The sequence below is a fragment of the Syzygium oleosum genome, unplaced genomic scaffold, assembly GCF_021117445.2.
Source record: "Syzygium oleosum isolate NSW1041296 unplaced genomic scaffold, Sole_v2.1 Sole_v2.11, whole genome shotgun sequence".
In the NCBI taxonomy this organism is placed as follows: Eukaryota; Viridiplantae; Streptophyta; class Magnoliopsida; order Myrtales; family Myrtaceae; genus Syzygium; species Syzygium oleosum.
Window position 1 is genome coordinate 1,858,123 of NW_026607495.1, and position 109,845 is coordinate 1,967,967.

Below are 109,845 nucleotides of genomic sequence, written 5' to 3' on the forward strand. Positions count from 1 at the left end.
GGAGGCGGCGGCGGCGGCGGTGGCAGAGCCGGAGGGGGGAGTCGCGAATTTCGGAGGCGGAGCAGCGAGGAGGAGAGGGACAGGGAGAGAGGGAGATGCGAGCGGGAGAGAGGGCAAGATAGGGCTTTTTAGGGCTAAAACCGAATTCTTTATTTCAGTTCGGTTCGATCCGAATTGATCCGAACCGAACTGAAATAAACCGAATTGAAAAAAAAAATCGGTTAATTTTGGTTATCTGAACCGAAACCGAAACCGAACCGAAATGCATGAAATTTTCGGTTCGGTTCGGTTCGGTTCGTATCTCGGTTCGGTTTTTCGGTTCGGTTCTGACACCCCTACTTTGAAGAGATGGCATCAATCACGCAATATGTGCGCGAGATTTGCATTAACTCTCTTAGAAAACTTAAACTGGAGATCGATCTTGTGCCCTTCCTTAATCCCGATCATTTAAAAATAATAATACCACTCTTATTACATTTAAACTAGCTTGAACAAATACAATTTTGGGGGCAAAGTCCAATCAACCACGATGTTGTTGGCCTTGCCTTTATTACCTATAGTCACATAAAAACAAATCAAGCCTTTCTACCTAATACCTCATCTACAAATGTACCAAGTTACAAACAAATTCACTTAATACGATGATAACTGCACAATTTGCTTCAGACTCTTTGACTCCAAACCTTCACACCCCTTCATATTCATGCATAGCTACACATCCCATAAAGACAAGAAGATCCCTTCCTGTTGCACTTGTTGTTACAGACCCCACAATGCTTCTTGTCAAACATGGGGTTCACACACTCACCTTTGCAGCATATCTCCGAGTACTTGCACTTGTGCCCGCACATCCCGCAGTTCAGCCTATCGGTGCTCACGTTCACACACTTCTTGTTGCAACAGTCTGGTCCGGGGCTTCCCTTAGCACGGCAGATCCTCGGGTACTTGTTGCACGTCAATGCGGCCCTTGAGCTAGTGGCCTCCGCAAGGAACCGGCCCGTGCCTCGGAGGGAAGTGGCTGTGTCCAGGGTTTCGAGGGAAGGCGAATCGCGGGTCTCGCCCGAAACATCGTCTTCTTCCCCATAACTAAGGTACGAGCCTCCTTCTTGTGAAGATGATTCGAATAGTGCAGATGCAGGATTGAATGCCACTATTGCAATGAGCAATACCATGAGAAATAATTTCCTTGGGTACTTCATTTTGTGTGTGCTTCAGAGAGAGAGAGAGAGAGAGAGAGAGAGAGAGAGATGGTATTGATGAAGAGGAATGAAACACGATGGGGATATTTATACAAGAGAGATCATTCACGCTGAGCGAAGACACTGCATGGCTCGTTTGATAAGACAACACATCGTTGATTAGGTGGAGTGGAATGTGGTCTAATTTTCTAATTGCCAAACAAGCTCAAAAGTAAGCGGAGTTAGGCTTTTGATATACTAAACAAGAGAGCCAAGCTCACAGGTTTGAATGAAGAATGACCTTACACGATATCCGTACCTACAACGTGAAACGCCCCTTTCTATGACAATTAGGTCAACCTTGACTTTCCATGCGATGTGAAAATCAAGTCGAGCAAGATATCTGCGAAAGGGAGGTGATGAAGTTCATCAAATGAGCGAAATATTAAGTCCAAGAAATTGATTTAAGACACACGTTCCTTGCTAATACTATTGCTTAATCACATTGGCCGAACATGTCGTTGGACTTTCCCCTTGGTTATATAGATTTATACTGTACACACACATATTTATACCTATCTTCAATTGAGCTAAGTATATTAATGAAGCAGGGTGGCCCCTGCTTCCCCGGGTCCAAAAATTTCCTATAATTTTAGGGACAAAAAATTTCAAAAACTATGTCTCATATTAACAAAAAAATTGTATCTCGGCCATAACCTTATATTCTCGATCCACGGGAAAAGTACCGAAAAAGTCCTAAACCTACTGCATTAGTACCAATTCAGTTATAAACTTTTCAATTGGACCAATTTTGTCCTAAACCTTTTCACATTGGTATCAATTCAATCCATCCGGCCAATTAGGCTGGAAATTGTTGACGTGGACGCTGGCGGTCCTACGTGGCACAGCCGGCGTTGACATGGATAATTTTTAGAAATTTTTAATAATTTTTCAGATTTTAAAAATAATTTTTTCTTTTCTTTTTTCTTTTTTTCTCTTTTCTTTTCTTTCTTTTTTTTTTTGAAATTGATGGCCGGCGAGGTTGCCGGCCGACCATCGCTGGCCACAGATGAGGGCCGGCGACCCTCGCCCAGATCCAGACGACGGGCAGCGAAGGCGTGGGGGCCCTTGCCCAGACCAGGCAAGGGTCGTCGGCCCTCTCCGGTCACCAGTTTCTAAAAAAAGAAAAAAAAGAGAAAAAAAGAAAAAAAAATATTTAAAAAATCTGCAAAAATTATTAAAAAATTATAAAAATTGTCCACGTCAGCACCGGCGGTGCCATATAGGACTGCCGGCATCCACGTCAGCGATTTTCAGCATAAATTGGCCGGATGGACTGAATTGGTACCAATGCGAAAATGTTTAGGACTAAATTGGTTCAATTGAAAAGTTTATAATTGAATTGGTACCAATACTATAAGTTTAGGACTTTTTCGGTACTTTTCCCCTCGATCCACCATTGCCCACTCCTAGCACCAGCTAAGTCCGAACTAAGTACATGCGAGAGGATTCAAACTCGGCACTCAAAGGTGGGATCGAACGGACACCTCCTGGCACTCATCCGTGAGGCAAGATGATCATTGAATATTATTAGTTTCTTACCATGAGTGGATTTTTTACTATTATCGGAAGGTTTTAGCAACACGATTATCAAGATTCTAATTGGCATCTATTACTTTTTTCTACTTAATGAATTCAGTAACCCCTTCCTTACTTTATATAGTGAATTTTGGACTTAACTGACTCTTTTAACTAAATGTTAGTTGATGTTATCTAAAAAAATTAATCTCATTAAGGTTGAACTTTTTTCATTTTAGCACTTAATTGGGTTATCAAGCAGGCCTAGAATTTGGGAAAATTGTCCAAAAAGCCCTAAACCTATTGCACTTTTGCCAATTCAGTCCTAAACCTTTCAAGTTTGCCAATTGAGTCATAAACCTTTACACTTCTTGCCAATTGAGTCCATCTGGTCAATTTTGGCTGAAAATCGCTGGCGTCCACGTTGTGCTGACATTGCCATTTTTAAATAATATTTTGAATTTTTTATGGTTTCTTTCTTTTTTTTTCCTTTTCTATGTTTTCTTTTTTGGGTTTTAGAGTTGACCGGCGAGGATGGCTGGCCAACCCTCGCCGGCTCTGGGCGAGGGCGTCGTGGCCCTCAACACCCTCGCCCAGAGCAGACGAGGGTCGTCTGCCCTCGCTTGTGGCCGGCGAGGGTCGGCCGGCCACCCTCGCCGGCCAACTCCAAACCCCAAAAAAAACAAAGAAAAGGAAAAAAAAACCATAAAGAATTAAAAAAATTATGAAAATATTATTTAAAAATGTTCATGTCAATGCCACGTGGCCAGCCGGCGTCCATGTTAACGATTTCCGATCAAAATTGGCCGGATGGACTCAATTGGTAAGAAGTGTAAAAGTTTAGGACTCAATTGGCAAGAAGTGTAAAGGTTTAGAATTCAATTGGCAAACTTAAAAGGTTTATGACTAAATTGGCAAAAGTGCAATAGGTTTAGGACTTTTTAGATAATTTTCCCCCCCAGAATATATCTAAAGTCACCATGAGGTTATTGCAAATTAAGGCCTACTCCAAGCATTGATCAATCTGCTTTTTATCGAAGAAGTTCCTTTATTTTTGTATCGATCCAAATAAAGCATTAAAATGCTTGGGACTTTGTAATTCAAGAAGCGTGCATTTTGTATTATGATTCAGAACTGGAGAAATCTCTTGAATTACGCCACATGAAAGCGATTCCTTGCACAACCATTATTCTCTGAGTATGTATGGCCCGCCCTTTCTGACCAAAAAAAAAAAAATGTATGGCCTGCCTTCCATTAGACCGAAGAGGTTCTTTAGTGCATATTAGGATTGATTTTGGTTTTAACTTTTAGCATTATATTTAAGTACTTATAGCAATTTACAATATGCATTTTTATTTAATACTAAACACCCCAAATATAAATAGTAATTTCCCTTTTTCATGGAAATGCCAAAAGTACTTCTTGGAGAGCTTCAAGCCTAATAAACCGAACTATTATTAGTGTTGTGCTAAAAAATTTACCCAAGACACCACCTAACTTAAAAAATGTCTGGCAAAAATGATTCTAAATTTGAAATATTCTTGCATTAAACATAAATTTCTAATTCTAGGTACATTCTTTGATGGTCTCAGTCAAAACTTTTATATGGATCCTCTGGAGTAAGCTCCCAAAAAAAATAATGGATGTAATTAATCAAATTAAGACTCTTTGGCCGTGCAAATCGATTGCGATTTGAAACAAATGAGACTTTGACGAGTAGCGTAAATTGTGGATCTATTGTAGAATAGCAGCTATTCTCCATTGAGCCACCGACTGCATGTTCAATGCAGTTTCTGCTTTCCGCAGAGAAATGAAAACGAAAATGATGAAGAAGGTTGTCAAAATAATCATAAATATTCAAAACCGGTACAGAAGCACGTTGAGGTTTGAACAAGAACTCGTCTGTTGAGTTTTTCTTGTCTTGGTTTTTGACTTCCCATTAAGAAATAAAGCAAGAAAAATTGTAGGGTTTAATGTTGACTAATAGGTGCATTGACAGGTCAGAGAGATTACAGCAACCCTAGATTATTGTGATATTCTCCAGTTTTAGCATGCAATAAGTCAAGCAGAAAGCTACAGGACATGTACGTGTGACCTTGTAGATCTCATATTCTTGAGTCGTTTTTAAGGGTTTTTCTTTACTAAATAGGACTCGAATTCTGTCCACAACGGCATGCTGCCCCAGCAACATGGTGCTCGTAATTGCATGAAGTCAATCATCAAAACCGATTGACTTTTGCTTTTAAAGAACGAATAAGAGGAACAAACCTCCGTTTGAGTTTGATGCCGAAACTCAAGTCCACAAACTGAGTCTCGCGGTTCAGATTTTCTCAGATTTTCTCATGATCTGTAACACATACCAGATCAACCCAATGACCTGCGTGATATCGACCAATTCATGTGAATCGGGTATTGCGGGCACCCGATTAATGTGAATCCAGCTCACAAGAGCAGCTCAGTGGCAGTGAGAAAGTTCTAGTTGTTTTTTTAGTGTAGTACACCAGTAATACTCTTGAAGTTTGGCTTTTGCATGCGAGCTTCGATTTTGCAGAATGCTGATATAGCTTTTGTATATATCTACAAAATGATGTAGCTAGCAAGGATCACCTAGAGGGGGGTGAATAGGTGATCTAAAATAATTTTTAGTAATTTATGCGGAAACAAAATAAATCACAGAAGAGTCTGAATAAAATTCAGATTCAAGACAGATTATATAGACTGTGCTCTTGATGTGCAGAATGTAAAGTAAGAGATAAGGGATAGAGAATCTGCACACAAGTTTATAGTGGTTCGGCTTATAGCAAGCCTACGTCCACTCTCCCACGCTTACAGCCTACTGGCTGGATTTCACTATGTAATCAAGAGGAGTTACAACTTCTGAGTGTTTACACTCTTGTGTATGATAGGACTCTCTATCTCACACAATCACTCTTACAAAGTGTTCCTCAAGATCTTAATATTTGGCTCAGAATGACAAGAGAAAAATGATTGGATTAAGCTCAGACTTTGGACTTGTTGATTCTTGATTCTGTACTCCCTTCTGCTGCTCGTTGATCTCCTTAAATATTCCTCTGCTTCCAAACTAGCCGTTGGACAGCTTTCAGAGGATCATCTTCCAATCTTTACCTTGGACAGATTTGTATAGTAAGGATTGAGTAGCCGTTGGTTGACAGATTCTGAATCCCGCTGATTCTGGTCGCCCATACAATCAGAATCTTGGTTTCCATAAGTAGAACTTTGTCCGTTGTAATGCATTCTTGTCATGATGTTTGATTGTCAATCAGTTTGATTCAGATTGAGACAATCAGAACATTCCTTCTGTGAAATCCATGCCAGATCACTAGCTGTTGTGTTACGTTCTGAATTCTGCGTCTGAAGATATTCTGCGTCTGCATCAGAAGAACTCCTGCGTCTGCGTCTGAAGAATTTCTGCGTCTGAATAATTTCTTCTGCGTCTGACGAATTTCTTCGTCTGAATAATTTCTTCGTCCGCATCTCGCATCGAATAACTCTCGCTTCGAATCTCGAAGCTGCGATTATGTGGGTCTTCGAAATATACTTGACAGATTGTAAAGTCGAATAACTTTCTTCGAGCTTCGAATATACGGACACGGAATAGTTCGAATAAGTATCGATTTACAATAACATAGAAAGGTTTTGTCAACTTCAAAATTAATAGGAGTTTTCCTCAACAATCTCCCCCTTTTTGATGGTGACAAAACTTTCTTTGCAGATTGAATTATTTTAAACATATTAAGCTCAATAAACACAGATTGAAATAGCAAACTCTGTTGATATCTGTGTCTTTCTTCCTTTGAGAATAACCTGTAAATCTGCAATATGATTTCTCCCCCTTTTTGTCATCAACAAAAAGAATAGTAATAGATAGAATAATGCATTGATATTAAGTAATCAATCAGTCTAACAATAAGTATGAGAAATATTACAGACCAATTGAAAAAAATAGAGAGAAATGTTGAAAAACAGGCTATTTTTTAGGAGTACGAATCAGTTGAAAATTTTCCAATATTGAGACAGCCTCCTCAATCTTCGAACTGCATTGACCTATGGCTTTATCCATGCTGGATGAGCACATAGCAATGGCTCCTTCTAATTCCGCTTTGTCTGCTGCTGCTTGAAGTTGTTGAGCCTTGGTGTTTTCCTCAACAATTTTACGTAGGTTCGCAAATTTTGCTCTAGAGCGCCTGCTTGTCCTTTATCTCGAGCGAGAATCGAAAGGATGTTCGATTTTTGAATGCGACCTTGGTCATTAGCTTTTTCGGACGATTGTACCCCGGTGATTCGGTGGAATCTCCCCGAACAGGTGATTGTTCTTGATAACATGCTCTTCATGAATTGGTTACGAAACATTTGGAGCCGGTTCGGGAACATGTTCAGTTGCAGTGTGACCGATTCAAAGTGTCGCTTACGCTTCATCATTTTCATCATGCGAAGAGTTTTCTTTTCTTTTCTGTACACTTTGATTGGGGTTGGAGAATCGGTTTGCTTGCTTCTTGAACTAGTTCTTTTCCTTTGCTCCTTTTCTTTCGAACTTTCTTGCCAATGATTTGGCCTCATGTTGAGCCTCTTTCCTTTTTACTATGTCCCTGATATCTTCAAATTTCTTCATTTTGGAGAGCATTTTTTCTCCAACAAACATAAGGGGAAGCATAGTTTCTCGCAACTCACCAGGAATAGATAAATTGAGATACATGAAGATACGAGTGATCAAAGCTCCATATGGCAGATGACCCTTATCTTTCTGCAATGCTCTGTACATATGGAATATTATGAGGTGAGGAAGAGAGAAGGATTGACCTGTCAAGATAGCCCAAATGAGCTTGATCTCTGATTTCGAAAGGTCAGTTTTTGAGGCATCCTTTGGCTTTAAACAGTTGATGATGATCTTATGCAGGATCACCGATCGTCTTGATAAGTCAGAATAGGAGAGATGTCTTTTTGATCCTTGAGCAAAATTTGGATTTTCAGAAACTAGCTGAGAAGCCTCTTCAAGACTTACTGCCAATGGTGTAAAAGTGGAGTGTGTGGCTCCAATTATCCTTGCCAACTCATGCGCCTTTAAATCAACTTTCTTGTCACCAATAGTAAACTGTAACCAGTTTGGTGACAGAATTGAAAGATTCGAATAAAAGTAGGCAGTCAATTCAGCATAAGTGTTGGCAGATTGAAGGCAAAATTCATAAACCCCTAGTTTTTCAAACAGGTTCTGTACAGAAATTCCAGCCTTCTCCAAATACTCGAAATCCACAGTTCTATTGTTCATTACTCCTCTATCAAGTAACAGCACTGTAATACATCTGATGCGCGAGTGCTTCTGAATAAGCCTCCTGTTCCAGGCAAGCCAGATGCTATTCCAACTTTCATCTCAAAATTCTCAAAAAATCGTGCATCATCATCCGGAACAACAAATTTTGACGCACTAGATGTCTTAGGGCTTACATGAACCGATTTCTTTTCAGATGGAGTTGAAGCTTCTCCAACTTTTTCTTTGCCCTTTCTGGAAGAAGTTTCTTGTGGAGTAGTGCTGGTTGGAACTTGCCCTGATTTAGTGCAGTATTCAGAATAGATTTTCGCAAGGTGAGTTTCAGAGCGAAGATTGTTGTCTTTCAGACAAGCACGAAGAGCTGACTCAGAGGCATTATTCCTTTTCAGCCTTTGATAATTCTCCCACACACGTTTAATGTTTATGAACCGAAAATCAGTTTTACCAGACGATTTCGGTGGAGACGAACGCTGAGGGGTTGACGCTTCAGAAGGGTTGACATGATGATCGGATTCTGAGTCTGAAACTTCTAAAAATTCCGCCGCTGCGGTAGATTTTGAGTCTTGATTAAGAATACGAGAAGATCTTCTGTGGGCCACCATCTTGACCGGCATTATGATCACCTTTGAAGACGAAAGTTTCGATCTTTTGGAAGAAGAAGAGGAGAGTCTCTGTATATCGGAAGGTTTTTGAGAGAAAAAGATCGTACTGGTAGGGTTTGGAAAAAGAGAAGGACGGGCTTAAAAAGGAAGTTGATAACCTTTTGGAAGGAGAAAAGTACTTTTAGAAATTAAGAGATATCCCAAAACAAGTAGGAAGAAAATATTCTCTCTAAAACTTAACCAAACATATCAATATATTAGACAGATTTTAGCAGATAAAGTAGAATGCATACCTGATTTGCTTCCAAGTATAACGAATTATACAAGTATCCTGCCAAAAATGTCAATTTTATACCCGCCAAAATTTGAATAAGGAACGTACCTGTTTTCGTGAGTCTGAAAAATGTTCAGATTGAGAATACTTGAGTCTGAACAATTTCCTGTCTATCAAAACACTTCAAGAAAATGGATAAGTAATGCACAGTTTTTCTCTGATGAATTCAAATGAAGATTTATCAAGAGGTTTTGTAAATATATCAGCTAATTGATTCTTAGAATCAATAAATTGAATATTTACATCACCATTTTGAACATGATCTCGAATAAAGTGATGCTTGATTTCAATATGCTTAGCACGAGAATGAAGAATTGGGTTCTTTGTCAAATTGATTGCACTTGTGTTGTCACATTTGATTGCAACACTTGATTCTTCAATATCAAAGTCTTGTAATTCTTTGCTTCATCCACGAGCACGTGCTGACAACTTCCCAATGCTACATATTCTGCTTCTGCTGTAGAAAGTGCAACTGTACTCTGCTTCTTTGAGTACCAAGATACCAACATATTCCCAAACAGTTGACATGTACCGGAAGTACTTTTCCTGTCCACTTTACATCCAGCTAAATCAGCATCAGAATATCCAGTAAGAGTAAAATCTGAATCTTTGGAATACCAAAGACCTAACATTGGATATGTTCCAATGTATTTGATTATTCTTTTTACTGCAGAGAAATGAGATTCCCTTGGGTCTGATTGAAATCTTGCACACATACAGACACTAAAAAGAATGTCAGGTCTAGATGCAGTTAGATATAATAAAGAGCCTATCATGCTTCTATATACCTTCTGATCAACCTTTTTACCATTTTCATCTTTGTCCAGTTTGGATGAAAGAGACATGGGAATGTCTGTCTTCTTGCAATTCTGTAATCCAAATTTCTTGATAATCTCCTTTGCATACTTCTCTTGGCAAATGAATGTACCATCTTTGGTTTGTTTCACTTGAAGGCCAAGAAAGAATGATAATTCTCCCATCATACTCATCTCGAATTCATTCTGCATATTCTTTGAGAATTCCTTGCATAGCAATTCGTTAGAAGATCCAAAGATTATATCATCAACATAAATTTGAACAATTAAGAAATCCTTACCCTTTTTCTTAACAAATAAAGTTGTATCAACTTTACCTTTGGTAAAACCATTTTGCAGAAGGAAGTTACTTAACCTTTCATACCAAGCTCTTGGTGCTTGTTTCAGATCCGTAAAGAGCCTTCTTGAGTCTGTAGACATGATCACTCTTTCTTGGTTCTTCGAAACCAGGTGGTTGTTCCACATATACTTCTTCTTTGATATATCCATTCAGAAAGGCACTTTTCACGTCCATCTGAAATAATTTAAAGTTATGGAAACAAGCATAAGCTAGTAGTAGCCGAATGGCTTCTAACCTTGCAACTGGTGCATATGTTTCATCATAGTCTATGCCTTCTTCTTGAGAATAGCCTTTTGCAACCAGTCTTGCTTTGTTTCTTGTAACTTTCCCTTTGTCATCCAGTTTGTTTCTGAATACCCATTTTGTTCCAATTACTGGATGATTTTTGGGTCTTGGCACAAGCTCCCATACTTTATTGATTCGAAGCTTGAAGTTCCTCTGCATAGCATCGATCCGCTTTCATCGATAAAGCTTCACCAACTTCTTTTGGCTCTATTTCGATATCAAAGCCAAGTTGCTGATGTTCTCTTTGTGTTTGGATCTTGTCTTGATACCATCTTCTATTTCTCCAATAACGAGGTTCTTCGGATGACTGGATTTATGTTTCCAGTTTTTGTCATATTTTTCCTTCTGAAATTCTGCAGACTCTGAACTTTCTGTTTGAGTCTGTATTATATCTTCTTTGCCTTCTGATGCTTCTGATGATTCTTGAATATTGGGAGATGGTTCAGATTCATCTCTGTGAGTCTGAATGTTTTCTTCAAACCTCACATTCATTGATTCTTCAACAGTCTGAGAGTTCTTGTTGTAGACTCTGTATGCTTTACTTGAAGTTGAGTATCCAAGGAAAAATCCTTCATCTGCTTTCTCATCAAACTTTCCAGTGCGGTCATTTGGATTTTTCAGGATATAGCATTTACAACCAAACACTCTAAAATATGAAATGTTGGGCTTTCTACCTTTGTAAAGCTCATAGGGGGTTTTCTCAAGAATGGGTCTGAGAAAAGCTCTGTTAATGATATAGCATGCTGTAAAAACTGCATCTGCCCAGAAATAAAAAGGAATTTTGCTTTCAATCAGCAAAGTTCTTGCCATTTCTTGCAAAGAGCGATTTTTCCTTTCCACAACACCATTTTGTTCTGGTGTGTAAGGAGTAGAAAAATTGTGTTGAAAGTCATTTTCCTCACAAAAATCTGAAAAACTTTGATTTTCAAATTCTCCCCCATGATCAGTTTTAATGCAGGAAATGGAATAGCCCATTTCATTCTGAACTCTTTTTGCAAATTTTGAAAAATATGAAAATGCTTCATTTTTATGAGCAAGAAAGAACACCCAAGTAAATCTTGTGAAGTCATCAACAATGACTAAACAATATTTCTTACCACCAATACTTTGTGTTCTGGTTGGTCCAAATAGGTCCATATGAAGAAGCTGCAAAGCACGATCAGTGGAAACATAATGTATAGACTTGAAAGAACTTCTTACTTGTTTTCCTAGAGTGCAGGCATTGCATAACTCTGTTTTCTTGTATTTCAAATCTGGTAGACCTCGAACCAGTTTCTTGTGTGAGATCTTTGAGATTTGTTTCATACTGATATGCCCCAGTCTTCTATGCCATAGATCTTCATCCTCTTTGATTGAGATCAAGCAATGAGTGGATTTTGGATTGACATCTAGAAGATAGATATTGCCATGTCTTCTCCCTGTAAATGTTTGAGAAGAATCTTTGCTTGTCCCTGAGCATGTATCTTCTTGAAAGTTGATTCTGAAACCTGTGTCACATAGTTGGCTTATGCTTATCAAGTTGTAGTTGAGTCCTTTTACCAACGAGACATCATTGATTGTAAGTCCTCCAATTTCAAGCTGTTCCTTTGCCAACGATTTTTCCTTTGGTATTTCCTCCAAAGGATACTTTTCCACCATTCGGATTGTGTAGATCAACGAATATACTTGGATCTCTGTCATATGTCTAGAGCATCCCTTTGTCTAGGTACCACTTCCTTTTTCTTTTTGTGGTAACTTTGCAAAGAACACGACATCTCAAGTTTTCTTTGGTACCCAAATTTGTTTGGGTCCTTGAACATTAGTATAATTGTCTTAACAAAATCTCTTCTAACGGGTCTCAGGACCTTAGGACATTCATTCTCAAAATGTTGTGGATCTCCACATTTTGAGCATTTGAGTGCACTTCGACCAACAGGTTTTACAAAATTCCTTTTGAAATGATTTTTATAAGCTTGTCGAGGAGGTCTTTGTTTTAATCTCTCCTTGACCTTTGGAAAATCAATCAAGCTATCACTTTCCTTCACAAATCCGAGACCGGATTTGTTGTAGTAAGGAATTTGGATAGAAAGGATATGCTTCAAGGTTTCTGATCCCTTTGAAAATTTGGAAGTAATTTCTGAAACTTGCTTTTTCAAAACTGCATTTTCTTTGGAAAGAAAATCTCGACTTTCCTTGACTTGATGAAATTCTTTTTGAAGGAAATCGATTTTTTTTTTTGTGAAACATCCTGTTGCCTCAGTGATGAATTTTCCTTTTTCAAAGAAGAGATGCATTTAAGAGCAGTCTTGAATTCAAAGCATAATTCATCAATGTAATTTGATACCTCAATAGGCATGTCAGAATGTTTTACCTCAATTTCCACTTTGGGATCGGAATCGAATCGAGTCGAGTCGACTTAGCCATTAGACGAAATCTTCATCACTTGTCTTCACATTACGTGTCACTCCAGGTTTCTGCTTTTAAGGCCTTCTTTGCTTTCTCAAACTTGGTCTTCTTTTTCAGAAGTGGACAATTTGGCTTGAAATGTCCACGTTTCTTACAGTGAAAGCATATAACATCCTTCGATCTTTTCTGTCTCATCGAAAGATTTCTTCTTTTCAAAGGCTTCTTTCCCCTGAGGTTTCTTCCTTTGATCTTCATTTTCTTATACTTCTTTATAAATAGAGCTAGTTCTTCATCATCAACGTCTTCATCTTGAGAATGCATCGGAATCAATGTTAGTCTTCAACGCAATTGATTTATTACCTTTGGATTCAATCTCTCTCATTTCGTTTCTCAGTCTCATATGATTGAAGAGTTCCAATTAACTCATTCACTGATAGAGGCTTGATCCTTTGTGTCTCTCGAAGAGATGTTTTGATGTTGTCCCACTGATTTGTCAGTCCTCTCAGAAGTTTGTTGACTTTCAGTGCATCTGGAACTGGTTGTCCTTGATAAGCAAGACCGTTTACTATATCAGTAAACCTGTCATATAAATCAGCAATTGATTCTTCAGGCTTCATTTTGAAAGATTCATATTGACCAAGCAGAAGATTAATTTGAGTTTCCTTGGCTCGATCTGTTCCTTCATAAGTAATAAGAAGAGTATCCCAGATTTCCTTAGCTGATTCACAAGCAGCAATTTTTTTATATTCAATAGGTGATAAGGCACAATAAAGAGAATAAATAGCTTTGGAGTCTAAGGTTTCTCTTTTGGATATCTCAGTTTGAGATAATGGAGGATCTGCTGCTTTGCTTGCATCTGCCTTTTCTTTTGAATCAGAAGACTTTGGATTGACACCTCTGATGATGACATCCCATTGCATGTGGTCAATTGACTTTATGAATGCCTTCATCTTATTCTTCCAGACACTATATTCCTTGCCATCGAAATATGGTGGTCTGTTGTTGCTCTGTCCTTCAATGAGCCCTGGAGCACCATAGCTAGCCATATAGATCGTTAGCTCAGAAGTAAAACACTTCAATAACCGAGCAACCCGCTCTGATACCAATTGATGTAGCTAGCAAGGATCACCTAGAGGGGGGTGAATAGGTGATCTAAAACAATTTTTAGTAATTTATGCGGAAACAAAATAAATCACGAAGAGTCTGAATAAAATTCAGATTCAAGACAGATTATATAGGCTGTGCTCTTGATGTGCGAGAATGTAAAGTAAGAGATAAGGGATAGAGAATCGCACACAAGTTTATAGTGGTTCGGCTTATAGCAAGCCTACGTCCACTCTCCCACGCTTACAGCCTACTGGCTGGATTTCACTATGTAATCAAGAGGAGTTACAACTTCTGAGTGTTTACACTCTTGTGTATGATAGGACTCTCTATCTCACACAATCACTCTTACAAAGTGTTCCTCAAGATCTTAATATTTGGCTCAGAATGACAAGAGAAAAATGATTGGATTAAGCTCGGACTTTGGACTTGTTGATTCTTGATTACGTACTCCCTTCCTGCTTGCTCGTTGATCTCCTTAAATATTCCTCGCTTCCAAACTAGCCGTTGGACGCTTTCGAGAGGATCATCTTCCAATCTTTACCTTGGACAGATTTGTATAGTAAGGATTGAGTAGCCGTTGGTTGTCTGAATCCCGCCGGATTCTGGTCGCCCATACAATCAGAATCTTGGTTTCCATAAGTAGAACTTTGTCCGTTGTAATGCATTCTTGTCATGATGTTTGATTGTCAATCGGTTTGATTGATTGAGACAATCGAACATTCCTTCGTGAAATCCATGCCGGATCACTACTTGTTGTGTTACGTTCGAATTCGTGCGAAGATGCGCGTCGCATCGAGAAGAACTCTGCGTGCTGCGTCCGAAGAATTTCTGCGTCGAATAATTTCTTTGCGTCTAACGAATTTCTTCGTCGAATAATTTCTTCGTCGCATCGCATCGAATAACTCACGCATTCGCATCTCGAATAACTTCGCTTCGAATCTCGAAGCTGCGATTATGTGGGTCTTGAAATATACTTGACAGATTGTAAAGTCTGAATAACTTTCTTCTGAGCTTCCAGAATATACAGACCTGGAATAGTTCAGAATAAGTATCAGATTTACAATAACATAGAAGGTTTTGTCAACTTCAAAATTAATAGGAGTTTTCCTCAACACAAAAGTGGTGCTGACTCTGGCCTTTTTGGGGGGAGTTTCGTGGTGCATCATGGTTTATTTGTCGAGCTTTACTCTTCGTTCTTTATTGACAATCTTGTCTTGTTACAGTATGATACTTATAAGGATGACACAAAATTATGTGTTGACAATTCCTCCTACCTTATTAGCTGCTATGTTGCCCTCGCGGAGCTTTAAAGGCTTGATCGGGTGGTAAAATAATTGGGATCTTGCATGTCGAGAAATCTGGGTTTCTAAGTTTGGTTCGGTCCTGTCCGGTCCCTACCCGATGCATTTTTTAAGGCTAAGCCACGAAGAAGGCATTCCTTGCGAATCCCCTATTCTTGTCGCAGGATAAACCCAGTTCAATAGCAGATTGGCTCATGATGTCTTCTTATGTGGTCCAAAGAAAAATTGCATCGCATAAGAATGTGGAGGCTCTATTCTCGAATCTAGGATTTTCATGTGATCCATTCTCTCCTCCGAAAACCTAATATTTGATTGACTAGCCAATGCAAACTTCTCATTTATACGTTGTATAACATGCATTGAATTTCCTTACCAAAAAAAAAAAAATGCATTGAAATTAATTAGAGTTTTTCGTGCAGTCTTGGATACCATAAAGCCGAGTACACAGTTGCTACCTTCTCATCCTTTATTTACCATATCTTATCATGGCAACGGTTGGACAAACGTACTCAAGTCATGATACAAATTGCAAGTATTGTGCAGAGTCGCAACCCTTAAGGATGTGTAAGTTCTTGAGAGATGACGTGTCTCGAAATTAAAATTAAATTATTATGTTTAGATATAACTATGTATCATGCATATAAGTGCAGTGATACATCCATAAAACAAGAAAGTTTAATTTCCATGCACCATATCTTAAGAGAGTCTCTAGGTAAATTTCTGGTTTTTTCTTATTTCTTCATTAGTCACCGGCCACCAAAGATACCCAGAGAGGGTTGGGCGAGGGTCACCCTCACTGGCCACAGGCAAGGGACGGCCTCACTTGGGCGAGTCGACCCTTGCCCTGGGCGAGGGTTGCCCTCGCCAGAAATGAAAAAGAAAAAAGAAATGAAAAAATAGAAAAGAAAAAAATAAAAATAAAAAATAATTTAAAATTAAAATTAAAATTTTCTTTCAACGAAAACGCCCTTGGCCGGTCGAAATATTTAGCCCGCTGCGATCGGCGATGTCAGGCCCTTATTTGAAACTGACATAGCCACTTCATGCCTTTATTTGGTCGAAATATATTAACAATTCACGACTTTGTACTGCACATATTATTGGGGCTAATTCCAAAAAAAAAAAACACAAACTTTACATTGAGTGACAATTCTGGCTCTAACTATTTTTTGCCTCAATAAAAAGTACCAACTTTTACTAGAGTCTCAAATCTGGCCCCCGTGAAGTAAAATTTTTAAATTATTCGAACCAGATTTGAGATTTATGTGAAAGTTTGTGATTTTTTATAAAACAAAAAAAAACCCAGATCAGGATTGTCACTTAAGGGAAAGTTGGTGTTTTTTTTTAGAATTAGATCCATATTATTGTTAACTCGCCTATGAAAACACATCCTTGCGATGACCTTCCCCTTATTGCCATGTGGTAATGATTCCTCTGGCATTACAAAAAAGATACAGATATAACCGAATGGTAAAATTTCTCTTTGCCAAGGAGAAGACGCGGGTTGGATTTCCACTATTCGCATAGGTTAATTAAAGTATTGTAGTTAATGCTATAAAGTGTTGGATGTAATTAAAAAAGAAAAAAGAAAAACAGGGGTGGTAATAATAAACACTGATAATTAATTACTAGTTAATAGGTCGTAGAGTCAAACCCATTCTCTTTACAATATATCCATTGATAACGCTTATCACGACGTTCGCACATGTGAATAACTAATAAGAAAGTTAACGGATTAGTAAGTTTAAATATTTTTTGTACATGTTCAATTCAGTCCATGAACTATATGAAAATGCTCAATGTAGTCCTTTCATTAATTCAAGTTCAGAGACTACATTGAACATTTTTCATATAATTCAAGGACCGAATTGAACATGTACCAAAAGTCTATGGATCATATTGAACAAATTAAAAGTTCAGGGACCAAATTGTATATTGGGTCAAAGTTCAGGAATTGTGGCATTGAGGGTAGCCAATGCTTGTTTCATCCTGTTGGGCGATTTTACTCTTTGTCTGCATATGTTTGTTTGCGAGATAATGACACAAATAGTCCTTGAACTTTGACTTAATGTGCAATTTGGTCCATGAACTTTTAATTTGTTCAATGTAGTCCCTGAACTTTAACATAATGTGCAATTTGGTCCATGAACTTTTAATTTGTTCAATGTGGTCCCTGAACTTTTTATATGTGTTCAATTTAGTCCCTGAACTATATAAAAATGTTCAATATAGTCCCTGCACTTGAATTAATGGAAGGACTATATTGAACATTTTCAAATAGTTCAAGAACTAAATTGAACACATATTAAAAGTTTAGGGATCACATTGAACAAATCAAAAGTTCATGAACCAAATTGAACATTAGGTTAAAGTTCATAGACTACATTGAACAAATTAAAAGTTCAGGGACCAAATTGCACATTGGGTCAAAGTTCAGGGACTATTTGTGTCATTTTCCCTTTGTTTGCAATAGCTGGTTTTGCTGAAAGTGCTCGACACTCGATTTAAATATTTGGGATGCCTGTATTGTGTTTTTATCCCCTGTAAATACTTATTCCAACACCGTGCGCCGCAAACCATTCGGGTCTGTCGCGGAGTACTAGTAATTACTGTTGTTTGTTCCTGATAAATGCTGTTTGTCGAATTTGCCGGGACCATTATCTATTGATGTTGAGTCGTCCCTTTCCTTCCTTTTTGGCAGTACGGTCATTTGTATTAATGTATAATTATATGGCAGTACGGTCATTTATAATTATGAAGGACGTAAAGAAGATGGACCACAAGTCCCACCAAGTGACAAACTTTTTGAATACATATTGTTCCGAGGAAGTGACATCAAGGTATGTTAATACATGCATGGACGTTTGTTCGCAGTGATGACAATAGAACGAGTGTTTGTTTTATTATCTTCAAGCAAATTCCAAAATACAATCCCCAAAAAGGTTATTAACTCGGGGCGTTCAACGGTCGTTCTCTTCATCTGCATCAGCCACGTCATAGTCACAAATTCAGGATGCATAATTTCTGTGTAATTTCTGGTTGCATCAGCCTTTCGGTGTGGCTTGCGTTAAACAAAGCCTATATTGTGTTTCGTCCTTCCTTTCTTCTTCCAATTGGAAGCTAGAATCGTAAGTAGAATATCATGCCGTCTCATGTACTGACAAAAAAACAATGGTCACAGAATCCCTTTTCATGTGGCTTGGCTTAAACTATTTCTGAATTCTGTTCGTCCTTCCCATTTTCTTCATTTGGAAGCTGCAGTTGGAAGTATAATCTGAAGCCAGCTCACTTGTTTAACAATGGTTGACATAGTTACATAATCCTTTTCATGCAGTAGTTTTACCCCTTCGCTTATTATTCTTCCTTTGGCCTTTCCTTCGGATGTGATACGTACCGTTAATGTAGATAAGTTTTCGTTTCTCATGTTCTCTCGTCAGCTAAGTTCTCTGTGCTTCTCTTTTTGCAGGATTTGCAGGTTAAATCCTCTCCACCTGTTCAGCCTGCACCTGCACCCCCCATCGATAATGACCCAGCAATCATACAGGTGCTTAAAAGATCGCATTTTTACTCTTAATTATTTCAAATGGAATCACATTGATGTGTTTCGACATTTTGGCAGTCTCACTACCCTCGTCCGGTCTCAACCTCTACAAGTTTGCCTCCCGCTGCTAGTGGACCCTCAACCGATATCGGCTCCAACACCCAGTGGGCTTCCTCATATATATCAGCAGACTCTGCTTCTTCGGCCACCACCAGGGCTGTCTATGCCTCCTTCTCTGCAGCAGCCGATGCAGTATCCTGGCTTTAATGCTTCTTTCCCTGCCAGAGCTTTGAACTTGCCAGGTCCACACTTGCCAGAGGTCGTCCCATCTCCTTTGCTTCCTGTTAGCAGCAGTTCCCTAAGCATGACTTCCATTTCCTCATCTGCTACTCTGCCATCAACTCTCTCTACTGTTCCATCTGCTGCAACATCTTCAGATTCCCTACCGAGTGTCATGCTCAATAAGGCACCGACTGCCCTTCCTGCAGTCAGTCTGAGTGCTAATTTGCCATCACTCCCTCCTCTGATGATTACTGGTCAGGAGATTAGCAACATAATTCCCCCTATATCTAACAAGCCCAATGTATTCGCTGGTCCAACCTTGCAGTATCAAAGTACTCCTCAACCCACTTCCTCCGTTTTGGGGCCATCCAATGCTGTCAATCCAGAAGCTCCTATACAGATGCCAAAACCAACACCAATACCTTCATCGATAACGCCTGGTCAGCTTCTGCAGTCTTAACCTTCACAAATTGCTCACAAGGATGTGGAGGTGGTTCAAGTCTCACCATCATCATCGAAGCCATTGGCACCGGTTGCATCAGAAGCTCAACCTCCTATATTGCCTTTGCCTCCACCTGCACGTGTTGGTTATAAGGTCGTATTCTCTATCTGCATATTTTAAATTTGCACGCACATGGCACTTGTCCGAGAGCATAATCTCCTTATTAGCTGATGTACTTGTATTTTTGTTCATCTGCGCATAGTTTCATTCTGATCTTAAGATTCTGCATCTACGTAGCGGTCTCTGAAAAATTATGCTGAGTATATAAGGCACGTCGAGATAAATCTATTCATGTGAATTACTGCTGGCCTGAAGCCTGACGTGTACTTGTTGCGCTGTGTTCTTATCATTGATTATCGTGTAAATAACACAAATAATCTATTCATGTGAGTGACTACTGGCCTGAAGCCTATAATTAAAATGCTTTTTTGTGATTAAAAAAACTTTCAATTTTCATTTCCCACTTTGGTAATATGAAAGTTATTTCTCTTTTTGTGTGGGTCAAAGTTTTTGTACGAGTCTTCCACTCTGCGGTAATTTGTAAGCCTTTGAGCTTGTATGAGTCTTTGTCTCACCGAAACTGCTTAATAAATCGAAGCTAGGTGTTTTGACACGGATTTTCTCTTTTCACCAGCAGAATGGAGTTCCATTTCAGACTCGTTATGGACAGAGAGGTCGTGAAAATGGAAGAGGAGCTCAGTTAATTTTTCTGTGTTTCATTTGTCAAATGGTTTCCTTGATTCTTTGAGAACTCGTAATGATTATATAATCAAATCATCTATATACTCATATGGGGTCCCTCGATAGGTGCTTCCGTCGGTGACCGTGTTATTCTTGCTTCATATGCATTGGCAGCAGTTTATGGAACTTGAGCCTCTTGAGATAACTTGGGTTCAGACAATTGGAAGTAGACAAAGCTTGCAAGCCTCACGTATTTGTTTAAAACAGAATTGTTTAAACTGCTATTTGTACCTCCATTTCTTTAAGGATTAAGCCTTGGTTTTCAATAGCGGATTCAACATTTAAGTTCATTCCTGCATTTTCTTTCCATTTTAAGATCGAGTAGTTTTATGAGTGATTTGTCTTTTTTGTGGAAGAACTGAAAGCCGAAATTAGTTTTTGACATGAGTGATACTTACCGTGGCAAGACGCTCATATTTGTGATTTAATTTCTGTCCATGATGGCGATATCTCCTTTCCTGGTTTAATAGAGTAGCAATATTATTTGTGCAACTGCTAACAGCTTGTCTGTAGGTTTTCCAAATCCACGGCCGCAGCAACCAAAGCTTCCGCCGCCCTGCCGGCGATGATGAAGATGAAGACGACGATGACGAACTTAACGGAGCCGCTGCCACCGGCGCAAAGATCCCATCAAAATCCACCGCCGCAGCCACCAAAGCTCCTCCTAAACCGAAGAAACCCCAAGCCCTGAAGCTTCTCAGCTTCGCCGACGGTGACGGCCACGACAAAACCCAACCTTGCTCTCGCTCCAGACCCTCTTCTCGCCCCGGCAAACCTTTGTCCTCCTCCTCTTCTTCTCACAAAATATCTTCCCTCAAGGACCGCCAATCACCCGCCACTCCTTTGCCTTCGAATGTCCTTCCTCAAGCTGGCACCTACACCAAAGAAGCCTTGCGTGAGCTCCAAAAGAACACAAAGACCCTCGCTTCATCGAGCAGCTCTCGCTATGCTGTGGCATTGGAGTCCTATGCCGACCCTAGACCTGAATTCGTCATTGTTTTGAAGGGTCTTGTGAAACCCAATTCCATAGTCGAACAAACATTGAGGCAAATGGATGAATTGAGCTCTGATGAGGAAAAGGGAGAAAAGGGAAAGGCGTTGGAGGAGAAAAGGGACGTTTTGTATAGAGATGATGTAGAGAGACGGTTGGCTGCGATTGGAATCACGAAGGGGCAGGATTTGTCCGGGTCATTGTTTCCTGATCAGGCAATGATGAATGCAATAAGGGCGAAGAAAGAACGGCTGAGGCAATCGCGAGCAGCTGCACTGGACTATATTTTGCTGGATGGAGGGAGTAATCACGGCGCGGCTGAGGGGTTGAGCGAAGAGGACCCTGAGTTTCAGGGTCGAATCACCATGTTCAGAGAGAAGATTGAGGGTGGAAAGAAGGGTGTTTTCGAGAGTTTCGACGATAGGTTGGTGGATGCACCTTTAAGAAAAGAGACTGAGCTTGAGGACGATGAGGACGAGGAGGAAAAGATATGGGAGGAGGAACAGTTTAGGAAGGGATTAGGGAAGAGAATGGATGATGGAACTATGAGGCGAGTTACTAGCACCAGTAACGTTAGTACTGTCCGTGTGGTGCATAATGTGCAGCAGCCACAGAAGTATGCATATACAGCTCCTGCAGCGGGTATGCATATACAGCTCCTGCAGCGGGTTATGGTTCTGCACCAAGCATTGGGGCAGCTGCCCTTCCTCCTCCAAGCATAGGAGGGGCAATGGTTGCTGGGCTGGGGTTGGATGTTATGTCGATTCCGCAGCAGGCTGAGCTTGCTATGAAGGCTCTGTGCGATAATGCAAGGAGGCTGGAGGTAATCTGTTCTGTTTTGTTTTGTTTCCAGACCTTTCTCCTTTTGTTTGTATAGCATGGATTGGAATCTTTTGCCTGCTAAGAGAGAGAATGAGTTCTTATGCCCTTCTAGACCTTGTCACTATCCTTTTGCTTGCTGAATCCCTGTGTCTTTTCAAGATTCATCAATCCATTATTTGGCCTGATGTATGAAGAAAACACTTTCCTCCTTGAAGTTGGAGGACCTGATTATATTTATGATTCTTTTGCTTTCTGTCAGGAATCATATAGCAAAACCATGTCATCTTTGGCCAAGACTGATGAGAATTTGTCTTCCTTATTGTTGAATATCACTGCACTCGAGAAGTCTCCATCTGCTGCTAGTGAGAAGTACATAAATATGCAAGCTTCGCGACTATATTTCTGATATATGTAAGTTCTTGCAGCTATGGCTTTATTTATTTATTTTTTTATCTTTTAACCATATGCTTTACCATCTTTGTTAATTTCCTTTGATCCAGGGCAAAGGTTTAAGCTCTCCAGTGCTGATGGTTTCTGTGCCCACCAGCAAGCGATCAACAACGATGACTCAGCACAAGAACCTCATGACTAGATATGGTAAATAAATGATGAGCAGGTAGCAACCGTGTACTGAACATTTGTATTTTCCTTTCTGTTTCATCATTAGGTACATCATGTAAGGTTGAATTTGGTCTATTTTAACTCCCAAGCAATTTTCTGGTACCTTTGCCTGATTAGATGGATGTAGCCCTCAAACTTTTCTTTACTTGAAGTTGAATCGTGAATACGAGGAACTACTAAATTCTGCATTACATAATAAACCTCCCGGTGCTATATGTCTGGTTTGCCAGAATAATGAACTAAAGTTACATAATACAGACAATCCCAAAGGAGGCAAAAATTGCAAAATGAAACTTGCCTCTATCTTTTGCTTTCCCATAGATTTATAGTATATGTAGCTATTTGCTATGCGTTACATTTGCTTACGTTATATTTTTGTATGGACGCAGCTGACAAAGTTTCATTAGTATATGTGGATAGTTGCTATGCGTTGGGTGTAATGGCTGAGGAGGTAGGGATATCTTTTGGTTTTTCTGATATTAAGCAGGGAAACTCCACTGAACGTTGTTGCTCAACATTACTGTAACAGCCCGAATTTCGATGTAATTCCGGGATCAATAAAATTGACAATATTTCGCATTTCATTTTAGTAAGTCTCGCCCAGAGCTGATCGCTCTCGGGATATTAACCAATAGGGTAAGGCTAACTAGAAAGCGGTACGTGGACCAAGGATCCGATCACGAAGCGGACACCGATCACGAGAAATGATGAGAGAATATTATGAACCAATGTGGATCGATCTTAGGAAAAGTAACGGATTTGGTTTGGCCAAGGCCAACGATGTACAATCGGATCGCAGGTGATTCTGCAAGACCGAAAGTGCACGTGGCCAACCAGTCCTGAACTTAAACCGGACGATCGTGACCTCTGGGATTAGTGATAATTTCTCATTCTCTCAATAATCAGGACCGTCATGACTCGGATAACCCTAGGTCGATACGCGTAACCTCTAGACAGCCGCCCGTTAGTGAGAGACCATGAAATTGGAAATCGAGCGAGTTTTGGTCACGAAATTGGACCCGGACTTTGATACCAATTTTCGAAGGCTTGCACGACTATTTTCACGATTCTGACGTCATATTATACTGGCCACATACGTTTGGAGTTAGTCCGGTCGAAAAATGGAATTTCGACCAGGAAGTCAAAAATTACGATTTTGCCCCTCTGGGTGCCGATGTTGATTTTTGTGCCCGTATGAGGTTATTTTTCGCGGACAAGGTTATTTTGGGGTGGCCACGCACATTTAGAGTGGTTTCGGTCAAAAATTGGAATTTTGGCTCGGAAGTGAAAAATAATATTATTTTATTCCCAGGACTTTGCAGTCGATTTTCGAGGGCTTAAGAGGCTATTTTCGCGATTCTGACGCCATATTCCACACCCATTTGGGGTTGATATAGCCAAAAATTGGAATTTCGCCCCGGGACCGGAAAAATGACAGTTTTGCCCCTGGGCCGTTTTCAGTTCCGAATTTTTTTGGAAAAATTCTGGGGTAATTAAATCTGGTTTATCAGCTCAATTATTGGCCCAATTACCCTTTTGCCCCTCAATTATTGGATAGGGTTAGATTAGGACCGTAGGATTAGGGGTATTTTGGTCAAAACCGTCGGATCGGCGACACGTGTCGCCCCTAGCCCCCTATATTTGACCAGCTGACCTTTCTCTCTCTCTCTCCTCCCTCATTTTCGGCCAGACCACCCCACCAGCAGCTCCCCCTCTCCCGTTTTCCTCCTCCTCCGCCGGTTTTCCTTGCCACCCGCCGGAGCATCGCCGGCCGCCGTGTCGCCGCCGCGCCGTCCGGGTGCTGCTCCGCCTGACCTCACCTCGCCAGCACCACCCTCCCGCCGTTCTCTCTCTCTCTCTCCCTTGTTGTCCGTCCGGCCAAGGAACGCCGGAGCACCGCCGGACCGCCGTTCCGCCGCCGTCCAGCCCTCCAGCCCGTCGCCGTACGTTGCCGTACGTCACTGTCCGTATAGTGTCCCCGTACGGTTCCGTACAGTGTCCGTACGCCGCCCATACGCCGCCGGCCGCCGTCCGTACCGCCGTCGCCGGGATCGCCGCCGCCGGTTCCACTATTCATCAGTGATCGGTCGCCGTTCCCCGTCGCCGTGGTCTAGAAATTAAGTGAGTGTATTCCTAAACCCGAATTAGGACTGATAGTGCATTTTCTGGACTGGGTTGAGTATTGTCGGTGTATATTGGGAAAAATTAGAGCACCATTTGCTGAGGTATATTACTAGAATAATATTGGTGATTTCTTGGGCAAGCATGGATTAGTTGAGAATTAAGTGACTGGACTGCCGGGTATGCCCAGGCTGGATGACTGGCTGATTGTTGTGCCCAATTGTGGAAATTGATTAGTGCCATATCGTGTGACTGAGTGGCCAACCAATGCGGAGTGTGATTGACCAATTGATGGCATGAATTTGACTGGATGTCTGAAATTGTTGTTGCTTATGGTGTATTGTACTGCATTGCATGGCCACGCATTTCGAATGCCGAGAATGAGGCGTGTGACGAAATTGTGCGAGAATGCGTGCCTGCCATGAGCATGTGATCACCTAATATACCCTGATGCGTATTACGCGGGGTTCAGATAATAATTGGCAGTGTGTGTATGTGTGATCACAATTCGCCCTGATGCGAGTTACGCGGGGTATGCCGTCCTCATGCACTTTGAAGCAGGACGATGCCCGGTACGTCCTGAAGACGACCATCCTGATGCGTTTTACGCGGGCTCTGGTTCGTGCGGAGATCAGTGTTGCGCCTCATGCACTTTGTAGCAGGCAAGAAACACTGGGCCAGATCAGTGCTGCGTCTCATGCACTTTGTAGCAGGCTAGACGTACCGGGCCGTGAATTATGTGGACTCGAGTCATATTAAGTATTAATAATTGTGCCAGTGTGCCGTGTGAACCAAAATGAAAACATGGCATGACATTGACATCGCAAGCATGGAATGCCTAGCCCGGTGTGCGAACAAATATTATTGAGCATTCGCGCATGTGCCCTGAGAATCTTAATGAACTGCCTAACCTGCAGGATGAATCGTACGTTCGATCTGGGCCCGAGGGCCTAGGTCATTGTTTGTATATTGTGTTGTTTACCTGTCAGGAGATTGCATGTTAGCCTAGCCTAGGTTTAGGGGTTATACTCGCTGAGATTCGTCTCACGGTTGTTATAACCCAACATTTCAGACCCCCAATCGTAGAATGCCGAGGACACCACCTCTTTTTGGGATACCGCATCACATTCAGCGGTCGTCGAACGTGCACTCCTGTGGAGACGGAACAGCTTATGTGAGATATTACTCTGTACTATTTACTAATGTGGGAGAGTTGTACTACCATACCCAAGAATATGTGGCTTGGTGCTACAGAGGAACCGACGGAGTAATCGGACCCCCGCTCAGAACCTTCGATGTCCCGGTGGACGTGGATGATGTCATGATCCCGCAGATGGTAAGTGGTGAGATTTCAAATCCTCCAACCCCGCCCGATTGGAGCAGCCAGGGCGAGACCGTGGACGGACCTGCTGCCATGATCGAGGAGATTGAAGAGCCCGAAGTTCTGTATGCTGATCCGGAACCCTTAGACCATCAAGACGAGATCGAGCCGGAGCCGATGGAATTAGACCCGGAGCAAGATGGAGAAGTGGCGGAGATAGGATCTGATGAGGAGATAGGAACCGAGGATGAGAGAGTAGCCGCAGCAGATATGGAGTCAGAGGAGCAGTCGGATGAATCCTCGGAATCCTCAGATCCTGACTGGAATCCCTAAGAGCACCCTGAGCCACAGCTAGCAGTGGAGGACATGTGACTTTTTGACTATAGTCCTCCTTAAGTAGTCGACCTCACCCTAGCCACTTACCCTTTTGACCCAGTGGCTGTTGACTGTTTGTACTGCTTGCTTTTGTTGTTCGATAAGTATTGTAAAAAGGTTTTCTATAGTAATGTAAGTACGTACATATTTTCTGCTGTGATCGTGTTTATTGCTTGGCTATCTTTGGTTCGTATTTTATAATTGTCAGGGTTGTTTATTTATTCTTCCGCTTGTGCTTTACTCTCTGTTTGGGCGTTGGGTCGGCGACGCTTCCTGGGAGTGTTGCACCATAATCGACCAAGGTAGGGATGTTAGCGCTTCGTGGGGTACGGGGCGTGACAATTACCATATAATGTGTTATTTCGAACGGAGGCGTCGGGCCAGTGTTAGAACCGTAACGCTTGTCCCCCCGGCCTCTTTCTAGATTACTCGGCTTTATGCTATCTGAGATTGCACGAAAAACTCTAATTAATTTTAATGTACGTACGACGTATAAATGAGAAGTTTGCACAGGTTAGTCAATCAAGTATTAGGTTTTCGGGGGAGAGAATGGATCACATAAGAGTCCTAAATTCTAGAACAGAGCCTCCACATTCTAATCAGTGATGCAACTTTTCTTTGGACCTCATGAGAAGACATCATGAGCCAATTTGCTATTAAACTAGGTTTATCCCACGACAAGAATAGGGGATTCGCAAGGAATACCTTCTTTGTGGCCTAGCTTGAAAATAAAAATGCATCGGGTAGGAACCGAACCGAACCTCGAAACCCAGATTTCTCAATGTGGAAGATCCTAATTATTTTACCACTCGATCAAGCCTTTATAGCTCCGCCTAGGGCAACATAGCAGCTCGACAAGAAAAGATTGTCAATGAAGAACGAAGAGTAAAGCTCGACAAATAAACCATGATGGATTACTAATTAGGTGTGTTTGGAAAGCTTAAGTCCAAGCGTCTGGTTCAGACTAATTAGATATGTTTGGAAAGCTCTAGATGAGTGCGACCCAATTTTACCCTTTGATTGAACTTTTAATAAAGTAATATTTCGATCAATATTGGTCAAACCTTAAGTAGAAAATTAGATGTCTATAGCTACCCCTCTTCGTGGTAATGCTCGATGACAGTTTCACCAGAAAGAAGTTTCCTAATTTAGGGCCAAATATCATGAGAGTTTCAATATTGTGGCCTCACATCTCGTTCTGATATATAAACTCAATGCAAGGCCAATGTACATATATGCCGTCACTATCTAATGGATTAGGTTGTTGCTTGAAAACCTCTTAACACCTACAAAACGTTCCAGTCATTACCACCTCATCCAACAAATCATGTGAGCTAAATTCACATTAATCGAGTGCAGGCAATACCAGTATCACATGAATTGGTCAATGTCATTTAAGTCATTGGGTTGATCTGGTTATGTGTTACAAATCATGAGAAAATCTGAACCGCAAGACTCGGTTTGTGGACGTGAGTTTAGGCATCAAACTCAAACGTAGGTTTTTTCCTCTTATTCATTCTTTAAAAGCAAAAGTCAATCGGTTTTGATGGTTGACTTCATGCAATTGCGAGCACCATGTTGCTGGGGCAGGATGCGCTTGTGGACAGAATTCGAGCCCTATTTGATAAAGAAAAACCTTTAAAAACAACTCATTAATATGAGATCCACAAGGTCACACGAACACGTTCTGTAGCTTTCTGTTTGACTTATCGCATTCTAAAACTGGAGAATATCACAGTACTCTTAAGGTTGCTGCAATGTCTCTGACCTGTCAATGTACCTATTAGTCAACATTAAACCCTTAAAATATTTCTTACGTTATTTCTTAATGGGAAGTCAAAAACCAAGACAAGAAAAACTCAACACACGAGTTCGTGTTCAAACCTCGACGTGCTTCTGTACCGGTTTTGAATATTTATGATTATTTTCAGAACCTTCTTCATCATTTTCGTTTTCATTTCTCTGTGGAAATCAGAAACTGCATTGAACATGCAGTCGGTGGCTTCATGGAGAATAGCTGGCATTCTCCTATACATCCACAATTTACGCTGCTTGTCGAAGTCTCATTTGTTTCAAATCGCAACTGATTTGCATGGCCAAAGAGTCTTGGTTTGATTAATTACATCCATTAACTTTTTTTTTTGGAGCTAACTCCAGAGAATCAATATAAGTTTTGACTGAGACCGTCAAAGAAAGTACCTAAAATTAGATATTTGTGTTTAATGCAAGAATATTTCAATTTTAAAATCTTTTTCGCCAGACATTTTTTTTAAGTTAGGTAGTGTCTTGGGTTAATTTTTGTGCACAACACTAATGATAATTCGATTTATTAGGCTTGAAGCTCTCCAAGAAGTATTTCTGGCATTTCCATGAAAAATGGAAATTACTATTTATAATTTGGGGTGTTTAGCATTAAATAAAAATGCATATTGTAAATTGCTATAAGTACTAAAATATAATCCTAAAAGTTAAAACCAAAATCGATTGTAATATGCACTAAAGAACCTCTTGGGTCTGATGGAAGGCAGGCCATACATATTCGGAGAATAATGGTTGTGCAAGGAATTGCTTTCATGTGGTGTAATTCAAGAGACTGCACCGGTTTTGAATCATAATTTGAAAATGCATGCTTCTTGAGATACAAAGTCCCAAGCATTTAAATGTTTTATTTGGATCAATACAAAAATAAAGGAACTTCTTCGATTAAAAGTAGATTGATCAATGCTTGGAGAAGGTCTTAATTTGCAATAACCTCATGGTGTCTTTAAATAAATTTTGGGCCTGTTTGATAACCCAATTAAGTGCTGAAATGAAAAAATTCAGCCTTAGTGAGATTAAGTTTTTTTAGATAACTACAACTAACATTTAGTTAAAAGATTCAATTAAGTCCAAAAATCACTATATTAAGTAAGAAAGGAAGGGGTTACTAAATTCATTTAGTAGAAAAAGTAATTGATGCCAATTAGAATCTTGACAATCATGTTGCTAAAACCTTCCAATAATAGTAAAAATTCCATGCATGGTAAGAAACTAATAATATTCGATGATCATCTTGCCTCACGGATGAGGAGTGCCGGGAGGTGTTAGTTCGATCCCACCTTTGAGTGCCGAGTTTGAATCCTCTCGCACGTACCTAGTTCGGACTTAGCTGGTGCTAGGAGTGGGCAATTGTGGATCGAGAATTCAATGTTAGGGGCCGAGACACAATTTTTATAAAGCTTTTCAAACTTTCGTCCCTAAAATTACAGGAAATTTTTTGCCACCACCAGCCCCTAGGTCCTCCCATATGGGTGGATACATCCTGATTTCCCGTGAGGGGTTTACTAGCCCAAAACCGACGTAAGCAAGGATTTCCCCCTCACATTATTGAAGGTGTATACGTCCGTATGCAGTATACATAAATATAACCAAGGGGAAAGTCCAACACCATGTTCCGCCAATGTGATTATGCAATAGTATTAGCAAGGAACGTGTGTCTTAAATCAATTTCCTGGAATTAGTATTTCGCTAATTTGATGAACTTCATCACTTCCCTTTCGCAGATTTGATGTTCAACTTGTTTTATACATGGCACTGAAAGTCAAGGTTGACCTAATTGTCAAACAAAGGGGCGTGTCATTTTGTAGGTACAATAACGCATAAGATCATTCTTCATCCAAACCTGTGAGTTTGGTTTTCTTGGTTAGTTTATTAAAAGCCTAACTCCGCTTACTTTTGAGCTTCTTTGGCCATTAGAAAATTAGACCACATTCCACTCCACCTAATCAACGATGTATTGTCTTATCGAATGAGCCATGCATTGTCTTCACTCAGCATGAATGATCTCTCTTGTATAAATATACCCATTGTGTTTCCATTCCTCTCCATCAATAACATCTCTCTCTCTCTCTCTCTCTCTCTCTCTCTCTCTCTCTCTCTCTCTCTCTCTCTCTCTCTCTCTCTCTCTCTCTCTCTCTCTCTCTCTCTCTCTCTCTCTCTCTCTCTCTCTCTCTCTCTCTCTCTCAGGAACACACAAAAGATGAAGTATTTTAGGAAATTATTTCTCATGGTATTGCTCATTGCACTAGTGGCATACAATGCTGCATCTACATTATTCGAATCATCTTCACAAGAAGGAGGCTCGTACCTTAATTATGGGGAAGAAGATGATGTTTCGGGCGAGACACACGATTCGTCCTCCCTCGAAACCCTGGACCCAGCGACTTCTCTCCGAGGCACAGGCCGGTTCCTCGCGCAGGCCACTAGCTCGAGGGCCGCGTTGACGTGCAACAAATACCCGAGGATCTGCCGGGCCAAGGGAAGCCCCGGACCAGACTGTTGCAAAAAGAAGTGTGTGAACGTGAGCACCGATAGGCTGAACTGCGGGATGTGCGGGCACAAATGCAAGTACTCGGAGATATGTTGCAAAGGTCAGTGTGTGAGCCCCATGTTTGACAAGAAGCATTGTGGGGGTTGTAACAACAAGTGCAAGAGGAAGGGATCTTCTTGTGTTTATGGGATGTGTAGCTATGCATGAATATGAAGGGGTGTGAAGATTTGGAGTCAAAGGGTCTGAAGCAAATTGTGCAGTTATCATCGTATTAAGCGAATTTGTTGGTAACTGGGTACATTTGTAGATGAGGTAATATGTAGAAAGTCTTGATTTGTTTTTATGTGACTAAAGGAAATGAAGGCAAGGCCAGCAACATCGCGGTTGATTGGACTTTGCCCCCAATATTGTAATTGTTCAAGCTAGTTTAAATGTAATAAGAGTGGTATTATCATTTTTTTAGTGATCGGGATTAAGGTAGGGCACAAGACCGATCTCCAGTTCAAGTGTTTTAAGAGAGTTATTGCAAATCTTGGGCACATATTATGTGATTGATGCCATCTCTTCAAAGGAGAAGGTATTAAGTGACTATCATATATCATTATATCCAAAATAGAATACTTATATGTCAACGTTACGTACTTTATCAGTATGACCTATAGTTTCCTTTATGCCTCTCCAACAAGGACCTTAACGGTGATTACATGATGGAGGGTTGTTCTAGGATTGCTTTGCTATCGACAACCCTCATTCAATGGCGGTGACACCTCCCCAGATACAGAGCGGATCTCATCACTCACATCAAGAAGAGCACTGTCTAGATCTCGGCAGTGAGATCTCAAAGCGTGAGATCTCAGAGAGAGAGAGAGAGAGAGAGAGAGAGAGAGAGAGAGAGAGAGAGAGAGAGAGAGAGAGAGAGAGAGAGAGAGAGAGAGAGAGAGAGAGAGAGGGAGGGGACAATGGTGGTAGTGACGACTGCAACGGGCATGTCTGAACGACATGCTGAACAATGAGACAGTGGTGGGGAGTGACTGGCAACTTGGTCCGATCAAATTTTGTCTCGATTATCAATTTTCTCCAATATATGGTGATTCCAAGACTACAAATCGTGTCGACTTTCCTCTCTAAATTGAAAAGACTGCAACAAAACTAAAAAAACTTGGGACTGTAGGCCAGTCTTGCTCACATGCCAACAAAATTCAGTATTATATTGTCTTTAAGTTCGGAGCAGACATAGAAGTTGTTCTGTATTCTCTTAGCGTATATATTATCCTTTTGAAGTCCCTCTTGTCAAATTTGACAACGCTCATTGTTTTGGCCTGATTAGGGTTTTTCTTCTTTCTTTTTCGGCCTGAAATGGTCGGTGCTTGTTCTCCTGAAAAGCTTGGATCAACAAAGAAATTGATTGGAGAAGAGCACTTTATTTGGGCCTTTGCTCAAAGCCTTCATCTGGCAGTTCTATAACTCCGGCTGAGCAAGCATATCAATCTGAAGCAAACACAAGACCATACACAATGCACCCACAGGCCCAACCTGACAATAGTAAAAATTCCACTTGGTAAAAAACTAATGATATTCGATGATCATCTTGCCTCACGGATGAGGAGTGCCAGGAGGTGTTAGTTCGATCCCACCTTTGAGTGCCGAGTTTGAATCTTCTCGCACGCACTTAGTTCGGACTTAGCTGGTGCTAGGGGTGGGCAATAGTGGATCGAGATTTCAAGATTAGGGCCTGACGTATAGTTTTTGAAAAATTTATCCTTAAAATTATAGGAAAATTTTTTGACCTGGGGGAGCAAGGGCCACCCCGGCCGCATAGGTCCGCCCATATGGGTGGGGAACCTCCTGATGTCCCATGAGGGGTTTACTAGCCCATGATTTGCATAAGCAAGAATGGCCTCTCACATTAATAAAAGAACTCTAATTTATAGATAGTGTTGTTCTATCGTGAGAAAGCACAAGATACCAAGACCATAAATTACTTTGCTCAATTGATGTATATATATGTGTGTATGGGTCCTGAGTATGGCCTAAAACTGTTTTATCTGAACTCTATGACGTTAAACTTCTGGGGGTATTCCCTAGGGTGAGAGAAGAAAAACTATCTCCTAATGAGGGGGGCAGGGCATGCGGGCACCGGCACGTTAAAATAAGGAATGGATTTGTGCAACCTGCCATCAGCATGCTAGCGGACAGGCGGCAGAAACCCTGTCAGCCTCTCTTTCGCAAATATCATGTTCAACCTGATTTACACATCGCATTGAAAGTCAAGGTTGACCTAATCGTCATACAAAGGGGGCGTGTCATTTTGTAGATATAGATATCGTACAAGATTGTTCTTCGTTCAAACTTGTGAGTTTGGTTTTCTTGTTTAGTTTATCAAAAGCCTAACAAAGCTTACTTTTGAGCTTGTTTGGCCATTGAAAATTTAGACAACATTCCCCTCCACCTCATCGACGATGTATCGTCTTATCGAACGAGCCATTCATTGTCCTCACTCACCGAGAATGATCTCTCTTGTACAAATATCCCCATTGTGTTTCATTCCTCTCCATCAATACCATCTCTCTCTCTCTCTCTCTCTCTCTCTCTCTCTCTCTCTCTCTCTCTCTCTCTCTCTCTCTCTCTCTCTCTCTCTCTCTCTCTCTCTCTCTCTCAAGAACACACAAAAGATGAAGTATCTAAGGGAATTATTTCTCATGGTATTGCTCATTGCAATTGTGGCATTCGATGCTTCATCTGCATTATCATCATCTTCACAAGGAGGCTCTTACATTAATTATGAGGATGACAGAAAATGTAAAATGTAGAGATTGGAAAATTGTTTTCTTGTATTCCATCTTCTGTACATGTACATACTGATATTTATAATACAAAAGGGAATCAAAGAAAGAATAATCATGATACAATTTCCTATAATATCTCGATTGACTAAATCAATTAGTCCTCAGTCTATGTAATTAGAATCGGAATCTCGAGACAAATCATATATTTCTCCAACACTCCCCCTCAAGCTGGCGGCTTATATATATCAAAGACGCCAAGCTTGCTTAATAGATATGCATGTTGTCTCTTGCACAAAGGCTTAGTGAATATGTCGGCAGGCTGCTCTTCAGTTCCAATTCCTCAAGTTGCAACAATTCCTTCTTGAATTTTTTCTCGAGTGAAATGACAATCAACTTCTATATGTTTAGTCCTTTCATGAAAAACTGAATTTGCTGCTAATTTGAGAGCTGCATCATTATCACAAAACAGTTCACTTGCTCCATCAATTTGTACTCCAAGATCCAACAGTAGACCTCGTATCCAAACTATCTCACAAATAGTCTTTGCCATAGCTCGGTATTCTGATTCAGCTGATGATAAAGAAACAGTCGATTGTTTCTTTGTTTTCCATGAGATTAGAGATCTTCCTAATTTGATGCAAAAACCTGTGATAGATCTTCTGGTCATTGGGCAAGTCGCATAATCTGTATCGCAATAAGCCACCATTTTCATGTTGCAATCACGAGATAATAGGATTCCAAGTCCTGGGCATCCTTTCAAGTACTTTACGACTTTTAGTGCTGCATTCATGTGAGACTGCTTTGGATTATGCATAAATTGGCTGAGTATCTGTACTGCATAACATATATCAGGCCTCGTCATAGTGAGATAAATCAGCTTTCCCACAAGTCGCTGATATCCTGATGGATCCCTAAGCAATGGGTCTTCATTAGGTGATGATGAACTCTTATCATATTCAAGCGTTGTGAGCTTGATATTTTGTTCAACGGGAATAGTGGCCGGTTTACTTCCTGATAATCCTGCTTCTGAAATGATTTCCAAGATAAATTTTCGCTGACTAAGACATATTCCCTTCTCGGATCTGGCTATCTCAATACCAAGAAAATATTTGGGAGGTCCCAAATCTTTGATATGGAAGGTAGAGCGTAAATAATCCTTGAATTTTCTAACAGCAGAATCATCATTTCCCATAATGAGTATATCATCAACGTATATCAACAAATAAATTGATGAAGTACCTTTGGTCCATGTGAATAAGGCATAATCATGCTTGGAATGCTTGAAACCCGCATTTGTAAGTGCAGTGGTAAATTTGGCGTACCACTGTCGAGAAGCCTGTTTGAGTCCATACAGGGATTTACGAAGACGACATACCTGAGACTCCCCCTGTCTACGTAAACCCTGTGGAAGTTCCATGTATATTTCTTCATCCAGATCACCATGAAGAAAAGCATTATGGACATCCATCTGATGTAATTCCCAATTACGGAATGCAGCAACTGATAAGAAGGAACGGACAGTTACCTCTTTTGCAACTGGAGAAAAGGTTTCATGATAATCAAAACCTTCTCGTTGCGTAAATCCTTTAGCAACTAGCCGAGCCTTGTAGCGTTCAATTGAACCATCTGCCTTGTATTTGATTTTATATATCCATTTGCAGCCAATCGACTTTCTATGTGAAGGCAGGGGAACGATGTCCCAAGTATGATTATCCATTAAAGCTCTCAACTCGGCTTCCATGGCCTGTTGCCATTGTGGATTACATATTGCTTCTTCATAAGATGAAGGTTCCTGTTCCTCAGATATACGACTAATACAGCACATGTGCTCTTCCGACAGTCGATTAAAAGAGACATAAGAAGATATAGGATATTGTGTACCTGGTGAGTCCAGCGTGGAGCATATGTAATCTTTTGTCCATGTAGGTGGACGAACTTGACGTCTAGAACGTCGGGGTGGTTCTGCAATGTTCTGTTCTGATGGAGATGGTTGATCAATATGCTGCTGTGGAGATGGAATTGATAAATTATTCTCCTCGTTGTATGGTACGAATGAATCTTCTGTCTGATTTGAGTATTTAGGAGCTGCTGTTGTTTGATCCGAGGAGACAAAAAAATATGGAGAAGTTATAGACAAGTCTTCTTCTGATAGGAATTGATGACGCTTTGATTCTGATATATCTGTTTGAGAAGAATATATCGATTCCTGGAATGGGAATATATCTTCATGAAAAATAACGTCTCTGCTAATAAAAAACTTGCCTGTAGATATTTCCATAATCCTGTAACCTTTTTGGAGGAGAGAATATCCCAAGAATACACATCGTAAGGCACGAGGATCCATTTTGTCTCGAGGACCCACATTTGTTGCATAACATAAGCAGCCAAAAACTCTCAAATGTCCAATTTCTGGTTGTTTGCCGAAAAGCATTTCAAAAGGAGATCGACCTTCAAGAATTCTAGTTGGCATGCGATTAATCAAATAAGCCGCCGTGACCACACAATCTCCCCAAAAAGTCTCAGGGATAGAGGCTTGGTATTTGAGAGCTCGAGCTACCTCTAAGAGATGACGATGTTTTCGCTCTACGACCCCATTTTGTTGAGGAGTATAAGTGCAAGAGGTTTCATGAATTATCCCATGAGAAGCTAGGAAAGATTTGCATTCTGTAGTGAAAAACTCGCGTCCATTGTCTGTGCGAATTTTACTGACAGTTTTGTCGAATTGATTTTTGATCAGTGAAAAGAAATTCGACAGATTAGAGAATGTTTGACTCTTGGATTGCATGAGAAAAACCCAAGTGGCGCGAGTGTAATCATCTACAATTGTTAGAAAAAATCGAGACCCATCATGATGTGGAGTATGATATGGACCCCAGATATCTAGATGAAGCAGAGAAAATGCACTAGTAGCTCGAGATGTGCTTGTCGGGAATGGTGCTCGTGTTTGTTTTGCCAAAGGACAAATTGGACAATTTGGATATGGAAAACGAGCACTATGACCCAAACGTTGATGAGAAAGGAAATTTTTATTGCTGGTGGTGGCATTACATGAAATGCTTTTATTGAATAACGACATATCGAAATCCCTTGGAAAGCTGATCCAAAAATATAGCCCTTGTGTAACATTACCCAAGCCCATCACTTTGCCAGTCGAATGGTCCTGAAAGAAACATTTTTCGGAATTGAATATGACTTGGCAAAAGTTGTCTTCACAGATCTTAGAAACTGATATAAGATTGAATTCAAATTCAGGAATGTAAAGGACATTTTTAAGGGTAATGTTTGGACTAAGATGGACTGTTCCAATTTTGGTAACATAAGTGAGAGTACCATTGGGAAGACGAACAGATGCATTGGGATGGATTTTGTGGTGGTCAGAAAAAATTTTCTCATCACATATTATGTGGTCACTAGCGCCTGAGTCGATAATCCATGTATCAACTGAAATATTATCATTCCTGGGAAAAGAAGTACCTGAAAAACCCGCAGCTTTGTCTGTAGCCCTTAATTGATTCAATGCCTTCATAATATGTTGATATTGATCAGTAGTAATTGTCTGATTTGTCCTTTCAGTCCCTTGTGCCAAAACCTGATAAGCGGAAAAATCTTTCTCCTTTTTTTCTTTATCACCCGGTTTTCCATGCAACTTCCAGCAGGTATCAATAGTGTGATGTGGGCGCTTGCAATATTCACAATATTTATTTTTATTTTTAAAATTCTGCCCATTACCTCTGGCTGACGTGGCGCTCCGTGGACCTCCGGATGATTTAAAATTTGGGGCTGATGTGGCTTGATGGGAATTGCTTGATCCGCCCATATGATTAATGAGATAAGAACCGTCCGATCCCTTCTTATAATCTGGGCCGTCCATCTTCAAAAACCTAGAATTGGGGTCTTCTTCTTCTTCCCAGCGAGATTCACTTCTCGCGTTTGGCCCAGACAAAGTTGGAGCTCGCCGCGGCGGCGACAAACCCCGAGCGCTGGACGTTCGCTGTGATGGTCTTACCGGAGCAGCAAGCGTCACGCTCTCTCCGATTTTCACATACTCCGCCGTGGCCAGTCGGTGGTTCTCTTCCTGTACAGCCAATTGATAGATCCGGCCAAGAGGAGGGACGGGATCCATGGCTAAAATCTGCGATCGAAACGGTGAGTAACTCTCATTTAGAATCAACAGAAAGCGAGTCACCTTCTCCCTTTCTCGAATTTTTTTATACTGTTCGAGTGTTGTTTCTGGTCCTTGAAGCTCCTCCTCAGCCGCCTCGAGCTCATTCCACAAAGCTGAGAGTCGATTGAAACAAGCGGTAACTGAGAGGTTCCCTTGCTTCAACTCCGACAGGGCTTGTGTGAGTGAGAAATGCTTCGCTCGGTCCATTTTTCCGAACATTTCGCGTATGCTTTCCCATAATTTTTTTGAATCTTCGGTTGGTGGAAGACCGGCGGCGACATCAGGGGCTATGCAGTTCCCGATCCAAGTGCGAACGAGTTGGTTGCATTTGCGCCAACATCGTTGAAGCCGGTCGTCGGTCGGATAGGGCACGGTTCCATCAAGGAATCCGTCCTTGTCCTTGGTCACGAGCGCTCGCCGGAAATCTCGAGCCCATGCATTGTAGTTGTCGGGGCCGGTGAGTTGTAAGTTGATAAGCCGGAGTTCCGGTCCATCGGCCGGCGATGTGTAAAGTGCGTCGCCGGGCTCCAGCCGGCCGTTGACGGCTGGGACAGGATACGGGTAGAAACCGGGTTGCAATCCCGGGTAGGGATTCATCCCTTGACCCGGTGCACTCGGGTCGGCTCGGTGATTCGAAGGTGGCCATCCGAGCCCATTGAGTTGAGGTCCCGGTTCCGAATTTGCGTCCTCTGCAAGTGGACCGTGTTGGCCAAATTGCTGATTGACTGCCCATTGACTCTGAACTGGAATCCATTGTATCGGTGGCCACTGGACTTGACTGGGTGTTGGTGTCGGAGGAAGCTGTGTTGGTGCCGGAGGATCAATCGGGGGATGTTGTGCAGAATCCCGTTCACCATGAGTCGGATCCATTTGATCTGAAGACTGATTCTGTGATGAGTTATCGGATGATTCTTCCATTATGTTGTGCAGATATTTGAATTCCTACCCGGAGTGCTAATTCGTTTTGCCGGATGAAATTTGCAACAACGAAATTAGAAGGCTACCGGGGGCAATTTGGAAGAATGATGCGGAAGCTAGCTTAGAACCGAAAGCTCTGATACCATGACAGAAAATGTAAAATGTAGAGATTGGAAAATTGTTTTCTTGTATTCCATCTTCTGTACATGTACATACTGATATTTATAATACAAAAGGGAATCAAAGAAAGAATAATCATGATACAATTTCCTATAATATCTCGATTGACTAAATCAATTAGTCCTCAGTCTATGTAATTAGAATCGGAATCTCGAGACAAATCATATATTTCTCCAACAGAGGATGAAGACGATGTTTCGGGCGAGACCCGCGATTTGTCTTCCCTCGAAACCCTGGACCCAGCCACTTCTCTCCGAGGCATAGGCCAGTTCCTTGCACAGGCCCCTAGCTCAAGGACCGTGTTGACGTGCAACAACTACCCGAGGATCTGCCAGGCCAAGGGAAGCCCCGGGCCGGACTGTTGCAACAAGAAGTGTGTGAACGCAAGCACCGATTGGCTGAACTGCGGGATGTGCGGGCACAAGTGCAACTTCTTGGAGATATGCTGCGCAGGTCAGTGTGTGAACCCCATGTTTGACGAGAAGCATTGTGGGGGTTGCAACGAATGCAAAATGAAGGGATCTTCTTGTGTTTATGGGATGTGTAGCTATGCATGAATTTGAAGGGGTTTGAAGATTTGGAGTCGAATGGTCTGAAGCAAATTGTGTAGTTATCGCCATATTAAGGGTGCGTTTGGGGATGGCTTTCCCAAGCCACTTTGGACATCCAAAGTGGCTTAGCTTTTTCGGCATGCAACACTCCCAAATAAGTAAAAAAAATTTCTTCCAAAACTATCCTTATCTATTTTTTGATTTTCCGGTTTTGCCCTCGTTTATCACTATTCATCGTCTTCTCCACTTAGCTCGGATGCGTGGCTATGAGGGGACAGCGACGGGCCGGAAAGGGGCCGACGTGGTCGCACAACCCAGCAACCGTCACCTGGGGTCACACGACCACCGCGACCGGCCACGCGACCCAGGCGAGGGCCGCCTGAGGTCGTGCGACCTAGACGGCCTTCGCCGGGAACTCGCACGACCTTGGGGAGGCGCTGCGTGAATCAAGTGAGGGCCGGCTGAGGTCGTGCTACCCAGATGACCCTCAAGGGCCGTCGACAACCCATATTTGGCGTCACGCGGCCGTCATCTGAGGCCGAATGACCTCAGGTAGCCCTGGTGACCATTGACGAGTGCCGCCTCGCTTGGGTTTCGCGATCCCCGTGAAACCCAGGCAAGGCTCATGAAACCCGGGCGAGGCTCGTGAAACCCTGGCGAGGCGGCCCTCGTCGGTAGTTGCCGGGGCTGCCTAAGGTCGTTCAGCCTCAGGCAACGACCGCGCTGTGCCAAATCTGGGTCGCTGGCGGCCCTCACCTGGGTTTCGCGACACTCGTCGGGGGTCGTTCGACCCCAAGCAGCCTTCATCGATGGTCGCCGGGGGCTGTCTGAGGTCATTCGACCTCAGATGATGGTCACCGGCGCCAAATCTGGGTCGCCGGCGGCTGCTTGCCCTTCGCCGGCTCTGGCAAAGGGTTTGAACTTTTCTTCATTAAAAAATAAAAAAAGTGCCTTACAAGAATAATTTTTCCAAATGCTATTTTATCCAAAGTTGCTTTGCAATAGACTTTTAAGTTACATCTTACCAAACACAATTTGCATTTTGGAAAACTCCTTCAACTTAAAGTCCTTTGCATTTTTCAAAAGACTTTCCCCCAAAGTGTTCCCAAACACAGCCTAAGTGAATTTGTCGGTAACTTTGTCATTTGTAGATGAGGTGATATGGAGAAAGTCTTGATTTGTTTTTATGTGACTGAAGGTAATAAAGGCAAGGCCAACATCATCGTCGTTGATTGGACTTTGCCCCCAAATTTGTAATTGTTCAAGCTAGTTTAAAGTAATAAGAGTGGTTTTATTATTTTTTAATAATCGGGATTAAGGTAGGGCACAAGATCGATCTCCAATTTAAGTATTTTAAGATAAGTATTGTCAATCTTGTGAACATGTTGCGTAATTGATGCCATCTCTTAAAAGGAGAAAATATTGTGCGAGTATATCATTTATAATTTTACCCCGAATAGAGTACTTGTATGAAAACACTACGTATTTTATCAGTCTGGCCTATAGTTTCCTTTTATCTCTCTCCAACAAGGACCTTAATGGTGATTACATGACTTGGCATAACCCACGATCGACCATAGACTCATGTCCTAAAGTTTGAGTCGGAGTTTAGGCATATATAGAATGATGGTGAAAGGCGGCGACACCTCCCTAGATACAAAGTCAATCTCGTCACCGACATCTAGAAGAGCACTATCTAGATCTTCGAAGTGAGATCTCAGAGAGAGAGAGAGAGAGAGGATGGTGGTAGATACGACTGCAAATGGCATGTTAGCTGAATGGCGAGATAGTGGTGGCAAGTGATCGGCAACGTATTGCGGCGAGGTAATTGGTAATGTAGGGAGAGGATGAGAAATGGTGCGTTAGGATTGATATTACAGTCATTTGGCATGTGTCAATTTTTAATGGAGGATCCATACAAAGTTACATAAATATAAACCTAACGAATTTTGTCTCGATGTACCAAAATGTAGGATCATTCCAACACTACAAATCGTGTCAACGCTCCTCTCTAGAAGCTGTTCTATATTCAGAGCCGACATAGAAGGTGTTCTATATTCTCTCAACACATACTCACATATACATATATATATATATATATATGTGTGTGTGTGTGTGTGTGTGTGTGTGTGTGTGTATCCTTTTGAAGTCCCTATTGTCAAATTTGACGACACTCATTGTTTTGGCCTGATTAGGGTTTTTTCTTCTTCTTTTTTCGGCCTGAAATGGTCAACACTCTAGAGCGTCGGTGCTCGTTCTCCTGAAAAGCTTGGATCAACAAAGAAATTTATTGAAGAAGAGCACTTTATTTGGGCCTCTGCTCAAAGAAATTTATTATAGAAGAGCACTTTATTTGGGAGATGCTTGAACTAGCAGTGTCAACTACTGTGGTTGAGTGAATTTCAATCATTAATATGGTGACTCCGACATGGGGTTTATATCACCCAACGGCTGTGATTATGTGATCTCTGGTGAATCGAAGTCTATTCAAGAAGTTTTTTTTATATCAAGTGACAGTCTGAGGGCAACAAGCAAGTATAGCTCGGTCGGACAACAGCGTAGTATTGTGTATTGCATATAAATGGAATCACAGAAGGACTCAAGAATGAGAATAAGCAGAATATAAATCTAGGATCAAGAAAAGCAAAAGAGAGGAGATGTCTGTCTTCACTTTGCTTCAGTGTGTCAAAAGAGCCTGTTGTCATTGGATTGGACACCACATGTGACCGGTGCTTTTGCCCTCACTTTCCTCCAGAACCAAATTCCAGCTCCAATTCCTATGGCTCCTGCTCCTGAAACTGCAGTTACTGTCCCTGTGCAAAGCCCAAAATCCCCAAAAAGAAAATTTGGAATTCAGCTTATTATAAGTTCATAATCTAAACTCAAATTTCACTGTCAAATGCTATATATCTGAAGAGGTTCATTATCAAGAATTTGAGATAAAATCATATGTCTATTTCGATTTTCCATTACCTGCGATTACGGCAGTCTTGCCGTGCCCTGAAAAGTCGCGATCTGCAAAACGGCACTCAATTAAATCCACAAACTCATATCGCGGAATTTTGATTTAAAGAAATTAATCAAGACTGGAATGTACAAATTCATCATCTTTACGTAGCATCATGTAATGAAAGATAGAACTCAATGACCATGACATAAACATGTTTTGCCCCAAGTACCATCAAACGTTCCCCAAAATATTTGCAGGGACAGACTCAGAACTCTGAAACATACCTTTACAAGAAGCAGTATCATTCCTACCCTCACAAATACACAAGAAACTCTCCGTTTGCGTATCGAATCCACAAGTCCCACCGCCCTTCAGATTGTCCTGGCATGTCAAGCACCGAGTGGTCACAGGAATGTCGAAATCGACTCTAATACCGTACTCCGCGACCTGATCATATGGGCCCGCGCCGATGTTCCTCCAATACACACTAGTGTAGCTAGCACAGTACTTGAGCATGAGCCTAAGTGACTCGGTGGCTTTCGGATAATAAGAGCAACAAGAACTCGATCCCAATGCCGAGGCGCATTGCGGTAAGTGACGGCACAGGTAGCTCGAGCTGTCGCACGATGAGTCGCATCGGTCAGGGTACCGCTCGCAGAACATCGGCTTTGGCTCTATGATGACATCCTCCTCGCTGCAATTGAAGAACAAGTAATCATTTTGAGGGGAGAGCGATAAATGTGTGCTCGTGTCGAGGCTAAATGCACGAGTGGCGCGGAAGTTGCCGCGGTCCATGCAGTTCCACATAAACGGGTCGATCAGCAAGATGTGCGGATCGGTGTAGCTTATGTTGCGAACCGGGTATCGGCCAGAGGGGGTCCGGAGCTCCAAATTGCCGGTTTCAGAGCAAACAAGGAGGCGGCGGTAATACGGGCTGCCACAGCCATCGTCGACACCGAACGGGTAGTGTATCGGAATGCCTCCGCATGAGGTTCTACAGTGGCTAATCGATTGAGCTGGTGTTAGGATGATAGCGACAACCAAGAGATGAATTCTCTGGAGATGGAGTGGTGGTGATTTGATGGTGAGGAGGGAAGCCATTGAAGGCACTACTAAAGTAGAGAGTGGTGATTTGTAGCATAACAATGATTTGGAGCAATTAAAGGAAAAAAGCTATTGAATAGAGAAAGTTAAAGGCTTGAATTGGGTTCATGTCGTCTCTCATCTGCACAAGGAAAAGTAAAGTGTTATGAAGAACATGAAGGAACATTTCTGTGGGGTTCACACTCTTCAGCTTTTATGCCTTTTGTTTTCCTTTTCTATACTTTAGTATCAATTTTATTTAAAGAATAGGTTGTGCTTTAGCCTCCTCGCAAGTAATGAGAAGGTCCCCAGCTGAAATATATATAAAAAAAAAAATCAATTTATGAAGTTCAAGAGAGGAGTGTGAATTGAAATCAGAAATTTTGCTTCTTTTCATGAAACTCAACATGTAACTTTTCTTTATGCACAAATTATAATATTAATGGTGAGAAATTATGTTCCTTTCGATGTAGATCTGACTAGCCACGGACAACAAGGGGTGAGCACAAGATCCGATTTGACTCGGGAACCGGACCAAACCAACTGGTTAAAGGGAGAACCATTCGGTTCCAAGTTTCACGTGTGAGATTTTGTAAAACCACTGACAATTGTTTTTAAAATCTTAAGCTATTAAATGAATATGTAGTTTAAAATATAAATATTCTATCACTCTCCCTAACGCTTATCACGGTCTTTTTTTTTCTTCTCGAATTAATCGTGGACATATTTAATTGGGAAAACAAATGAGGTCTGAAAATATTTGAACTTGGAATCTCCTGCTCTGAGTTGTTAGCTGAATGTCATGATTTAATATTTTAAATATTCTATCACCACAAACCTAGAACCGGCCTAAGACTGGTTCGGTTCCCGGTTCCAAGGTCAGAACCCGGCTTTTGCGGTTTCCCGATCAAACCAATTTGGAAGTTTCCTTTAGGGAAAGATTTTTTTTTTTTTTTTTTGCACTGAACAAGAATCGAACCATGATCTTGAATATGGAGGACCAACATATGCTTATGTAGTGAAACGGTGCAACTTTTATATTTTAATATAAGGATTTGATTTTTGACACAAAAATAAAAAAGTGGATTGGTTCAAGAGTAAAATGGAAATCGACTGGTTCGATTCCAAACTTTTGAAACCAGGAGTCATAGGACGGATTCCCAGTTCTAGGTTTCTAACCGATTACCTCCGTAGACCACATCATTGCGAAAGTCATTATACTCGACCAAACCATTCATCATCAAGGGGCATCGATACCGATGCAAACCTCCATTGCAAAAAGAAAAAAACGCATTTTCAAACTTATCTTGCACCGTAATTCATTTTTTTCTCTACCCCATTTTACATTGGACACAATCTATACATTACCCGTTGATCACAAATATTATGGATACTTTAACAGTACACAAAATCTTTTATAAATTAAAGTGATGCTGATCCATTACATAAACAAAACAAAAAAAACAGACATGGGTCACAACCTTAATAGATTAGTCTATGAGCTAATGATTTGATTATAGAAATGACCAACATGTGGTGGGCCAAGTCGGACCTGGCCTGAGCTTCTCCATTCCAAGTCCATCGGGCCGGGTAGCCCCTCGTTTTCGGGCTAGTATCTTTTGAGCCCGTTTCTACAATTCCATCGAATCATTTCTTGACATGACACAAGAATAAGGTTCAAACAGGATGATTAGAAATGAATAAAAAATAAATCAAGGGAGTAACGGAGAATAAGTCAAAACAGGAGAAACTCGCTTTGAAATCATATCGGAATATGACTGAATGAATTAATCAGTGTGGCCATGGGCCTACATTGCTTATTGATAATTGTTAGACTTCTAGCTAACCAAGGGATTTAATGATGAAAATTTGTACCACCGAAGAAAAGAGAACGTGATGCTCCTAACTAAAAGTAATCTAAAACTATTTAGATGAGACAACTAATTGGCCTGATGTCCAAGTTGTATGGATTGTACCATCCATACTGTTCAATCACGACAGCTTCTGAAACTTGCTCATGTAGTGTTCCGGCTCTCATCATAGTCTAGGACTAAAAAAGGACTTTTTATCGCGTCGAAGCATTTTGATAATGAGATGAATTTGGTGACATGACATGAATTGCCAATTCTCTAATCTTTGGTTGATTATTCGCAAGAGTAATCGTTTCCAGAGTTGATAGATTGCATATTAAAAACCTAGAATTTACTTTGTCGGAGTGTGTTTCCAGTTTTGGCAACCAAATTGGTCGACCCTGGAATCGGCTTGGAATCGAACTAGCCGATTGTAGAGTCCGACCCGAATATGGTTTACATTTTCTTTCTCGTTTCATTTTCTTTTATTTCTTTTTGAATCAAGCATATTTATTTCACACTTGTAATGTAGAAACTGTCTAAAACATGAACATAAAATCCGATAAAATACTTCAACATAAGAATGTAGAAAGTGTTTAAACATAAGAGATTTATCATAGGTTTTGAACCAGTTAAAAACCGATTCTACCCAAAAATTGGTGGTTTCAGTTAGCCAAATCAGTCGAGGCCGATTCCCAAATTATTTTACCTAGAAACCAAATCAGTTCCCATGTGAACTGGTCTCGTAATAAGGTCGATTTTGTACGGTTCGTGAAAAGGATTTCATTGGATATTCTCACCGCTTTAATAAATCTCAATATTTTAAGTATCCTTCACTGAACAGTTCACCCGGGCCGACTCACCCCTCAATCATGGATACTATAAGTTAAAAGGTCAATGGAGGCCAAATTGAATAAGCCCTTGGGAGATGTGAAATTGTTCTTAATCAGTGGAAAAAATCTTTACTTATATATGTAGAGAGAGAGAGAGAGAGAGAGTGAGAGTCAAGGCAGTTCATCACTACTTACTAGGGTAGTAGGGCATCTGAATTAGGACAAAAACGATTTAACATGAAAGCAATGGCAATGATAAATAAACTTTGATGTGGACCTTAATGGTTGAGTCACAGATTCGCTGATCTTGATGGCATATGGGGTTGCGTTGTCAAGAGAAAGACTTCTATCGGACAAAACTTGTTTAAACTAGAAAAATTGCTATTTGACAGTAGCTTCAGTAGTATTCATCGTAATACCTTAATATAAGAATTGTATTAGAGGTTAGGGGTCCTGAGTGGTTTGATTGTCACTTAGAAACCGGAAATTAGACCAGAGGGACCGGTTCCCGGGTGAGCCAATGGAACGAGTGTTTTTTTTTTTTCTTTTTTTTCCTCCGTGTTGAATTTGGGAGCTCCCTGATCAAAAATAAAATAAAATTGGGAGCTCACTGTTTCACCTTGCGACAGTGAAACGTCTTCTTCACAAGTATGTATGGTATATGAATTGTTGTTGAGTTTCTTTATGTGGATTGTTTGACTTATTTGTTTCTTTTTCTTTTTTTGTTGATAGAAGGTGCTAGTTAACGCAATACATTGTGAAGGGGCAAGTGCTATAGACTTTAGGCTTAAGAATTTAGTCATGCTTAAGAGTTTAGTATAACAGCAGATCAAGTATTTCTTTTAGTTTTATAGATTTGTAAGACATTAAAAAAAAAAATCGATCTGGTTCGAGTGGTCAGGGTGGGCGGTACCATACATGGAACTGGGAATTTGACCGAAAATCACCAATTCCAAAAATTGAAATTAGAACCGGATCTGTGTCCCCAGGAATCGCCCAGAGCCGACCGGTTCATTTTGGTGACCCCTATTAAAGGTAATCGATTTCAAATTGGGTCGATTCCGAAACCGGAACCTAGAATCTACCCTATAAGACTCGGTTATAAAAGAAAAAAAATCTGAACCCGAAACCCCGAACGCTTATACTACGGGCTCGATACCAAATCGAAGAGCCGGCATGCTAAGTAGCAACTCTAACCTCTTCAAAACCACACCGTCAATTCAATGCAACTTGTATTGAATGTTCTTCCTTCTCCAAAGAAGGTGTTTATAAAAGTTGATAGTTCTTTTTTCTTTGCACGTACGTTGCATAGATGGCAACCACTTCGGTCAACCGTCGACATGATCTCCCTGGAAGAACCCGTCTCCACTTAATCATTAGTATCGCTTACTAAAGAATAGAAACATTGAAATCATATACATTAATAACATGATTTAATGACATTACAGGAAGGGCAACCGTTCGGTAAACCTACTCCGGTGGTGTGGAACAACAGACTGTCCAGTCTACCTGGAGAAACAACCAGTCATACAGGACTAGCTGGGGTCGCGGTCGAAGAAAATTTCATGGTTGATTACGACGGGTACAGAGTATGGAGTCCATAGAGGCTGAAGCGATCATCGGCCTTGACGGACTGCGGCGTGCGTGATCACTATGGAGGTCGTAATATATACGACAAACATGGATGATTATTAGGGCGAGGGAGATTACAAGAAGAGCAACGAAGAGATGGCAAAGTATTGATGATAACCTGGTCTTATTCGGATGTGGTTCGTACTCCCCATCGACGGGTACAAAGTATGAAGTCCATAGAGGCTGAAGCGATCATCGGCCTTGACGGATTACAGCGTGCGTGATCGCTATGGAGGTCGTAATATAGACAACGAACGTGGATGATTATTAGGGCGAGGGAGATTACAAGAAGAGCAATGGAGAGACAGCAAAGTATTGATGATAACTTGGTCTTATTCGGATATGGTTCATACTCCTCATCGACGGGTACAGAGTATGAAGTCCATAGAGGCTGAAGCGATCATCGGCCTTGACAGACAACGGCATGCGTGATCGCTATGGAGGTCGTAATATATACGATGAACGTGGATGATTATTAGGGCAAGGGAGATTACAAGAAAAGCAACGGAGAGACTGCAAAGTATCGATGATAACTTGGTCTTATTCGGATGTGGTTCATACTCCCCATCGACGGGAATGGACCCGAGCGGTTCCAGCGAGCGTCGTAGGAGGCAACGTCCCTAGGCCGCCTGAGGGCATTTATTATTTGAGCCCGTATTTTATAGGTATTTGGGCATGAGCCCATAAAATAGCTATTGAGTGACTTAGGGCTTTCTCGAATCCTAGGGTTTTCTTGTGTCCTCTATATATAATCTTTTTTTCTTGTAATTGAGAGATGTAACGTAGATATGGAATATGCTAATTATAATGGAATATTTTGCTAGATGTAGCCCTAGATTAAGTGTAAACTAGGTATAAAATCTTATATCTCGATTTTTCTTTCTCGCATTTACTCTATATTTCGTTGTATTTATACGCTTAATCCTAACAAGTCTAAGATGCAAACATTATTGACGGCAAAAGCTTTTTGCCAGGAAACTCGAAATAATACCTTCCTCAGGACCAGAATTGCATTCAGAATGAAAAGTAAGCAACAACATAATAAACACTAGACTTTCTCAATTACAACCCGACAAGATTGATGCTTCCATGATCCTATCTTCGAAGGTTTTCTGGGAGCCTCAAGGTGAGAATGGTGAACATACTGATGAAATAGAATTTCACAAAATGAACCTTTCCAATTCCAAATCGACAGTTCAGATGATTCTAATTGGAAAGATTTATTTTTCGTTATCGGTGTCTCCAATGATAAAGGGGAGAAAGATATTGGAATTTCGCGCAAATATTTATGATCACTAAATTAGTAAAATGGAAAAGCTTATGATTAAATTGACATCGGTACAATACGTTTAGGATTTAATTGGAAAATTTGAAAATATTAAGACTAAATTGGCATATGTGCAATAGGTTTATAACTTATTGGGTAATTTCCCCGAGATTTCCTAGTTCAAAGGAGAATTTTCAAGGGTTTAGCCTTTGTGGCAATATTTCCTAATCAAAATGTGGCAAGCAAGGTTTGAATCTTACACCACGAGAGATGAGTTTTTCCTAGTGGGTGAGGACACGGGACATGATAAGCTTCGAGATCACGATTTGATTTATATTGGGATAATTGTCCAAAAATAATAAACTTATTGTATGGCGGCCAATTTAGTCCTAAACCTTTTAACGATTTGCCAATTTAGTCCTAAACCTTTTAACGATTTGCCAATTTAGTCCTAAATATTTTAATTGTGTCAATTTAATCTTGAACCTTTTGAATATTTGCCAATTTAGTCATAAATCTATTATTTGGATATTTGGCTGCAAGGACTATATTAGCAAATTGTCAAAAGTTTTAACACTAAATTGATAAATCATCAAAAGGTCTAATTGTGTTATTCTCTTTTGTACGCAACTCTCTCTTTGAATATAAACAAAACTTACAATTCCCTCTTTGTGCGCCTCGTGTGTATTGCGAGTTGCAACTTGGATCTACCGGTTTCCACTGCGTCACAAACTCGGCAACCACCTCCAAACTCGTGCACCACCACCACCACCACTAGCTTGCATCACCGGAGTTCTATCACCATTGCTAGCACGACCAATACGCTTGGTACCGCCAACGTCCCAAAAATGACATTATCGACACCGAACGAGGAGGAAAAGCTCAAGGACCATCCTTGCCATTACCACTTAATAAATCTAAGCACTCGATCCGCCAACCGAACAAACACATCCTCATCACCGACCCACGCGACAAATCGGGTCCAACCCATCATCATTTTTTTTTTCCAAGATTCAGTTCTAGGATTCTTGCCAAATTCCGGCAGGAGTATTGCAAAAATAATATGAACACGTCTGGCGTTGCGCGTTGAGAGTTCACATCGAGTGATGATGGGCTTGAGTCCCCTCCCCAATCCAAGATTTCTCTCTTCATATGGCAAGTGTTCACATGATGTTGAAGGGTCGGCAGGTTGGTCAAAAAGATGAATAAATGGATACGACTAAATATCGATGTGATTCGTCGGTCTTCCGAGGGTTTGAATTGAAGAGAAAGGCGTTTGAAACTTCGTATCCAAACCAAGGAAAAATCTACACGGGGACAAACCCTCATATTCTCAAGGAAAGCCAATCAACGATGACTTTTCCTAATAAAGAAAAGAAAACACCACCAAATCTTGTCTCCTAGTAAAACCCTAACCACCCTCTTCTTTTCCCCCTTGTGTTTCTTATTTGCAAAAAAAGCTTAAATGAACATATATTGTCGTGTGGTACTAGGAAAAAAAAAAAGCTAACAACTTGTGTATTGACATAATAAGATATGTCATATGTTGGCAAGAAATATTTATCGAAAATTAGATTTGGGAAAATTTTACGGGACCACCACCAATTGCCCTAATTCACACGTGGATCAGACTTTGCTATTAGACTAAAACATGAAAACACATAATGGGATAAGTGCACTAAAATGCAATCGAGTCCTAAAACTTTCAAAAATTATAATCAAATCCTAAAACTTGTTGCGAAAGTGAAATCGAGTCTTAAGATTTTCAAAAAATGCAATCAAGTCATAAAACTTACCAAAAAAGTGCAATCGAGTCCTAAAATTTTCAAAAACGCAATTAACCGAATGACTTGATTGGACCAATTCGATAAGTTTTAGGACTTGATTGAACTTTTTGAAAATTTTAGGACTTAATTGCACTTTCGTGACAAGAAAGTGCGGTTCAACATTTAAATATCACAATGATGTTCCTATTTTCGCGGCGAAAAAGATTAACAATTCGGGACGATATTATTTACAAAAAAATTCCCTCGACGTGACCACAATTTTTTTAAACTCTTAGCTATAGTACCAAATCATCTCATGGACCCCCAAATTAAACAGCCCCCTCCAATCTTTTTTTTTCATTAAATTTACATTGGATGTCATAGTCTAATCTCATGAAAAGGACAAATTAGAATTAGAAAGATGGATCGTTGACACAAGATGGAAAGCAAATTTGACCCTCACACACACTTTTTTTTTCCTTTTTTCTCTCTAATAATCTATTATTATTATTATTATTATTATCATCCTCATTTTTATAATGTGAAAAGCATCGTCGCGTTTCTTGCGGCTCTACGCCATCACAAGCTGTCGCCATAAACCATTCACGAAAAAATTGGCCCTTCCTTTTCAAACATTGGCTCTTTCTCCATTTCAATATCATTATAAATATGCCAATTATTAATATATAGTTTAATTCGCAGCTGTCCGACCTAACCATGGGTCGAGTTTTTCCACGTCATGGGAGTAAGCCACGTGGGTGTGTATCCCGTGGTCAATGGAAATCTCAGTCAACCCTGTCTTTTTCTTCCTTTGCTGGATTCTTTTTATAAATTACTTATTATAAATGTGTGTTTTTTTTTCCTTACCAAAAAAATAAAATAAATGTGTGTTTTTTTATTAATTAATTACTTATTTTTTCGTGGTCCTTGTCCATGTTCTTACTCATGCTATGACGCCAGGATATGCGTTTGGACCCCCGAAGTGACGACGACGACTCCCTCATCTTCAAAATTCTATTTAAGACTCGTTGAAATCAAGGACAAGAATAGGGCAACAAGAAAATTTTGAAGCGTTGCTCCAAATTGGGGTTGGTTGGTGACAATGAAAGCACTTAGTTTCAAACTTGATCCGATTCCCGTTTTACTTGAACCTTAGTTTCATATGACTATGTGAATGTGTCAAACGTTGTAAAGCTTTGGAAAAATTTGTACTTAATCAATAAATGTTATTGTGGAAATTTCACAGTCGCCCACTCCGCCGTTTATACATGTGCGAGACTGTTGAGAACTTTTCGGAGCGTTCGAACGGGCACGGGGTTCAAAAGGGCGGGCTGGAAGAAAATTTTACTGCCCTTTTTGGTGAACAGAGCATGACTTTTAGTGCGAGAGGAGTTACAAGGCTTGGAGAAAGGTCGTTTAGAGAACTATACAATGGGGAAACTGTTTGGGGTCGTTCTTAATTAGCCTCGAATCCATCTTCTTTGTCGGTTTCAAAACACGTTTCTATATATTCATTGGACTATTCAGTTTCGTTTTTTAAGCCCTCGTGCTTTCGAATCGAGACCGTTCTAGATTTGTGCGGAAATCCTTTCGATCGCATCACGGGTTTATCTTTCGTTAGGTTAAACAATCACATCTACGGATCGCTCTTTAGGGTTTTGACTCGAATCTTACCTGATCGACAAGATTGCTAAGGCATTCCCCAAGTTTTGAGATTCACCTAACCAGGAAAGGCTTCCTTGATACAGAAGAAAGAACCTTACAAAATGCATGGGAACCGGAAAAAATTGAGACTTTTGAGCGTTTATATGTATTAGTTGCAATTGGAGACTAGGAAAAAGTTTCTGCGGTCCTGCCTTGATGGACGGTTTGCAAAGTATATGTTACCTGCATCCGCTGACGACTATTATTTAATTTTGGACTACTTATATAATGTCACGCTTTGATCGTTGACCACTTTATACAACATTTTCCCATCTCATTTTTCATTACTTTTTCCCCTTCAACAAATACCGTAAATTCATCGAAAAATCGAATATTTTCCAAGTAATATTTTACTTTGTCCCCCTTTGTTGCCCCTTCGGCGCACAATCGAATTTTCTATTAGCACTCCATTGAGTTCACGGATTGATTTGGAAGACATTTTTCTAAAAATGATCGCTCGTATCGTTTAGAGAAAAAAAATACTTTCATCGTTCACAAAAATGTTTCGAGCGATCATTTTTAGAAAGATGTCATCCAAATCATTCATTTTTCGTGAAACGAGCGGATCTCTAAGATCCGTTCTCGGCGTGCTCACTCAAACCTCAACAAACAAAATACTACTTTATCCTGAGAGTCGCACGCATGGAGCAGGAACCTTTGAATGGAATCAAACTAGGGCTAATTTCACTCCAACACTCCTACCTTTCCTTCCTCTTTCTTTCCTTGTTCCGGCGCCGTTTGCTTTTGGGAATTTTTGAATTGAACATCCGCCATCAAAGCTCCCCCCCTCTGCCCCCGTTTTCTCCTTCGTGTCCACAAATTTCTCAAAGAGACAAATCGGCCCCACGGCCCCCTCCCTTAGAAAAATCCATTTTTTCCACGTCCCCACCTTTGAAAAAGAACACACACGCACACGATCACATCCCCACGTTGTAGCTGGTTCTGTCATACAAGTAAGAGTGGCTCAACCTCTCGATCTGGTCAAGGTCTAGGCCCGTGGGGGTGTTTTCCCATTACGTGCGTACGTTGCTAGGGTTCTGATGTTGAAAGTTTCTCTTCCTATATCGGTCTACGGGGAAGCTCTCCTCGATCCGTGTAATGCTCCGCCAATTGACATTTACTCTCTTCAGATTGGCTGAGTGATTACGACTTATGAGTCACGGGTTTCATGAGGAATCTTGAATACAATAGACCTAAGGTTGAATTGCGGTGTTTCTAATTTAAAGAAACGTGTGACATAGAGTTTACCACCTTATGGGTATAGCTAATTACATGCATGCAATCTTTTTGGATTGATTGAGCCGAAAGGTTTAGGATGCTCAGTATTATTGAAAGAACTTTACCGACAGTACATATCGGATAAGACTAAAGTTTAACCCTGGGACAATGACCCTAATATGATATTGCCAGAATTCGATGGCATGACTCATACCAGTGTCTGTATGCTTTTATCATTGCACAAAAGTCAGTTTCCTTAACCACCAAGCTAAAGCCCATTCGTGTGGAATTGGTGTTGAAATTTCCTTATAAATGGCAAAGTCATGGGATTCTATCCATACCATTAACTTTCTTGTCTTGTTGCACACCTACCTTCTGTCATCTTTCAAAAGCAGCACTTGTTGGAATTAAAGGCTCTAGAGGCAGGAAAAAACAGTCCCTTGATGTTGAGTTCCTGTGTACCGTTTGGTGGGGGAAAGAACAAGGGAGAGTATGAATAGAAAGGGAAATTGAACTGATGTTGCACAATATTGTCATTTGAAGCTCATGGTTCTCTTTCCTTTTCTGTGGGCATGCAAAAAGTCTTCTCTTGATATGTATGGAAATTTCCACTGTGGAAATCTATAGCTTATTGAAAAATCAAGCCCCTCAGGAAATATCTGAGCAAATTAGGTCATACAAGGTAAAATTTGGGAAAACGATCCACGCAAATTTGACTATTGGCTAGCCATGATATGTCCACGTTCATGCATTTCAATGGAAATATCTTGCATTGCATGCTCCAAAAAATGGACTTTTATATAGCTAGGTTGGTCTCACTCTACCCTAGCTATATCAAGATAACATATTTATCCACAATGTATGTCATTGAAAATGTAGATTGCCTTTTATTTTATTTTTTCCAAACCGGTATACTTCATGCATCATCAATTTTATCCGAAGTTCCTAAATTTGTGACACCGTCATTTTATATTATACATATTCCTAATAACCGCAGATGTTGTTTTCTTCGAATCATACAATATAAATAAACAGAATATATATATATGTGTGTGTGTGTGTGTGTGTGTGTGTGTGTAAGGATATTTATTAAAAAAATTACGTACATGAAAGGATTTAGAAGATTCAGTCGATGCTTCGAAAAATTCAAACCTATGTTACCACTATATGGAATATATAATACAATCCTAGGACTTATGGATTTTTCATCCAATATCTATCATCACAAATTCTAAACTTTACCCACTGTAATACCAATACCTTAAGCTATTTTTTTGTCTCAAAATAAAACTCTAAGTTAAGCCCACTGTGATACTAATATTCCAATTTTTTGCTGTATCTCCAAAAACCCTAAAATATGTCCATTGTAACACCAATGCTCCAAACTTTTTTTTTTTATGTCATCAAAATCCCTAAACTTATACCAATATAACAAAAATGCCCTATTCTGACAACAACAACAACAAAAAAAACAGAAATACCCTCAAACCATTCATCTGATGTTAGATCCATGTCAACCTCGTTTGGCTGCTTTCGTCCACGCAAGCCGCCACGTCGAATTTTAACGTTCGTCTTGGACGGAACTATGGCCGAAGGTTTTCATTGGATCACCGGTACAATTCGGGGTGTCACAGTGCGCAAAGTTTAGGGTTCTTAATTGTGGACAGGGAGGGTGTTTTCATCACTCGCGTACAAAATTCGCGGTATCGGTAACATGAGAAAAAAAATGCTCGAGATACCGGTATCGCACCGGACAAATTTTAGGTATTTTGTACGTAGATGGATGGTATTTTTGTCACAATAAGTATGATTTCGCGGTTCTAGCGACACGAAGAAAAATGTAAATTCAAAGCACCGGCGTCACGGTGGGAAGAATTTAGGTTTGTTTTTTTTTCTCGAGGGTATTTACCCACATGAATGTCGTGTTAAAAAGGCTGTTGTTCTCAACTTTCTTTTTCCCCCTTTTTCACCCTTCTTCTTCTTCTTCTTGTTGATTTTTCCGAATAATTTCCTTGTTCTTTTTCATTTTTTGGCCCTTTTTTCCTCTTTCCACGTAAACGCCACGCCAGCTGTTAGAACGAGACGATATTGATTAGAGGGGCGGGGGGGAGCGAAAAAGTCAAACCTGGTAACTCGGTCCAGCCGGTGACCAGTCAACCCGATCGAGGCGGGCGACGTGGTCTCCCCCCCAGCCTCGGAGGGGGTGTGGGGCCAGGCCGTCGACCGGGCCACCGGGCCAGCCGGTCGCCGGGGAGCCGGGCCGTCAATTCCGTTGACTGTTGACTAATCTTCTTCTCCGCCCCGCCCCGCCCCGCCCCGCCCCGCCCCACCCCCGGGACCTTTTCCTTATCTTCTTCTTTTTTTTTTAATAATTTAATGTAAATTTAATTTTCCTTTTTCGTCACGTGGAACGCGCCGCACCGGTCGGGGCGGTGGCGCGAAACACTCTTATTTTTTTTTCCTCAGATTTGCGAACGAGTCAACCTCCTTTCTTGACGAAACTCTTCCGAAACTTCTCTCCCTCTCTCTCTCTCTCTCTCTCTCTCTCTGAAAATCCAAGGGCCACGCTTGCCCCCAGGTTGAAATTTGCCTCCCCCTTTTTTTTATTTTTTTTTTAATAATTGGATATATTTTTCGGTCATATTAATTTCTAGAAATTCCAAGAAATTATTTTCAAGCCGACCACCCTTTATCGTATAAAATAGAATATGAACCCTCCCTTTTATCGTGTAAAATTGGATTCGACGATCATGACGACGCCCAGGTAGGATACGGCTCGAGAGATCGCTCGAGAAGGGAGCCCTCGATTAAAACCGAGCTCCGGGCGAAAAGACCCTCGAAACATCGCGCATAAAATTCCGTAGTTTTTCGCCGGAAATTCGAAGGAAGACAAGGGAAAAAAAAAAAGAAGAAGAGGGGGACGACGACGAGTGCGTTTTCGCTAATTTCTTGCGGTTTCCAAAATCGAGATGCAATTAAATTGAATCTTTTTTTTTTTTGGGGTAGGGGGGGGTTGTAAAGAAATAAAAATTGAAGAAAGGAAAACCCCGCCCAAAGGCTTTAATAGAAAGAAAAAAAAAAGAGAGGCTGCAAAATATTAAGCGTAAAAAAATTGGAGGGAATTTTCATTTAACGGCAGATAATGCACTTGTCAAGCCTGACGCACCACCTGACGTCAGCGCCCCCCCCCCCCGCCCTCTCCCCCCACAAAGATCCCCAAAATCCCTTCTTTCTCTCCCCCAAGAGCAAGTCTTCAACTATAAATAAATGAATAAAACGAGCGAAAACCACACCAATTTTCACATCTTATTTTTTAATTATTATTTTTATTTATTTATTTTCTTCCTACGCCATCGATAATATTTTATCCCGGGTCCTTCGTCCAAACCCTTTTTATAGGCGCACCAGTTGCTTCGGCCAAAGACTTCACACACTTCTCAACAACACACATCTTCCTCTCTCTTCTCTCTCTCTCTACTTTCTCTCTCCTCCCTCCGTCGTCATCGCCACCATCATCATCATCATCTTCCTCCTCGTTCGAGCTCGCCACCACCACCACCTCCTCCTCCTCCTCCTCCTCCTCCTCCTCCTTATTTATGGACAAAGCCGGATGGGGCCTCACCCTCGACTCCTCCTCCCCTGACCCCTCCTCCTTCTTCGCCTCCGCCAAGAAGCCATCCGGCTTCCTCAAGCTCCGCCGCGACCCCCCGCTCCCCGCCGAACCCCCCGGCCCCGCCGCCGCCGCCGCCAGGATGTTCCCCGGCATCGACTTCTCCGCCAGCCTCGGCCGCCGGGACGGCCGCCACGCCTCCCACCTGTCGTCGTCGTCGTCGTCTTCGGCGGCGGCGGCGGCGGCGGCGGGGGCGGACGAGCCCCGGGTCGTCGTCGGCGAGGTCGACTTCTTCTCCGATAGCAAGAGCAGGTCGTCTCACCTTACCGCCGCCGCCGCCGCCGGCGACGAGGCCAACGTCGCCAGCGTGAGCGTCAAGAAGGAGAGCTCTGCTGCAGCCGACGCCATCGGCACGAGGTCCGAGTTGAACGTGAATGTAAGACCTCGAGCTGAATTGTCCTTCCTCTTTTTCCCCTTCTTTTCCTTTTTCGTAGAGACCGGGAGATTAGTAATCTTGGCGTGATTTGCTCGGGTCTACGCAATAACATCTCGGACGGTCCCACGTTGTTCTTCCGTCGCTGAAAATGGTTTCTCATCTTGAATTCTCTGTTGACAGACGGGTCTGCGCCTCCTCACTGCTAATACCGGGAGTGACCAGTCAACGGTGGACGACGGATTCTCATCGGATATCGAGGACAAAAGAGCCAAGAATGAGGTAAAAAAAAACACCTAGTCACGATCAGACCCGCACATGATTGTCCAATTTAGGATCTTAGTTTATGTAGTTAAAACGAGTTTTGATGATCCTTATGTTTTTCTTTGCAGCTGGCGAACCTGCAAGTGGAGCTGCACAGGATGAATGCGGAGAACCAGAGGTTGAGGGAGATGCTTGGCCAAGTCTCGAGCAACTACAGTGCATTGCAGTTGCACCTCTCTTCACTGCTCCACGAGCAGCAGCAGCAGCAGCAACAGCACCTGAACAATGGAGCTGAGCTCCCACAAGATCGTGAGGTAAGTTCAAGTTTCCTGGGATTCGATGGTCATTACGGAAAAAAAAAAAAGTGTTTCTGGGTCTGAATCGTTCCGATGCCATGCGTTCGAAATTGCAGGGCATGATCAAGAAGAATCAAACCGTGGTCCCGAGGCAGTTTCTTGATCTCGGCCCGGTATCGGCCACGGCCGAGGCCGACGAGATCTCGAACTCTTCGTCGGAAGAGAGGACGAGGGATGGTTCGAGGTCGCCGCTGGCGAACATGGAAGCCGCATCGTCGGCTCATAACAACAAAGTGGACCAAGATAGCTCCAGTGCTAGAGATGGCAACAAGAGAGGTATTAGGAATGAGAGTCCTGACGACTCTGAAACTCAAGGTTGGGCTGCCAACAAGGCACCCAAGTTGGAGGCGACGAGGACGAGCATCGAGCAATCCGCAGAAGCCACGATGAGGAAGGCCCGCGTCTCCGTTCGAGCTCGATCCGAGGCTCCCATGGTAATTATTCATCGCTCGCTCGATCTAGTGCGAAACTTTAGTTCGACTCGCTAAACTAGATGAAGATCTCCGTCGTTTCTTCGTCGAGCGATGCTAATTTTGTTTATCACACGATGGTTCAGATTACAGACGGATGCCAGTGGAGGAAATACGGACAGAAGATGGCCAAGGGAAACCCGTGCCCTCGAGCTTACTATCGTTGCACCATGGCTCTCGGTTGCCCCGTTCGCAAACAAGTGAGTTTTAATTTTCCCTCCATCGTCGATTCATGAATCAAAAGAGAAAATTTCGCTACATATATCATAGATATGACTAAATTCATGGTTTGGAAATTATGAATAATTCGAAAGGAAATACAAGAGCTACTAAGACAGATAATTGAAATTGAGGTTTCATGTATAAATGTGTAGGGTTTCATAAAGATCAGTGGCCGGTTCTTTTGATCCAAAAATTGTTATGACTTGAGTGCCTGACTGTAATGAACGAGTGGAGCAAGGGACTAATCCAGAGTCTTGTGCAATGGTTACAGGTTCAACGTTGTGCCGAAGATCGAACGATTCTGATAACGACCTACGAGGGCAACCACAACCACCCGCTCCCGCCAGCTGCGATGGCCATGGCCTCAACCACCACGGCCGCGGTCAGCATGTTGCTCTCGGGGTCAATGTCGAGCGCGGACGGCATCATGAACCCGAACTTGCTGGCGAGGGCAATCCTCCCTTGCTCGTCGAGCATGGCCACGATCTCGGCCTCGGCTCCGTTCCCAACGGTCACGCTGGACCTCACCCACTCCCCGAACCCATTGCAAATCCAAAGACCCCAAACCCAATTCCAAGTCCCCTTCCCTGGCCAACCCCAAAATTTCGGCTCGTTGCCTTCACAATCACTTCCTCAAGCTTTTGGGCAAGCCCTCTACAATCAATCCAAGTTCTCCGGCCTCCAATTGTCTCAAGAAATGGCCAATTCTTCCCAATTAGGTCAACAAGTTGCCTCGCTGCCACAACACTTGCAACAATCACAACAACAACAACCATCTTCTTTGGCCGACACGCTCAGCGCTGCCACGGCCGCCATCACCGCCGACCCCAACTTCACTGCAGCTCTCGCTGCCGCCATCTCCTCCATAATCGGCGGTGCCCACCCCAATAATAGCACCACCACCACCACAACCAGTGCCGGCGCCGCCGCGACTGCTGGCAACAACAACAACACTAACACCAGCACAAGCAACAACAACAACAAGATGAGCAGCTTCCCAGGAAATTAGAGCTGGGTCCATTTCCATTTTCCTACTTACAATTCCTTTGTTTTAGCTAATGTCAATCCTTTTTCTTTTTCCAACTTTCTTTTTTCCTTTCTTGGCCGGATAAGTATTAGATTTACATGTTCATAGGTTTTGGTTCTTATCATGGGGGAGAAGTTACAACACACCATCATTCTTTCCATTGTTTTATGAGAAATAATCTGGATTTCAGCTTTCGGTTCCAATTTCTTATTCAGCAACTCGAGTTCCAACGCTATACACAATGTAGAAAGAGCCTAGCCAGAGAGTTGATTCCATTTGACTTGATGGAGAAGAGAAAACAACTCATACCGAAACTTTCAAGAATCAAAATGAAAAGATCTTTGGCTTGGGAAGATGACAAAAGAAGGGTCTCGATTTCGATTCCGTGTGAGGTTGTCATCGAAGCAGTCAATGAATTCGGCCACCATGGTTGACACGTCAAGTTAGATTAATGGCCAGCCCCGAACACCGGACCTGAAAGCATTTGACTTTCTCGAGACTTCGAGGCAACTACGTGCGCGTGTGATCGTCTTAAATGAATATATAATAGAATAGTCATGCACATCAAGATCAAACCCTTCGGTATATTTAATCATTTTTCAGCAATAATGATAGTAATACGAATAATCACGACAATAAAAGAAAGATAGCGATGAAAAATAATGAGCCTGTAGGTCAGATTCATTTGATGAAGAAAGGTGGCGGAGCGGCAGTCGTTTCGTGCATTGTTACGAGGTGGTGGATATGGGTTGTCGTTCTTGATTGGACGACCTGCGATACGTCGTTGACTTTGCATGCAACAAAGAAATCGATCGACGTCACGCAAAGAAACAGAGTTTTCTTGACAAGACATCGAACGTGGCCTCACACCGTACGTTATCCACCGTACGAGAAATGTGTCTTTTCTTTTTCGCTTTGGTTTCTTTCTTTCCTCTTCGTCTTCTTCCTCTTCGACTTCCCATTGGAGGAGAGGGGCAGATAGCGTTGGTCCGACGACGGTGACGACTTTGATGTGGTCTTCAATGGTGGCAACCGCACATGCTCGCATGTGAGTTCAATGAAGAAGATGCCCGTAAGTTCAGTCCAGCCAGATGGAAGTATTCAACAAGTACGGCTTTTGATTTATTGCCCCATCGAGAAAACGAGGCTGTGTGCTCCTTGGTTTAAGACCAAACGGGCGAATATAAATAATTTCATACTCGGACCGCCGAGCATTTCTTGATTGGCTTTTTCAATTGGTCGTCAAGATTGACTATTAGTTTTTTCACGAGTTTATATAAGATTTACTCGCTTAAGATGAGTATGTTTGTCGTCGAAATCGAGTGTGTCGCGATATATTACAATCAACTCCAAGCAATTTGAAAGTGTTATCGATAGTAGGTTGTTATTAATAGAGCATTAAAATAATATAGAGTGTTTATTAGGGGTCACTACAAAAAAATATGAATTTTGCGACGGAAATTTGCGACGAAAATTTTTCGTCGCTAATTTGTGACAAACTTTGCGACGGATTTCTAATTCCGTCGCAAATTAGCGACGAAAATTTTCCGTCGCAAATTTGCGACGGATCTATTTTCCGTCACAAATTAGCGACGGAAAATAAATCCGTCGCAAATTTGCGACGGAAAATCAATCCGTCGCAAAATTGGTCACAAATTAGCGACGGAAAAATTCCGTCGCAAATTCCGTCACTAATTTGCGACGGAAAATAAATCCGTCGCAAATTTGCGACGAAAAATTTTCGTCGCTAATTCCGTCGCAAATTAGTGACGACTAATTTTCCGTCGCAAATTTGCGACAAATTTTGTGACGGATTTATTTTCCGTCGCTAATTTGTGCAACAAAATTTACCATTTTGCGACGAAAGTAGAGACGAATTGGATGATTGTCACAAGTTCAAATTCAAAAAAGATTGGACGATTTGCTACACGTCCAATTCTAAGAGAGATTAGATATTACAAATTCAAATTAGATAAGAACATCTATTATAAACTCAAGATATTAGATAATCTCTTAAAATGTTCTCGTCCCAAATAAGCTTTTTTAGATTCGATAGGTGCAAATCTTAGCTTCTTCTTTTTTTCAAGACTTAGATATAGATAACGCAGATATCTATTTAGTTGAATATGGCGGTTTCCTTCGCACGTAGCTCTTATGTATGCGTAAATATATGGGTAAATAAATTATAGCAATTTTCAAATAGATCGGAATCGGGTGGATGTATGAAATGTAAAGTCAATGTATCTATATGGGGATATCTATAGGAGATCATATAAAAGAGATATTCTTATTTAGACCTAACCAATTTGATCTAACCAATTAGATGAATTATTTCTAAAGGGTTACATTCGAATGATGAGTGAATAGAGGGCATGCATTCTATTAGAGAAATATTTAGAAGATTCCCTATATTTCGTTTAATTGATTGTAATTGATATTTTCCCTTTTAGATAGTCATCCTATAAAACCGATAAATAGGTTCGTGTACTCTTCATTTGACAATGATATATATATATATATTGCTCTCCGTCGCAAATTTTTGCGACGGAAAAAAAATCCGTCGCAAAACTTTGCGATGGAAAAATAATCCGTCGCAAATTTGCGACGGAAACAAAATCCGTCGCAAATTTTTGCGACGGAAAAAAAAATCCGTCGCAAATTTGCGACGGAAACAAAATCCGTCGCAAAAATTTACGACGAACATAAGGTTCGTCGCAAATTAGCGACGAACTGAAAAGGTTCGTCGCTAAAATTTGCGACGAAATATGAAGTTGGTCACAAATTTAATTAAAAAAAGTGCGCCCTAAAGCCCCGCCCTTACCCCCAATTTCTCTCTCTCTCGCTCACTGTTCTCCCTCTCTCTCCCTCTCTCTCTCTCCCTCTTCTCCCTCCTTAAAAAATGGTGATGGCAGTAGTCATCGTTATGAAATTTCATGTCTTTATTTTTTTCCCATTATTCCAAACTTCAATTTAACATGACTCGAGATTGTTATTTAAGGGTCTTGTTAACTAGTATTTTTTTAGTCATGTTAGAAAAGTTTTATATCGGAGAATGATATGGCGTGGAAAAATTTATATATACATTATTGGTTCACAACTTATTAGCACCAAGGTGGGTTTTAATGGATTGATTGATCGGGATCGGATTCGAGCTTCTTCTTATATCGGGTTTGTTACGGGTTCCTAATAAATGATATTGGAGCCAATTATTGATTGGTCGACTCCCAATATATTCCGATGTTTGGTGTCCCGATGAAGGTGTGTGCTTCATTTACTTTGTTTATTAGCTTATATACCGCTATATACTTTTGCTTTCAGCACCATGCTTGTAACCGCAACCCGAAAAATTGTCTGATGAAATTAATTCCGATTTATTCAATCATTTCTCCAGAAAATTAGCAGAAATTAGAAATGAATTCTCACGTATTTATTGGTCTTTCACTTTCCACATCGGATTTAAATTGGAAATATGGATTATCATCACAAAAAAAGACAAACTAATTTTGTCCTTAATTACCGAAGCATGTGCTGTACCGAATTGCTGCCCTTTGTACAACCGGGGAAGGGCAAATCAGCTTTGACGGGACGGGTCTGGCGCGCGTGGGGCTGTCTTGGCGCGTGAGGATCCGACGGGCTCGTGACACGTGTCGAAACGGAGTGGAGAGTAGCCACGGAATCCATACTCGCGAGATCGGGTATAGCATTTTTTAGTGACAAGCCTCGACGATTGTAAGAGCGGGAAATCGGGGAATTATTCTGGCAGCATATGCTGGTCAGGAATAGTTAATTCCGGTAATGCCACGCGCCCACGCTTGCATGACCTCAACATTTCTTTTTTGCGCTTTTTTTTTTTCAGTATTTTCGGCTTTCACTTTTTCCGTCCCTTTTGGAATATATGAAAAAAAACTCAAGTCAAAAAGTTACAAGAAAAGGATTGTGCACTTTTCTTTTGAACCTTTCTTCATTTTTCATGGTAAAAACGTTTTCAGTATAATATTTTGGGAAAACGGTACAAATAGTCCCTAAATTTTGACCAAACATGTAACGTGATCTCTAAACTTTTAATTTGTTCAATGTCGTTACTGACTGGGACCGAGAAATCGCCGCTCCGGAGGAGGAGGCACGAGGAGGCCTCAGCCGAAGATGACGACGGGGACGACGACGACGACGCCCCCCCCCCCCCGCCGAAAGGGAAGGAGAGCGAGGAGAATCCGAAAGGAGGGAGCTCCGTGGAGAAACAGGGCGTGCCCAAGAGGAGGAGGAAATCGAGCGCGGCGAAGAATAAGCAGAGCTCTCATTTCAGCCTCCAGCCGCACCGTCTCGGCGCGCACATGGACGGCCTCGCTCGAGCAAGCTCTCCACCGTCTCGGCTGCCGCGACCTGCTCACCCCTCAGCTCGTCGCCCGCGTGATCGACCCTTTCCTGATCCCCCACCCCTCGCTCGCCCTCGGCTTCTTCGACTGGGCCTCCCAGCAGCCCGGCTTCGCTCACGACCCCCTCACGTATCGCTCCGTCCTCAAGTCCCTCTCCGCTTCCCGACAGTCCAACGCCGTCGAGGCCCTGTTGAAGCGGGTCAGGGCCCGCGGGATCAGCCTCGACGCCTCGGCATACGGGCACGTCATCGCCTGTTTCGTCAGGAACAAGAGGACCCACGACGGGTTTTTGGTTTTCAGCGAGATTGGTTCGTTAGTTGGGGACGTTGGGCCCGACGTGTGTAACTTGCTTCTGGCTGCCCTCGCGTCTGATGGGTATATCGATAATGCAAGGAAGATGTTCGATGAAATGATGCAGTGGGGTGTTCGTTTGAGCACTCTGGGATTGGGCGTGTTCTTGTGGAAGTTTTGTGGTAATGGGGAAATTTCCGAGGTTCTGAGCGCGTTAGATGAAGTTAGGAGGCGTAATGCAGGGATTAACGGGTCAGTTATTGCCGTTTTGGTAGTTCATGGTCTTTGTCAAGCTTCAAGGGTATCAGAGGCTCTCTGGGTGCTGGACGAGCTGAGAAGTAGAAGCTGCAAACCTGATTTTATGGCGTATAGAATTGTTGCGGAAGCTTTTCGAGAAATGGGTGATGTGGTGCAGAAAGAGAGAGTTTTGAAGTTGAAGCGGAAGTTAGGAGTAGCTCCGAGGGCGAATGACTATAAAGAGTTTTTATTTACTCTGATTTCTGAAAGACTAATTAAGGAAGCCTCAGAGTTGGGTGAAGTCATCGTTAGTGGGGACTTTCCCCTGGAGGATGATATCCTCAATGCATTGATCGGAACAATCTCAGCTGATGATCCCCAATCAGCTATCGCCTTCTTTAGGTTCATGATTAAGAAGGGAAAGTTCCCGACCCTTTTGACATTGAGCAATTTGTGTAGGAACTTATGCAAGCACAACCAAACTGATGTACTGATGCAGGTGTATCAAGTCTTGGATTCTGGTGGTTATTTTGCTGATGCGGAGAGTTACACTGTGATGGTCTCATTTTTATGCAGGGCTGGAAAAGTAAGAGAAGCTTATGGAATCCTTCAGGTGATGAAGAAGAAAGGGTTGGGCCCAGATGTGGTTGGCTATAATTCTGTTCTGGAAGCATGTTGTCGGGAAGATCTTATACGTCCAGCAAAAAGGCTGTGGGATGAGATGTTTTCAAGTGGGTATTCTGGAGATTTTAGAACATATACTATCTTGATCAAGAAGTTCTCTGAAATAGGGCAAGTTGAAGAGGCGAGGAGGCTGTTTTACCACATGTTGGAGAAAGGGTTGGAACCAGATTCCTCAATCTACAAATCTCTCATAGAAGGGCTTTGTCAAGAAGCAAACTTTGAAGTTGCCTTTAATATTTTCGATAAGTGTATTGAACAGGATCCAACTCTTGCCAGTAGTGTCCTCAGTGCATTCATCCTGTGTCTCTGCAGAAAAGGTAAAGTTTTGACGAGCTCGGTAAATACTGAATTTGAGTATTCTTGATCTTATATAATTGCACCAACAGATAATGTCTTGGTTCTATGTCTTGACATGCTTGATGCAGGTGATTTTGTTACCGCTTCAAAGTTGCTCCAACGTTTCAATTGTGATGTGGGCAATTTAGACTCCCATGTCACTTTCCTGAAATACTTAAATGATGCGGACGAGGCGAGACTTGCCCTTGAACACATGAAATGGATTAGGGAAAACTCTTCTCTGATGATGAATCGTATTTCATCAGAACTTGTATTCCTAGTTTCTTCTGCGTCTAAATCGGAACCAATCTTGAACTGGCTTGACAGAATGCAAGCGAAGGAATTGCCTGCCGGTCAATAATACCTCTCTGTAGCGATATTAGCGATGTACCAATCTTGAACTGGCACGCTTGGACTCTCTTTTTTAATCTTTTTTTCCAAGGGATTAATGGCTTGCTGGTATTTCAGGGTCGTGGTATACAGCTTAAGGACATTCCCCATGGTATGTTTCCAGCTTTAATTGTTTCCTCATGGTTTATAGTGGGTCTGCCGCCTCTTTGCCCAGTACTTCTCTTGCGGGGAGTTACTTGCTATCTTAGTTTATATGCTCTTTTGAGTTGAACGGCACATGACCTTCGACTATCTCTGGGTTATTGTCTTGAATTTGTTTATGTTGCCCTGAATATTTGAATGTCTCAAGCTGTGTGGAGGCTGATTTATCCTGCAAAGATGGTTTTGCCACATTTTGCATTTTGTGTGGTGTCTCTGTTCCTTAAAAATCTTCATGCTAGATTGTAGTCTATATGCCTGGAGAATCTGCATCTTAGGCAACATCAAGCTTTATAGTCTAATTACTATTTGCCAAAAATTTGTGTTTGAATATTTGCTTATTGTCATATCCACAGTCACTTTGGCTGAAATCCAACCATCTTGTGGGTTGTAATGGCGAGAATAATCTACTGCCTGGCATTAGCTTCTGTTTATAAACTTTTTCTTGTTTGATTTTTGTTGAAAGTGCACAGCTAATGGTCCATCAATACAAGTAATTTGGGGAAGTATCGCCTTCGTGATCATGAACTCTCCATCACAATTTTTTGAGCATTTCTAGGGTTTGAATTAGCAAAGCAGAAATTGAGATTATTATCATCAGAGAAACAAATGTTAGAGTCAGCATTTGGCTAGGATGCATCGTTCTGTTCTCCATAACACCAAGCCACCAAATGCGTTACAAGGCCTTCGGGTTATGATAAGCTGATAAGGTTTTATGCAGACGCTAGTTACGAGAAAATTCTAATTACTAGTAGAACCAAAGCATGATTGTTGTTTTTTTCATAATGATTTGCATGTTGAACTTCATAGTTACCTGCTGGTATGATTTTCCCTATCTAGAATCACGAGCCTGTTGAAGTTCATGTTTCTCTGTTTATCACACACGGTAATGCTCATGTAATATGAATGTGAATGCTTACCTAATTATGCGCTGAACAATGATTGAATAGTCTCCAATTAAGATGTGGTATGGTAGAATAGTATTCTCTGAGCTTATGGATGTCATGGCCGTTATGGGCTTGATATATTATATGATACATCTTCCATCTGCCAGATTGTATGCTTCAAGTAACTTGGAAACTGAATGGTGATGATCCTTGTGTTAGATATTATATGTTAGTTAGTGACTGACAAACAACGGTTTTTTTTTTTCAAGGCTTAATTTCTGGGTCAATCCATATGAGGTTTCACGGGTATTACTTTTAAAGAGAAATATATTTCCATATTTTCTGTCCTAGCTGTTTATCGTAGGTCACCGTTCACCAGTACAATATATCTGTGCTAAAGATGTGCCTCTTTGGATAGGTAGAACTTTTATTTTCTACTTGTGTGTGTATCTTGGATTGAATTTTTGTGGATGGTTCTTGAGTTGGACACTGGCTATTTTATCATCTAATACTATCATGCAATAGGTCAGATAGGCACCAGTATAAAATTCTAATTGTAACCTGTGATCAGGGTTTATTTTTTATTTTAACTGCCCTTTTTTGTCAATGTTGGTCATCCTTGGTCTGGGTTCTTCTCTATATTCGTATATGTTGAGGGAAGGTTTGTCTGAGACTCCCTTTTTTACCTCCCTTATGTAATATGTTGTCATTGTTCAGAAGAAAGATTCAAGTTTTCTGTGGCCTTTGTTTTTGAGTGTTATTAGTGACAACTTGTTATTTTCATTTTGGTTGACTGTATCTATTTCTGAGCAGTAAACTTTTTTTAGCACGAATCCAGGTGCTCCACGGTAATCATATATCAGGACAAGTTCGTTTAACAAATACTCCCTCTGTGGAGATTAATGGCGATCACTTGCTTCAAGAGGTTATTAGAAGCAGAAGACGGACGAGAGGAACTGTCTTGGTATGTCAAATCTGGGGACTTCACCTGCAACCATTGACATGAAGCTACTTAAGTTGACATGGAGAAAGTTAGAAGGTTTGGCTGCTAGACTTGGTGGAGCCAAGAACATATTCTGTGAACTTTTTTCTGATAACAAGGCTGATAACGCCTTTTGGTTGGATAGTTCCTCAATTGAGAAAGTCTGTCTTGAAGAGGAAGAATGCAACTTTCAGTTTGGTTCTTTATTTTTATCATTCTCGTGGAAAATGTAGATGAATGTATTTCATTTTCATATTATTATAATATTTTGATGTTATTAAGTGCTTAATCAATGTTAAATATAAATTCCAAAAATTAATTTTGCTTTTAATTAGGTTTAAAATCAAAAAATAAAATAAATGATTTTATCGTACGATCACAAATTACAAAAGTTCAATGCAAAAATAAAATTTCGTCGCTAAACGATATTCGTAGGGGAGTTCGTCGCCAAAGAATTAATAAAAAATTGTCGCTAAATTCGATCATGAATAATGTTAATGGCAAAAGTAAAATTTTTTTATGGCAAATTAGCGACGAATTTTGCCACAAATAAGTTCGTCGTAAATTACTGACCAAATTTTTTTTTTTTTGCAAATTAGCGATAAATTTTGTGACGAATAATTAGCGACGAATTTTGCGACGGATAATTAGCGACGAAATGTGCGACTAAATTTGTGACGAAATTTGCGTCGATATTTGCGACGAATTTCGCGACTACATTTGGGACGAATAAAGTTCGTGGCTAATTTGCGACGAAATTTGCGACGAATTATTTGCGATGAATTTTGCGACGAATTTCGCGACGAATTTCGCGACGAAATTCGCGACGAAATTCGCGACGAATTTCGCGACGAAATTGGCGACGAAATTGGCGACGAATTGGCGACGAAATTTGCGACGAATTTTGCAACGGATAGTGTTCGTGGCTAATTTGCGACGAATTTTGCGACGAATTTTTGTCCGTCGCAAATTTGCGACCAATTTTGCGACGGATAGTGTTCGTGGCTAATTTGCGACGAATTATTTGCGACGAATTTTGCGACGAATTTTTCTCCGTCGCAAATTTGTGACGAAAATTGAAATTTTCCGTCGCAAAATTTTGCGACGACCTATTAGCGACGGAATTTTTTCCGTCGCTAAATTCGTTGCAAATTCGATTTGCGACGGATTTTTCCAAATTTTTCGTCGCAAAAATCGTGTTTTTTTGTAGTGGGTAATCAGTTTCATGATAGGTCGTTTCTTACCCTCGAACCAAGGACTAGGGCAGAGGGGGTTCCTAGTTTGTGGAACTAAGAATCGACCCACCTGATCTTGTTGAGGAAATCTCCTAATAGATTTTGATGTTGACAAGACTATCCATGTTAATCTTGTAAATCTGACATGTACTCTAAAGTATTTTGATCCAGATAGATATATTCTGGAAGTGGCAATTCTAAATCTGACATGTACTTTGAGATAACTAAACTTTCTGGAAAACCTCAGACTTTACGAGGTTCAGAAGGAAGACTTCAGACTTTATAAGATTCAGAACGAGAAGTTCAGACTCTACCATAAAAGTCACTCGGACTCTATTTTAAGTTGACAAAAAACTTCAGACCTTACTTATGAAAGGTTCAGATCTTACTAAAGATCCACACTGACTTAAGTTCTGAATGTAAAACAAGAACTAAAAGTTATTCAGACTCAGAAATTATTTAGAATAAAACATAACGGCTAGTGATCTGGCGTGGATTTTACAGAATGAAAGTTTTGATTGACTCAATCTAAGGCTAAAATTGATTGACAATCAAACATTATGGCAAATATATATCACAACGGATAAAGCTCTACTTATGGAAATCAAGATTATGGTTGTATGGGCGACCAGATTCAGCGGGATTTAGATTTTGTCAACCAACGGCTACTCAATCAATTTTATACAAATCTATCCAAGATGAAGATTGGAAGATGATCCTCTGAAAACTGTCCAACGGCTAGTTTGGAAGTAGAGGAGTATAAAAGGAGATTAACGAGAAGCAGAAGGTACCGAACAAAATCAAGAATCAACAAGTCCAAAGTCTGAGCATACTCCGATTCTACTACTTGTCTTTCCTGAGCAAAACACTGAGATCTTGACGGATATTTTGTAAGAGCGATTGTGTGAGATAAAGATTTCTATCATTCACTGAGTGATATCACTTAGAACTTGTAATCCTTTTTTATCACATAGTGAAATTTAGCCGGTAAGCTGTCAGCGTGGAGAGTGGACGTAGGCTTGATCTAATCCGAACCACTATAATTTTTTGTGTGCAGTTTCTCTATCCCTAAACTCTTATTATATCTTTTATACTGCACACTAGCACATTATCTATAAAGTCTGCTCAGAATCTGAATGTCTTTCAAACTTTAATCTTGATAATTTGTTTCTACTTTAAAAATTGATCAAAAGTTTTAGATCACATATTCATCCCCTCTTGATGATCCTTGCTAGTTACGTCAATTGGTATTAGAGTAGGTTGCTTGTTTATTAAAGTGTTTTTACTTCTAAGCTAACGATCTGAATGGCTAGCATGAGTGCTCCAAGTCTTATTGAAGGACAAAGCAATTCTAGACCACCATTTTTCGATAGCAAGAAATACAGTGTCTGGAAAAACAAGATGAAAGCATTCATCAAATCAGTTGATCACATACAGTGGGATGTTGTCATCAGAGGAGTTAATCCAAAGTCTTTTGCACCTGCATCTGATTCAAAAGAAAAGTTAGATGGAAGCAAATCAGAAGAAGTTCCATTATCTCAAACTGAGATATCAAAAAAAGAAACTTTAGATTCAAAAGCAATTTATTCTTTTTATTATGCTTTATCACCTATTGAGTATAAGAAAATTGGTTCTTGTGAATCAGCAAAGGACATCTGAGACACCCTCTACACTACACTACATATGAAGGAACAGATCAAGTCAAGGAAACTTAGATCAATCTGTTGCTTGGACAATATGAATCTTTCATAATGAAGACAGGAGAATCAATTGCAGATATGTATGACAGATTTACTGATATAGTAAATGATCTTGTATATCAAGGACAACCTGTGACATCCTCAAATTCGACCCTATTCAGGATGTAATGAAATAATGATTTTAATCGATGCACTGTTAGTAATTCTCGCTCTGAATTGATCACTCATGAGAGACTGACTGATAGGGAAAGGCTGTTAAGGAATTAAGTACGCACGACCTGAGAACTCGATCAGGGATTGACAATTCGACCAAAAGGATTGACGAGGGACAATTTTGAGCCATTATAGACCGATCAAGGGATGGTTATAGAACGATTCGCCAATAGCATACAATCGGATCGTGGGTGATTCCGCTTGACCGTTGTATGTATTGCGAACGATCCTAAACCCATTGACTGATGATCGCGTACTTCGGAACTAGTGATTGACCCCTCGCAATTACATGACAATCGAGACCATCCATGGTTCGAGAAAACTTAAACGTGGTTTGATATCGAATCAACCACGGGTCGTATACGCGTAACTCCTAAAAGCCGCCCGTTAGTTTGAGATATACTAAAGTCGCAATTGATTGATTTTTACCACAAAATTGAATCCGAATTTGGGTGTCGAATCTTCAAGGATTTCAAGACTAAAATGTTAGACATCGCCTCATTGATTTATTTGTTTAACGGTTTACTCGAAATTTTCAGAAAAGGAATTAGCGGGCCGAGAATTCGAGCCCACGAGAAAGTGGGCCGGACGAAGGCAATTGGGCCTCAAGCCCAATGTGATTCGGCCATTTGGGCCCAAGGCTAGCCCAAGTGGGCCAATGAGGCCCATTAAGCCCAAATTTGATTATACGAGCCCGTACGAAATTCTAGCTCGTATACGCATATAAATATTTTTATACATTGTGAAATTACCAAATTACCCTTCTTGCTTTTAAGACAAAGAAACAAAAGCATTTAAGAGAGAGGACTTTTGTGCATTTTTGGATCATGAAAGAAGACTTTGAGACATGCTTTAATGTGAGAAAATATCTCTCATTTCTCTCTCTCTTCCCCCCCCCCCCCCCAACTGGCCACTCTCTCTCTCTCTTTCCTTCCCCCCTCAGTCGCGTCCAACTCTCCCTCCTTTTTCTTTGGTTCGGCTGAAGCAGCAAGAACAGCCCCTTGGCTGCTATTTTTGCTGCCGTGGAGCCAACTGTCGAGCACTGTGACAAGCCGTGACCGCCCCGGAGCCGAACGCCGCTCATCCAAGCCATTTCCGCCGTTAACCGAGCCTCGCCGAGGCAAAACAGCCGCCCCAAAGTTGCTGTCCAGCCGAGACCCAGCCACCGTCGTTGTTCCGTGTTGTTTTCGGACCGTGCAACACGTAGCCCTCGCCGCCGCCGTCGCGCTCATGTCGTCGGATTCGCTAACGAGTGAGTTATCGCCCTAATCCCTTGCCTAGTATGTTAAACTTGATTAGAACGGATTAGTTTAAGTCAATTATGTTTAGTGTTAATTAATTAGGAATTAGTTGTTAAGCTATTGGAATATTATATTAATTTTCGGGAATTAAATAATAATATTTTATTAATTTTCGGAATTAAAAATATTATTATTTTATTAATATTTTTGTGTAAATTCCGAAATTAAATTGTGTTTATTTTAGGATTAAATTGTGATGCCTAAGCTATGATTTTCCTTATATATTGATTTGTATGCCAAATTGAATTGTTTGGTTATGGTGAAATATAGAATTACGGGTATTTAATTAATAAATCCTGAGGTGTTGGGTTTATTTGCTGAGTTTTATGAGATAAATATGTTGTGGATGATTGAATATGGAAGTATGGCAAGTTTGGCGATTCAATAAAATGTGCATGATCACGTGTGATTATTTTGGTGCATTTTTACGTGTGGAAGTTGCAATATTTCAACGTATTAGAACGGATCATGTTTGCATTATCTATTGAAAATTATAATGATGGAACCTGAGTGTTGCTATGTGTGCATGATCACCTAAAGGTTCCTTTCATGCCCGGTTATACCGGAAAACCGTATACCGAATGACCGCCAACCTAGGATTTGGCCGTGGCCCTAACGGGTGTCCCCAATTTGGTAATTAGAAGCCGTCGCTGGTAGCAGGGGAGACGTAGTCATTCGTGAATCGGATTTGGAATGAGCCCATTTATGGGATATACCGTCATTGTGGTAGGGTGAGACGATGCCGCGCCCGATGGGGCGGGGCGATGCCCGGTTATGCTGAAAGACCGTCAACTTGAGGCGAATATCGCGGGTTGTGCCGTAGCCCCTGGTGTGGCTGTAGTAATTGGAATACGCGTGAAAGATTGTGGTGGCATTGCGCTTGATTATGGGATGAAATTGCTAGGCACGGTATGGGATGGGCCGAAGCGGTTTCACTTTATAATCGGGACACGTGTGAATGCATTGTGCTTGAGAAGGTTGATGCGTATTCTGATTGCATTATATGCTTATTGCATTATCATGGCATACGGTGAATTATAACGTATAGGGCTTGTGCATGTGCCAAGGCAAGGTAAGGCTGCTTGTGATTGTGTTGTGAAGTACCTGTATGTTCAATATTGAGTTGTTTGCCATCGATATATCGTTGCATGTGTTAGGAACATCCGAGATGAGTTGACCTCCTAGTCAAGGCTTAGGTCGTGAACTTGCTGAGATTTATCTCATCCGTTGTTGTTAACCACTTTTCAAGTCATCCGATATGAGTACACGTACCGTTCCTTGGGAACCGGTTTTTTGAGGGAGAACACCTTTTGAGGTTATCCTCGTAGATAGAGGAGCTATGTTAACCCCTACCTGTTCTGGTTGTAATCAGGAAGGTCCGCGTGGCGGACTTGTAATATATTAACCCGATGTATTGCTGATGATGTTGTTTAAATTGAGGTGTGTTTTCCTGACTATCCCTGTTGTTGTGATTGGGAGTTTTTAGTTCGCTTCCGCATGCGTTTAATCGTTAGTAATTTGATTGGGTTAGCGATGCATCCTGGGACGTCGCATTTATAACGACTTTGGTGGGATGTTAGCGCGCTCGAGGTTCGGGGCGTGACACAACCAGTCTCAAATGCAATGAAAGTGAACAAGCTTCTGAGGGGATTATCAAAGGAGTGGGACAACATAAAAACCTCACTTCGAGAGACTTAAAGGATCATGCCTCTATCAGTTAATGAACTGATTAGAACTCTTTAGTCATATGAAACTGAACAACTGAATAAGGAGAATGAATCCAGAAGTAAGAAGTTAATTGCTTTAAAATCTAATATTGATTCTGATGATGCAGGTTCAGAAGAAGAGGATGTTGATAATAAAGAACTGGCTCTCTTCGTAAAAAAGTACAAAAGAATGAAAAAGAAAGGAAGAAACTTTAAAGGGAAGAAGCCATTCGAGAAAAAGAAGATCCCTGATGAGACAGATAAATCAAATGAAGTAATCTGTTTCCATTGCAAGAAGCGTGGACACATTAAACCAAACTGTCCACTCCTGAAAAAAAAAGAAAAGCAAATTTGAAAAGGCGAAGAAAGCCTTGAAAACAGATACTTGGAGTGACACAGAATGTGAAGATAATGATGAAGATATCTCAAACTTCTGTTTGATGGCCAAATTTGACTCAGATTCAGACTCAGACTCAAATTCAGACTCGGATTATGATACTGAAGTTGCAATCGAGGTAAAGGATCCTGCAATTCCAATTGAAGTGTCAAATTATATTGATGAATTATGCTATGAATTTAAGGCTGCTCTTAAGAAAATCTTCGAACTGAAAAAGGAAAATTTAGTGCTAGGCAACAGGATATTTCTCAAAAGGACAAAATTGATTTTCTGCAAAAAGAATTTTATCAAATCAAGAAAAATCGAGATTTACTTGCCGAGGAAAATTATGTTTTAAAAAGGAAGTTTTCTTATATCACTTCCAAATTTTCAAATGGTTCAAAAACGCTGGAACATATTCTTTCTATACAAATCCCTTATTATAACAAATCAGGTCTTGGTTTTGTTAAGGAAAGTGATCATCTAATTGATTTTCCAAAAGTCAAGGAGAGATTAAGGCAAAGACCTCTTAGACAAGCTTACAAAAATCATTTTCAAAAGAATTTTGTAAAACCTGTTGGTCGAAGTGCACTCAAGTGCTCAAAATGTGGAGATCCACAGCACTTTGAGAATAATTGTCCTAAGGTCTGGAGACCAATTCAGAGAAATTTTGTAAAAACAGCCTATGCTACTAACTCTCAAGGACCCAAACAGAATTTGATACCAAAAAAGACTTGAGTATATATGATTTTTGCAGGTTACCAGCAAGAGAAAAAGAAAATGGTACTTGGATAGTGGCTGTTCAAGACATATGACAGGAGATCCAAGCATGTTTATCAAATTTCAAAGTCTAAATGGTGGAAATGTTTCCTTTGGGGGAAATAACAAAGGAAAAATTGTTAGACAAGGAACCGTTCAGATTGGAGGACTTACTATCAATGATGTTTCATTGGTAAAAGGTCTCAATTACAATAAGATCAGCATAAGTCAACTAAGTAACACAGGCTTTAAAATAAGCTTCCAAAAAAACATCTGTTCTGGCTCTAGCAAAGACTATTCTCAAACCTTCACAAGACGAAGACATGGTAATATCTATCTTCTGGATGTAAATTATGATTTTACTCAATGCTTAATTTCTATCAAGGAAGATGAAGACCTATGGCATAGAAGATTGAGGCACATCAGCATGAAACAAATTTCAAAGATCTCAAATAAAAAACTTGTTCGAGGTATGCCAAGTTTGAAATACAAGAAATCAGAATTGTGCACAGCTTGCACCTTAGGGAAATAGGTCAAAAGCTCTTTTAAGTCTATACATCATGTTTCTACTAATCGTGCTTTGCAGCTTCTACATATGGATCTGTTTGGACCAATCATAACTCAAAGCATTGGTGGTACGAAATATTGTTTAGTTATTGTTGATGATTTTACTAGATTCACTTGTGTATTCTTTCTTGCTCACAAAAATGAAACTCTTTCATATTTTTCAAAATTTGCAAAAAGAGTTCAGAATGAAAAGGGTTATACCATTTCCAGCATCAAAACTGATCATGGGGGAAAATTTGAAAATCAAAGTTTTTCAGATTTTTGTGAGGAAAATGGCTTTTAACATAATTTTTCTACTCATTATACACCAGAACAGAATAATGTTGTGGAAAGAAAAAATCGTTCTTTGCAAGAAATAGCAATAACTCTTTTGATTGAAAGCAATATTCCTTATCATTTTTGGACAAAAGCAGTTTTTACAGCCTGTTATATTATCAATAGAGTCTTTCTAAGACCTATTCTTGACAAAACCTTCTATGAGCTTTATAAAGGTAGAAAACCCAGCATTTCATATTTTCATGGGTTTGGTTGTAAATGCTTTATACTCAAAAATCCAAATGATCGCTCTGGAAAGTTTGATGAGAAAGCAGATGAAGGATTTTTCCTTGGATACTCCACAACAAGCAAGGCACACAGAGTTTTCAACAAATACTCTAAGACTGTGAAAGAAACAATGAACGTGAGATTTGATGAAAATGTTCAGACTCAAAAGGATGAATTTGAACCATCTCACAATATTTAAGAGATGTCTGAAGCTCAACAAGAATCTCCAAAGATCATTGAACCTGTTAAAGAAAGAAAGGAAGATTCATCGATCACACAACCAGAACCGTCAGAATTTGATGATACTCAGAATGAGAGATTCAACAGAAACTGGAAACATAAATCAGTCATCCAAAGAATCTTATCATTGGAGAAGTAGAAGATGGCATTAGAACTCAATCCAAATATAAGGAAAATATCAATACCTTGGCATTTATATCTGAGATAGAACCAAAAGGGGTTAATGAAGCACTTTCATATGAAAGCTAGATAGAAGCAACGAAGGAAGAATTTCAACAGTTCAGAATCAATGAAGCGTGGAAACTTGTGCCAAGACCCAAAAATCATCAAGTAATTAGAACAAGATGGGTATTTAGAAACAAGCTGGATGACAAGGGAAAAGTTCTCAGAAACAAAGCAAGACTTGTAGCACAAGTCTACTCACAAGAAGAAGGCATAGATTATGATGAAACCTATACATCGGTTGCGAGGTTGGAAGCCATAAGGCTATTCTTAGCTTATACTTGTTTTCATAACTTTAAATTATTTCAGATGGACGTGAAAAGTGCATTCCTGAATGGTTACATCAAAGAAGCAGTATATGTAGAACAAACCCCTGGTTTTGAAGAACCAAGAAAGTCTGACTATGTTTACAAGCTTAAAAAGGCACTTTATGATTCGAAACAAGCACTCCGTTCTTGGTACGAAAGGTTAAGTAATTTCCTTCTACAGAATGACTTCATGAAAGGTAAAGTTGATACAATCCTGTTTATTAAAAAAGAAGGTAAAGATTTTTTAATTGTTCAAATTTATGTGGATGATATTATATTTGGATCCTCTAATGAAGTGCTTTGCAAAGAATTTTCAAAGTGCATGCAAAACGAGTTCGAGATGAGCATGATGGGTGAATTGACATTTTTTCTTGGACTACAAGTGAAACAGACCAAGGATGGTACTTTCATTTGCCAAGAAAAGTATGCAAAAGAGATTGTGAAGAAGTTTGGACTGCAGAATAGCAAGAAAATAGACATTCCAATGTCTCATTCGTCCAAATTGGACAAGGATGAGAGTGGTAAATAGGTTAATCAGAAGATTTATAGAAGCATGATTGGATCATTGCTATATCTTACTGTTTCTCGACCCGACATATTATTTAGTGTCTATATGTGTGCTAGATTTCAATCTGACCCAAAGGAATCACATCTTACGGCAGCAAAAAGGATAATCAAATACATTGGAACTTATCCAATGTTAGGTATATAGTATTCAAAGAGATCATATTTTACTCTTATTGGTTATTCTGATACTAATCTAGCTGACTATAAAGTGGACAAGAAAAGTACTACAGAAACGTGCCAATTACTTGGAAATATATTGGTGTACAAGTACTCAAAGAAACAAAATACAATTGCACTATCTACGGCAAAAGTAGAATATGTGGCTTTGGGAAGCTGTTGCGCTCAGATTCTGTGGATGAAGCAACAATTACGAGATTTTGGAATAGAAGAATCAAGTGTTGCGATCAAATGTGACAACACAAGTGCTATTGATCTGACAAGAATCCAATTCTTCATTTACGAGCCAAGCACATTGAAATCAAACACCACTTCATCAGATATCATGTTTAGAACGGTGATGTGAATATTCAATTTATTGATTCTAAAAATCAATTAACTGATATATTCACGAAATCTTTAGATAAATCTTCATTTGAATTTATTCGTAATAAGTTATGCATCACTAATCCTTTTGCTTGAAAAATCTTTTAAAGACATGAATTTTTCATACTCAAATTATCGAAATGTGAACGCCCTATTCATACCCAAAAGGAAGGTAAGATTATTATTTTAAATTTTGGCAGGCATATTTTAATCCTGGCAAGAAATTTTGGAAATATCTAGACTCATATTTTATTTTTGGAAGAAAATCAGGTTCGCATCCTTATTTATCAACTATTATTATATGGTTGATTGAGTGTGCTTCAAATATTTTTGTCTATTTTTCATAATTCCTAAATAATCGGATCACAATTTATAACTTCCAAAAGTGGTTTTATTTCTAAAAACCGTCTCCTTTATAAAAAGCCCTAAAAGGAACCCGACTGTTCTTTCCCAAACCCCTTCAGACCTTGCTCCTCTTCGATCACAAAATCAAACCTTTCTTCATAAGAAACCCTCTAAGAATCACCATGCCTTATAAAAGAATATCATCGAGAATTCTCAACAGAGAATCCAAGTCTACTTGAAGAGCAGAATAAATGGAGATCATAGACTCATTTGAGATAGAATCGGACAAGCAAACACCTTCAAAAGCAACTCCTTAAGCATCTCAATATTAGTCTTCCCAAAAACCGTCCAGTAAAACAGATTTTCATTTCAAAGATCTTAACTTTGTATGGAATACTTATGAAAAGTTGAAGAAGAGCAATGCATTTGAGTCGCTCTTAAATCAATGCTTAAGAGACAATGGTTTTCGATCTGAAGTATAACTTGTGTAAGTATATTCTTTGTTTCATTATGAAATTGGTCATTCTAGAAAGAATCTGTCTAGCCCTGAAAAGAAGGAGAATATATCAAGGAAAGGTAAAGAAAAGGTGGGAAAATCATCCAATCCTATCTTAAAGAAACATGCTTTTACAAGCCATAAGTCTAAGAGTGGCTCATAATCTAAGGTTGAAAAGATAAAGGAGGATGATGATGCAAGACTTTTCAACAATTTTGAGATGAGGATAGGAATCGCTTCTGGAGTAAAACGAAATGGAAATCTGTTCAGAAATCAAATGCACCGTGAGAATCACAAACTTTTGCTGTCCAAAGGAATTATGAATCACAAAAGTGTTGATTTTGACTATCTGGAAACTGTTGGTATTATGATGAAACAACACTTTGAAAAGTTAGGTATGTAGGCATATTGTCTTCAGTCTGCTCATGTATATGCTGAACTGACTGCCTATTTCTACTTCAATTTATCCATTTTGTCTCTTGACTGGATTTAGTTTACAGTAGGTGATAAGAAGTATGATTTGAAAGCTGATAGATTGGCTGATATTATTGAAGTAAAACGATCCCAATTTATTCCAATTGAAGTTAGTGTAGAAGAAGCTTCCAATGCAGCCTCAGAAAATCCAAATTTCTCCAGAGGTTCCAAAAGGCAGATATCTTATTCTGGTATGATGAAGAAAACAATGATCTTACATAAGATCATCATAAATTGCTTGAGGCCCAAAAACTCATCCAAGATAGACCTGTCTAAATTTGAAGTAAAGCTGATATGGGCAATCTTGAATGAGGCTCCATTTTCTCTCCCTCACGTTATAATTCTTCAAATGTACAGAACATTGTTGAAGGACAATGGACAACTTCCTTATGGTGCACTGATCACCAGGATTTTCATTTATCTAAACATTAAAATTCCTAATGAACTATGCAAAACTTTTGTTCCTCTAACGTATGTTGGGGAGAAAATGATCACTAAGATGAATCTCAAGCAATATGATGTAAGAAAGGAAAAGGAGGTTGCTTAAAGCAAAGCCAAAGGAAAGATTGCTGAAAAGTCAAAAGCACAACCTGTTGGAAGAAAAGAAGAAAGAAGAAGAGAAGTAAAGGAGAAAGCAAAGGAGCAGACTGTCTCAAAAACTCCTTTTAAAGTGTATAGAAAGAGAAAAAAGATCCTCCTCAGAGATGAAGAGGATGAAATAGAGAACCTTGATGAAGGACAAAATGTTGAGATCACAGAGAAAGAGAAGAAGTTCCAGAGTCTGCTACAAGAATGTCAGATTCAGAACCTGTTGCAAAGGCTTCAGAACTAGAAATAAAAGGATCAGGTTTGAAGCAATAAGAATAAGGCAATATTCCAATGGAGACAGATGAAGGTCAATCTCCACTCCAGTATCCTGAACATACAATGGAAGATAATACTGCTGCAGAATATGTAGATATTCAAGGGAAGATACAAACTAAGAAAGGGGCTGAGTTTGAACAGACTACACATGAAAATGTCCAGGGACAGACCTTAGAGGACAAGACCATTTTCTCACTTCTACTGGAAATCAAAGAAAAACAATCAGTTCTTGAAGGAGACATGAAGAATCTTAAGGTAATTGTTGAGGAAAACAATAAGAATCTTCGTCTTCATGCAGAACAAAATAAGGCAGATATTGAGAAAGCAGTTGCTCAGTTCATCCAACATGGAGAAAGCTGTTGGTCAATGTTCTACCAAGATTGAGGAAGCTGTTCAAATCCCGGAGAATTTCCAACTTGTTTGAACCCCAACAAAGAAATAGCCTGCTTCAACTCCCTTCTTATTTCAAACCTTGCATTTTGAATTGGATATGTAATTTGATCTTTGGCATGGTTTGTTATTTCTGTGACTGACATGGTTGATTTATTTAGTTTAATGCTTTAATCATCTATTTTTGCTGATGACAAAAAGGAGGAGAATATATGCGGATTATAAAGATGCAAGTTGATATTACTTGATATGCAGAGATAATATGCTTTAATCATGCAGGATTATTGGACGTACTCGAAGAAAGGAAAAAGTCATAGACCTTCAAATTTGCACTTATATTTATTATTTGTACCTTATGTGCTTTATAGATAAATATGCTCACTTTATTCTCAAATCTATTTCAAATCTTTTTAATCTGCATGGAAGTTTTGTCACCATAAAAAAGGAAGAGATTATTGAGGAAACCTCCTAATAGATTTTGATATTGACAAAACTATTCATGTTAATCTTGTAAATCTAACATGTACTCTAAAGTATTTTGATCCAAGTAGAAGTATTCTGGAAGTGGCAATTTTAATACTTTGAGAGAACTAAACTTTCTGGAAGACCTCGGACTTTACGAGGTTCATAAGGAAGACTTCGGACTTCACGGGATTCATAACGAGAAGTTCAGACTCTACCATAAAAGCCACTCAGACTCTATTTTAAGTAGACAAAGAACTTAAGACCTTACTTATGAAAGGTTCAGACCTTACTGAAGACCCACATTGACTTAAGTTCTGAATGTAAAGTAAGAACCAAAAGTTATTCAAATTCAAAAATTATTCAGAACGAAACATAACAGCTAGTGATCTGGCGTGGATTTCACAGAAAGAAAGTTTTGATTGACTCAATTTAAGGCTATAATTGATTGACAATCAAACATTACGGCAAATATATATCACAATGGATAAAGTTTTACTTATGGAAACTAAGATTCTGGTTATATGAGCAACCAAATTCAGCGGGATTCAGATTTTGTCAACCAACGGTTACTCAATCAATTTTGTACAAATCTATCCAAGGTGAAGATTGGAAGATGATCCTCTAAAGACTATCCAACGGCTAGTTTGAAAGTGGAGGAGTATAAAAAGAGATTAACAATGAGCAGAAGGTACCGAATGAAATCAAGAATCAACAAATCCAAAGTCTGAGCATACTCCGATTCTACTATTTGTCTTTCCTGAGCAAAACACTGAGATCTTGAGGAACATTTTGTAAGAGTGATTATGTGAGATAGAGAGTTCTATCATTCACCGAGTGATATCACTTAGAACTTGTAATCCTTTTTTATTACATAGTGAAATCCAGCCGGTAGACTGTCAGCGTGGGAGAGTGAACGTAGGCTTGATCTAAGCCGAATCACTATAATTTCTTGTGTGCAGTTTTTCTATCCCTAAACTCTTATTATATCTTTTATACTGCATACTAGCATATTATCTATAAAGTCTGCTCAGAATCTAAATGTCTTTCAGACTTTAATCTTGATTATTTGTTTCCGCTTTAAAAATTGATCAAAAGTTTTAGATCACCTATTCACCCCCCTCTAGGTGATCCTTGTTAGCTACGTCAACCCCATCTATTTCTTTTTTTTTTTTTTTGATGAATTCCAAAAGCAAACTTGATCTACAAAAGCTAGAGCATTGTACCTACTACCCAGTAACAACCTCAGCTTGTGATACCTTGTCGCACCCACTACCCAATAACAACCAAAGTATTGCTTGTTGCAGCTAGCTGACTCGGAAACATGGCATTTTCAATTCTACGGATCCCAGTTGTGATGAAAAGTGAAAACAACATGCTTACTTGTCAAGCTACTGAAATTGACAAATTTAGAGACTTTCGGGAAAGATAAACAAAGTCATGACTGAGAGAGGCGAGAGGGAGGCGTTGATGGTCGAGCAAGAGGGTGACATCAAGGCGAGGTTGCGAGACGGCATGAGTCATGATTGAGAGAGGTGAGAGGGAGGCGTCAATGGTCGAGCAAAGAGGGAGGCGTCAAGGTGAGGCCGCGAGATGGTGTGAGTCGTGACTAAGAGAGGCGTTGCGTGACTGAGTTTGTGAATGAGAGGGAAAATCTTTCTATCAGAGTTTGTGAAGTTGTAAACGAGAGGAATGAGTTTGTGAACAAGAAAGGGAAAATCTATATGATTAGGGTTTGTAAGAATTAAAAAAAAAATCGATCCGATTTGAGTGATCTAGGTGGGTTGGTCTACAACAGAATTCAAGAACCGGACCAATTTTCACCAGTTCCCATTTTATGGAACCGAATCGGCTCCCGTGGGAATTAGACCGAACCAGTCAGTTTGAGTGGTTCTTTTTGCTCACCCCTAATTTTTATGTGATCCACTAGCTCTGTATGAATTTAAATACAAGCGAATTATGATATGTCGTCACGCGTGGAAAAAAAATTGAAAGTCATTTTTATTGAGTAACTCTATTTATTTTAGTAATTGCAAGAGTTATTGTGGTAGTTGAAGAATAATAAGCGAGTTAGAAATCCATTAAAAATGATCATAAATATATTTTACTAATCATTTTATGAATAAGACAAATTTCTATTACAACAAGAAAAAAAATACATCTTTGTCACATGAGATAGACGTTAATCATAAACATGAATAGATCATTATTTTATTATAAAATTCTCTATCGTACATTCACTAAGTAAACACCTGCTAATCAATATGATATATTCACTAAATAATGTCTACTAATTAACTTTAGGGGAAATGACACAAATAGTCCCTAAACTTTAGCCCAATATGCAATGTGATCTCTAAACTTTTAATTTGTTTAATGTGGTTCCTGAACCGTGGCCAAATGAGTAATGTGATCCATGAACATTCAATTTGTTTAATGTGATCCCTAAACTTTTGGTACATGTTCAATTTTGTCCTTGAACTTTATGAAAATATTCAATGTTAGAAGTTCAGGGATCATATTGCACATTAAGATAAGGTTCAGGGATCACATTGAACAAATTAAAAGTTCATGGACCATATTGCACATCGGGCCAAAATTTAGACATCATTTGTGCCATACTTCGTCCCTAATCAATATGTGCAAAGTCTATATATATAAAGCTTGTTATTTTTTCTCAATAAGCACTCCAGCTGAGCTCATAAATAATTCAACTTCTAAAGCATTACTACACGTATAACGAGAAAAGTTTCTGTCTCGAGAACTAAATACTCCTCTGATTTTATGTATTGCAAGTACTTTATCTTAGTAATTTATTATTAAGAAATGTCCAAACTCCTAGAGATACTTGTTAGTATCCTTTAGAAAAGTGTAAAGAGAAGAGGACCACGGATAAGGCTTTTGAGCAGAGAATAATAGGATCATCGTTGCACCGATCGAGAAGGTGTGCACACCGTGTCCCATGGCGAGATTGCTTCATTCTCACTTCAGTGTTTCGTCCAAGGGAGCCTGAAAAAAGATGAAGCAGACTCGGCACAAATTGAACAAAAGCAGCTCATTTTGGTGGTCCTCAAAAGCAGTCAAATTGCTTTAGCTCTCCAAGAAAAAACTCCCCTACATCATGTTCTTCGTTTCCAGGGTGGGCTGGATCGGTTCGATTAGATTTGATTCAGATCTTCTTGACAACCCCTAGATTTCCTAGGATTATAGCCTATTAGTCGTAAACATTTTACACCCGCGTGTATTATCTAACACAGGTACAACTCCCTTCGTCCAATCGAATTTCGAACAATGAAAGTGGGGGACGTTACTATATAAAAACCGAATATGTGGCTGTTTATACCATTTGATTAACAGAATAGGACGACGGAGTTTTGATCTTTATGAATTTTATTCCCGCTTGTCCGAAATTTACAGCCTAACAATCAAGTAGGATCGATGTCGATGTATTGTAAGATCGATTGTATTAGTTTAGTTCGTCGCGATAAAAGGAAAAAAGAAGACGATTTCAACTTGTAGTGTTTCGGCACTAGCCACAGGTACATCGATATATATAAGTCTATTGTTCATCTTTCGACGCACTTTAACTGTATGCATGGTCGGATCTTAACACCGCACGGGAAAACTATATCTTTCGATGCCGGTTCACAATATCAAAGTCCAATTAGATCATATCAATGGTACCCACACAAGGCCCTTGAGCAAACTATATAGATCCATGGTCTTCAACTTAGTTCAGTTCTTCATTGGTCAAAATAGTTGACCAGACCATTCAAGCCCAATTTAAAGCCCCATAAGACCTGGGCTTAGAAGCTCTGAGAGAGAGACAGAGAAAGGGAGGATTTTGTAAGTTGGGCCGGTTCAAATCTTAGTCGGACCGGTAGGCTTTGGAATTCAAACTTACCAATTCCATGACCTCAACTCGACGTTCAATGGCCTCAATTTCGATTCGGGCAAGAAAGGTGCCGTATACACTTGATTTCATAATGCCATAAACTTTGCAAATTTTCTCGTTTTCCCACCCAATGTTAACTATTGTGAAAAATTAGCGACCAATTTCACCACGTGCGATGCTGGTTAACACGTCATTTGATATATGAGTTACCCGGAAGCGGAGAGCCCTTTCATGCCTCATTCTTCTAATATCTTCTGTTATCATTATTGTACGCGAGTTGCTTGGTTCAATTCATTAATTGCAAAAATAATATCACAAACTTTACGCGCAAAAAAACAAGACCCCATTTTATTTCACACCATCTACTCTCGTCTCACCCTAGTCGACCTTCACTCACCGCCACTGCTTTTTGCCACCACTTTGTATGCGGTCTCGATCGTTGTTAACCCGTTTCTCTCAGCTTGCCATTTCCTAAAGTGCCTATCCCTCGCCACCGCCACCACCGCCACCGCCACCACCTCCATCACCATCACCGGTCCTCTATCCTCCGCCATTGTGCCATCAATCATCTTGATCAAGCCTCAACAACCGTCAGTCGTGTCTCGCCGGAGATAACCGAGGCTCCGTCGAGCCTCAACCCTCAGACTCGAGGCTCGGGCTATCGGATTTTTTCTTTTTTTCTTTTATCAGATGGCTTATCGACATATGATGCGAATCTGACGGCGGCACAGGCACGTGCATGATGAGCAAAATTGCGGCGGGCGTGACAAAAGGAATCAATTTCCTTTGCTTTATCTCAAAGGGACGAGACGACACATGGCATCAGATTCCAGAGGGATGCTACACACGCAAAGCGATCTTGGCCGTACAAAGTTCTCATTTGCGCCATAACAGCCAGTCAAGGCACAAGTCTCGGGGATCAGATCCAACCAATCTTTTACTTAACCAACTGAGAAGCTGGGTGTCTTCTGTTTTTCCTTTTTTCAATGGATTTTCATTCCCCTAAAAAAAAAATCCTTAAATTATAAGTCCAATCCCAAAGCTATCAACTATCCCTTTAATCTCAAATCTGGATCCATTAACCCTCTATAGACTTTAAGAGCAAAAGGAAATCTCGGGTCTATAAGGGCCGTGATTTTTTCAAACTTATCGAGTAGCTATTGCTCAATACGAAGACAGGGGTGTTGAAGAAGACGCGAGTCATGACAACAAACCAATTTATTTTTTGGTAGGAATGATAAAGAACTTTTAAGCGGCCCTAATGTTGATAATTTCGGTAGAAGGGATAACGGGGGCAGATTCAGAACTAGAGCGAAAAGTTCGGAATTTATTTTAAGATAAAAGAAAGGTCGGGATAGAGTTGAGATTAGACTCAAAGTTGGGTTTTTTTTTTATAAAGGAAATTAGACATGTTTTTAATTTAAACATCATTAATTTTAACGAACTTAGGCAACACCAAAAAGGTAAGGGAAGGTTTGGTTGGTGGGTCGGTGTTGTTGGAGCGTGAAGTTGGAAGTGGTGGTGGTGGCGGCTTTTGTTGTTGCTTTGTGGGTTACTAAGGTTGTCTTTTTCCTTTTCTTAAAGTTCCAACTGTAGCCACCCTCTTCTTTTGCCAGCTACTTCTTCTTTTATCATAACCCCTTTTCTTCTCATCTCGTTTTGTTTTCTTTGTATCTTTCGACATTAATGTTCAAATTCACCTCCAATTCAAGAGACAAAAGTAAAGAGGAGATTCCAACGTTTGGTTTGGTGGGGTGGTTCTTGAGATACCCTTTAAGAAAAGACCCAAGTTCAATTTTCGGACCCAAAGTTTGCATCTTCGTGGTTCACGTTGTGAACTTTGTACGAAGGGGATAGAGATGCTTTTTTTACATTACCCTGATTCTTACATTACTAATTTTTACATTACTAATTTTCGAGCTGTTGCAGATCTTGCCATTCTCGGGATTTGACTTTCATTTAGCTTAAAATAGCTTGAATTTTTTGTAACATACATATATATATTGACATATCTAGTTATATGGAAAATTGCCCTTTCGGTTATAAATTTATTGTAAGAATGTCAATTTAGTACTACATTTTTGCATGAAATTCTAAAGAAGTCATTTTTGCCAAATTTTTGCCAGAAATGACTGACGTGAATGTCTAGTCATTGCCGGTCATCTTACATGGTAAATTGTCACGTTAGTTTTTTCCGGCAAAAATGAATCAAAATGATTATATCGAAATTTCACGCAAAGGTTTAGAATTCAATTGACAAAATTAAAAATTTTAGGACTTAATTAACATCCGTACAATAGATTCACCGCTAATTAGACAATTTATTAGAAGTTTTTAATTATCTAAAAACCTTTTCATTGCGTCGAAAACTTTGGTGAGATAGTTAACTATAGAAGTCATATAATAGAATTTTGTCCTTCCCATAAAAGTCGTAAAGAATTCAAATGATTTTAGGGGTGTGCAACCGGACCGGGTTTACCCGGAAACCGGACCGGCCCACCCGAAAAATAGGTATGGGAACCGGTTCTAAGAAGAACTGGTCTGGGAACCAGTTATAGCCGGTCCAGTTTTCGGTTCCAAGTAAAAACCAACCCGGACCGATTTTAGAACCGGTTTTGAGATAATGTAAAAAAAAGTAAAATCCTAGATCACGTTACCCTATCCGGCTACCCAGTTTGTCTCTCACAATTTCTCTCTTTTCTCTTTGCGACCTCCTCTGTCTCTCACGGTTTTTCTCTTCGCAAGCGCCTCCTCAATCGTCGTAAAAACACAACCCAGCTCGTCGCCTACCTGCGTGTTGAAGAGGGCTAGGGTTCGGTCATTTTGGCGTCTGTACCGTGCGTGTGTTTTTTCCGCCTTTTTGGCTCGCCGATCAGATCTTTTACTTTGAATCGTTTCATTACTACCTATATTATTTTGCTGGAAAAAAATGAAACCAGAAAAAAGGAACAAAAAAAAAATAGATTCTTGGTTAGACCCTGAAACCGGACTGGAAAAATAGGGTCGGTTCCAAAACAGGGTCCAGGGAAAACAGGGTAGGTTTCAGGTTCCAAAATTGGGAACCGGTTATAACAGGATTGGTTTCAGGTTCCAAAATTGAGAACCGGTTATAATAGGGTTGGTTTTAGGTTCTAAGTCTGGACCCAACCCACCCTGGAACCGATCACCTCTAAATAATTTCACCGGTGTCCTCTTATCATATATGCTTCTTGGAGAAAGTGTGAGCAGTCCCAAGAATGTACTTTGTACTTTGGTAATATCTAATTATCCCATTAAGTCCTCCCCGAATAATATCTACTATTTTACTGCGTGGCAAGGCGAGCCGTCTTTCTTTATAAACAAAAAAAAAACAAATATTTACCGGGATCGTTAAATCTATGGTCGAAACCCATCATCTCCGCTCGCTCAAGACGCGCCGACCGCACGCATCAAATAAGGCATTTTCACTGAACGACCTTCGGACGGTCAGAAGCCGATCATCCGATCCACACTGCAATAGCTACCAGTGCATTGTACCGTCGAAGTCACCGTACGCATATTCCCGGTAATTGAGTTGGGTTTTCCTCGCTCCATCGTGACAGCATGGGGAAAACCGGCATTATTCGCCGGCTCGGAGCGAGCCGCAGCATACAAATCTCTTAAAATACTCACTAATGCCCGGAAGAGGAGGAAAAAAGAAAAACCCAGAAATCTTCTTGTCCTAATTAATGCTCAAGCTAAGTGCACAGCTCAGCCAACTCGAATATCCCCATCACCAAGATCCCACACCTCACGGAGATCAAAAGCAACAACGCTCCTCAGAAACCCTGAGCGCACTCCACCGCACGTGCTCACGTGCCCCCACGTGATACCCCCCCCAAAAAAAAACCAAAAAAAAACCCAAAAAATCGGGAAAACAAATAAATAAAAATAAAATTAAATAAAGCAAGAATCATCATCATCATCGGGGGCTGAGGGGCGGCAAAAGCCGTCATCACCCCCCCCCCCCACCCCGCCACGTGTCGCCACGCAATTCGGCGAGAGGGGGCGACCTGGGCCCCACAAAGGCAAAACAAAGGAAAAAACGGCGGCCGTCCATTGGCCACGAAGCGAGTGCGAAGGAATCAAAAGGCGCGGCAGCACAAAAAGCTTCTTCTTCTTCTGCTTCTTGCAATACAGGCCAAGCATATATAGCTATCGAAACAGGCGAAACTAGTCACCATCCACCCCCCGCCCTAGATGAGCTGGACCCGAGGCCGCACCGTCGGCCGCGGCTCCTTCGCCGCCGTCTCCGTCGCCTCCGCCGACGCCGCCGCCCCCGGCGAGGCCTTCGCCGTCAAGTCGGCCGCGGCCTCCCGCTCCGAGACCCTCCGGTGGGAGCAGGCGCTGCTGTCGGCGATGGACTGCCCCCACGTGGTGGCGTACCGGGGGTGGGACGTCACTTGCGAGGAGGGGGGCGAGCGGGTGTACAACCTGTTCATGGAGTACGCCCCCCGCGGCACGGTGGCCGACGCCGCCCGCCGGCGCGGGGGCCGGCTCGAGGAGCCCGCGGTCCGGGCGTGCGCGCGGGACGTCCTCCGCGGGCTCGAGTACGTCCACGGCGAGGGCATCGCGCATTGCGACATCAAGGGCCAGAACGTCTTGGTCACCGGCGAGGGGGCGAAGATCGCCGACTTCGGCCTGGCTCGTCGAGTCGGTGACGACTCGGCGTCGGCGGCGGCGGCGGAGGGGGGGCCGGTTGGCGGGGGGACGCCGCTCTTCATGGCGCCGGAGGTGGCGCGCGGGGAGCGGCCGGGGTTCGCGGCCGACGTGTGGTCCCTGGGGTGCACGGTCATCGAGATCGCGACGGGGCGGCCGCCGTGGACGGACGTGCCCGACCCCATATCGGCGATCCGCCGAATCGGGTTCTCCGGCGAGACGCCGGAGATTCCGGGCTTCCTGTCCGAGCAATGCAGGGACTTTCTGAGCAAGTGCCTCAGAATAGACCCTTCGGAGAGGTGGTCAGCTACCGAGCTCCTCGGCCACGCCTTTCTTGAAGTCGAAGCTCCCGACTTCCTCTCGGAGGAAGCCGAACTCAAAATCCCGAACACCAAATCTCCAACCAGCGTGCTGGAGCAAGTGATCTGGTCGTCAACTGAAGATCCACAGCCCTGTCATCCCATGTTTCAGGGAAGTTCTCTGAACCGTCCGCCAAGCGAGAGAATCCAGCAATTGATCAGCGAATGGAGCGCGAATTCGACTTCTCCTGCTCAAATGCTCAATTGGGAATCGGATGAGAGTTGGGTCACTGTCAGAAGCAGCGAATCGAGCGAAGAAGCGCCGGAAACCAGTCGTAGAGCAAATGCAAACGAAGAAGAAGAAGATCAAGAAGATCAAGAAGAAGAAGAAGAGGTGGTGGTGGTGGTTTCTTGGGAGCGAGAGGAAGAAGACAATGATTCGACTCACTGTGGATGTACTGTTCTTGGTTCTTGTGAAATTATGAAATTCGAGAGAATTGAGTTAGAAATTTTGCGGATCTTTCCCCCTTGCACATTACTTCACATCTTCATCGATCTATCTGGGCTTTTCTTCTTCCTTCCTTCATGCTTCTTTCTTGCCAAAAAGCCATCTTTGCTTGGGAACCGGTTATTTTTTGGTCATTTTCATGGTTATTCACAAGAATGTCCATTCTTTCAAAAAAAAAAAAAATCACCGTGACAAAATTAAAATGGCCTTTCAAACTTACTCAATAAATGCACGACGTACGATCCGTACGATAAAAAAGCGGTACCCATTGATATTCCACTCACAACCAAAAGGTCTAGACGTTTACCTGAAAGGTCTTATTATGGGAAAAAACAATTGAACTATTTCGAGCACTTGATTTGAATAGACGGAGAAAGGATTTCTTTAACACTTGCTTGGAGAGGATAATAGTAGCTTCGGTGTTGGAAGAGATGGTGAAATCGACATCGAGATGAAAGTGGACAGTAATTTTTAGGATCGGGAACGTGCGGGTACTAGTCGTTACTAGCATTGCTAGATGATATTATTTTTGTCTTATCGATAAAAGGGTTTATGCGTACAATTGAACTATTTCGAGCACTTGATTTGAATAGACGGAGAAAGGATTTCTTTAACACTTGCTTGGAGAGGATAATAGTAGCTTCGGTGTTGGAAGAGATGGTGAAATCGACATCGAGATGAAAGTGGACAGTAATTTTTAGGATCGGGAACGTGCGGGTACTAGTCGTTACTAGCATTGCTAGATGATATTATTTTTGTCTTATCGATAAAAGGGTTTATGCGTATTTTTATGGGGGATTGAATGGGCTGGGCTTGTTGATGTGAAACACATTCCCTCATTCTGGATTTGAGGGAGGGGAGGGGCCTATAGGACATGGACATGAACACACCTCCAGTAGCAATTGGGCTCATTACTAGGTGGTCAAGGAAATTCCCATCGGTTTTTGTTGATTTCCATGAAAATATTCTATTTATTGCCCTTATGATAAAGCTCAATCCCAATTTAATAAGAGGTTAATCTGACAACTGAACATTAATATTTGCTCTAATAGCTAACATTCAGTCTCTCAATTATCAACTTTTTTTTGTACCGCACAGGCATAATTCCCTTGAAGAAAATCATAACTTTAGGTCTAATCCCAATTCCGCCTCGAATTCTTTTTGTCTCAGAAAAAATTACAAACTTTCACTATAGTCCCATATCTACCCGTCAAAAAGGCGCTACTAATTTCTTCAAAATTATCAATATTAGAGCTAGTTAAAAGTTTATTATTAGAATTTGCGACTTCACCGGCACAATCACTTTCTTGATTGAACAACAACCTCTTGAAGTTAATAAATTTGAAGAAACTAGGGTTCCATTTTTTGACTCAAGGTAGATTTGGGACTGGAATTAAAATTGGTGATTTTTTAGAAGACAAAAAACATTTGAAGGGTGAGGGCTGCCGCGCCCTTGCAAGCCACAGCAAGATAGCCAAGCAGCCCTCTTTTTTCTACTCTTGGCATTTTTTACTCTATCTCTCTCTTTTTTCTACTCTCTCCAACTTTACTTAAACACTTCACGGCTCTCTCTCTCTCTCTCTCTCCCTCTCCCGACTCACCCTCCTCCTTGCTAGTTCGAGCCTCGCTACACTGTGGGGCTTAGTGTCATGGTCGCTACACTGTGGGGTGGAAGAGAGAGATGGGGCCTAGAGGGTCATGGGCATGAGAGTGGCTACTGGGTGGTGCGGTCGAGCTCAAAAGGGCAAATGTTGGGTCGCTAGCTACACTGTGGGGCTTAGTGTCCCTCATTTTTATTCTGCCATTAGATTTTTTTTTTCTGTAGATTTCTACAAGTTGAGAACACACAAGAGCAAGACGACCATATGCATATGGTCTCGACACTTAAATCAATATAACTTTGATTGTCCAAAAAAAAAAGTACTAAACATTTGTCATCATTATTCAACATAAATGAAACGCACGGTAATACTTGGGGGTTGGGTTCACTCCCGTGTGGATTGTGGAGGAAGCATAATGAATTGCAAGCCCAAGGCTTAAGCCCATATGATAATCCATATGGAAAAATAGGGTTCCTCACTATTATTATGTGGTAGCTACAAAGGAACGATGGTTGAGACGTAGTAGCAAGAGAGAAAGAGAGAGCAAAAAATCTAGGAAAAATGGCAATATCTGATTTTCATCAAGCTGATGTTGGAGGTCGATTCATGATCCGATTGAGCTGAAATTTTGTCAGCATGCTCGTGACACATTCTTCTCGAATCTGATCGGTTTGATTTTCACTTGAAGCTCCCTACATTAGGTTTTTTGTGGATGAACTGAACCTCATTTTTTGTGAGATTTATCCTTGATCTTTTGTGAAATTCATGTGTATTGTCAAGAATGGTGTTCTTGATATTGTTACTGCTATGTACCTCTAGTATTAACTAGAGAAGAACTTTGTTCACCCAATTTTATTGATAGTGAAAATTTTGGGTGGACTCTGATCCCATGATTTTTTAATTATGGGTGCTTGGTATTTATATTGCTCTATTATGTTGTTTTCTATTAGGCTCGCACAGGAAGGGTAATTGTTTTTTTCCACTGCACTAATATCATATTGTTCGAGTTGTCATTGTTCTTCAGCAATACTCAACAAAGGGCGGGGGGATCTCCTCGTCAGGTTGCTCTTGTGCGAAACGTCCATTTCCATTGTCCTCGGCATATATTCTTGAATATCTATTAAACTGTGATCACGTTGTTTGACTAAACTTCAACGAAAAATCCGTCGTTTACGGGGAAAATGACCAATCAAAAAACAAAAACTATAAATTCGTTCCGTACTTGACTTGATTCCCTATATAAACCGCCCGCACATCTCAATACATCGTCAAGACCCGAGCAAGAGCCCAAAGTGTCCAATACCTTAGAGAAGACAACACCACCACCACCTCCGCGTCGAATGGAATCGGAGCTCCGGTACGAGCCGCCACTTCAGCTGGTGATCGACACCTCCCGCACAAGAACCCCTGACCGCAACCTCGTCCCCATCACAAAGCCGTTCAAATCGACCATCTTAACCCGGCTCCACGCCGGCTACTTCCGCATAAGCCTCTCCCTCGCGAGCCAAGCCTTGCTATGGAAAATCCTCCGCCACCCATCGACGTCCGAAGACTCGCTGCCTCTCGAACGGCTCTCTCATGTCATCCCTCACTTGACCTTCATGATCTTTTGGGGCTTCGCTGTTCTAGTCCAAATCTCCCTCTCTTTCCTCTATATTCTCCGATGTTTCTTCCATTTTGGCTTGGTGAGGGCGGAGTTTCAGCACCACGTTGGGGTGAACTACTTGTTCGCCCCATGGATAACGTGGCTAGTGTTGCTCCAATCGGCTGATTTTACGTTGGACTTGCCGAAAACGATGTCGTACTTGGTCCTTTGGTGGGTTTTCGCAGTTCCCGTGATCTTGCTTGATATAAAGATCTACGGGCAGTGGTTCACGACCGAGAGGCGGTTTCTCTCGACGGTGGCCAACCCGACGAGCCAGCTCTCGGTGGTGGGGAACCTAGTGGGCGCGTGGGCTGCAGCTGAGATGGGGTGGTGCGAGAGCGCGGTCTGCATGTTCTCGCTGGGGATGGCGCATTACCTAGTGCTGTTTGTCACTCTGTACCAACGGCTGTCGGGTGGTGATAAGCTGCCGGCAATGTTGAGGCCAGTCTTCTTCCTGTTCTTCGCAGCGCCGAGCATGGCAAGCTTGGCTTGGAAGTCCATCTCCGGAGGGTTCGACATCGGGTCGAAGATGCTCTTCTTCCTCTCCCTCTTTCAGTTCACCTCTCTGGTAATCAATACTTACCTTCCTTCATCTCTCTAGTTAAATCCATATCACTTTCATGCTCATGCTAGAGTAAATAGGTTCATTTGTTACCAATCAAAGTACAGAAAATTGTGTAGGGTTATCGATTGATCTCTTGAATTTTCATGCAGGTGTCGTTGTGCGTCTAGGTTAAATTCATTAGCTAAAGTTTTCCATAAGTTTTGCCACATGAAGCCATCCAAAATGACCAAACTTTAAGAGGTGATTTGGCGCTTTGTCTTAACTTGGTAGATCATAACCATATGAAGAGGCTTGGATTCTGCAGAAATAAATAGTATCACTGTCACCAACTTTGCAAACTCCATGAAATTTTTAAAAACACAAACCAAGGGGAAATAAGAAAACGAAAGGGGAGTTTGCACTTTGGAATAAGATATGGAATCTTAGTATCGATCCGGGGACCAAAATTGCCGACCCATCATCGCTAGATGTTTGATATTTTACCTAAAAATTTCTAAACAGTAGAAGATGCTTATGCAAGCAAATTTGTCCAGAAATAAAGGGGCGCATCTGATGTTGACGTAGACAAAATTAGTCATTAAGTTTGACCAATCTTTTACGTTCTTCGGGCGAGGAGTCTTTCATTAACTTTGTGTCCTAAGACAAATCACGTTGTACATATTTTTCTATGATGTCTGCTTAGCAACCTCTTTTTTCTCTCTCTTGTGTCCCCTTTCATCAGATTCGTCGGTGGAAATTGTGTACGAGGAAATCGGCTCTCCTACCGTATATAGCACCATAGTTGCGAAAATTCTCCAAAAAGTCCTAAACCTATTGTACCGAGATCAATTCAGTCCTAAACTTCTCAGTTGTGCCAATCTAGCCTTAAACTTTTTGACGATTTGTCAATTTAGTCCTAAACCTTGTGATGATTTGCCAATGTAGTCATTCCGGCCAAATATCCAAATAATAGGTTTATGACTAAAATTGACATAATTGAAAGGTTTAGGATTAAATCGGCAAATCGTCAAAAGGTTAAGGATTAGATTGGTACAATTGAAAAGTTCGGGATTGAATTGACCTCCGCACAATAGGTTTAGAACTTTTTAGATAACTATCCCCCGCCTTAGTTTAAGGGTCCAAAATGTCAAGCTGACTTAATAAATGTTAAATAGACCATTTCCCCCCTCAATTAGGTAAGTGGTTTACGCAACTCTCTTGCGTGAGTTTTGATCCCAATAATAAAATACTTATCATATATTTATACCTCCAAAAGTCTTTAATATTTAAAGCTCTGGCCAGCTGCTTTCGGAAGAGATGACGTGATATCGAAAATGGCCATTAAACAAAGGGATTCAGTTGACATAAATCTTAGGTAAAATTTTAAATATTAAACTAGGGTTTGTCTTGTGGCTGTCGAAAACAGGCATGCAGACCGGCGCTCTTCAAGAAATCGATGAGGAAATTCAACGTCGCATGGTGGGCCTACTCCTTCCCGTTGACTTTTCTTGCCTTGGCGTCGTCTGAATACGCGCAGGGAGTGAAGGGCGGCTTCGCTTCGGGGCTCGTGCTGGTGCTATCGGCGCTCTCCTTCCTGGTTCTCCTCGGCCTGATCCTGCTCACCGCGCTCAACACCGATCGGCTCTTCCGCGAAGACGACCCGATCCTGCACTTCGACAAGGGGAGAAGCTAGGAATTAGTAGCTTAGCTGGTTTTCCGGTCTGTACTTAAGGTTAAGGGCGGGGTTAAGGAAGACTATGGACGTCGGTCGCGACGGTTTTGTACCTTTAGGTCATTCACAGAGCGACTGCCATGACTGTTTCTTTCGGACATCCGGGGAAATAATAGTAGTCTGTCGACTATCTCTCTCTCTCTCTCTGCACGCGCGGGCGTGTGTAGTATGAGATGATCCGAGTGTAAACTTCGAACTTGGGCTAAGGAAACTCTGTTTCTTCTACCTTCAGCATCTTTAATTTCTCGATTCGAGGGGATACGATCACAACTTCCCTCCCTTAAAACTAAAGCAACATCGTATTGATTGTTAATAGAATTGTTTTTTTTTTTTGATAACCGAGGTGTCCGCGCGGCCGGCGAGCTAGGGCTCAAACCAGCGGTGATGCCCGACTAGTCATTGAGGGGGGCTAGCGCAGCATCCCACCGCCACGACCCCCCACTTAAATCACCGATGGGCGAGTTTGAACTCAGGACCTCTCGTGAAAGGAACTGAGCGCAAACCAACGCGACCACCGATGGGTGGGTTTTTGTTAATAGAATTGTTGATCACTCAAAAACTCCGTAAAGCGAGTCTTTGTTAAATGTGGCTTTCATGAAGTTTAAAAGTAATTCATCCACGATATTAAAGTATCCTACATCACTTGTTTATGGAGTTTGCATGTTCTTGGACACATGTGGTCTGTCTCGACTTATGACCTTGTGCTTTGGGTTGGATATTCTAACGTGGTATTACAGCCAAATTTCGCCTTAGTTTATTTAGAAAATTGTCCAAAAAGTCATAAACCTGTTGCATTTTTGCCAATTCAATCCTCAACCTTTTGTGTTTGTGCCAATTCAATCCATCCGATCAATTTTGGTCCGCCGTCCGGCCAATGCTTACGTGGCAATTTTTAAATACTTTATATTAATTTATTAATTTATTCTATCTTTTTTTCTGACCTTCATCCCTCTGGCCAGTCCGACGATCGGCTATAGGTGAGGACCGGTGAGGTTGACCTCGCCGGCCTCTGGTGAAGCTCTCCCCCGCCAGCCACTGGCAAGGGCGAGGTCGAGCCAAGGCTGACCTCGCTGTCGTTGGGTTCTCCCTCGCCCAGTAGCAACGAGGCGCGATCGAGCCTCACCCAGCCAAGGCAAGCCCGACCTTGTCGTCACTGGGCAAGGGAGAACCCAACAACAGCGAGGTCAGCCTCGCCTTGGCTGGGCGAGGCTCGACCAGCCAGGGGCGGGCAAGGCTCGCCCTCACCCAACAGGGGCGAGCTTCACTAGAGGCGACGAGGTCAACCTCACCGTTCCTCGCCTCTGGCTGGTCGCCAAACCGGCTAGAGGGAAGAAAGGCAAAAAAAAAGGAAAAATATTAAAATATTAAAAAAAATTGCCACGTCAGTATTGGCCAAACGGTTAGCGCCGGCCAGTGTCCATGTCAGTACCAGTCGGCCAAAATTGGTCGGATAGATTAAATTGGCACAAATGAAAAAAGATTTAGGACTGTATTGGCAAAATTGAAAAGTTGAGGACTGAATTGGCAAAAATGCAATAGGTTTAGAAATTATTGGATAATTTTCCTCAGTTTATTTCACGTGTGCGACCCCCTATTTATCAAATCCACTTCTGCTCTGGCTTCTACATGAGAAGGGGTGTTAAAGTATCACACGATATGACAAAATGAATTCAGACAATATCTTTTCGTCAGCGAGGGAGTAACATTGGCTATATAGATGCTATCGGTAATATTTAATAAATTTAGCGAATAACTTCTGTTTAGGTAAAGATCCATATCAATACTTGGCGTGTAAATCTCTAGTCTCTCTAATCCATGGTTCCCAACTACAAACGGCAATACTCAAGCAATGGTTATAGCCTACGTGTGGAAAATCTTTTTTTTAGAAGAAAACACTCAAAAAGTTAACCTAACACAAACGAGCGTTTATACTTTACTAATAACTTCAGTTTTCAACTTCGTTCGTCAAAGAAAACTATATACATTGCACAAGAGCATGATCGCGAAACATCTAGACATTAAATACTCATAATATAATAAACCCTTGACAGTCTGGTGAAAAAAAAAATACCCTTAAAATGGAGGTCGATGCATGCAAAATGACAGCAAGGGAAAGAAAAAACTGAGGGAACGAGGGTGATGGAATGGAGAGGAAATGGACAAACAAGCAAGAGTTAATGATAAACTAATAGCAACAAATAAAACTAGAGTGAACAACATATTAGAAGATCGACGTAGTCCTGAGAAAAGTAGACTTTGATAATACGAAGTCTTAGATTGGAGCTAAAGCTGATGTCCTTTCCATTGTCTGGTATTATGCTTGAGAAGATAGCATGCATGAACTGGTTAATATTGCAACTGGCATCAACAAGCAGATAGATAAGAATAATACGGAAGAGAGAATTGTGAAATTTCTATATATCTTTGTGTATCTCTATGTGTCATAATGGAGAGTACAAGAGCTATTTACTGACTTTAATAATTATAATCAATTAGAGATGTGCACAATTAAGAGAGATATATGCATAATCCTGAGAGATATAGACAATCAAAGGAAATATCTTAATTATCTCTAAAATCCTCTTCAAATTCAAGATGACTCAGGGAAAGTCAACTGGAGTTCGGAGAAAAAATCCGAAATTACGCATGGTGGATCGCCTAAGTGGTTCAGTGTGCTGAAGAGAGAACCGGCCGATATCTGCAGGCTAAGCCATAATAGGTTGACATGGCTGTGGTGCAGACCACCCGTCAGCAAAAGAGGTTGACGTGACTACATAGCAAAAGAGGTTGACATGGCTGTGGTGCTGGGACGGTAGAACAGACTAACGTGGCTGCGTGGGGTGTGCACTTGATGTACTCAAAATTTCCTCAAGATTCTCTAGCTCTGATACCAACATAAGCATAATGCAGAAGAGAGAATTGTGTAATTTATGTATATTTTTGTATGTCTCTATGTATCATAATGAAGAGTACACGAGCTTATTCATAGTCTTTATTAGATGACTATATAAGATAACAATTATAATTAATTATGGATATGTACAATCAAGGGAGATATATGTATAATGGAAACTGCACTTGTTTTAGTTTTATTAACATGTTAATGCATATTCATGGAAAAGAAAAAGTTACCCACTTTTGTAATCAATATCTAACTTTTTTACAAAGATTGTGTAAAAACTAGGCTTTCGACTCTCATCTTTTCTCACGTATCAATCATAATTGTCTATGAGAGACCTCTCTCTACATTGAGAGAAAAAGAGGGATGTTCGTGTGACAAAAGGTGAGTGCAAAATGTCATGTTTGTGGTTCCAAGGCCACCCAACTTCCTGCCAAACAGAGCATCGTAGCAGCAAAACGAAACTGGCAAAGACCATGCACGCAAATGAGCTTTGTCAGTAATTTTCTGTATTTAGGCAGCAATTAAGAGCAAGATTACTTTATATTTGCTTAAAAAATACTCAAAATATATGAGACACTTTATGATATGCGATCAAATGTGCATTTTTGGGTTATGCACATTATCTGAATCGGTATCTATGTAATCAGACGGCTTGGTGTAAGTTAGTGTCTTAATTAAGACTCGTGCTCAATATGGGATTATATATAGGAACATCTCCCCTCTATTAGGACCAAGAAACGTAAAATTAGAAGAATTAGAGAAGAAGACACACATATATTTACATGGAAAACTCTTCAAAAATCAGAAAAGAAAAAAATCATGGTAGTGTGCTAAGTAATCTTTTTACTATCGTACCAACTTATAATTACAAAAGAAATCACCCCAACACATAACAAGAGTCTAAGGCATATAGAGTTATGGTAGAAATTACATGTATACCCTTTTGACAACATTTTCCTCTATCAGACTCCACAACTCCATCAATATCTCATTTGGAGGCTGATCTTCAAAATGACAATAGTATCTCATAGTCTCCACACGTCCTTGTAACCCAAATTGTCCTAACCTGGTGACACCTCCTCTTCACTAATCATGGAGGCCAACTGAGGTAATACACAGCCTCAATTTTTCAATGGTGACATCCGTGAGTAACATCTCTGCTGGATTTTTCATACCAAGGATTTTCTTCATTGACAATGTCCTATCATCTATTAGCTCACAAATATGATGATACTTCAACGAATGTGCTTTTTCCTTGAGTAAAATACTGATTCTTTGCAATATAAATATCACTCTGACTATCACTGAAATAAACATTGCTATCATGCTCCTTGCCTTTCTCCTTCAAAATATTATTCAACCAAATTATCTCTCTGTCAATTTCAAATATAGCAATATACCGTGCTTTAGTGGTTGAGAGGGACACATTTATGAAATCTCGACATCCAACTTATTGCAGTGCCACCTAAGATGAAAATATAACCCTACGTGTTCCTATTGTCCATATTACCACCAAGATTTGTATTGACAAAGTCTTGTAAAGTCATATTGTTTTTCATAAAACAAAGTGTCATATCTGCAGTGCCTCTTAGGTATCTTGGTAATCTCTTTTACAGTTTGCCAATGCTTCATTCCTAGATTGGCCATATATCTTCTCACAATTTCCACTACATGAGCTATGTTTGGTCTAGTGCAAACCATAGTACACATTAAACTGATGTCAGTTGACACATAAGGCACCTTACCCAAATACTCCCGCTTTTCATTTGTCTTTGGTGACTGCTCCTTCAAGAGCTTGAAGTGACTTCCCTTAGGAGTGCTTCTGGGCTTTGTATATTGAACTCTGAAATTATCCAACACCTTTTCAATGTACTTCTTTTAGACAACTTTATAACTCCTTCTAATCTATCTCACGTGATCCTTATCCCAAGAATCTGATTTGCTGCTTTTAAGTCCTTCATTTCAAACTCCTTTGACAATTATTGATGATTTAGTCTATTGATCTCCCTCATGCTAGATCTTGCAATGAGCATACCATCCACATACGGAAGCAAAATAATATAGCAGCCATTAGATTTCTTGAAGTAACAACTATGGTCCATTTCACGTCTAGTGAACTTGTTACCGCACATAAAGGTGTCGAATTTCTTATACCACCATCTACGAGCCTATTTCAAATCATACAGACTTTTATTCGGCTTGCAGACATAGTTTTGTTTGCCAGGAATCTGAAAACCTTCTGGTTATACCATGTAAATATCCTCCTCTAAGTCACTAAGGATGAGTGCAGTCTTCATATCTAACTGCTCTAGATGTAAATTTTCAGCAACAACAATACTTGATACCAGCCTGATAGTAATCAACTCTACAACTAGAGAGAAAATATCTGTGTAATCAATTCCTTTTCTTTGCAAAAAACCTTTTACTACAAATTTCGCCTTGTAACTCTTGCTGCCATCGGGTTCTTCTTTGATCTCATACATCCGCTTGTTCTGCAATGCCTTCTCCCAAATGGTACTTTAGACAACACCCAAGTTATGTTCTTCTCAAGTGAATCCAACTCATCCTGCATTGTTATTTATGCGAAATGCACAAACAAACAAGAGGAAGTATACCGCCCGCTTGGGTGGCGCTGCTGGAGCGCGCACTCTTCCTCTCGCAAAAGGTTGAGTGTTCGAATCCCGGGCGCCGCAGGGTGACTTAACCGGTAGCACGTGTGTGGTGGCTAGCACGTGTCGCCCCCAGGGTTTACTCCCCGGCTGTCGACCGTGCAGGGGTTCCCTGGGTTACCAAAAAAAAAAAAAAACAAGAGGAAGTACCATTGGCTAATAGCTTGTGTTTAGGTCACCTCCATATCAATACTTGGCGTGTAAAATGTCTAGTCTCTCTAATCCATGATTCTTAACTACAAATGGCATTGCCTCATTTGCAACATTCAAGCAATGTCTAATCAGTCTTTGAATTTATTAATACAGCCTACACTAAAAGATCTTGGCCTACCTACGAAAAATCTTTTTTGTAAAGATACACTAAAAAATCTACCTATCACAAGCAAGCTTTTTATACTTTACTAATAACTTAAATTTATAACCTCGTTCGTCAAAGAAAACTATATGTAATGTGAAAGAGTATGATCGTGAAACAGTCTAAACCTTAAATATTCGTATTATAATAAAACCCTTGAAAGTTTGGTCCAAGAAAAAAAATCATTAAAATAGACGTCGTTGCCTGCAAAATGACGACTAGGGAAAAAAATAATACGGAATTAAATGAACGAGGGTGACGTCATGGAGAGGAAATGCACGAACAAACAATAGTTAATAATAAACTAATGGCAATAAATAAACACAGGCTTAATAGAAAATTAAAAGTTCAATGTGGTCCTAAGATAAGTAGACTTTGCTGACATTGTCTTATAAGGGAGCCAAAGCTGATGTCCTTTTCATTTTGTTTTTTTTATATGTTTTGCTTGAGAAGAATGCAGGCATGAACCGATTTCCGTTCATCTTTAATATTACAACTGGCATCAGCTAGCTGACAAAAAATTGTCATCTACGGTCACCCGATTAATAAGGAGAAATTCCGCATATTTTCGCATCTTGGATTTACATATATAATAAAGGGAAAAAATCACAACAAAAATCTCAAATTATGCGCACTATGACATATTTACTCTGAACTTTTTTTATAACATCAAAAATCCCAAATTATACCCATTGTAACACATTTACCTTAAACCCTAAACTTGTACCTATGCGACACATTTACCCTCCATCAATATTCCGTCAAATGATTTTTCAGTCAAAATAATGCGATTTTTATTTCATTTAAGCCACGTGAGCGCCATGTCAATAATGTTTACTTTCCGGCATCAATGTAGATTTTTAACGGTCCTCATTGATGAAACTTTGACGAGAATAAATGTATCACGTGGGTGCAAATTTAGGTTTTTTTGTGTCATAGAAAATAATTTAGGGTAAAAGTGTCACAATAGGTGTAATTTGAGATTTTTGGTGGCTTTTGCCCTATAATAAATGATTGGACAATAGGTCCAATTATTTACTTCACGGGCAAGGTCAGAGGGCAATATGAATGTTTTATCATTATCTTATAACACACTAAAAGGGTTGGAAAGTGTACATATTTTAGTTTTATAACATCTTGATGATATACATGGCAAAAAAATCAGCCGCTTTTGTAATTAACACTTAACTTTTACATAGATTGTGTAAAAAGTAGGCTCTCGATTCACATCTCTCGTCACGTACCAATCATAATTGTCCACGAGAGGGATCTCTCTCTGCATTGAAAGAAAAGGGAAGGGTTGTTTGCGTGACAAGAGGAAAGTGCAATTTATCTTGGTGGTTTCAAGTCCATCTAACTTCTTACCAAACAGAACACTAGCAGCAAAACGAAGTTGCCAAACAGTGCCCACGTTAATGAGCTCTGCTAGAAATTTCCTGTATTTGGGAAGCAATTAATAGCAAAAGTACTTTATGTTTGCTAAAATAAAAGACTCACAATATATGAAACACTTTATGATAGTCCATTACAGTTATTTGACCAAATATGAATTTTTGGTTATGCACATAACCAAATTGGTATTAATGTAGTCGGACAGCTTGGTGTAAGTTCATTGTTTTAATTGAGACTGATGATGGATATGGGATTATATATATAGGAAGCTCCCCTCTATTAGGAACGAGAAACGTAAAAGAGAATAATCGGAGAAGAAGACACGTGAATAATTACATGGAAAATCCATTCAGAGAAAACCACAATGCCATACTAGGCAATCTTTTTACTATCGGCATAAGTTATAATTACAAGAGAGATCACATAAATATAAACAAGAGTCTCGGACGAATAAAGCTATGATGGAAATTATATGTATACCCTTTTAAAAAATCATCATTCAGACTTTACAACTCCATCCATCTCCTACTTGGAATCTGATCTTCAAAATGGCAATAGTCTCTCATAATCTCCACTCGTCTTTATAACTAAATTGTCTTAGTGCGGCAGCACCTCCTGACCTTGTAAATGGAGGCAATGCATAACCTTAGTTCTCAGTTGTGACCCCCTTGGTTAACACATCTATTGAATTTGTTTCATACCAAGGATCTTCTTCAATGACATTGTCTCATCATCTATCAGCTCACAGATATGATGACACTTCAACTAAAGTGCTTTTTCTTTAAGTGAAATACTTGAATCTTTGCAAGACAAGTAGCACCCTGATTGTCATTGAGAAGAACACTACTATCTTGGTCATTGCCTATCTCCTTTAGAAATTCTCCAATCATATAATCTCTTTGCCAGCTTTAGATATAGCAACATACTCTACTTCAGTGGTTGAGAATGACACATACTTCTGAAGTCTAGACTTCCAACTAACTGCAATGCCACCAAAGATAAAACATGACCACGAGGTGCTTTTCCTATTGTCCATCAAAGAAAATGTCGTACTTGAAGTACTTCTTAGGTATCTTAGTAGTCACTTTATAGCTTCCCAATGCTTCCATCCTGGATCAGCCATATATTTGCTCACAATTCCCTCTATATGAGCTATGTCTTATCTGGTACACATCATAGCATACATCAAACTGTCGATAGCTGACTCATTAGGCACCTTACCCATGTACTCCCACTCCTCATATGTCTTTGGTGACTGCTCTTTCGAGAGCTTGAAATGACTTCTCTAAAAAAGTCCTTATGGGCTTTGAAATTCTGAATCTGTCTAACACTTTCTCAATGTACTTTTCTTGAAATTCTTGTGATTTATCTCGCGCGATCCTTTGACAGTTGTTGCTTCATTCCGTAAATCTCCCTCATGCTAGATCCTACAATGACCATATTGTCTACATACAATGGAAAATAATATGGCAGTCATCAAAACTCTTGAAGCAATAGTAGTGATCCACTTCACATCTAGTGAACTTATTACCACACATAAAGGAGTCAAAATTCTTGTACCACTGTCTAGGAGCCTGTTTCAAACCATACGAACTTTTCTTTAGCTTGGAGACATAGTTTGGTTGCGAGGAACTTGAAAACCTTATGATTAAACCATGTAAATGTCCTTCTTTAAGTCACCAAGGAGGAATGCAATCTTCACATCTAACTGTTGTAGATGAAAATTCTCAACGGCAACAATACTCAACATCAACCTAATTGTAGTCAACTTCACAACTACAGCGAAAATTTCTGTGTAATCAATTCCTTTCTTCTGCAGAAAATCTTTTACTACTAACCTCGCCTTGAACCTCTTGCTGCCATAAGGTTTTTCTTTAAGCCTATACACCCACTTATTATGCAATGCCTTCTTCCCATCCAGTACCTGAGTTAACACGCAAGTTCTATTTTTCTCAATTGAATCCAACTCATCCTACTTTGCCAACTCCCACTTAACAAAAAAATTTTACCTGCATTGCTTTTGAAAAATATTCAGGTGAGCCAGCATTAGTCAAAAGTAAATAATTTAATGATAAAGAATACCTCTATACAGTAAAGATGTTCTACTAGATCTTCTTAAAGTGGGTTCAGATGTAGGTAGTTTTTGTTTTGGTTCTTGATCAGTCTACAGCAACAGTTTCAAGATTCCTAACCACCACATTCTTAGAAACAATTCAATCTCTCTAATCTCCTTTGTTTGCTTCCTCCCACTAGATTCTGCCACGGAATTGTCCATGTACAACATGTGTTCATTGACCCCAACATCATCAATTTTTGGTATTTTCATATTTTGTTCATCCCAGAGCCGATTGCCAAAATAATTAAAACGGGTTAATACCACCAAAAATCCCAAACTGGTACGCGTGTGACAATTTTACCCCGAACTTTTTTTTTACCATAAAAAAACCCAAATTGGTACACCTGTGACAATTTTACCCTAAACTTATCACAAAAAACCCCAAATTGGTACACATGTGACAATTTTACCCCGAATTAATTTTTTAATATTATTTTTTATTTTTTAAAATTTTTTATTTATTTTTTTTCTATTCTTTTTTTTTTCTTCATCTTTAACCTCTGGCCAGTCGCTGGACCAGCGACCGACCAGAGGTGGAAGCCAGCGAGTAGACATGGCCACGGGCCGATTTTGGCCAGGAATCGGCCCGGGTCAAACCCGGGACCGGCCCGTTGACCGGGCCAGCGGTTCGGAACCGGCCCGTGGCTACAGGCCCGGTTACGGTTCCAATAATTTTGGAACCGGCCCGGAACCGCCGGTTCCAAAAAAAAAAAAAACTGCTACTGCAACCCCACCGTGGGAGACCTAAAAGAAGAACCTCCTCCTCCTCCGCCGAAACAGCCGCTTCTTCTTCTTCTTCTTCTTCTGCTCGCAGTTGCAGCTCTGCACCAGTCATTGAACCCCCGCTCGCCAAAGCCAAGCACTCCCATGTCGCCGCTGCAGCCGCCGTCGCCGCGAGATTGAACGCCGTCTAGAGTCCGTCGATGGCGAATCCGAGGAGGCCCTCGTACTCCGCGGCGGCCGGCCCGGCCATCAGCCTGGAGAGCGGGCAGGGCGGCGCCGCCGAGCAGGCCTCGAGGCCCCCACGCTCCCACCCCCACCCACGCCCACCTCCTCCAGTCCTCCTCCAAATCCCTCCTTCCCCCCTCTCCCCTGCGCCTCCTCCGGTCCTCCCCTTTTCTCCTCCGCCCAGCCCCGTCTTCCCAAACCTGACCCCCGCCGCCGTCGCCACCGTCGCCCCCGCCCATGGCCACAGCCGCCGACGCCCCCTCCTCCTCCCCCTTCGCTACCCTGCGCCTCCTCCCCTTTTCTCCTCCTCCCCCCTCGAACCGGAACAGAAACCGGCCCGGAACCGCCGGTTCCGGTTCATACATGGCCACGAACCGGAACCGACGGTTCCTGAACCGTGGCCATGTCTACCGGCGAGGTCGGCCCCGCCAGCCGCTGGCGAGGGCCGCCCTCGCCAGAGTCGGGCGAGGGTGACCCTTGCCTGAGTCGGGCGAGGGCTGTCCTCGCCCGACTCAAGTGAGGGCAACCCTCGCCCGCCCAAGCGAGGGCTGACCACGCCCGACACAAGCGAGGATCGACCTCGCCAGATTCGGTGAGGGCAACCCTTGCCTGGGCAGGCGAAGGCAGCCCTCGCTCAACTCAGGTGAGGGTCATCCTCGCCGGCGTCGGGCGAGGGCCACCCTCACCCGATCTAGAGAGGGCCGCCCTCGCCCGATCTAGCGAGGGCTGGCCTCGCCCACGCCGACGAGGTTGAGCCTCACCGGCTTTCGCCTCTGGCCGGTCGCCGGTTCGGTGACCGGCCAGAGGTTGAAGATGAAGAAAAATAAATAAATAAATAAAAATTTTGCAAAAATAAAAAATAATGTTAAAAAATTATTAGTTCGGGGTAAAATTGTCACAGTTGTACCAGTTTGAGGTTTTTTATGGTCAAAAAAATAGTTCAGGGTAAATTTGTCACGAGTTTACCAGTTTAGGATTTTTTGTGATAAATTCGGGATAAAATTGTCACGAATGTACCAGTTTGGAGTTTTTGGTGGTAAAAAAAAAGTTCGGGGTAAAATTGTCACATGCGTACCAGTTTGGGGTTTTTGGCGGTATTAACCCTAATTAAAACCATATCCAATGAAAAAAAAACATTTTCTAACCTTTGCATCAAATTTGTCTCTAGTTTCAAATCTATGTGCAGATATGAAACATAACACCAAACTTTCAGATGCGATATGAACTAGACGCGGCAGGATCATAAGCGAATTGCACAAACAAACAAGAGTTAATAATAAACTAATAGGAACAAATAAAACTAGAGTGAATATCAAATTAAAATAGGTGTTAGGCCTAAGAAAAGTAGACTTTTTTTAATGATATGCTTAAGAAGATTGCATGCATGAACTGTTTTCCGCTCATCTTCAACATTGCTACTGGGCCTCAAAAAGCTGAAAAGAACTGTCATGTACTGTCACCCAATTAGTGGAAATTGCGCATGCTTTAGCTTTATTAACATCTTAAGTCATATCTATGGTAAAAAAGAATTACCCGTTTATGTAATTAACATCTAACTTTCTACATAGATTGTGTGAGAAGTAGGCTCTCCACTCTCATCTTCTGTCGCGTACCAATCATAATTGTCCATGAGAGGGATCTCTCTATCTACATCTAGAGAGAAAGAGGAAGTTAGCTAAACAGAGAATCGCCATATTCGAGACATTTTGTGATGGTCCATTACAGTTACGGGGATAATTATCCAAAAAGTCTAAATCTATTATACAGCGACCAATTCAATCATAAACTTTTCAATTTTGCCAATTTAATCCTAAACTTTTTGATGATTTGCTAATGTAGTCCTTCCGATTAATTTTGGCCAGAAATTACTGATATGACGGTCTAGTTAGTGCCGGCTATCCAACGTGGCTGACCGACGGTAAATTGGTGCTAATGTGGACGATTTTTGCATTTGCATATAGAGAGAGACTTAGATAAGGGGTCCGATCAAAACGATGTCAGTGTATGTCGCATGTTAGGTTTGGCGAATTCACGAGCTCGATATGCGTTTGACCACAAATGCATAGTGGCATATCATGACAACTATATTTCCTTATCATCTCAGCCAACAGGCCCAACACAGTGTTGGTACAGAGTAATTATCTCTTTTACACATACAATGTACCTCAATTTCATTCAAAATGATCCCCTTATGAAAATATCACATAGACTCGATTTACGACAGACTAACATGATCATAGCTATCGATCGTGTCGACCGCACAGTGGGACTCACTTGATTAAGACCGCCTGCCAGTGCATCTGAGCATCCTCCCATGTTCATTCAGCAGCAGCAAACATGTGCTCTGAATTACTATGAACCGCTGATATAAGCTCGTTAATTCTGGACCGATGACAGCAACAGGATCGACTCTCAACAAGGACAAACGCTTTCCAGGGGTACTCTTTTGCAGTCGGTGCAAAAATGGACGGTTTTCCTAAAGCATTCCTCGGACATTAGTAGGCATGAAAACCATCTCTTTCCTGGGAACCGATGGACCAAATCATCCCCAGCATCATCACATGTTCTTGTCTGATTCTTCCCAAGGAAGAAAACCCAGAGGTAAAAGAGCTTCCAACGGTTAAAGATCGTCGAGGCAAATCACATGGTCTCTTTTGGCACCTCAGAGAATAGAATCAACTAGCTTAAAGGAGAAAGAAGCTATCAGACCTTTTCTTGTACTGGTAATGAAGAATCCGAAAATCTTCAAACAGTCGAGACTGGAATGAAAGTTAATCATGTTGTTCAAGGGA

The 109,845-nt window shown here is 40.9% G+C and overlaps 6 protein-coding genes, 3 long non-coding RNA genes and 3 pseudogenes across 9 annotated transcripts; 10 read left to right on the plus strand and 2 right to left on the minus strand.

The window, feature by feature from the left end:
- Positions 1 to 446: 446 nt before the first annotated feature.
- Positions 447 to 1,242, minus strand: LOC115688113 (stigma-specific STIG1-like protein 1). The gene has a single exon (XM_030613856.2). The coding sequence runs from the start codon at positions 1,197 to 1,199 to the stop codon at positions 702 to 704; it is 498 nt and encodes a 165-aa protein (XP_030469716.1). The 5' UTR covers positions 1,200 to 1,242; the 3' UTR covers positions 447 to 701.
- Positions 1,243 to 17,974: 16,732 nt separating this feature from the next.
- On the plus strand, positions 17,975 to 18,909 carry LOC115688060 (uncharacterized). Its single transcript, XR_008817416.1, has 3 exons — positions 17,975 to 18,049; positions 18,676 to 18,753; positions 18,829 to 18,909. It is a non-coding gene; the product is annotated as an uncharacterized LOC115688060 (long non-coding RNA).
- Positions 18,910 to 20,715: 1,806 nt separating this feature from the next.
- LOC115688061 (transcriptional repressor ILP1-like) lies at positions 20,716 to 22,768 on the plus strand (annotated as a pseudogene).
- A 7,712-nt stretch (positions 22,769 to 30,480) lies between these two features.
- LOC115669563 (stigma-specific STIG1-like protein 1) lies at positions 30,481 to 31,313 on the plus strand. The gene has a single exon (XM_030590752.2). The coding sequence runs from the start codon at positions 30,545 to 30,547 to the stop codon at positions 31,040 to 31,042; it is 498 nt and encodes a 165-aa protein (XP_030446612.1). The 5' UTR covers positions 30,481 to 30,544; the 3' UTR covers positions 31,043 to 31,313.
- A 2,194-nt stretch (positions 31,314 to 33,507) lies between these two features.
- Positions 33,508 to 39,441, plus strand: LOC130139317 (stigma-specific STIG1-like protein 3; annotated as a pseudogene).
- On the plus strand, positions 37,737 to 38,982 carry LOC130139318 (uncharacterized). Its single transcript, XR_008817558.1, has 2 exons — positions 37,737 to 37,767; positions 38,717 to 38,982. It is a non-coding gene; the product is annotated as an uncharacterized LOC130139318 (long non-coding RNA).
- Positions 39,442 to 41,971: 2,530 nt separating the features above from the next.
- Positions 41,972 to 43,626, minus strand: LOC115688026 (uncharacterized). The gene is made up of 3 exons (XM_030613750.2): positions 42,670 to 43,626; positions 42,409 to 42,450; positions 41,972 to 42,248 (listed from the first exon to the last, which is right to left on the minus strand). The coding sequence occupies exons 1-3, from the start codon at positions 43,484 to 43,486 to the stop codon at positions 42,121 to 42,123; spliced, it is 987 nt and encodes a 328-aa protein (XP_030469610.1). The 5' UTR covers positions 43,487 to 43,626; the 3' UTR covers positions 41,972 to 42,120.
- A 13,599-nt stretch (positions 43,627 to 57,225) lies between these two features.
- LOC115667964 (probable WRKY transcription factor 31) lies at positions 57,226 to 60,309 on the plus strand. The gene is made up of 6 exons (XM_030589484.2): positions 57,226 to 57,784; positions 57,965 to 58,063; positions 58,174 to 58,359; positions 58,458 to 58,835; positions 58,958 to 59,071; positions 59,365 to 60,309. Exons 1-6 carry the CDS (start codon positions 57,335 to 57,337, stop codon positions 60,100 to 60,102), a joined length of 1,965 nt encoding a protein of 654 aa, XP_030445344.2. The 5' UTR covers positions 57,226 to 57,334; the 3' UTR covers positions 60,103 to 60,309.
- Positions 60,310 to 64,263: 3,954 nt separating this feature from the next.
- LOC115688062 (pentatricopeptide repeat-containing protein At5g14080-like) lies at positions 64,264 to 66,410 on the plus strand. The gene is made up of 2 exons (XM_030613795.2): positions 64,264 to 66,022; positions 66,131 to 66,410. The coding sequence occupies exons 1-2, from the start codon at positions 64,264 to 64,266 to the stop codon at positions 66,400 to 66,402; spliced, it is 2,031 nt and encodes a 676-aa protein (XP_030469655.2). The 3' UTR covers positions 66,403 to 66,410.
- A 32-nt stretch (positions 66,411 to 66,442) lies between these two features.
- On the plus strand, positions 66,443 to 68,632 carry LOC130139322 (uncharacterized). Its single transcript, XR_008817568.1, has 2 exons — positions 66,443 to 66,543; positions 68,316 to 68,632. It is a non-coding gene; the product is annotated as an uncharacterized LOC130139322 (long non-coding RNA).
- A 21,227-nt stretch (positions 68,633 to 89,859) lies between these two features.
- Positions 89,860 to 91,150, plus strand: LOC115688063 (mitogen-activated protein kinase kinase kinase 18-like; annotated as a pseudogene).
- Positions 91,151 to 94,009: 2,859 nt separating this feature from the next.
- On the plus strand, positions 94,010 to 96,934 carry LOC115688098 (S-type anion channel SLAH1-like). The gene is made up of 2 exons (XM_030613839.2): positions 94,010 to 94,963; positions 96,366 to 96,934. Exons 1-2 carry the CDS (start codon positions 94,091 to 94,093, stop codon positions 96,630 to 96,632), a joined length of 1,140 nt encoding a protein of 379 aa, XP_030469699.1. The 5' UTR covers positions 94,010 to 94,090; the 3' UTR covers positions 96,633 to 96,934.
- Positions 96,935 to 109,845: the final 12,911 nt, after the last annotated feature.

Coding starts and splice junctions, on each gene's coding strand:
- LOC115688113 (XM_030613856.2), bottom strand. CDS start 1,199: ATGAAGTACCCAAGGAAATTATTTCTCATGGTATTGCTCATTGCAATA.
- LOC115669563 (XM_030590752.2), top strand. CDS start 30,545: ATGAAGTATTTTAGGAAATTATTTCTCATGGTATTGCTCATTGCACTA.
- LOC115688026 (XM_030613750.2), bottom strand. CDS start 43,486: ATGGCTTCCCTCCTCACCATCAAATCACCACCACTCCATCTCCAGAGA. Junction 42,451..42,669: donor TGATACTGCTTCTTGTAAAG/GTATGTTTCAGA, acceptor GCCGTTTTGCAG/ATCGCGACTTTTCAGGGCAC. Junction 42,249..42,408: donor CAAGACTGCCGTAATCGCAG/GTAATGGAAAAT, acceptor GGCTTTGCACAG/GGACAGTAACTGCAGTTTCA.
- LOC115667964 (XM_030589484.2), top strand. CDS start 57,335: ATGGACAAAGCCGGATGGGGCCTCACCCTCGACTCCTCCTCCCCTGAC. Junction 57,785..57,964: donor GGTCCGAGTTGAACGTGAAT/GTAAGACCTCGA, acceptor CTCTGTTGACAG/ACGGGTCTGCGCCTCCTCAC. Junction 59,072..59,364: donor GTTGCCCCGTTCGCAAACAA/GTGAGTTTTAAT, acceptor CAATGGTTACAG/GTTCAACGTTGTGCCGAAGA.
- LOC115688062 (XM_030613795.2), top strand. CDS start 64,264: ATGACGACGGGGACGACGACGACGACGCCCCCCCCCCCCCGCCGAAAG. Junction 66,023..66,130: donor CCTGTGTCTCTGCAGAAAAG/GTAAAGTTTTGA, acceptor TGCTTGATGCAG/GTGATTTTGTTACCGCTTCA.
- LOC115688098 (XM_030613839.2), top strand. CDS start 94,091: ATGGAATCGGAGCTCCGGTACGAGCCGCCACTTCAGCTGGTGATCGAC. Junction 94,964..96,365: donor TCTTTCAGTTCACCTCTCTG/GTAATCAATACT, acceptor TGTCGAAAACAG/GCATGCAGACCGGCGCTCTT.